At 39.9% G+C, this 121,896-nt stretch overlaps 2 protein-coding genes and 1 non-coding gene across 12 annotated transcripts; all 3 read right to left on the bottom strand.

The window, feature by feature from the left end:
• Window positions 1–478: 478 nt before the first annotated feature.
• Window positions 479–61,060, bottom strand: mbnl2 (muscleblind-like splicing regulator 2). Of its 10 annotated transcripts, XM_059327854.1 has the most exons (10): window positions 57,214–57,457; window positions 50,596–51,484; window positions 22,111–22,275; window positions 19,114–19,314; window positions 15,122–15,382; window positions 11,690–11,743; window positions 11,152–11,296; window positions 9,195–9,230; window positions 7,993–8,087; window positions 479–3,812 (listed from the first exon to the last, which is right to left on the bottom strand). In XM_059327854.1, the coding sequence occupies exons 2-10, from the start codon at window positions 50,767–50,769 to the stop codon at window positions 3,798–3,800; spliced, it is 1,146 nt and encodes a 381-aa protein (XP_059183837.1). In that variant the 5' UTR covers window positions 50,770–51,484; window positions 57,214–57,457; the 3' UTR covers window positions 479–3,797. The 10 variants fall into 10 exon arrangements, with proteins under 10 accessions (XP_059183837.1, XP_059183835.1, XP_059183839.1 ...); XM_059327852.1 differs by lacking the exons at window positions 7,993–8,087; window positions 57,214–57,457 and adding an exon at window positions 60,823–61,060; XM_059327856.1 differs by lacking the exon at window positions 9,195–9,230 and having other exon boundaries at window positions 57,214–57,458.
• An 11,987-nt stretch (window positions 61,061–73,047) lies between these two features.
• Window positions 73,048–73,234, bottom strand: LOC131967587 (U2 spliceosomal RNA). The gene has a single exon (XR_009393729.1). It is a non-coding gene; the product is annotated as a U2 spliceosomal RNA (small nuclear RNA).
• A 10,742-nt stretch (window positions 73,235–83,976) lies between these two features.
• On the bottom strand, window positions 83,977–92,760 carry LOC131962781 (zona pellucida sperm-binding protein 3-like). The gene is made up of 11 exons (XM_059327847.1): window positions 92,221–92,760; window positions 91,107–91,212; window positions 90,561–90,679; window positions 90,371–90,489; window positions 89,150–89,253; window positions 88,333–88,510; window positions 87,232–87,349; window positions 86,034–86,125; window positions 85,763–85,857; window positions 84,344–84,472; window positions 83,977–84,210 (listed from the first exon to the last, which is right to left on the bottom strand). The coding sequence occupies exons 1-11, from the start codon at window positions 92,641–92,643 to the stop codon at window positions 84,101–84,103; spliced, it is 1,593 nt and encodes a 530-aa protein (XP_059183830.1). The 5' UTR covers window positions 92,644–92,760; the 3' UTR covers window positions 83,977–84,100.
• Between the last annotated feature and the right edge of the window lie 29,136 nt (window positions 92,761–121,896).

The following is a 121,896-nucleotide window of genomic DNA, read 5'->3' as shown; positions in this document are numbered from 1 at the left end:
TTCTTTCAATAGATTTTACACTATCTTGCTGGAACCAAAGAAACATTTGACTATAGAAACATAAAATAGCACAAAATATATGCAAAAAAAAAGAAAAGAAAAGAAAAGAATACATTTAAAAATGATTACATTGAAACTATAAATCCGATGAGGGTCTTCTTGTCAATTTATCTTTACTTTGTTGGTGGGGTGCACTGCAACAATGATGGCACAGGCAGTCACAATCCAGAACCTGCAGTCTCCAGTGTAGTGCCCTCTGCTGGCTAAAGCTGTGAATTACATGCTCCACACAGTTCCATTGTAAGGCAATGGGACAAATAAAAGATCTCACTACAGATTTGGGAGACCAGAAGAAAAGATCAATGACTGTTCACTCTGTTGCAGCCCCATCTCTTTTGGCCTTGAGTTGCGCACATTAAAACCCTAAAAAAATGTTTTTTTTTAGATAAAAAGATACATATTTGAAATAAAACTGAGAAGGGGTTTTTAGAAAAGAGACCGTGTCTCTTTCATAAATTTCATAAGAGCTCTTAAAAACATAAAACCTTAAGCACGATGGACTCAAGATAAGGCAAAGTGTTTGGATAAGCTGAGTCTGCTCAGTTGACCAACTGCTCAGAAAGTGCTTACATTTTTCTTTTTCTTTTTTTACCCATCAGTCAATCATTGCCAACACATTTCAAAAAAACATTACATCTCAAGAGGAGTCCATACACAAGGGCGTCGTGGGTCACCAAATGAGGACATTTTGTGTACAGACTTTTTTTTTTTCACTAGAAACATTCAGTACGTTATCATTTAGTAAGAAAAGAAAATATTGTTTTCTCATGCAACATGTTGAATCAAAGTTATTTACCGGTGGTATCTGCTTTTGATTGATAAACAGTTTGACTGTACTCGCAGGGTGCAGAAACCTCTAAAGGAAATGAAAAACAGATCACATCTTTAAACAATATGAAAAGTGCAATCCTTAACTCTAGTGATACATACGCCTCGGATATAATGTCTCAGTGTGGAACCTAAAGGTCCTTTGTCAGGGGAAGAGTTGTACATCTGAACTTATTAATTTATAGATTATTGTTCTTATATATATATATATATATATTTATATATATAATCTATGTAACATTGATGACTTTAAATCTATTTAAGTGTTACAGTCACAGCACTATACAGGCTGTTATTTGCTAATGAAAATATTAGGTCATTGTCGTAATCTCAGTGAAGAATAAGAAATGTTCGTATCTTCTTTACAATCTACCTTGTGTACAGTGTTCTAGCAAAAACAAACAAAAAATCAACTTAACAATGTCATTTACAAAAATACCGAACTTTAGTAATTGCAACATTTGGTTGCCACAGCAACAACTTAATATTGTTATGAAATACTATTATACTAGAGTGAAAAGTACATCTTTTTTGAAATTTTCTTCTCTTTTTTTGGTAAAATGTCATCTATACAATAAACATTTTTTTCCAACAACACAAGCAACTCTATAACTATGCTCATTACTGCAACACCGTGATCTTTTTATATCGATGAGAAGGCAAGAAAGATCCAGTAGCTTTCGATTGGCGGGTTGACTTTTAAGCCCCGCCCCTCTGACGTGTGTGCGCGGCTTCTCATTCGCTGACCTGACAGGTTAGACCTTAAAACGACCAACCGTGCAGAACGTAGCACAGCTCAATAAATTACATTCATTTCAAAATAGAATAGTTAACAACATTTTTTTTGACTAAAATTTGACCAAGAGTAACATAAGATAAATTACAACAAAATAAAACTTTTACCACCTTCCACAAATATTACATACAAATTCATGTGGAGACAATCAGAGTGAATGAAAATGTAAAACCAGAGTGAACCACTCTCGTCCCAAAGGTGTGATTGTGGATTGTCGATGTTAATCAAGCACCATGAAATTACATCAGAGTTTTTGAAATACGGGAAATTAGATTTAGTGAGTTAAAACATCCAAAAATAACAAGAGTGTTGGTCTGGAAATAATAAATGATTGTTCTGAGTGGAGGTGGAGATGGTGGAGGGTTTAAGGTGGGGGGGTCAAAAATACCTTGATAGTAGACACAACACAAATTTTTAAATAACTTTGAATACATTTCTAGAACCATGAATATAAACTCTCAAAATAAGAGACACTTTACATACATTACACAGTTTACAATACATTTTTTTCTCACTCAAGTTCCTCATGTAAACTACTCAAACCATGGTAAGAAACGATGGTACACCAAACATTCTACAAAGCTATTTTTGATTTGTCGTTTCTTTAACTTCTTTTTGTTTCGATAAAGTCACTTGTGATGTTAATTAATGAGCGGGAAGTCGTTTTCCCGTTTACGATTTTTGATGTCTTTCCCGAAAAAGTCCATGTCGCTTCTGACAGCCGGTGTGTTGTTTAGTGATACACTCTGGATGAACGTGTTGTTGATGAGCATTTTTTAGGCACTTCTACAGTTTTTTCTAAAATGGAACAGGATTATCGGTGATAGTAGGGTTGGACAGGACAACCGACGGTCACAGATAGCCCTCCAGTCGAAGTTCAAGTCATCTTTTTGCTTGACATTTCGTCAAATGCACCGTTTTTTTTGTTTGTTTAGTTTAGTCTTAGCACTTAATTCCCTCACCCACCCACCCAAAAAACTTCTCCTACCAGGCCTGGTGTTGCCATCACCTGCTCCACCTCGCTTCAAGTCTCAGTCTGCCGGCAGACCATCCAGATACGAACACACATGCACACACACACAAGGCTTGGTCTGTCTGGAACGAACCCTCAAGCTTTGTTAAGCCCTTGGCACAGACACCAGCCTTTAGGCTTTTTTCGGTAATGGCCACGACTGTTTCCGGTCAACACGGGGCACCGTCTTTTTTCCCCCAGTGCCCGACTGCATGCAGGAATCCGTGCACAATCTATCCCACAAACCGCTCCTCCTGAACAAAGAACCCGAAACAAATAAAGGGTGTGTTGTGAGCAGCTTTCGCAATGGCAAAACATAAAAAAAAAAAAAATATCAGGGTGTTTAAAATGTGGCTCTGATTCTTTCCGGCAGGTTGATTCCAACTTTGGCAAGATGTTTCCGGAGATGAAAAGTTGGCAGGGGAGGGGGGGGAGGGTAAGCTTCATCATGGCATCTGAACAGCATCAGGGTGCAGATGGGGGTCACCCACCCTCGCAGCAGGGACGGTCACATAAAGAAAACATGAGCCCGTCTGCCCCCGAGGACATTCAACTTTTGTAGAGAGGAAAGCAAAGACCGCGAGACGAGAACGCTCTTGAAAGTGCGTTGGCGTGGTTGTGCACGGGTTTACTGTGACTCTTCCTGTTTTCCACTTCAGCACTATATTATGTCTTGTATAGTGCAAATCAAGCGTCTCTTTTTGTTTCACTAACCAAAGGGATGAACATTGTGCAGCGGTTTTTAGAATAAATATGAAAGAGAGGGGATCCACGGTACTTTGGGAGAACAGTTGTTAAAATGACCTCTATAGTGTGTCTGCTATGTATGTACTATACATAAGAATATTTTTTACTTTTTCATGTTAATAGTTTTTTTTCTAGCAATACATACATGATATATCTTTTTTTGTTTTTTGTGTGTTTTTCTTTTAAATGTGTGTGTTTTACACCGGCACTGCAGTTCTTATGGTTAAATTGAAGTGTTACACTCTTAGCATGCAGGTTGCTGGACCTCTATGGGAGAGGTAAGGTAGTATTTACACAGGGGCTGTTTTGGGTTTCCTAGTGCAGCTTCGTGACACTCCATTCCCTTCCTGAAACTTACTTCAGGATGATCTGCAAGAGAGGGACAGAAAAGGAAGGAGAGGACAAAAGGAGAGACAGATTTAGTGGACCTGGAAGAGAGAAACATTGTTTATTCACATGAACGTTTTATTATTACAATTATAAAAATAAACATAACAGCAGATACAATTGATTTTTTTTTTATTGCATTTGGTGCAATCTGGGTCAAACACTATTTGCCTTCATTTCTGCCTCATTAAGTCCTAAATGAACTTCCAACAAAATGTTTGTTAGATCAGCTAACAACCTTAACATCAACACATGTTCATTTATGCACTTGTTTAATCACTTTCTTTTCACACAAAATAAAAAGTAAGCGATCAAAAATGTTTCACTAAAAGCCACGTAAGAGCATTCACGACACTTATTGGTTAGATTGTTGTCTAGAGAAAGTAAGGAAATATCCCTAAATATCAACAAAGCAACTTCGTTTGTTGTCCAGGGTCAATTTCCAAATATGTCAGACTTCAACTCCATATCCAGAGTCTTAATCAAGTTAATTTATACAATCTTTTTTTTTTTGATATGGTATTTTAGAAGCTGTTTTGCATTTATTATAACTGGCACATTATGAGGATATTTGCACTGATCAGATATTCTATTTGTTTGACTAAAAAATACTGTTTTAGTCTATTTTTCTTATTTTTCAGTCAACAAATAATATTGGACATTTCAATCAATCTAATCTAGCAGCAAACTTTATTGAATTTTATTCAAACTTTTTCCAAACAACAACAACAAGATCAATGCCACATTGATGAAACCATGCCCTGGATACCAAGGATAAACCTCAGACAGCAGTTTCAGTCAGGATTTATTTTCTTTCTAGTATAGTTCCAACATTGCACCGCTCACAACAAGATCTGTGGATTATCTTTAGAAATCATGATTTATAGAAAGAACTGCTGCTGAGTTGTTCAAATATATGTACTTTTTGGCGCTTTAAGCACCACAAGCCAATCTCCAACATATCTCCAATACTCTGCAGGTTACACCAAACCAATTTAAATAGAACTACAGGTCAGAGGTCAGAAAAATATGTGTCTTTGATTTTGGGGTGAACTGTCCAAGTGAGTCTCCTAGTTTTATACTTCTACTTGGCTACATTTTAGGAGCAAATATTGCACTTTTTTACACCACTACATTCAGCTTTAGTTACTTTTCAGGTCAAGATTTAACATGAAAAACATGATACATTTAAAACGCTACTGACATAAATGCATCAATAATAATAATACAATAATATATTTGGAATATTAAAACAATCTGAGTGGGGCCATTGTGCAAAACAAGTACTTTTGATATTTTCAGTACATTATGATGAAAGTTATTAAGTAAGTTTTGAATACAGTACTTTAACTTGTGGTGAAGTAATTTCACAGTGTGGTATAAGTACTTTTACTTAAGTAAATGATCTGGATACTTCTTCCACCATTGTTGCGTGCAGGACAGAAACAGAACTAAGGAAAAGAAGAAGCAGCCTATTATATTTTGGGAAGAGATTTTGGTATTGTAATGTTATGTTGGTTTAACGACAAACTTAGACAGTTTGTTCTGACACATATAGGCATCATGTTGGTGGTAAATAGTACTTTTTAGTGTCCGTGGTTGACTCCACCTGCCTGCTGTTTCATGCAGATGGGAGCAAAAGCTTCTAACAACGAGCAAATAGCATTTGACCCAGGACGGTCACCGCTGTGTGTTCTCTCATTAGGAGATAAAGACTAATCCAACACACAACAAGAGAAAGAGAGAGGAAAAAGAAGAAGAATAGAGAGAGTGTCTATAGGGGCGGAAGACAGGTAGAAGAGCTGCTGGCTGCCATTATGTGGTCGCTACTGGCAGCAAGCCAACACAGTACAAAGCAGCGTGGTGCTTGTTAATATACAATAGACAGCCAGCAAAGGACAGAAGCCACTGGGTCACATCACACATCACACAAGGTCACCACAGGTGGAGAACATGTGATGTGCTCGGGCTGGAAAGAAAGCCTGCTCCACAGTGCAGGACCAAAATAGGAAAATAGAAGCGGGTGCCAGATGGGTGGGATCAGCCACATATAGGATGGTACACCCCACCCGTCTGGCACCACAGGTGGGTGAAAACAAACACTAAAAATTGTTTTGCAGGTCCTATTTGGCAGCATGTTTCAGCCTGGCGGATGATGAAAGTCGGGTGTGTGAAAGTGTGCGTTACAGAATCATGAAGGAGGTTTGAGCTGCTATGGTTTGTTTTTACAGATTCGTATCATTGATTGCATTGAATCTGTTTAATAGTGTTTAATAAATGTGATAACGACAGGGAGGTGAAAAACTGGACCCTGGTCCTCCAGCTGAAGAGCTGTTAATATAACAATCTCTGATTCTATTTCAAACTTATCTTCCCATCAGTTCACGACACAAATCACATAAAGTGTGTAATGCAATGCCATATTCAGACAGTGGAGGGCGCTGTGGCTTCACAATCTGCAGTGAAAGCTCTGTGAGCACATGGTTAATATGAGCTGGAACATGGAACGACGTGATTGGCTCCTGCCTGTCGTGTCACAGTGACAGTTCAGACGGTCATGAGTTGACCAGACTCTGAACCTCTCAACATGTCTGCATCATCCTGCCCCTCTGTGCTCATGTATTATCTCCTTTATTTACTTCTGAGGCAATCAACACATGTTCTTTTAGCTCCAAAAACAACAAAGGTGCATCATTATTAATATTACAGTGCTTATTTTATTGTTCTTATTAAGTTCTGCTCAAGAGAAGCATTACAGACTGAGGTTTGCAGCTCACACTTGGGACGAAGATGTTGTTTTTCAGCAAAATAATAATCTGGGTGTTTATTGTGACAAAGAGGACAGGGGTGAGTGTAGTAAACGAGGCGTACAGCTGGTGATTAGAAGTGTTAACCGTGTCCTAGCTGGGAGGGTTTTTATGCAGGGCGTGAAGAGGAGAGGAGGGGGACAGACAGAGACAGACAGCGAGGGCTGACGTCAGTGTTTCTCCGGCTCCTTGTCCCACATGCATCTTTAAAGAGCAGCTCTGCTTCCTGCTGCTACTGCTGCTGCATGCCAATTACAGGAAGAGACGGTGAGTCACAGGAAGTGCACACACTGCTGGCCTGTGAGGGGCAATAAAGCACGAGGTACTGGGTTCTTGATTGATGATCGCAGGGGAATCTTGGAGGATTAATAACTGTGATTTTTTATTTGTTATACAAAGCTTGCACTGTTTTTTTTCATTCCAGATGCGATATAGAAAAGATTTAAAGTGGTTCATTCATCAATAGAGTGAGAAGAAGCAGTAAAAAGAGATCAGGGTGATGATAATTTTGCACCTGCTGAAAATGCGTGTTCTCTACCTGTGGAACACGTCTTATCTGTTCATCAGTGTGTCCTTAAGGCACCTCCACACTAAACTACCAGTAAATGATTACCAGCTGTGTGAGGCCAGCGTGCCAGCATTGTGCTGAAATTTCCAGGTTTAAAATGGGGCACACGTGCGTCACTCCGGCATTCAAACCTGGCCCTGCCTCCCTGGCTCCTGCTGACACGCAGCAACAGGAGAGCCGGCGATCAGAAGCCATTTTTAGACAGCTTCTGTGATCTTTCTCCCTGTGTCTGTCTCACACTGACAAGCGCGGCCCCGTAACCGCTTCCCTCACGTGATTTATTCTGCCTTTTATGCCGTGATCAGGAAAAGGTAAAAAGGTGAAACTGTGAGGGGAAAAAAATCCAACATAGCGGCTGTTACAAAGTGCTGCCTGTATGTATTTGCGTAGCACACAAGCGGTACAGATGATGCCCCCTATTTGCAGATGGAGAGGCTTATTTGACAACAAGAAAAGTGGAAACTTAAAAACAGAACATGCAAAACAAAACCAGGAAGTAGTGCAACACAACACAACTACTACTTTGCAAATGTGGGAGCTCTGAAGAAGTGCTAATGGGGAGCGCCTGATGCACGTTTTACACTGGCTCAGGTAGCCCCTCTGCTTTTAATTCTCTGGAAAATATCCACTTGCAGGCTTTGGTGCCAGCGTGAGGCGGATGGATGGAAGGGGAGGGGCCTGGGCGTGGGCTCAGGCTCAGCTGCAGGTTATTGCAGTTCGCTATTAGAAGGCAGCACTTATTCAGAGCTCCAGGGACTGATGAAAGAAAGCTTTAAAAGGAGCAAACCTGATTGGCTGGTGCTGTTGCTGCGTAGGGGACACTTGTGGCAGGAGTTGTTGCTGCAGAGACAGTAGCAGGCGTAGCACTGTACATCATTGGGACTTTGTTTTGAGGGTGGGAAAGGGGAGGTGGGGAGGGGAGGAGGAGGAATGGGGGTAGAGGGGGAGGAGGTGGTAGCGATGGACAGGTAGGTGGAGCATTATGGTAACAGTAGTGATGTGTTTGTGTCGACGGTATCGTTTGTTGTTGTTGTTGTCGTTGTTGTTGTTGTTGATGGTGGTGGTGGTGGTGGTGGTGGTGGTGGCGGATGTTACAGAGAGCCAGCAAGCCATCGTTAGGGTTACACCGGCAGATGGCATGCAACCATTCACAATGCAAAGCAAGGAGGACAGAAAGAAAGAAAGAAAAAAGGAGAGCATGGGAGAAAAAAAACAAAAAAAAAACAAGAGGAGAGAAGCTCATTACAATCACAAGTAAGGAAATTTATACGGAAAATCAGTTTGCTGTTTTTCCCAGAGAAGTTGAGCGGCACAAGACACCAATTACAATGAACCAATGACATTTTTGGCAGCAGGGATGGGAATTTTAGTTTTCTGAACAGCAGGAAGAAGCCAAAAACCCAGGCGGCTACTTCATCACGCATGCCAAATACATGCATCTTGATAGATTGTGTTTAAAATCATATTCCAACTCGTCGTTTTATTATTAATGTGGGAGCTGCTGATTAGCCGACTGGGGCTTTTTTTTTTTTAATTCCCATCCCCTTTTAGCGGAGACAAATGCTCCAGCTATGTGGCTGAAATAAACTTCTCTGGGAAACTGATTTAAATTTCCTGATCAACACAGCACAGCAAACAGACAGTAGCTATCCTACAGCTTAAGAACAAGATCAGTCTGCAGTATTTTATCTACTATTTCATCATAAATAAACATCATTAGCGAGTAAGTCAGCAGGAAAACAAGAACTGTAAGTCACAACTCTTTCAGGTGATACAAAATGGACATATCATATCATATATCAGTGTAAAGACAGTTTGATGACAATATCCTAGAGCACATTAAAAAATAAGCGTTACAGGAGGTGATGCAGTGAAGCGGTGACCTTTTGTCTCACCTGCAAGGGCTGCAGATACCCCCCCCCCCAACCCCCCCAACCCTTAAACATCAAACAGTGTGTGTGAGAGAGCAAAGGGAAGGTCAGCACCTACCAAGACTGCTAGCAGGAGTCATGCACAAGACTGACCCTGTTGTGTTCATGCAGAGAAAGACAGAGAGGGAGAGGGGGGAGACAAAGAGAGAGAGGGAGAGAGAGGAGGAAATAAATGGGTTAATTGAGAGGGAGGAGAGCAACAAGGTTAGACAAGACAAAAAAAATGCTCAGATGCTACTGGTGGAGCTGTAAGCCAGTTATAAATGCAGTTAGCAAGCAGAGGCGTTCCCTTCTTCAGTTAGCAGCTAAACAGACATGAAGCAAACTTAGTTTTATTGTTTGTTATGAAATTGTGGCCAAGTTTAATGTTGCAGCTGTTTTGTAAACGATAAAACGGTCACGTATTTACTTCAAGCGGTCATTTCCTTATCTGGATCTCAGGTCAAGGGCACAGAGAGTTATTTGTTGTACAGATTGTAGAGCTGGGACAAATTTGAGATTGCAGGCTGTATAAATAGAGTTGGCTTAATTTGACCATTCTGGTGTCTGAGATCCGGCTATTTATAAAGCTAAATATTTTTCAGCTGATCCACAAGCAGCCAAGCTCGTCTCTTCACACTCGATTGAATTTAAACCAGAAGATTATTTATTTATTTCCAATATTTCTACTTTTTCGTGAATGTTTATGTCTTCTAATAGTTTGTTTGCCAAAGACTCCTAAAAAACAAACATAACTTGATGTTGTTTGAAATGTTTAGGCAACAAAACTACTTGGTTAGGTTTCAGAAAAGATCATGATTTGAGTTAAAATGCTTAGTTTGTTACATATTGTAAGTTCATTTACATAATTAACTTAAGTACAATACAAAAGTTAAAATTACTTGTTTAGTTTTAGGAAAAGATCATAGCTTAGGTTAAAATTATTATGTTTAAGTCGTGGATTACAGCCTCTAGTGTTCAATGCAAGGAAATGCATCTTTTTACGAATGGATAGAAATGCTGCCTTGGTCTTGATCAAGTGAAGATGGGTCAGGTTTACTGCATCAGAACCACTCAGATAAGTCTGTGGCTAAAATATTACAGCTGACTTAAAAAATCTGGCTCTGAACATTTTTATCTACATGGATGGAGAAAACCACCCATCGAAAACTTTGCAGATCTGTAAAAACACGATTTGCAAACAGCACTTTAACCCAGGGCTACTTCCCACACAGATACAGAGGGAGAGAGAGAGAGAGAGAGAGAGAGAGAGAGAGAGAGAGAGAGAGAGAGAGAGAGAGAGGCACCTCACACCAGAGGGAAACAAAAGGAGCAGGTAGAAGAAGAGTGAGGGATGGGACTCTTATCTCCATGACTCAGTGTGGCTACAGGCTGCCGTATTAGCTGCAGTTAACTCATTTAACAAGTGACCTGAGGGGGCTTAAGCTACTGTTAGTTTCCATGAGAGGAGATGAGAGTGCATTTTGTTTTGGGGGGAAAGAACTAAAGAGGAATAAAGGGAGCAGACTTGAATACATTTGGCAAAAAATCTGAACAAAATAGCTTTTTTGAAATGGCTTTTCTTCTCCCTTTTTTTTTTGAATATCCATATCGCTTTGGCTCAAAACAAAAAAGGATTTCTTCCTGAAAGTTTTGGAGTCTTGACACAGTTACAGAGCCTTTGTGTTGAAAACAAATGGCTTGCTTTGCTCTTTTGTATGCCTGGGCGCCACGGTTGGGAGTGGTGGTAATATATCATATCTTTAATTGCTCTGATCAAAACCTGCCCTTACGTGTGTTTCCAGATCAAAGTTAAGGGTGAAACATTGGCAGCGGGGCTCCTTCACTCAAAGAATCCCTTTCAAAAGAAAATATAGGACTAGACAGATCATAAGAGGTGCGTGAGAAACTCCAAAAAGATACATTTGTGCCGGACAGAAGGTTAGATGAGCACATTCAGGGAATGTTTCTGTGTGTTTGCATGCTCTGCATACCTATGAGTGCTTCTTGGGTGTGTATCGATCGGGAGCTCTTACCTGTGGGAAAGAAAGCGGGCTGCTGGAGCTGTGCGTTGGCCAGCGCCTGCTGGTAGTGCAAAACACTGGGGTTGAACAGGGAACCGTTGCTCTTCTCAAGTGCTTGTCTCTTTGGTAGGGGCTGGAGGACGCCGTGGGGGAACGCCTGTCCACCGAGAACAAGACACAACAGAAGCACACTAGATTTGATCTGTGTACATGTCAACAGGGATATTTGTAAATCTGTTATTTGTCTATGCACAGCACAACAAGGCAAAAATGGTGTAACTATCACAAGGACAATGAGAAACTACACCATAGCAAGGCAATCAACAACACATTAAAGAAAATAGTGTGATTATTTTAGCATTACATTGTAGTTTAATAACTGTACAGTACAATCTAGAATTGCCACTGGCGATCATATATGATAAATATTTAAATTTAAAGTCTCTTACAGGGTTTCACAAAAAACAAAAGAGCCAACTTAAATTTTGTGAGTGGCTACAGTACAATTAAAGAAGCTACATGCAAAGCAAAAGGTGAAAGGTCAAAGTACCAGGTCTACAGTTGCCTCGAGGGGTCGCTTCATTGCTTTGGCAGTCGACTGAGTCTTTAATTAGCAGGCAGCGAGCACATGATGGCAGTGGGCCAATGGGATTCAAGCGTATTAACATACAGGTAACAGCAAGCAGAGGTGCGTCATGGGGGACAGCATTGCATTGTGGATAGGTGAGAAGGAAAAAAACAAAAACAAAAATAATCTGAATGCAAGTATACCACATACAAAACAATAGGCATGCACATAAACAAAAAATTGTTTTGTTTACTTTAAAGAAACATTGCTACTTTTTGAATTAGTACAAAAAGCAAAAAAGCATCTACATTAACCTTTGGTTAAAAAAAGCAAGATTCTATGATGTATTTCAAAACTACTGGGAAAGCATTTAGTATTAAGTAGCTATTTCTGAACAGGTAAATCAACTTTTTTTTTAAATATCTACGCAAGAAGAAAATGCAGTAAACATTTCAGACTCTAAATACTGGGCTGACACTTGATGTGAGATCTGAACACAAGTTCTCTAAACACACAGTAACTGCAGTGCTCCGGGAGGTGGTTTTGGGCCTGAGAAACGTCTAAATCACCCACAACAAATTGGGATGTGAGTGAGTTCAAATTATTGAACTCTGGCCTCACAACAGAGCTGGACACATTTATGTAGGCAGCTTTAAGAAACTACAGATAAACACTGTTTCTAGTGAGAAGGCTGTTGAAACGATGTCACCCGCGTGGCAGCGACAATAAGTAAAGACGCTCCTGACAAAAAGTAGTTTAATAATCACATCCTTTCCTGTAGTGGTGTCGTGAAATAAGTGACAAACTAAATCTGCATGGTGAGCGCGTGTTAGTGTGATCAATGTGAGTTATAGTTCAATCACAGAATGTGGAGCTCTGTTTATTCTTACACAACAAATATCTAAGTGTGAAGACAACCTAACGAGTTAATTTTAACCTCTTCTTATATTAATTTGTTATCTTGTATTTGATGTCACTGCTGTGAGGAAAACAAAAAGATGACATGGATGTGATATGAGCACAGCAGTTAAAAGGGTCCATGCACAAGCCTCTTGCTTCATGTATGTGGATTTTCTAATAGTATATAACAATATATATCCTATTAAAGAGCGACAAGGCACTGAAGAGTTAACACTGCAGTTAGTTCAAATGGAAGATGGTCTATTAAAGTGACATGAAAAGCAAAGATGACCGCATTCGACTTGCAATGAGGAAGAAGATTACAGCATGGCAAGCAACACATAATGTGGCACAGTAAAACAACATAATCTCAATAATAGGATCTTGTTACTGTAACTGTATCAGTTAATGTGTAACCTTATCTACAGGACACGAAAGCCTGTTTAGCTTTAGATTTTTAAAAAAGTGAATTATGGGTAATGATATTACCTATTTGCAGCAGTGCAGCAGTACAGGTTTTATGGGTCTCTGCTTCAATAGAGAAGCTTGGGCTTAGGCTAAGGGCTAAGAGAAAATTGGATTAAAGGTGCTGACTAAACAAGTCATTGTCCTAATGTTAACCCTGCTCACCTCTTGCACAGCTTGTAACTGCTCTTGGTAAATTGGGAACTGGGTCTTAAAGTTGATAAACAGGAGGGAGCAAAGAGAATGTACTAGGAAGATAAATCTTTCTGCTTCACAAAGCATCGTGTACCTGATGGGGAAGTTGTTGAGCTAAGGTGCCTTTTAGAAAAACAGCGCTGACGGGTCAGCATCAGCTCAGAGCGCCTTGGGGTCTCAGGCTCTTTTTATTTATGCATGTTTCAATTCCTGTTCCTGCTTTCATGCAACCTGGGCCCACTTATCGTCCACACTTATGGAGGAAGGACAAAAAAGAGCAAGCAGCGATGGAGCCAGCCAATGAGAGAGGTATGTGCGACGCGTAAAGCATGCCCATGCCATGGAGGAGAAAAAGTCAGTGAGCACACTGGCGCAGTACAGTACAAGGTGTGCGAGTGCAGCAGCAAAAAGGACCATTCCAAAGAAGCCACTCAGAGCCTGAGGGGAGGGCGGGGCTCAGCCGAAAAAGACACACTGCCAAATCCTTCGTTCTGTCTGCCTGCCTGCCTGCCTGCCTGTCTGTCTTTCCACCTGTCTGTCTGTCTGTCTGTCTCTTCCTCAGGGATTTCTCCAACTAAAGGCAGAGGACGGCAAACACCCCCCCCCCCCCCCCCCGCAAGGCTACATCCTCATCCATCCCCGATTCAATTTACACTGATCTGCAGAGAGCCGCACTTATCATTGAGAGCAGAGGGGGAGGGAGGTGGGATGGGGGTGAGCCAGCACATTGTCTCTGTATGAACCAAGGGCATTGGAAAATAAAAGCAGACTGCGGTGAGATAATAACAGATTGTTCTTGCAGCATTATACTGATGCATTTAGGTTTCGCTAAACCCTGTTTATTGTATACAACGGCCTCACTTTGGGATGACTATTGTCAGGGAATTGTACACTGGAGTCCACTAGAATAATCCAGCAGAGGTGGGTATGTTTTTATACAGTAATAAAGCAGCGCTCCACATTTTATGTTACTGTGGGTGTCACCATCAACAGCATGTGTTTACATATTGGGTAAGGCAAGGTGATTTGCAATAATGGCTAGACATAGGTGTGGTTACATGTGTTTTAAGTGGTGCTCAAAAGACTCAACACTTGTTATTACAGTGTATATTGTTGTGTTTGATCAGCTCACAGTGACAGTATGTGTTCCTCTCATCTCTAGTGCTGTCAAATGGATTTTTTTGTAATTAAATTGAGATATTTAATGCGTAATTAAGATACATGAAGGGGGGAAAAATGGCCCAAAGGGGTCCCTCTCATGTCATGATATCTGAATGAAGTGGGTTCAATAAGTTCACTCGAGTCTCCCTTTTACAGACAAATATCCACCATTAAAAGCTTCAGACTTAAGACCAAAATAAGGTGATTTATCACGGTTAATCACAGCATATTGTGCAATTAATAAATTATATTTTTTATCAATTGACAGCCCCACTAATCTCCAATCTAAATTAAAAAAAAGTGTAAAGTCAGGTAGCAGTTTCTAGACTCAGCAGCTTTGTGCCCCTGTGCTAATATAAACATTATTCAGAGTGTGTATTATATTGTATATATTGTGTTTACTTGCTCTTCCACAGCCATAAAACCTCTAATAATAACTTGTTTATTTGTTGCCCTTTAGAGCCCCTCTGGATATTACAGTGAAATACTAAGCTCTTGTAGGAAAGTTCAATGTAAACTGTATATAGGCGCTATAAAACAGCATTATGGTCCCATCCAGACCTTGCTCTATAAGTACTCTAAACAAGCAGAAACCTTGAGTTTGTTTGGCTACCCAAAAGGACACATGTGTGTGTGTGTGTTTCCTGCTCTACCACTGTGTAGATACAGTAGGTGGTAGTGCTGTGCTCTCACCATGGCTGCAGCTGTGGCGGCGGCTTGCGCGGCCACAGCTGTCTGGTTGGCCTGGTGTTGAGCAGCCTTAATCTTGGCCTGCAGGTGGGCGGGAGGGTGGAAGTACTTGCACTTCTCGCGGGAGCAGCGGCTCTTGATGTAGTCCATGCAGACGGTGACCGTGTTGTCGCTGGTGTCGATCATGGGGCTGTCGCTCGGGTGGGCGAAGCGGCAGTCGGTCTCCCCGCGGGCGCAGTTGCCCCGCTGGAACTCACGGCAAACCTGGGAGCAGGAGAGGCAGGTGGACGGAGAGAGACAGATGTGTGTGGAAAGAGAGAAGACAAAGAAAAACACACAAAGAGACACACAGAGTGAGCTTTCAGAGCGTGTCAGGAAACAAAACAGCTCTATATTCAACACACTAGCTGCATCCAATTCAATTTATCTCCTGTCATCCTCTGATCTGTAGTGCATGATCAACAAACCAGCAGCCATCAAAATCTTCTCGATAGATTTTTTTTGGCATTATGATGGCTTTTTTTTGAAAATGACAAATACTGCATGGTGAGGCCAGCAAGACGTTACCCTAAGAACCCCAAGAAGCTTCAGTGTGATTTTGATCCGGTCACATTTTGCTCACTGTGGCCTCGTTTTTCACTGCAATATGCGAGCTCTATGAAAGCAGCACAGTCATGGCTAGAAGTAGGGAAAACTCACAAAAGTCTTTTATGCAGTATAGCACAGTTATAATGCCTTGGATAATTAAAAAAAAGAAAAAAATGCTTGTTGAATTTACCTATATTGGAAGAAAAATAGGGGCTCCACATGTTTTACATATTGAACTATTTGCATTTTTACAACATCTCTTGTCCTCTCCTCTCTGCTCTGTGTAAACAACCTGTAGTTGAGTTAAAGTTCTGCTTAATTTATTGTCATGCGATTCAGAGTCATTCATGGCATCCCGCTTGAAATGAGAAGTGCAGAATCTCATGTTTTTTTAAATACATGATTTGTTGAGTGCAAACCGTTTTCTTTTTGGATACATTTTAAATAACATATGAATAATAAAGCCATTTTGATGCAAAAATATAAATATTTTAAGCTTGGATTTGGTTATTATTCTTGAAGAAAGCATTCATCACCTATAATTAGTTCAAGGACCAATGGAAATGTGAAAATCTGATGATAAATTCTGTTTTTTTGCTATGATAAATATTGCACATTAAGGGTTTTGTTTTTAAAGAAAACCTGGCTTTAAAACCAGCTGGCAGGTTGTGGGGTTCAGAAGGTTAAGGCCTTTTTCAAACCAAGTCCGATATTATATTTTCACAAATAAATAAAAAATCACACAGAGTACTTTTTATATAAACTCACTCAATATATGATGTCTTGCACAGAGAATCTTCCACACACATAAAAGTTTTATCTATCCTGCTGCACCAGGAAAAAAATGTTTCTTTTTTTTTTTTTTTTTACAGTAATACAGAGAATTTATCTGTGTTGGATTACGGAGATCTTTTGTACATGAATGCTGCTGCTAAATGTCTCAGAATGATTGATCCTGTTTATCAGCTTCTTTGAGGTTCATTACTAACTGTTAGATGTCCACTCACCATTGTGAATTATACTCTGGGGTAGGATGGCCTGCTCTGGCCACTCCAAGGGCTCAGAGTCATTGGTATACTTTCATTTATAAGGCAATATTGGGACTGCTGCCTTCGTACATTTGCAGCTTAATTACTGTGAGAAATGCAGGATCTTATTCTCTTCGTTCACCAGATCAATTGTTGCTTTCTGTCCCTTCTGCTCTACAGAGTTGGGTAAAAGGGCATTTGTTTACTCTGCACCTTATGCTGGAATATGCTACAGAAAGAATGGAAATTAACTGAATTTGTTTCTTTGAGCACTTTTAAATCCAAACTAAGAGTTATTGAGGCCAATTCCATAACATGCACTTGTATCTCATGACTTGTTTAAGGTCTGTATGTTATGTAAATATGTAACTGTATTCTGTGTTTGCTGCCTCTTGGCCAGGGCTCCCTTAAAGAAAAAGAGCTTCTTAATCTCAATGGGATATTCCCTGGTTAAATAAAGGTTAAATAAAAAAATTTAAAAAAAGAATAAATTAATTTTGGTGAGAAAAGGTTTGAACACTATGTAGCTAAAGTGCAATGTGAGCCAAACACAAGTGACTGAACCAGTCAGTGTTCAACCGTTCAGAGGCTTGGGAATAATCACATGGATCTGCTTTTAACCTGCACTCTGGGGCTGAGACACACACACACACACACACACACACACACACACTAACACACACGTATGCAAAGACACTGGTGCACGCATGGCGGTTTTGTGTGGGAGTATATACATGTCTCACAGGGATTCTGTTTCATTAGAGCCAACTTCATTCAGTTGCTAAGTGATAGCACTCCTCGAGAAAAACATATACAGGCGCACACCTACGCATCACCTCAAGGTCTTAGGGAGATTATTGTTTATCTTTTAAAAATGTAGTGGGAAAAAAAAAACACACTCTCCTCAATCACCAAGCTATTCTCATTCAGCGCTGCTTGCCAGGGGGCAGATGGAGATTGCTGAAGTTGTCGTAATTGTCCCAGACTAACTGTGGCTGTCTAGCAAGTACCAGTTTGTGTTGAGCGATTTCCAATTTCAATTACAGTAATCTCACACTATCTATTTTTTCCCCGCGCCGTGTTCCTGATACAAACCTGAAATTATTTCTGTAAGCGCTGACACAATCAGATGGTCCTTAACGGTGCTCAAGGATAATGCAAAAGTGAAAAATTACTGAGTAAAGTATTGTTTATATGCAATGTGACTTCATATATCACATGTGCCACAGCTCCTGCAGGTATACATTTCATCTTGTGACATAATAGGTAGCATGATATATTATATTTCAATATTTTAATACAGTTAAATAATTCAGCTTGCTGTAAAAATCTGCCTTTTTACAAATATAAATTGCGTATTTTTGGTTAATTAAAGGCAACTATTCATTTAAAGCTAAGGCAGGCAAGTTTTTTTTTTCTTTTTACTTAATTAAAAAAGTCAGATTTAAAAATATTAAATGGGGCTGTTTACTTAGGGCGAAATCATCTCATTGTTTACCTTCAGGTGTGGTAGGACTGTGCAATTAATCACATTTCATTATAAACTGGCTTTCAAGGATTATGAAATCATCATAATAGAGAAAATGTAGCACATGACTGGAGACTTTGGCCTGTCACGTGTTATTTCAGAGTAAGGGGAGGGTTTTATTGCTGTAAAATCCTGCAGAAAAAGTTGCTAAAGACGGAGTTCTCTAAAAAAGAGCCTGACTATTCAAATGCATGTTTATGTAGCTAGTTAAGAGTTTTGAAGGCCACTGGTATTCAACGAGACAGGATTTTTCTGCAGAGATTTAACAGCAACAGAATCACAATCATAATCAAGGTTTCTGTATGAAGAGCGTGCATGTGCTTGTGGTCACCCGGTGGGAGGGGCTTAGGGCAGAGAGGGGAGAGCTGTAGCTTCAAATTCAGTTTTTTCCAGTAAACTGCATACTCCAGCTTTAATTACTTGCTTATGAAACATAAATCCTGCCTATCCTTTCAGGTCCTTGTCTAGAGCAATTTATACAACGAGTAGTTGAATTCAAAAAGTTCATTCAAAGGTGAAAGATGTGTGTGCGTGTGTGTATTTTATTTGTTGCTATGCCAACTCTTGTGGTAACCAAGGAGGGAGTGAGTATTATATAGTGTTTTTTTTCCCCTGTATTCCTTCACACTATGTGGAAAATCTTTTCAGGATGCATTTGCCAAATCCATAATAACCGGGAAATACTCTGTGGTTGTAAATGATACTGATTAGCACCCAGCATCTCCTTCACACCCATAATCACAGCGAGGTGTTACCATCATTTACTTTACGACCTCAAAGACAACATTAGGTATGATTAGCTGTCCTGCTCGTCTGCTCTAAGAGAGAGAGACTGGGATTAGGTCGGTCACCTCCAGCTTGTCGGTACGCAGCAGTTTCTGGTTGGAGGAGGAGCCGGTCACGGAGACAGGCGGGCTGCCGGGGACGATGACGGGCGAGCTGGGCAGGATGTCTGTGGGCACCAGGCCCATGCTGTGGGACATGGGAGTCAGGTAGGGGGTGTAGCTCAAACCTGCGGTGGAACCCAGGCCCTGGCTGACTGGAAACGTCTGCTGCACGTGAAGAGAAAGACGTAAAATAGAAAGAAGTTAATTCAGCAGCTTTTCTTTATAGTCAGGTGGCTTAGCTAAATAAAGGGGACACGCCGGACAAAAGCACCACATTTTTTCCACATGCTCTCTATCACCATAGGTTTCAATTTTTGGTAGGAGCCACTTCATCAAGATTGTGGATCGGAGATGGCACCCATATGAAGTCTATGAGAACCAATATATCTTCCAAGCCACTCAGAAGATCAATCTTGGTGTCAAAATCTACATTTTCTGGGTCAATGAATCATTTAAAGCTATTGAGAATATCACCAGATGATAATTTGATCAAATAAATATGTTCATTTTTTTACCCAGACTGATAGGTCTTCAAGTGCTGCAGCAGGGAATCCTGAGTTGAAAATCTTTGGAATCTATGTTCACGGGAGAGTTAATTACAGAATTAGCTGCCATGTACACTGCTCAATAAAATCAAGGGAAAGCTTTAATCTCATGTCAGATCTTGTATGTACATTTTTCCCAACAGAAAATGTAGATTTTGACACCAAGATTGACCTTCGAAGTGGCTTGGAAGATGTTTTGGTTCTCATAGACTTCATATGGCTGCCATCTCCGATCCACAGTCTTGATGAAGTGGCTCCTACCAAAATTTGAAACCTATAGTGATAGAAAGCATGTGGTAAACATTTGGTGCTTTTGTCCGACGTGTCCCCTTTATTCATAAATCTGGTCCTAAGCTGCCTGACTATTATTGTCATGACTTCTTGAGGTACTTATCCATAATCAATGCATTACCTACAGTAGATGGAGGTTTGGAGAAGCAGGCAGGAGTACCAGCAAGCAAGGGGCAGCAGAAAAATGTATTTTAGCCTCCTACTGTTTAAGGGTACGCTGTTTTTATATTATTTTTACCACTTTACCTTGCCATCAGACCAAGGTTATTATAGTTAACGAAAACTAACGAAATAACGAAAACTAGAATTGAAAAAACATTTTCGTTAACTGAAATAAAAATAAAAATGAGTTTTTAAAAAAACGATAACTAACTGAAACTGTATTGTGTGGTTACAAAACTAACTAAAACTAACTAAAATTACAGTGGAAATGTCCTTAGTTTTCTTTTTTGTCAACTTTTTTCATTCATAATTCAGTGTTTCTATTGGAACATGCAACACATGGTGAATATGTTTACTGAGACTGGGATGTTTACACTAGAACCAAAATTCAAAACAGTTAATAACCTTATTGGGGCTGAGATGGATAAACCAAAGGAAATAAAGGCAAAATTTATTATGACCTCTTTGAATCACACACCCAACACATAGCCCATTAAAAAAAACAAAAACTAATAAAAACTAAACTAAAACTAAGCATTTTCAAAATATAAAAACTAAACTAAAACTAGAAAACTCACTCTTAAAACAAACTAAAACTAACTGAATTTGAAAACAAAAATTCAGAACGAAATTAAAACTAAAACTAATGAAAAATCCAAAACTATTATAACCTTGCCATCAGACACCCCTTTCCCACAAGTAACTGAAGTCATTATGCACTTTTCAAAGCCAAAATCCTTTGTCAGAAACAGTGATTTTACCTTGCAGGACACACAGGAGTTGCTGGTCCACCAACGCTTCAACTGATAAGTTAGTCTGTGTTATTGTGAAACTTGTTTTAAAGGATTAAGATTTAAAGAATAGTTCAACCAGACTAAGTAATCAATGCTCCTCCCTCTGCTAAGTAAAATGACTGTTTGGTGGCTTTGAAGAGAGTTTATATAACGACTTCAGTTCCCCCACGTAAACTTAAAACAGGACAAAGTAAAACAGTGAAAATATTTTAAATACAGTCTATAATTAAAATGATATGTCATACAACCCCACTTCAAAAAAAATCTGAACTATCCCTTTAAAATATTCTGTCTGCTTTGCCTTTTTTGCTTTTGCTTAATTAAATTGGTAGTCAGGGACGAAAGAAATGGCTGAATGGCAAAGAAGTAAAATGATGAATGTAGGGAGGGACAGAGGGTGAAAGGCAGAAAGAGAGTATAAAAAAGAGGGGGAAAAAGTTAGAGAAAGAGAGACACGAGAGACGAATGAACGGAGGGCGCAGCTGTGCAGAGTGGTGGGTGAGAAAGATGAGAGGTGAGGTGACAGGTAGAGAACGAGCCAGGGGAACACAGGGGAATAGGTTGGAGAGGAAAAGTAAGAGGAAAGTTACGGTAGAAACAAGAGAATGTTTTTTTTAAAAACCTCTATGTATCCTAGGAAGATTTTGCTGAGCAAGCTTGTTCTTTTTCAGCTACACCCAGCTTTACGTTGATGCAGTTCAACATGTTCGCACCTGGCAGCTGCCCAGTGAAAAAACAGTAGTGACTGCAGAGAGCAACTTCCAGAGATCAGTACGGGAGTTCTGTGCTTTGCTCAAGGCCAAAAAAGTCATGATCGTTCTAGCCTGAAATGTAATCTAAAAACAAGAACTGTAACAGTAAAGTATTCGATAGAAGGTCGTATCAGTGTACTGAAACAAACGTCTCATATTTTCTCAGTGAATCATGCCCTGCTTGTCAGTTAAAGCTGGTGCCAAGACCGTGACGGTTAAAGAAAATGATCTTGGCATGAAGGGTGGGTCAAAATAACAAAGTTGAGTTCACTTGAACTGATGTAACCTGATATGTAAAGATGTTTTAACAGGAACAAAGCCAGACTTTTTATAGTGTAGCACAACAACACTGCTATTTTCATGGTGAGCCACACAGCATTGACAGTCTATCCCCACAGCCCGGAGGCCAGCACTAACCACGGGTTGCATGGTGGTGCCGGGGATCATGAACTGCATCTGTTGAGCCAACATGGCGGCCGCTGTCTTCTGCTGGATCAGGTTATTTCGCCCGTTGATCTCCAGCTGGGTCTTCAGGTGAGCGGGCGGGTGGAGGTATTTGCAGTTCTCTCGTGTGCATCGGCCCTGAGCGGGGAAACAGAAAGTGACAGAAAGGAGACAAACAAGGTCATTATCAGTGTGAAAACTCCTCTCATCAACAGAATGATCTGAAAAGCTTTCTTTTGATAATAAACCTGATGAAGAACAGGTTGTGTGTCTGCCTGAGGACGTGGCAGATTTGTGGGCATTGATTTTGACACGGACGCCAAAACATCAAGAGCTTGAAGGCAGCATACATATTCATACTTGGAGAGGGTGAAACGTGTAAAATGATGAGAGCCAAGCATTGTGAAATTTTTCTGCTTATCCAGTGAGGGTAGCAGGTCGCTCTCGACTCTGAGTAGAGAAATTGTTATGAAAGATGAGTTCTAGTTTCTGACTTAGTAGTTTGATAACTCCTTGAGATTCTGCTCCCTTTTATAAAGGGGTTGGGCTCAGGGGATCAGAGATGGACAGCAACCTTTTCCCCATTTTTAAACACTTGATCATCGATACAATTTTTCAAAAAACCTTACAAAACACCCATTAAGAAATCAAAACATTGAGGAAAGGAATAGGAAAAAACCCTGCTTGGATCTGGTATCAAAAATGATTTTTTGGACATTTTGGGCATTTTTCAGTGATGGTGACCACTTTTGTTATAGAAACTGCTTAGAAACCACCTATTTAATATACCTAGGAAACACATACATCCTCTGAATGGAAAAAATGTTTTTAATGCATGAGAAAAACAGTATGTTTTTGCCCCAAGCTGCATGGGATAAGCATAAAGTGAGCATATTGGTACTTGTGAGTAGGGCTGGGCAATATGGACCAAAAGTCATATCCCGAAGGCTGAATATTGATATATGATTTATATCCCAATATTTTTATTGCAAAGTGAGAGCAAATGTTCAGTCAAAGTCAAAGCCAAATATTGCTTTTTTTTTTAAGTGAACATAAATACTGTGTAACAACAGGAGTACATTTTCTTTAAATTAAAGCTCCATAAAGTGCACATTTAAATAAAAATAAATAAATAAAAATAGCCTTGGAAATAAAATAGACCATTTTTTTCTGAAATATATATATATTTATATGAGAAAAGAATAATGAACATTACAAAATAACAAATATATTTATAATACTATATCGATATATGCGATATGGTCAATTTCCATACCACATTTAAAAATATATCGATATATCTCGATATATATATATATCGCCCAGCCCTACTTGTGAGAACAAATATAACCCATTTAGAGTCAGATATTGCTTTGAAAATGGTCAGTTTTTCCCTCAGCAAAACTTAGCTTAACTTGGCATCACACCAATTGATTGCTTAGGTCTTCTAGTTTCATATGATACTACCATCTTCATCTGTAGCTTTACAGACATGGAGATAAGGAAAGGTGGACAAAGGCTTCAGCTCTCGTTCTGATTCTAGCGACCTCTGCATTAAGACTAAATCTCTGATGCTTTCTGATGGACAGGTCATGCAGTATTCTCTGTGGAAATGCAAATGCAGGGTTAGCAGGGTCGGGCTTACAGAGACCCTGGTGGATGAAGGCAATTACACTGTCAACCCGGAGGCTAATGGCAAACACAATAATCCAATATGGATCCTCATTGCGGTGCTTATTGCGAGGAGAGTGGGTGGAAGAGAGGAGAGAGGTCAGCAGGGAGCAAGGCAGAATACAGCAGTGGGAAAAAAGACTGTGGGGAAGATGGAAAGTAAAGGTGAGGAGAGGAGCGGTGGAAAAGATGTGGGCAGAGTGGAGTGATATGAGTTAGTACAGAGGGGGAAAGGGGAGATAACAGAGAAAAGGCCAAGGAGACAAAAGGACATGGCTCGTCTTAGTGCAGGGGTCTCAAATTCGCGGCCCGCGGGCCAATTGCGGCCCTCGTGAAGATATTTTGTGGCCCCCACCTTGATATGAAAGTTTAATGTTAGTTTTATATTATATATGAATGAATGAATTTTATATGAATGGCACTTTACTTTTTTTGGTAATTGTGTCTTTTTGGTAATTTTGTCTTTTTAAAAAAATAATTTTGTGTCTGTTTTGGTAGCCTAATTCTGTCCTTTTTTTTTGGTAATTATGTCTTTTTTTTTAAAAATAATGTTGTCTTTTTTTTTTAGTAATTTTGTGTCTTTTAGTAATTGTGTGTCTTTTTTTGATAATTCTGTGTCTTTTAATAATTTTGTGTCTTTTTTTAATAATTCTGTGTCTTTTTTTGGTAATTGTGAATTTTTTGGTCATTTTATGTCTTTTTAAAGTAATTTAGTGTTTTTTCAGTCGTTTTGTGTCTTTCTTTCGTAATTTAGTGTCTTTTTTTGGTCATTTTGTGTTTGTTTTTTTAGTAATTTTTTGTATTTTTTTCTGTCATTTTGATTCTGCCTCCAGTGGCCCCCAGGTAATTTGAGTTTGAGACCCCTGTGAAGGAGGGCAGAGGAAGGTGAAGCTGAACTACAATCAGTCCAAACACCCTGAACACACGACATGAAAGAGCCACGGCAGAGTGGCCTGATTAGCAATGCTGTATAATCATTTCTCTAATTTCCTCTGATAAGAAAATGTGACAGCCTTGTCCAAACAGTGATGTTTAATTACTCAAGTGCTGTACTCAGACACCAATTTATGTCTTGGATTAAACATACACAATGACAGGTCACCAGTGTCTGCCATCTTTAAAGAACTAACTTGTTATTAAACAGAAAGCTGTCATCTCTTTGAGAGTTTAAGGCTAAATTAATTTAGCTAACAAGATGCCTCTGAGCTACTTCACTTTATGATGATCTTTAATATGATTTGACTATTTTCCTGTCATAGCAGTAAAAGGAGAGATGGAATCAGTAACATTAAAAGGACTGCAGGGTCCTGGTAATTTGAATGCTGTCTGAAACTTTGAACCCCACAGCCTGCCGGCAGGTTTGAAAGGCATGTTTTATTTTTTTTAAATTCATGAAAATTACACTATTCATCATTGTCAGATACTGTGAAAACAGAAACTATTGTCAGATTTTCAAATTTTTCATGGTTCTTGAACAAATCATGTGAAAAAAAAAAGAAAAATAACCAAATCTAAGGTTGAAACAGTAATATTTCATCAAAATCACTATTCTACATGTTTAATTTCAGATTGAATTCCAGATAAACAGTTTGCATTAACCAGATCCTGTGAAAAACATTAAATTGTGTGCTTTTCGGTGCTAATGGGAAGCTATGAATGACTCAGCTGAGACCGACAGTCACATGACAGAAATTCAGTAGAAACTTCGATGAGCTGCAGAGACACTGTTCAAAGAGAAGAGGACAAGAAAGATTGTAAAAAAATGTAAATACTCATTATGTATAGCATATAGAGCACCCCTTTACTTTTTAATCAAAAGCCATTTCTGAGTACTCCATACTACTAGCCATGATTGTGCTGTTTCCATAGAGATGCAGGACTTATATACTGCAGTAAAAAAACAAGGCCACAGTGAAAGAAATGTAAAAGAAGCAAAAAAACACCTTGAAACTGCTTGGGATTCAGAGGGTTAAAGGAACAGTTATCAATAATATTACTGATTACATCCGTGCTTCCGTGACAAAACATTATAGCTTTTGTATTTATTATTGATCATTTGGTCAGTTTTTATTTTTTACATATTTAACAATTCTAAACAAAATCTAATAATTCTTTTTTTGTCGGTATTGCCAGCTGAGCCTGGACTCTGGAAGCAGCATATGAAAAAAGATAAAATAAAAATAATGCACTATTCTTATACTATTCTTAGTAAAGCACATATCTGGAACACATCCCATGGGTTATGATGCAAATGAATAAAAGCATGATATGGATTATTTCTGTTAACACAAAGGCTTAAAAGCAGAGTGAGTGTCACTCAGAGTGCTGCAGGGATTTGAAGCAGCTACTCGACCTGTTCAAGTCTTTGTAGCCACACTGAGAGCTTTGTTTTTATACGTTAGGTGGGCAGGCAAACAAAGAAGAACTTTTAATCAAGCCTGGCTTCCAGTGTAAATAACCAATAATCTTCAAGTCTCATCAAAGGGAAAACTAATAAAACCTGGCTATGCTTTTCTTCCTGTCAGATATTAAAGAGACCCCACAGAGCATCAAACACACTGGTATTGTTGCAAAGAAGCTGCCACGAAGGATATTAAGTCTGTCACTATAGGCTCCTTTTTAATTTTCACATTAATAAAACACACAAAGATATGGATTGTATTCTGCATGTGATACACATACTGTATGCTGGCAGCACAGGGATCAGAAGCAGGTTTGACTTTGAGAGACACCCTGGAGCAGCTCTGTAATGATGACAGTCACGAGGAGACAGGACTGTCCTCCACACCCTGGTGTTAAAGCTGCCGCCAACCGCTGATACCCCCGAAAGGTTCACATGCACAAAATCACACCTGCCCACACATATGCATACTAAATCACACAATCACAACAAGCATCGCCCACACACACACTGGCACAGGCATTCAAGTGCATGGATAAACACACCGCTACGCACACACACAGGTCTGCTAAGCCCCGTCCAGACCAGAGGAATAATATTAGCACTGAACCCCGCAACCAAAAACCTCAAAAGGTGTCAAAACTAATTGGAGCCTTACGCACCGCTACCGACACGAGCAAAAGGTGCGTGTATGTGTGTCTTGTGTATCTGCATCCATGAGAGAGAATGCGTAGGCAGGTGTAACAGTGCATGTGTGTGTGCAGGAGAAACTGTGTGGGCGGGTGTGACTCTGTGTGTGTGTGTGTGTGTGTGTGTGTGTGTGTGTGTGAGAGAGAGAGACGGAGCTGGTGCTGAAGCTGAGTTCTGGACGGCGTCCCAAACGGAGTCTGCGGGGAGTCACAGCATCACCACCGCGCCCTACGGAGATCACAGACATAGACGGGCACAAATAAAGATGCGCTCACGTGACCGCACGTGCAAACACACACACACACCGCCAAAGAGCCACACTACTCACTTTGTAAAGTGGATTTATAGAGTGATGCCATTATCTTCCCTTTTGCTCCATTTTCAGTTCATCTATAACCTGAGTGACACATGCTTCTTCACAATTGCTCATCATTATTCCCCATTTAATGTGATGAGGTAAATGGTGGTGAATTTACTTGGGAGAGCGCTTCATAATGCACTAAGTGCAAGCCTTGGACTCGTAAAACCTCCTCCTTTCATGGCGTCAAACTTTGTTTGAGAGCCTTTTCTCACTGATGTATTCATGATCTACCACAGCATTGTGCTAGGTCTTTGCATAAATTAGTTTGATTTGTCTTCGGCCTTCCTTTTTGTCTCGTTCGGAGGTGGAAGAAGCAAATAAATTACCTTCGCTAGTGCTGTCATGGTAATGGAATTTCCAACACTATTTGAAAATGCAGAGGAATTCTGGCAGCATTCAATTATATAAACATTTATTATTTGCGGTAAATTGAATTACCTGAAAAGCTCATGCACAGTACGTGAGGACTGGTGATAAAGAAGAAAAGCTTTATTAATTTCCACACATGTCCACGTATCTACAAACTGTTTAAGGCTGAAATAATGACATGCTACTAAGTGTTTTGTCTTGTTTGATGTGTGTCTCAATTAACTAAGTTAATTTTTCATTAATATTCATGAAGTTAATATAAATATGAATAAAAGATATAAATATAACTTCACCTTACTTTTCAAACCACTTGGGTTAAAGCAACACGAGGGTCTGCATTGATAGGGTTATGATGTAACTAAACCCCCAGGATCAGCTCAGCAATATTATTTGGAATACATTTTGGCCATCTTAAAACATGTTATTCATTTTCTTTTTTTAATAGACCCAAGGTTGTTACAGGTACACACAAAAAATGATCAAGGAAATCCAGTTCATAATGCTATGAAATTGGATTTTACAACTATGCTAACTAACTGCTATTTCATCTTCTGTCTTGATTATAGTGAGTTTAACAATATAATAAGTTACTACCTGGACTATACACTTGCATGGCTGTATTTTAACACTCAAAGCCAGTCTAAAAAAAGGTGGGTCACTGTCTTAAACATAACTAAAACAGAACACGACAATTTGCTAATTATTTGTGACACATATTATTTAAAACTGTACAAAGACAGAATATTTTATGTGCAAGTTGTCTTGGTTTTACATTGTGAATTCTGAATTTGATGCATTCAGTTTATTTACATTTTACATAGCGTCCCAACTTTTGTGGAATGAGGGTTGTACAGTGTTCCTTACAGTGTCATTGACTAGCTTAGGCTCCTGAGAGTCTCATTGCCAAATAGTGAAGAGGATATGGATTTGCTTTAAATGCAGTTAAAGGACATCAAAATAGCTGATATCCTTTTGGGGGTGTTAAATTATTAGGCTGCACATAAAAGAAGGGATCAGCTCATTTAGAAGAATTTCAGCTGCATTCAGACTAAAGATATGAGGTCAGGTAGACCAAGGCTATATTCTGGGCTAATCCTATCCTGGAAAAGGCGTCCTGGCATTCACAGCTGTCATAAAGTAACAATGCTGATAAAAAACGCCACCCCCACACACATATTATGGAGCATTCATTAAACTCAGAGAGGTGTTAATTTATTGGTACTGTGCACAGCAGTTAAAAAGCTTTCACCCACGTCACGTCTCTTTGATTAGCTCCAAGTAAGGGTGAAAATCTAACATCTGCTTTATGGCAGAAGTAATACTTGCTTTAATAAAACATGTTAAGGCCAACTGCAAGAACTGCGTAATGACGGCAATACATAGCAATTACAGGACAGCTGTGTGTGCCATTAATACTAATGATCATAAATGCAGGGTCCAGGCGCAAGTTTGAGATGTTTCCCTGCTGTGCTTGGGGATTCAAAGCACATAAGATGAGGTAAGCTTTGTGGAAAGGCAGCACTGCATCACATATAAAAAAGAAGAGACGGCTCCTGGTTAAAGCAGCGAGGTGGTCCAATGACAATGACGGTGCTAAAAAGAAGCATGCGCAGCTGATGACAATGCAGTGGCATCATCTGGTCTCAGACCTTTATCTTTTGAGAGGGTGGCAGACACACACAAACACACAAACACCCACACACCCACACAGAAAGACACACACTGTGCCTTCTGTCTAAGCCACCCACTCAGAGCAGAGCAGAAATCCATTCATCACGGGCATTGCCTCCGAGCAGCCGTCTATGAAAAGGATCTTTGAAAGCACCAAGGCACCTCTGTGATTCACGCACCAGCCACCGGTGTGTAGCCATAGCTACACGGTGAAATTATACCTTTCAGCAGGGCCGCTCACATGGCAACTCTCATTTTAGGCTGCACTGTTGCCCTTGTGTGCATGCAATGCTATGATCCATGCTTTGGGCTACGCTAATAGCTGCTTTGATTCAGATTGGATAATTATCTCCTTGTGCTGCAGTGAAAACGAACGAACAGCGAAGGAGAGATCAAAGACAAATTATCGGCCGTTTTCACTTGAAATAGATCCTCTGACCAAGAGACATTACTGCTGGCATGTTCATCAAATCCCCACAGCCATCGCCAACAGGACAACTTTGCCAAGTTTCCATATAGTAGTAATATCAATTAAAATGTGTTCCATATTTGGGTTGATCCAGGGGGGAAGGGGATAAAGGCAGCTAATTTCATAAACAGATTAGGATTACACTCACTTCACCCATTGAGGATCCCTCAATTGTTTCTAGGTCTTGTAATTAGGGCCTATTAATTAGTTCTGGAAATAGATTCTGTCGAAATTTTTTTATTTTTTTTAATCGATAAAAGAGGTATCATTGGTGCAAATGATATCTTTTACATATATTACGGTTCAAAGGCTTTTATTTTGACATTTTGTGATACTGGCTGCTGGTATGTGAGTGTACAACAGACATGATCTTGGTTGGGGTACTGCAAGGGAAATTATGTTTTTTGTCAAAGGAGTGGTGGCTTTAAAGGGGTTATGTGTAGAAAAAAATCAATATTACTTAAATATTTGCTTCATTTGGAATATTTTGACAGCTTTACCTTGCTGTTAGACAACCTTTTCTGAAAGGGAACTGATGTGTGTTGTTCTTTTTAAAGCCACCAGAGTCCTTTGACAACAACATCAACTCTACCTTTCAGAACATGGATGTTGCTGTTCTACCTCTGTCTTATTTGGTTTGTTTGCATTATTGTGTGACTTTTGGATCCCAACTAATGTGGCATCCAACTTTTTGTGCTAGGAATCACATTATTCATTAGATTATTGATTAGCTTAGTGCAGTAACCTACATCTCTGCTTTTTGCCAAGGCTGAGTGGGCCTCTGTTTGAAAAACCCAGAAACAAAATTGAGTCAGCTTTTAATTAATTGTTCAAGCACTTTACCAAATAAAAATTACATTCCTAAATTGTTTGTCCTTGTCCTCAGGCATGGCATCAAAAAGATGAAAAAAAACAAACATTCCTCAGTATTCCACTGATCACGCTCCAGATCGGACGGGGGCACACAATGTTCAGTTGACAAACCTTTAGCAAAGGGTGGGAGGGAGAGAATAAACAAGGCAAACTTTCACCACAGTCAACACACTGGCATGAGAACACAAGAAAACCCCAATCCATCCAAACACAGTGACAGAGTGCTGAGCAGGGTACAACATTTCTCCTGCCCAAACACAACATCTCTATCGTGCTGCAACGCTCCAACTATGGCAACTAAGCAGACAGAACAACACTTGGGAAACATTTGTCTTCTGACCGTGTACATTTTGAACTGCCTGTGACCCATTTCCTTGCACTAATAATGTTTTCAATGTCTGGATGTCTTTCCAGTGTCTGCAGACAACATCATAACAAGAAATATATTCATAATGTTAAACAGACCCAGACAAACAAGGATTACTCTCGTGAGTCAGCTTTTAGTATCTAATTCAAGGCTGATACAGCTGTTGTTTTTCTCCTCGAGGAAGAAAAATCTGACACAAAAAAAGGTCAAATCAAAAGCATTTTACCACAATTATTATTATAAATACCACTGAAATTACACCGAGAAAGTCAATACTTTCAAGACCCATTATTAAATGACAACCCTTCATGGAACCAGCCCTGAGTCTGAGGAACATAATTAGCGCCCCAGAATATAACACATTTACAGGCAACACTGGCCCAAATGGTCCATTTATAACTGGCATTAGCATCCCCTGACTGGGTTTAACGCTGCCATCTTCGTCAGTGGCAGAAACCCTTTCCCCGACCCCCCACCTCCTTCATCAGCCTGGCTGAATGGCCAGAGTGATGACTGTTGTGTGTCTGTGGGTGGCACAGACACAGAGGGCCAGTCTTCCACCCCCTCAGCAGAATAGCGCTTCAGTTGTGGGCCCCTCCGTTCGCCACTGTAACATTTGCATTTTGCCCTCAATGGGCGCTCTATCCTCGGCCTGCTGGAGACAGAGAGTGGCTGCCTATAGGCTGCAGCCGACAGAGGAGCCATAAACGTCCTCGTAAAGGCGACCTTAGATTACATCCCTGTGGCTCCGATCGCCCTTAAAAGAGAAGCTAGTGCCCTGGTGCTTATCTAAGATAGATACACTCAAAATTAGCCATTGCTTTACCTTCCCACATCAGCACTTCAAACCAAGAAACAATATAGACGAATTAGGTAGTTCTGATTCTTGGGAATACGTTGTCTTTCTCCATTAAGCTCATTTCTCCCAGAGAAGCTAGGTAGGCTTTGCATGTCCAAGCCCATGTGATGTCTTTCTGAAGCTAGCACAGAGCTCACTGACATGATCAATGGCAGTGTGACTGACAGTATTGGCAGACTGCAATCCAGAAAAACCAATAATGGGTGGGGGAGATCATGGAAAAAACAGCTTAAAAAGTTGTAAGGTCAGCACAAGAAAGGCTATGTGTGACGACTGAAAGCACCATCAAGACTGTGGAGCCCCCAAGGATCAGAACAATGAAGCAGGATACTGAAAGAACACAACAAACTGTAAATCCCCCCAAAGGGACAGACGTACAGTAAAAACCCACATGGGCAACTGATCTCGTTTACAGTGATTTGGCTGCTACGGTATGTTTTTGGATGGCTGTGCCCGACAAAAACACTTGCAAAGTCTTCTCCCCCTCCGTTTATCCGATTGTCCTTCTCAGCGCGAGAGGAGGAGGGCCGCTGTGAGAAACTGACACTAATTTTTCTGACATGAAGCCTGTGATATGTGTAATCCCCTTAGAGCATAGCCGAAGAACCTGTTGTATCTCGACTGACCAGGGAAGGCGGGGGGTGGACAGGCGCTCCCTCTCTCTCCTCGTCTCTCAATGCCTTCTCATATCTCTTTCTTGTCTTTCTCCCTCGACGTCTTGTCCTGCCTTTAATACTATGTCATTTGCATTGTTGAGAAATATGCATGGCTCATGCTTATCCTTTGGCTGGCTGTTTTGTTTACAGATATTCATATTTGTGACTATAAATAACCAAATAAGAGCATATCCTGGCTTGCAACAACTACTGGAACTGATCCTGGAATGATCAGTTCCAGGAAGTTATGCCTCACCACCACATTTAGAAGATGAAACATTAGTTGGCTTTTCCATTTTCGACCGTGTCCCCCCTCTTTGATTTCTGCTCTTCTTTCTTCTAGGGCAACAGTTGTTCTTCTAGTAACGTCTTTGTTTCTCTCCTTTTAGCTCTGAGAGAGTATTTTTTCCAGGGGCACTAACCGCTGGTTATGGGTCAGTCCATAATAGTTCAAGGAGAGCACTTTTGTGAAAGCCCGGAGCTATAAGACACCAGCAGGACAGGCACTACTGTGCTCAGATGGCCGCAAAAAAGTAGACCCAGTGATCCTAGCACTTGGTAAAATAGTGAGGCGCTGGATGCACATGGACAGGGCTTCTTTCATCCTAAAACACAGAGAATGTTCCCTCTTAAGGATCCTGTTTTGTTTTTTGGGTCTCTAATGGATCCGTTTGGACTAATGGATCTGTTTGAAGCCATGAGGCTCCAGGACACCAGGAAACACTGGAAATCCATTATGAAATATTAGCCAAAGGCTCTTTGCTTACATCTGGAATGGTAATGGAGAATCAATGTTGAATAGAGGGTAAGAACAAATCATGTAAATGTAAAACTGTGGAGGTAACCTAGCTGATTATATTGTTATCAATTAGAGCCCGACCTATATCTGATTTTTTATGCACATACCAGTACCAATTTTAGAGGGGGGGAATTCACAGATGACAATATAGTGAATTTGTTAGCTGGAATGAAAAATGAAGGCTCCTTTCTTGAACAAATAAGTTATTAAATAATGTATTATATCTGATGCATTATATTGCAAATTAACTCTAGAAATAGAAACTGGCAAAAAGCACTGTTCTCTGTATAATATATTGTGTAAAAAATATTTGTATTATTATTTATTATTTTATAAAATATATATGTCAACACAGATAGTTCTCGATATGTATTTGATAGGTAAAAATCAGCCAATAATATCGGTCCATTGATATATCGGTCGGGCTCTATTGGCTACAGACCACAGTATAATTAGTAATAATGTAAGTGAGCGCAAACAAGTAAATACCCTTAGTGCAGAGGACAGAGACCAGGTAATTTAGAAACAATAGCCACACACACACACACACACACACACACGTAAGACTGTGTCGCCTCAGCAGTAATTAAGTGCCTTTGTTTCACCAGCTGTAATCCCACAGATGGAGGAGTAGCACTGCTGTTGACGCGCCTGAGATTACCCAAGGAGAGAGGGAGGAGGAGAGAAACACAAACAGGGGGAGAGTGGGATAAAGGTATAAAAGTAAACACTCCCACCTCGATGTGAAATGTGTAATAAAGGCTGTCTGTGTCCACACGCAAGTATCTTAAGCCACTGAATGTGTCCATTTATCTTGCTTTAACTGATTTTAACATTTCGTCAGTCTTTCCTTTGGCTCACATTGTTTCCTTGTGGTAAAGTCTCGGAATAGTTGTGCATCAGCTAAAAAACACATGCTTGTGTTGACACTATGCAGCACTGGCACTGCAGCTAGTAATCAGTTAGCTGCAAGATTTTCTGTAGGAGACGTGAAAGCTGCGAGTCTAGGCTCATGGTGATAATGGAAGTGTACTATGTGAAAAGAAAGATGTTAGGAGGAGATTTAATCTTCTTTACAACAGCTTCCATCAAAAGACATTGAAAAGTCCACTGAAATCAATTGAGAGGGCACTCGAAAAAGCTTTTATTTTTTCTTGTTAAGGTGATTCTCTGTAAACTGTCTGCAGGGTATTGACTATTCTACTTTCAGAACTGTGGTGTATATTGAACTTTATACAGGTTATAAAGAAAGTTTTTGGATTTGTCATAATTGTTAATGGATCTCTGCAACGGAGCTCTGATGAACAGGAGAAAAAAAGGGTAACACTTTACAATAAACATCTAAGTAATGTTTATAGATGGTTTATAAACCAATTATTATTAACCATTTACAAAATTCTATACATATTTAATCTTTAAATGTTTTCAAGCAATTTCTTAAAAGGTATACGAATCATTTTGAAATCATTTACATACTTAATATGGTGTTAAAATGTTATAATGAGTGTAAAGCTATTAATAAACTAATAATTATGTTTTTTTATGGTAAAGTAATCTATTTGGCATTTATAAATTATAGTTCAACATTATTACATTTTCTATTCACCATTCTAAATGGCCTATATACAGTTTATAAATGATTATTAAACATTAATAAACCATCTGTTTACCATTTATAAATGGTCTATTTACCATCTATAAATGATGGTTATTGTAAAGTGTTACCAAAAAAAGCAATTTAAAAGTGGATTATCAGCATGCAGATGATGATGACGGTCAAAGTGTGGCTGCAGTGGCACTGTTGTGCGGCACCTGCAGAGTCCAGGTCCCTGCTGCTAATCCAGCTGGAGGCTGGAGCCCTGCTTCAGTTAATCTGATCATCTGTGACCTGCTGAGACATGAAACCCACCCTCTAGAGCTCCTCTAATCTGCACATACACACACACAAACACCCGTCCACATAAACACATGTTGACACAGGCATGTTGCTGACAGGTAATCACGCCAGCATGCGCTCACTCGCATGCATGCTGAAGTGCACTCTCACAAATACACACCTACAAGAAAAGAAAAGGCTCTGACAATGCCACCTCCCAGTCTGCTGTTAGGTGAGTCACAGCTAAAAGACTGAGGCATTAGCCTGCTTCGACAAGCTGTCATTTCTGGAGATAGATCTCGTCAGCTTTGCACTGACATTACTGCCATCGGGACTTCAACTAGCCATGCCACTGTAGTGAAAGATTTCATATAAATAGGTTACATGATGCTACATGATGGCCTAGTTTGGAAAAAAAGTGTGCCACAGACCCAAGAGGAAAATGCCAGTAGGCCATATTTTAATTTCCTAATTGTTAACAGATACCTCAATTCCAATCACTCTCTGATGATAAAAGCTGCCACTTCTCTGCAGTGCTCTAAGAGTAACACACTACAGTTTCTAATGAGAGAAATTAAACAAACAATTTGAGAAAGTTAAAAAAAAACAGTCTAGCCTACATCTTCTTTCCCCGCTGACACTATCGACCGTGTGTCAGAGCGTGTTGAGGAGTTGTGTAAATCCATAAAACAGATAAAGGCGGATAATGAGATGGAAGGGAGAGAGCAGATCTATTCATCAAAGCCTCTTTCTAACACACTCAGCAGATAGGGGCACAGAAATGTTGTATGGCTGCTTACTCTCCAGTTTGGAGATTAAAGCTGTGGTTGCTGACAAAAAAACTTGAGGTGTCCTGTAGGTCTAAATTTCAAACTACCGAGAAACTGGAGAGCCCAGTTACTTGAGTGAGAATTTAGAGGCACACTAGTATTCATGCTGTGAATCTTATCTTGTCTTTGATCAGATTTGGGATATAATGCCTCACAGTTATTCATAGCGCTGTATACATCATGAAAGACGCACTGAAACATCACTCATATATAACAAAAACAAGTTATTTTTATGTGACAGTATGCTGGCTTCTGGGAGATTACAAATGGAAATATGATACACCAGATTTTCCACTTCTAGTTCCCTGGGCTCGAGGTCAATGGGTTTTTTCAATAGGTTTTTGGTTAGATACCTGAAATAATGTTAACACAAGCATTAGAGAGTGGGTTTTAAACCTTTTTAAAGCCTGGCATGGCCATAATAAATCACAAATGTGTCTTAATCTGGAAACTCTCAGTTCATTTTTATTTCCAAGGGGCATTATCAAGGAGCACAGACCAAAATGCCTCAGAATAGATCTACAACCAATTAAAGCAATCAAATGTTACCCCCAATCAAACATTTAACATGATTGTCAGCCTAATGGTGATGCCGTTTGAGTCATGCCACTGTGGTGTAATTTGTTCCTTCTAGCAATTGCATTTATGCTTCTAAAGTCATAAAAGTAGTACTCATTTTCATTTATCTTTGTAAACAAAAGCACCATAAACTTTTGTTTGCCACAGAGCTCATTTTCTGCAGTAATCCCATTGGCTTTCTGTCAGGGGAAGCAGGGTAATGCTAACTTCCGGGTTGACCTATAAGATTCGTCATCCCTGCAGCGCTCCATCTATGGGAGACCACAAATACACAAACGTCTTGTGCAATTTCATGGTCGCTAAATGAAACCAAAGGGGAATAATGTACAGCATCGCATGGATCGGGATGTTGTTTGTTGGTTGTGATGATGAGGCCTCTGAGGATGGTCTTTCCCGTGGGCGGAGGAGACTCCTAGCCCACACGGAGATGATGAAAACACTCCTCCTGAGGTCGAGAACGACGAGGTAGAGAGGGCAAATGAGTGTTTACACTCTGTTAAAGTAATAAGAGCCCTTTGGTCAAAAAGATGAGATCAATAAACCAGAGTACAGTGACTCAAACAGCCTTTGAGCTGCAGGGTGGATTTTTTCTTAAAATTGTCGGATGCAGTTAAACATATTGATCTCACCGCTCACCTGTGTCATCATCCTGCTCTTTTTTCCTGTTTTCTCAAAGGCAAGCCCCGACTCTGAGGGGTGAAGGAGTCAAAAGGAGAGTCAGAGCTCAGGAATGAATCCAACTAGAGAGCCGATTTCAGATTTGTTTGTCAGCCATGAAATATCGTTTTTGGTATAAGAAATTAAATAAAAAAAGTACAAATTGCTCCCAGTGCTGTGTGTACAATCATTAAACCTGACGCTCTTCCTGCCATGGATGATTTAATGGTTTGTTGCATGTCGTGCCAATTTATGCCCCCCACAAGTACCACTTCTCCTCCCCCCTCATCATCCACCTCTCCCTCCTTCATTCCCTCACCCACCATGGGTTCGCCCTACTCTGTGACGGTGCGCGCTGCCAATTAGTGTCCCCCACCTGTCGCCGCGGGTCACTGGTGCAGGCATCTGCTGGGTGTGAAATTGGCCATCTCACTTTCGTCCATGAACTTTGAATGGCCCCCCTGGCGGCCCAAACACACCCACACACACCCACACACACCCACAAACAAACACACAAACACACACAGGCACAGATATGCCGCTATGACCTAAGTTGACCTTCATGGTATGGCCACCCTGTGTGGTAGGGGCAAGGGGGAAGGGTGTGATACAAGTAATACCCCGAGCTTGGACTGGGTATTAGAAACAATCCTTACTAGAATAGTATGTATTACCGTGCTTGTTCTGAGGTATAAAAGCTATTCAAAAGCACTGACAGACTGTATTATTTTTCTCTGTACCCTGTAAAAAATGTTTGTAGAAATTACAGTAAAACACTGTCAAATTGCATCAGAAATAGGTCGTAAAATTGAACATTGTACATCACCGTAGTAGATACTTTTAATTACTGTAAATCAAAGAATAGCGTAAAACTTTAAATTCTACTGTCATAAACTGTAGAAAACACACAGTTGTGCTGTAAAAATAAACAATTTTCATGTAAAATGAATGGAGAAATACCATGATGACACAATTATCCTGAAAGTAATGGGATTATTCAGTATAAATTACAGTTTTTTTGCTGATATTTACATTTACATACGCTCACTGTATTTCTTACGGTGAAGTTCTGGCAACCACAGCTGCCGGTATTTTTTTTTACAGTGTAGTGACCCTGCATTCATGTGGCATATTGTAATGATGCAATGATCAGAATAATATGAAAAATTTAAATTCACGGGAATGTCCATAGTCTAAAATAACATACCGTACTTCATCTCATTTGGTTTTCTTTTCTTATTTTGAACTTCTATAGGCTACAAACCAAAACAGCTACCTCACGAGACAACAAATCATTGTAAAAAGTCCATCAAAATGAAAGCTTCCTGAGAATAATAATTTCAAGAGTTACAGATTTAACAGGATGCCTCCTCCTACAACTTTAATCAAGTGAATGCACCATGACATCATTTCCAGATCTCAAAAAAAGAAAAAAACAGAAAATTATATTCCCGATAGAAATGATGTAAGAAACTATGATTTATGCTATAATAACAAACATCAAGTTTTATTGTTGTTGTGGGAATTTATTCTAAGCTCAGCTGAACAATAGACGCCTCAATAAAGCGTCATTTAAGAGCCGGTATCAAATCTGTATTAGCAGAGTGTGTGTTGGTATGAAAACATTTACAACAATACCCAGCTCTGCCTCTAACGAGACAGCTGTAAGCCTTTCATTCACTAATACAAGAGTCATTTACACCAACTCCAAGACTTTCATCCAGGCAAGCTCTATCAGATTATCCCAATTTGGAGCAGCTCCGCTCCAGCCTATTAAACCTGGTGTTTCTGAGGGAAGTTAGATTGGCCTTGAATAAATTGTCTACAGTAACCTCATGCCACTGACTGCAACTGTAGCATTGTTTTGGGCTAATCAGGCATTTTCACACACCTTCATTATTTCATCACACTGATTCCAGCCCTTATCTTCAATCTAATGAGCTAATGATTGCCTCTTTATTATGTGTACTACGTTTGAGGGCGCAAATTGGAATTTAAGTGTGCAGGAAGAAAGCTTATTAAGTGCTAGTTTTGATGTGGTGGTCTCATTTGGAGCAGAGCAGACAATAGGGAGCTTTTTTTTTTTATTTAAAAAAAAAGGCAGGTTTCACTTTTTCAGCAGAGTCCATCACTGCCACTCGTCAAGCTTGAATGGGATATGAGTCAGAACACTTCCAGCAGAAGGAATTAGTTCACACAGGGCACCCTCTATTGTCACTTTAACATGCTTTTAAGGAGGCAGGCCCATTTCAATCACTGTCAGTGTATTCTCCTCACTTTCTTAGCATAGCTACATATAGGATTAGATGTTTTCTGTAGTGAAACATCTTCACATGGGATTGGGGTGTCATGCTAAGGCTCTGTTTGACACAGACTAATAGTCATTTAGACAAAAAAGTGCAGGGAACCCATTCTGGTGTAGGGCCCCTAAAGATTGCATTTCTGTTGCCTCATTAGATGGAGCCAATTAAGAAGATCTCTGTCTCATTATAAAGGCTGGCCCCTGGGAGACAGCTGGGCCTGTCTGTCGAACTGTTTGTAGCTCCCTAGGTGTGTGTGTGTGTGTGTGAGTGTGTGTGTGTATGAGCTGGGGGTGGCTGGGTAGGAACTGCGGAGCATCTTGAGCTCTGTCTTTGTTACTTTGTCCATTTTATAATCAGAGGAGAATTAAAAGGGAGCCTGGCGGGAGCAGATTCTTGAGCAACGATTAATTTTTATGTTTAATATGGGCCACAGAAAACCACCATATGCTTCTGTATACTAGCAACATAAGGAACATACTGCGGCGAGCTGTAGGCATCTCTTGCTTTCCCAAAACAAGGCTGACACTATTGATTTTCTCCAACATGATATACATTCATAAAGGGAATCGTGTAAGGCAGAATGAGGCTGAGCAAAGCAAGCAAATAAGTGCTACTCAGTAGAAATTAGATTAGGACAACCTGAGTCTGTCTTTGATGAGTGATGATGAAACTATGCATCAATAATTAATGAGAGCAATACTAAAGGTCAAGCCCGCAGCGAGCCTCCTGCCTCCCTCGCCATAGATCTGCCTTCAGCTTTACTGCAGAGCAGAGGTGCTCACAACAGCAACAACTACTGCAGCAGTAAGGGAGTTTGAGTCCAGCTGGCTTTGAAATCACCAAATGTGAGGATGGCATTGATTCTGCAGCACTGATTTAAGTTTTTTTTTTTTTTTTACAGAGAAAGAGAGAAAAAGATTGCAGAGAATCTAGTACTTTATCAGCACTGTGGGCAGCAGAGAGAGATGGAAAAAGAGGATGAGTCAGAGATAGTGGGCGGATTGAGACCAGGTGAGACACTGGTACAGCAGATGGGCAGATTTTCAGTCTCTCCATCATGTTGCAGGCGGCTCATTGGGTGACGAACACCTACTATTCAATCTGACATGAGCAACAGTAGTGCCATACATTTTTCTGTTTTATAGAGAAGATATAATAGAGTTCAAGTTCAAAACGAGAACTGCATAACATGATATAAGAGAGGCAGAGTGGAAAAGAGAGGAGGCAGCCCTATTATATGACTGCTGTAATGCATCTGAGCAATACAGTAAAAGCTTGAATACAAAGGGCTGTGAGGTGTCCCCCAAATATATATCTGGACAAGAAGAGAGTGTTTATGGGGCTTCAGTGGTGGCTGAATGTGATGAGTATGTGACTATGGAGGGAAGTATCCTTGCATCTATCGTTTAAGGAAAATGGGAAAGCTAACGATGCAGGAAGGTGCATTGGATATGTAGCCACAGCTGCTTGGTTTTATGTGTGGAGGATCACATTACAAGCCCCAATTTAAAAAAGTTGTGATGCTGTGTAAAACATAAATAAAAAAGAGTGCATCAACTCAGTATGATGTATCTATTTACAATGAAATTTGACCATTAGATGTATTTTTCTTTGTATGGTATTCAGTTGAATTTAGGTTGCAAAGGACAATGTGATTTAATGAACTTCCATGGATCTTGTTTGACGTAACTTCCATCAGGTCGTCCTCATTCAACAAGTTCTCCAACATAATCGGAAGAAGAGGTTGTATGTCAGTACCACAAATAACAGCACATATCGGTACAATGGCACATTCTAAAAGTACACTGTAAAAAAAAAACGTTGTTTTTACGGTAAAAAACTGGCAGCTGTGGTTGCCAGAACGTTACCGTAATAAATACGGTGCAACTTTTTTCTAATATTATGGTAAAAAGATATTGACACTGTTGATTTCACGTTTAAGATTGCATTTATTCAATTTTTTACCGCATAAATAAATGGTTTTTCCATCAAAAGATTTGACATATAAGTGACAAGAAAATACTTTATGAATGCCGCATAAATTAAAGATTTTACCATTAAATATTACAGTATATTTCTGTTAGAGATATGGTGTTTAGTACATTTAACAGTGAGTAAAAGTATTTTTACAAAAAATAAATGCAAAAATTACAGTGATGCTTTTTGTTACAAACACGGTGTCAATGTATTTTTCAGTAATAGAGTAATGTTTTTTTTAATTTAAAACCTGTAAAAATACTGTTCTGGCTGATATATACATTTACAGTGTTTAATTGTTACTGAAACTGAATTAACTCATTTATCATTTTACGGTCTTTTACTGTCATGGTTTAGCAGTTTTTCACCGTAAAATCTACAGACATTTTTTACAGTGTAGCACTCATACAGTCCGCGGTTGTAATAAAGGCTGCAGTTTCTGTGGATTTATGTTGTAAAACCACTGACCTTAGTTTAGGCCAAAAAAATTCTAGTAAAGCATTATAAAAGACAGTTTAAACAGTAAATAAATGTACGTAAATACCGGAAATGAAGTAGTAACAAGGATCACGTGACTTCCGCAAGTTACGTAAAAAATGTAAGTTATGTTCAAAAACGTGATTCATGCAACTTACATAAAGAACTTAACTTAAGTTAAAAATAGTTTACTTTTCATTTTCACACGGGATGCGAACCCCGCTCTCCTGGGTATAAATCAGCCGCTTGTTCGACCCATCCACCACCCCAGCTTCCCTGATCAGCACGTGCATGTTCAAATGATTATATTAATAATATTATCATTAGTAGTATGTAAGATGCAACACATGCTTTTGAATACAAAAAATAACTACTTCTAACTGCAGTTCAACACTCCCTTTTCTGAAATATCCTTGCTCGATTTAAGAAACACAAAACTGCCTTCACATGTACCACTACCCAACTATTCTCAGTTGTTTTTGTGTTATATTTTTAGTTCTGCTGCCCACATAAAAGGCCAAAATTGTTCAACAAAATGCCTGTTGCTAGAGGACAAGATGTGCTACCAAAAATGAGTCTAAACACTGTAAACCGGCAGTATCAACAAAACTCAGTTGGAAAAATGACATGTATAACTGATTTCGTGTATCACGGTGGCAGAGCATTTTACTCATTTCCTGTAATGTCTGAAGAGTCTAAGAATACGACAGTCCAGTTCTGCAGTAAGACCCAGAGGAAATATGGGGATCATAGCACACACACACACAGATGTGGGTCAGAGCAGTGGCCCAATTAAAATGCCACATGACATGTACCCTACTATATCAGCTTCTCTGATCAACAGCAGTCTAGTGCTATACTGTGTAGTCTGAAGTTACATAATTTACCTATGTAAATATTTATCCGAAGTTAAAAAAAAACTGATTTAACTGCATAGCTACAGCAGCTATGAAACTTTCTCCAGGGTTCCCACGTTAGATTTAAGCCCTAAGCCTCTTTTTAATGCCATTTGGAATAAAATTCAAGACAAATATTACAATAACCTAAACAGAAGAAAGCAACATCAATGACTGCATGGCAGAGACGAGGGACTTGGGAAATAACTGGCTTTTGTTGGCAGACTTACTTGGCAATGTTTCTCACTCTACATGTTGGATTTCACTTCCTTGATTCCCGCTGTGCCAAGTTTGGAAAACTTTTTCATAAAATACAGCGAGCCTCGTATGTATTGCTTTGTTCTGGTTTCAACCACTCTGCAACATCTTGTTGAAATAGCAGATTCACGGTTCCTTGTGTAGCACAGTGACAACTAGCTAGCAGACAGCGGATTGGCCTGAACTCTGTCTGAATGAGAGACGCATCTGCCAGATACAACACAAGCTCAGCAGATTTGCCTTGCTTTCAGGCTACCTACTTCCAATTTTTTTACCATTTTTAAGTCTTTTGACAGACTGGTTTCAGATTTGTTATTACTGATTCAGACCTTTTTTCTTGATTAATAAATTCAATGCCTTTTAAGACTTATTAAGAAACTGCTGGAAGTCTTTTTCTCTGTGCGTGAAAGGGTAAAAAAAGCAGCAAAAACTTTGTAAAGCCACTTTGGATAAGAGCGTTATGTGAATGTAGCCATTCTACGTGACTCAAGTGCATCTCTTAATATTCTGTATTACTCAGATTAATGGTGGTTCAAATCCATTAGTAAAAAATATTTTTCTCTGACACTTTTCCAGTGAGACCTTCACTACATACAATAGGACTGATGAGATAAACTAGACGTGAGTCATGAGACTTTACTAGCAGCTCTGACTTCCTCCTGCCTCTCTCTTATCTTTTCCTATCTTTGGACCTATTTTCAGATGAGCTGGACTGGGGCTGTGGGGGTGTAGGGGGTGAAATCACATGGATCAAATGAAATTTGGCATGGTTTGCACAGGGAAGCCAGCGAGTGTGCGTGCATGTGTCTGTGTATGAGGAGGCCTGTGTTAAGAAACGGCAGCGGCGGGGGTCTCCTAGGGGCTCATCAAAGCATGCCGCATCCACTGCAGCCCCACGTTAAGCTCAAGTCAGTGCCTCATTGTGTCTGTGTGAATGACCATGGGGGAACACCAACTCCCGCTGCGCTGCATACATTCCCCTCCACATGTTTGCTCTGCCCAGGGTGTGGCCCAGTTCGAGAGGATTACGCTGAGGAATGCGGCCGAGCCCATCTTTTAAAACAAGAGAGGAGAGGGGGGGGGGGGGGGGGGGGGAGGCCATGGGCATAAAGTTCATGTTCACGGAGGCTTCCTAAGGATAAAAAGAAACAAAAATGCAAATGCAATAAACCCAGGGGGAACAAGTTACAGTTAAACCAGAGGAATCTCTAAACTTAAAAAAAAGCTGTCTTAAGTATCCGTTAGTGTTTAAGTTTCACTGTCTGGTTTCCGTCTGGACTGGTAGCTATAAAGTAACAGATTAGCCCAAGGTCGCAGGCACTTTGCTACTAAAACTTGATTAAAATCTTCGATAACTTGTTTAAAAAATGTTCTGGTTCCCCGCCTGGCTAGACAGTTACTCCCACCTTCTTATTTCTTTACTTCTTTGGTTGATTCACTTCTTCTCTTTCCTTCCAAATATTAACACCTTCCCTTCTTGCCACGTTCCCTCGCTTCTCTATTTACCGGTTCCAGCCATCCCACGCCCCCAAAAAACACTTATGCTCTTTTGAAGTAAAGTCCGGATTAAGATGTTCTTACAAAGTGAGGGAAACCAGGGCACCTCACCCCCAGGGGGACTGCTGCTGCGAGTCTGTGACACAAATAAGAAAACACCCCACACACCTCAAAGTAGCTTCTATTGTTTCTCCTGCTCCACCACTTTCTTTCTGACAACCGCAACCTGACGAAACATGATAGTGCCAGGATGGACCAGACTATCCTACTATTGAAGCTCAGTCAGGCATGGAGGTAGCCTGGTAAAAACTGACTGGTACAAAAAGAAAATGTGGGGGAGAATATCTCAACACCACGTTATCAGACATGTGATCTTTTATGTAAAAGGCCTTTTGTTTTTACAAAGAAGACCTTGAGATGTTTCAAAACATTTCTGCAGGAAAAATTCTTTTTTTTCCTTCTTCGGAAAAATAGAAAAACAGCCCAAAAACATAAATGAAATGCTCTGGACATGAACAGTTTTTCCCTGCAGAGGAAAGAAATATAACCAAGTCAGCATGGCCAGAGACAGAAGCACAGAGAGAGGGGGGAAAAAATAAGCATCAACAAAAGGCTACTGTCAGAGTCAATGTGACATCATCACATGACATGACTGGTGTGATTGCATTTACTCCATTAACGTAGGTATTTGCGCTCGTTTCCCACAGCACCCTTCCCCCCTCATCCCCACTACCACTATGTCACTATGACCATTCCACGGTCACAGAACAGCGTGAAGAACAGGAGAGCCTCGAGGAAATGGCTCCAACCCTGACACATCATTTGAGATAGTACTGGAGTCGCAGTTCTGCCTGTATTGATTTTATTTCATCCTCTGCAGTGAATGATGTTAAAGTTTTACGAAGGGACTGTTCAGCCCACATGTGAATGATATTTCTATCTTTCTCAATGGAACAGATTCAGACCATGGAGGTTGAAGCATTGCTATGTTAAGGCAGCAGAAAGCGATCGCGCCATTTACCGACAAAAACCTGGTCTAAAGTCAGTGCCGCAGTATTCTGTAATCTCCTGTGAGGTGTTTGGGGAAAGTCACTGCTGTGCTGCACGTCACGCACAAGCAGATCCGTTTCCTCAGCAGAGAAACGCTCGCTTTTTACACATGCACCTGGCTTTTAAAGGGAATCGGAGACACTCTGACTGGTTTAATTTACATTACGCCAAAAGCACACCTAATTAATTGAGACACTAACTAAAACCCTTTTGCCCCACTCAACTTACTTTGCATTCAAATTATGCACCGAATAACCAGCAAAATTGGAGTTGGAAAAGCCCCAAATGCACTTGGTCATACACTTCAGACCATGCACTATAGATTGGCCGTAAATCATCTACCTTTAAGGTGGTCTACTATAACAACTACACTCTGCAAATGTTTAAATGACACATTATGCCTGCAGCCATCAAACCTGTCTGCACTTGTTTAGTTTGCATGCAATTTCCCTAATTCAAAAGATAAAGCACATGCAGACAAACCTCAAATATATGAGAAAGCCACAAAATAAACATACACTTATTTGGACTATTCTGGATTTAAAGAATGACATTCTAGAGAGCCAGGTATGAGTGAAAAAACTGTTGACGTATCAGAACATTTCCCACTGCTACTCTTATCGTGGAGGTCACCAGTGTCAAATTTTCATGTCACGTCTCAATGGGCATGAATGATACCTGGTGAGCTATATCATGTCAACCAACTAAATGTGACTACAGCTCTAGTTGGACAGAGATGAAGCAGCATGTCCTATTTTGAGCGATGACAAATGTAGCATAGAGGGACTATTTCTAAAGCCCACAGTGTAGAGCAGGAGGACAAAATATAATCCCCCAGACATAACGCTATAGAAGTGCTGAGAGCAGCGCAGTGGAGTCAGGAGCTTCATAGTTGAGAGAGCAAGGGGTAAAACTAGCAGGAATGATACCTCGTCTTCATTTGTCCCATGCAAATCACACTAACAGAAAATGCAAAACCAGGTATTAAGGTCCATAGAACTTCACCACTGTCTGGCTGCTCTAAAACCCCACTGCACCCCATCCCTATCCTTGGCCTGTTCTACATGAATCATCAATAAGGATGCATGCACACACTAACTAAATTATACTCCCAAATGTAATTTATGCCCAGCAAAAACATACGAGGCACTTACCTCATCTCTATTTCAAGCCAGAAGCAATGACAGCAACCGCTCTGACTAGTCCTCCGACATTGTTAAAATTAATTACTCTTAATAGCTGTGTTGCAGAAGATGATTGCTAGATGGATAAAATAGTTTGACAGACCTATAATTGACAAGAGTCACCCAAAATATATTGTGTAAATAATGCACAACCCAAACACCCTGTAAATAATAGGCCTAAATAATCTCTCCTCATACATATGCATTATTTAAATAACTTTCGAAACTCTAGATCAAGATAATGCATCATATCAAAATACATTTAAAATAAACCTTGGTGCAAAGATACGAAACCGGTTATTTTATTTTGGCAATGGGCTGGAAAATTGTCCCTTGGCTATAGTGATGTTCAACAGGTAGAAACTATTGTCAACACAGTGTTTTTTTTACCAACTTTGAAAACAAAAACCAGTACAAATTCTCAACTGACTTGGCATGCTTGCCTACTGCTGCCTGACAAGTGCAACAACAGAGTTACACCTCCCACTCTACTCCTCTCCTGAGCTGTACCTTTCACTTGTTTATGAAAAGGACCCTTCTGATCATTGGCCAAGTCACGCCTGGCAGCACACAACCCTGGCATGATAACCCTATCAGATGAGAAGACCCAGGAAGACGATACGGGCGTAATGGGGTGGAAATCAGCCTGCCGTGGAGCGAAACACATTTCCTAATGCAAAATAAAGCATTCATTCTCTCAGCTGTCACGAGGAGAGTCTATGTGGGAGAGGGGGCGAGTTGGAGTTAAAAGTACAGAGAATCCTGTATTCTCGTTCTGTCACTGGATTGTATGGTAAAATGAGCAGGAAAGAGAGTGTGAGAGAGAACAACTGGCTGCAAAAAGAGTCAGATCACAGTCTATATACTTTATATAGCTGTGTTAGACTCTTAGCTGATGGGCTTACCCAGAGCAGATTACAATGAAAGCAGCAAAACTCCTAGATAAACAATATTATAAGTTTTATATGGTGGTGCAGGAGGATCACAGGCATTAAGCCCAGACAGTAGAAGTTTCAAATATTCCTGCATTCCCAGGATGCTGCTCTGTTAGACACAGGATATTAGAACAACTGAAAGTGCCTCGGCCAACCAGCCAAGTTGAAGTTTCCTGTCCATGCCTGTCCAGATTCTTATGTAGCCATGACAGAAGACAATGTTACAAATAAATATGCTGCAAAGAAGTTACAAATCCTTAGATCTGGATGCTTCACACACATCACAGCACAACAGATCACAAAGAAAAAGTGGCCATCGAGATTAGTGTGACCAATTCAGCATGTGACCACGTGTTAAATAAGGTAACAAGCCTGCTGTCTGTTCCTGAACAGTCACAGTGAAGCTGATCTTTGACCTTTTGGATAAACATGTGATCACTTCATAATTTTATCCTTTTAGACATGTGTGTGAAATGTCACAATTAGTGTATGAAGTCCAGAATAATGGCCAAATGCATATTTTGTGAGGTTACGGTAACCTTGGCCTTTGACCTCCAAAATCTAATCAGTTCATCCTTGAGTTTAAGTTGACGTTTGTGCCAAATTAGAAGAAATTCCCTCAAGGCATTCCTGAAATAATGCATGCATGAGAATAGGACAGAAGGATGGCTAGGCAGACAATCTGATCACATAAAAAGTGTCAGACAACAAAGCCCAATATGGACAAGTACCCCTTGCAAAGACACATTGATATAAACAATGGAGCAGACCTATAGCCTAACCTTGAAGTAAGCGACAAGCCAGTAATGACAGCAGCACTGATGTGGAGGCCTTTGAGTGTAATGATGAGAGAGCATTCCTCATAGTGAGAAGCCTCAGTCATGTTATCAGGGAACAGGTGTGACAGGATAAGTGACTTTATAACTGCCTCTAAAAGCCATCTAGGGTTAACACAACATGCATAGGCCTTTTATTCAATTTGCTTATTAAGGTACAGATTATGCATGATTTCCCAGTGGATTGCCTTAAAGGTAAATGTCATTGAGAAAAGTCTAAATTAAAGGCAGCACTAGTATGAGGTGGAGTGCTCCGATCATTTAGTTTCCTCTGTCAGGGATGACTGCTCAGAGTTTTAAAGGAACAGCAAAATCCTGTCATGTGCGGAGGATCCATGTCAGGCCGCCCCATGCATGGTGCAACAACAAATCGATCCCGATTGGAGTCAGCTGTTTGCTCGTTAAACCGTAACGGCATAACAGCTCGCAAAACCTGGCATCTGGGAAGGAATGTCACTCAATGACTGGCTGCAAGCAATAACTTAGCAGGCCTTACCATGAGCAACGTCTTAGCCAAGAAAACAGCTGATAGCACCATGAACGCAGCTTGTTTTCAAAATGTTGGATAAATAAATGAAGATGAGCAACTTGTAATGATCTCAATGGATTCCAAGTATTAAAAATGTGAAATTCTAGAAGGCTGACCATGTGTTTCAGGAGGTACAGGGTCACAATTTTTGGATATTGGATATAGCAGCTCTTTGCATGGTGTGAATCTAGTCTCTCTCTTTTGTTACTGACCTCATATACAACCTTGAAAAATGTGAAATGCACTCACCACACACTGCTCTGCTGTATATGTGAAATGCAGCTACAGTTCATGCTCACAAAAAAACCCAAACTCCTCACAGTTTCAGTGTTCTGCTCTAGTTTCTTTGGCTATTTATCATTGTCACTGCTGTTTTTTTTCTCCACGCAGCTTGAAAATAATGGCTTGCTCTTGGATGCAGTCATTTTATTTGCAGCATGTGGGGGTATGTATGAAGCGACCTTGTTATAATTGGGGAGACTTGCAAAGTGTCTGGTGTTAAGCTAACGTAACATATTTTAGCACTATTAAAACTGCAAAAACAAGTGAATTGAACACAGCAAATATAATAGCGACATAAGTCCTCATATGTAGGGTCAACAAATAAACTACAGGCCTTTATTAAAGGAATAAATAATTCAATGTAGCTTAAAGGCCTCTTGTGAATTACCATATCAACCAAATAAAACAACAATTCATTCTATTTAAAATTATAATTCTGATAAAAAAGAATATGGAAAATATGCCCTCTTCTTGGATCCTTGAGAATGGGAGATTACAAAACAAGCTCTGGCTGTTTATGTTGGTTGTTGGTTGTGTGTAACAGCTGACGTGTACCCAGGAATAGAAGCCCTGGAATGACTTAAGGCGATCAGATGTTCGCCCACATATACAGATGATGGACAAGGCATGGTAACATTAGAAGAACTTACCGTATAAAAAAACCCACAGACACACACACACACATGCACACACCTGTGGTGACAGTGAACATGACAACAGACCTCTCTGGCCTTTAGCTTCATAGGTCAGACTGGTCTGCTAACTGCAGCACAGCATGGAGACCTGACACACATGCTAATTTGAGCAGACAACCTACACCCCTGTCCATTAGGAACCACAAAGCTGTAACGTTTTATGTCAGATACTATACTGGTACTCCAATTATTCATATTGGCTTTACATCGTTTGACAGTTCCATGAGGTTATGCAGAAATTGTGATAGTCTCTGTAGTGTTACCAGTACGCCAGGTGTTCATGGCAACAAATTAATCTAATGAAGAGGGCTTTGAAGTTATAGGTTTTACAGTCGGTTTGTAACCAGAAGTATAGAATAAAAAGTAAAGGACAGAACTCAGCAGTAACTGACTACATTCAACAGTCCTTACCTTTAACGAGTCAAAACAGGCGATCACCCTCCCATTATCCACCTGGCAGCTTTTGGGTGGGTGGGCAAATTTGCAATCCTCATCACTGCGTGAACAAGTCCCTCTCTGAAACTGCCGGCACACTTCCAGGGTCAGCCATTTTGTGTCCCGTATCGAGGCAATGTTTAGAGCCATGTCAGCAGCGCTGGCTGTGGAGCAGGAGTGGAGTGGAGCCACTTGGTTTTTAAGGAGGAGGCTATCCTCTGAGGAGGTGTTTCAGTGAAAAGTGCTCCAGTAAAAAAAAAATAAAAACAACTAAAACTGATGGAACATGCAACTGTGAATAATCTGCTTCAGGTCAGTGGATGACCTTGCGGACAGGAAAGTGGAGGTAATGGACTGGAAAAGTCTCTGTGAGCGGAGCATGGGACTGCACTGCTGTTGTGGAGTTGGTCAGTTACACGGCTAATTGTTCATTAATCAGTAAGTCTCAGGTGCAGACCTCTGACAAGGCCGAGGGGGCATGCTCAGAGACAAGCTCTACTAGTTGCACCAATGTCCCCAAAAAAATGACCGTTGAATGATTGATGATATCTGTGCAAAGGGTGGATGTTTGGGGGCAAATGTGGTACTATTTTGAGGTGCAATGGCACGGTTTACCAGTTTGTGGCTTCAGTCCTCAGGACCTACTCTCTCTGAGCTTTGGCACCTTGGCCAGCAGTGCAGTGCCTCCACTGCTTCGCTTGTGGTTTCTTCACACTGAGCACAGATAAGGACAAACAAACAGGTCAAGGGTGTTTGCGGCTGATTCCTATCTCGACTGCAGAGGGGAAAAATCTGGAGCTCTTCAGAAACGCCCAGGGATCTTCAAGTAAGGATGCTGTCTCACAAGGCACTTTCTGTCAGTAATCTGGAACGAAGAAGAGACAGAAACAGAGTGAGAAAATGGTGCTAAATATGATGGGTGACTGTTCATGTAATATGTTTCAACAGGCGTGTTTGTGTAGGCATGTCAATGTGAATTTATGTGCAAACTGCCCGGAGGGGTGCTCGCTCTAAAGAGCACAAGGCTGATGAACCAGAGAAAAGGCAGTTGTGAGGTTATTCAGAAGCCACTTGAGTTTAAGTCCCCCGATTGCTGCTGTGTGCCATTGTACGAGGTGACTACAAGCCCACAGGCTCTACAACATATTGCATACAAAGCAGTGAATGGCGAAAGCCTCTGTGCTATGAGACAGTGGACAAGAGCATCGAGTCAGAGCAGAGATAGAAAAAAGCCCTGGGGTCCAACCCGCCCTGTAGAGCCATGCACGGCGGGATGCTGCAGCCAATAGAAAACCGCGCAGCGCAGCACTATTCCGGGCAGCCGTCCAGCAGCCACAGAGGGACCGAGACAGATGCATATGCCAGTGCCAGACACGATTATGACGCTGCCCAGTGTCCCGCAATATTCACTGGTCTCCCACCGTCCAAATTAGATACCGGCTCATTGACAGGGGCCTGTCAGTTCGCATTCATGGGGGGGAATGTGTGTATGTGCTCTCTGCCTCGTCTTTAAAGATACTGGTCTCTGTCTGTTTGTCGTCTGGGGAGAGTAGGGGGACAACTGGTGGAGAAACAACCTGAGGAAGTGACCTTTAGCTTGAGTGTACAAAATCCACTACTAAGCTACTGCGCAAGGAGCTCTTTTCTTGGCACATCTGGAAATATTTTTCTGCTAACTGGGGGCGGGAAAAGGGGGTTGAGGACACCAGACTGAGGGAGGAGAAGGGTTGTAAAAACATACAGCTCTGGTTAAAAGATTCCCCCTTTACTGTTCTAAACATATCAAAGCATTCATGGAACACAGACAACACCAGGAGCAAGAAAATGTTAAATGCTCTGAGAACAATATCTTATGCAACCTCCATGACAAGCTCCACTTGGTCTTAATGAAGGCAAGCTGAGACTTGTAGTAAACCATCTATGCTACTGTTAAGAGAAGAAGAAATCCCTACACAAATTCCCTTCATAGACAGAAGCCCTAACACAGCTGTCATGCAGGTGTATAGTTCTTTAGGTCTTGTCAGATTTGGGTTAGGCTTAGTATTTTTGTTCTGCTGTCCTGTAGATGTAAAAAAAAAAAAAATCACGCAGCATCTTACTCTGAAACTTGGTCTCTCTAATTGGAGCCTTCAGAATTCTGTTTGTAGATTGTTTGAAGTTTGAAATATTAAAGTGAGAAACTCCATACATCCATACAGACCATATATCATTACAAAACCATGTTTCCTGGCTTACAAATAAAAAGTCTTATAGACTGTGACTGATTTTTAACACAGGTAGATTTCCTGAGACAATCAGCAGCTTTTCTTTGAAATCACCCACCAACTATACTGTTCCTATGAATCCAGACCATTGTCTAGGTAATCATATTGTCCCACTTTAGTGCTGATCATGTGAAATGGGATGAGAAGCTTCCTCGCCCAATCGTACTGACGCCCAGGCTCCTCTCTCCAAGGCAGGATTTAATTTCACACCATCTCCCCAGGGAGAGAGCCAATCGCTGCAGAAGAGAAAGTCAGGTAAGAATCATGTCAGATCTGACCTTTAACAATTAATCCCTTCTTATTTTTAGAAGCCATAAGAAGTCTGCGATTGAGCTAACCTACTTTGTCAGTGAGAAGGGACGATGGCGCCATTTCTCTGTGAAATGACTTGGCCTAAAATGATGGAGCAAGTTGTGCTAAATGGTTAGAAAACAGAGCCACCAGTCATTTTTATTTTAGGTTTACAGTTCTGAAAGCTTTCATAGAGTGGAGTGGGCCGACAGTGTGGATAAGGGTTGGTTGGGGTCATCTGAAGAGCTCACAGGGGACTCAACAGGCAACATTCAAACAATGTTTGTCATGAAAGGTATTCAAAACAAATGGGGAGGACGGAAGATCAGAAACACCCTCATGTGGGTGATGGTACGATAATAATCATGCAGGAACATGACCGCAGGTCTGTTCCCATACTGTATATAGACTGTTTGTGTAATATGCAGAGGAAATTCAACTGCTGTCCAAGCAACTGTTTGTTTGTCATTATTGTGGGTGCTGTTTTCCACAAAATCTGCACTGAGAAAAATATTTCTTTCATTTATGAATGAAAAAACATTTGCTTGATAAATGTAAGAATCTGAGTGTACAAAAGTAAAATACAGAAATGCAAAAAAGGCAAGCTGTGACATGGTGACTTCAATTTTAAGGCTAAAGGCTTAGTAGGATTAATATAACACGATGAATAAATAGTGGAAATGATCATAAGATGCAGCCCAGGATGTGTAATAGTGATATACCACTGTCTGTCGTAGCATGTTAAATGCTGCTAACCTCTATTTAGCAGAGACGACTGAGCCTCCCTTCATTCTTGAAACTAACCAAAACCCCTGCTGGAAAGCAAACTGTCATCCTGGAGAGAAAACTGTTACCTCTGTCGTATAACAACATCCCATCATAAGAGCATGAGAGGAGCTGAAACACACAGTGGAAGAAAATTGCTCTGCAATAATAAGTGCTTTGGAAAACTCACGCTGAGGAAAGAGGCAATGAATTCAGTCTTTGGACAGTGTGCCTCTGGCTCAGCTTAGGCTAGCTTAGCTTCTGCTAGTGCACTACAGTACATTACAGTACATGCAGGCTGGTTTAGTTTACGCTGAGCTTAGAGGTCGAGCTTTAAGCACAATGCCACTGATATAAAGGGAAAGACAGATGGTCAGCAGGTAGGGAGGGACCATACAGCGCCCAAAGTTTAACCTCAGAGATAAGCCCTCCTGTACACCTTGACTGACCCAGGTTCTGTTTCTGCAGTTTTGACAAAAACAGAGCATGAGTAAAAAAAATAGTCTTATAATCTGGCTCTGACACAGAAATATATTGTGTTTCAAAGTGTTGTAATGAAATAGAGACCATGATTTTCACACCAGACGCAGTGGGTGTGTGGATGTATAGCTGCTCACTTTGGGGGCAGAATCTTCAATCTGTATCGGGTCATCCTTTATGTTTTAAGCTGTGCAAGACCACATTTTAAATAAAACCTAAAAAGTACTGCACTTTACTGAATATCCTGTTTAGTTTCTGAGTTCCTGCTAGAAGGCTTTGTCCCCTCTGTGTCCTCAGTGCAAACATTGGACAGACACGGTGACCTGATAAAGCAGGGCAGAGATGTGAAGAAAAGCACTACAGTACTAGACTTTATGGATTACTGACGCTTACTAAGGCCAGCTGGCAGGGGCATTATCTTGGTCAGTCTGCTTAATTGAATGAGAGTCAGCGGGACTGGGGTGTCTCGAGTGAAAGTCATTGGCTTGACCTCTGAATACCACGTATGTAACCCATTAGTCTGGTATCTGCGCGCTCTGTCTGTGCCGTGCAGTTTATCTTAGCTGCTTGTATTTGTTCAGCAGAGACGATAAGCTACCTGGTTTCCATTGGTTGTAAGCCTTGTGACAACGTTTACTGTGGCATCAGCCAGGTGTTGCCAGCAAAAATAAAGTAGAAATACAAATGGCTGTGACAGACAAGCACACACACTGGGTACCTGAGTGGCTGCATTTCCATTTATTACCATTTTATGCTGGCAAACCACACTTCTATGATCATTTGCATGGCCAAGAGGAACAAGTGGTCAATGTTTTTCAAGGCTGTGTTGAGAGAGAGCCTCATTGTTGAAGTGAAATAGGAAAATGTTCCGTTTCCAGTGAGTAATGGAAAATGAGTGAGCCTTACAGTAAAGGTTTTATCAAAATGTCCCTAACAAACCGAACCAAGCTGTAAGTGTGACATCACCAGCTTGCAAAATGTTCCTCCAGAGAGGATCAGAGCAGGGCTATACCCTGCAGCCTAATTCGAGTTTAATACTATAGATGTTATGGCGCTTATGAAATTGTCTTTGGCATAAGCTACGGCTCCTTGAGTTCAATATCATTGAGTACCATTAGCGATAAGGACGGGTGAGTGAGCTCAGCAGAGTCTATACCAGGACTAAGCTACTGTTCCGAGGCAACACAAGAAGCATTTCACAGAGTCAGCAGATAGGTGTGCCCCATATCATAATAGCCTTAGCTAAACCACAGTGACCCGAATGGCCCTGCTCATGATATGGGACGCAGCTTTCCTCTCCTGATCACTAGCCCGTTTTATAACGCAGAACAGATGCTGTAGCTTTTCCATCATTTGCAAAGTTTTAATAAGAAGAGGGTGTTAATATCTGGGATGGAAATCAACCCTGCACTCTGTAAATGGACTTGTTTACTGTGTAAGTGTTCTTGTCTACTCCCTGCTTTGCCACAGGCAACTCATCAGCTAATTACAGTATAGTTGGCAGCCAGAGGTGAACAGTGCAGCTCAGATAAACATGATGATTAACAGGATACCCGAGCTTACTTCATCAGAAACTCTGAGGTGAAGACTGCAGAAGCACTGTACCTACTGTAGCTGTTTTTGATAACTTTCATCAACACTTTTTACATCCTGACATCAATGAGAGAAAACACTACATTAGATTAAAGCTCTTGTGTGTTGAAATATTAAGTGAAAGACATCGAATGGATTGAAATCTTAAGCCTTCAAATTACAGCTCTTGAAAACATAAGAGCTGAATGATTCAGCAAACTCACCCCTCGTGTCACAGAGCAATCACACTCCCTCTTTCATGCAGAAGATGTCTGAAAAACCTACCGACCACTAAATCCTTTTAATACCATCTTGAGGTGCAATTTGCATGAGAGTCGATTCAGAGAAAGGGGATTTCTGGCTGACAGGGGCTTGCAGTAAGGACGTGTCTGAGACTTATCCCATTCTTTTCTCAACAGGAAGGGCTGAACTGATGTTCCATTTTAGAAAACACCCACTTCCCCTTGATCCACAGCCAGATGCATGACACCACCCTGGCCTTTTCCATGCAGCCGATGATGTCCAATGGCCCAGCGTCTAGCGCAAAGCTAAATCTAGATAGACAGCGGAGAGCTCCGGACACGGCAACCATGCCTCATCTAACTAAAAAGGTTAATTATGATGTGGGCCTTATTAGAACTGTGAAGTTCCAGCTTATTCAGGACACCAGCTATTTGTGTCCCGATAGTGTCAAAACATCAGACCCTGTTCTGAACAAACAATCTTTGCCCTTGTTATTTGGAAAATGTGTACACCAAGAGTAACAAGGAAAAACTTTATGAGAACCGCACAAAGCAAGCAGTGACAGGACAGATGCCACACAACACCGTAAGTTTTTCTCTTGAGAGTGAAAAATATGTAGCCCATGTGGCAAAAAAAGCCTCCTGACATTTGCACTGAGGAAGGGGCAAGTCAACTGCTGTGATAATGCCTCTGCCTCAGGAGCCGAAACAGAAAGTCCATTACAGTGCTGGAAACTGAAATAAGGGTAGTTACTGCGTGGCTACAAGCTCCCAGCACTCCTGTGCATGTATCCCACTATATTTTTCTCCCCTGTCTTCCCTCGTTTTCAGCCTCACACTCTTTCTTGCACACAGATAAAACATTCCCTCTCCTCCCTCCCCACCCAGACTGGTATGCAGCACACTGCAGCAAAACTCCTGAAAAAAATCTTGAAAAAAAGAAAAAGAAAGAGCAAGCCAATATGACGGTTCTTTCCCACCTCGTTTCACTGGGTCCCGTAGCTCTGTCTGTCTGCTGTCCCGAACACAGGAGGCACCCGGTGCTTCTGTGACACTGAGCTACAGTACGGCTTTCCCTTCAGCCTCAGCGCCTGGAGTTAATGACCATGTGAACTGTTGTCATTCCTCGCGAGCTGCCGAGTGCTGCAGCCGGAGGTCCATGCCTAGACAGGGATTTTCTCTCGATGTCTCTCTCTCTCTCTCTCTCTCTCTCACTCTCTCTCTCTCAGCCACGGAGCAAGCGAGCGAGGCAGGCAGGCAGGAAGCAGAAGAGTGTCTACTCCAACTATCTGGCTGAAACACTTCGAGCCAGCCCCCCCCCCCCTTCACACACCCCTAAAGCCATCCCCTTCCTGCCCACCAGCCTGTGGCAAAGCCCCGCCCCTTAACAGCTCCAGCCAATGGAAGGACAGCTCCTCTGAATCACAGCTCTCCATTGGAACAGAGTAGACGAAGTGATAGGGTGAAAACTGTGCTTACAGTAACAGCCTCTGAATGCTGATTTTAAAAGGTATTTCCCCAATTTCATACCCAGCTCAACTAGCTATCACATTATTTATTCAATCCCCATCCTTCTCTCAGTGATTTATATTTAAATTCAAATCACAAGCACCTGAATTGTTTTCCAATAGAAAACAAGCTCAAGAATATAAAGTCTAGACTTGTGTCTCACACAACAAAGCAATGATAAAGAGTTGCTGCAGTCGCATAATGGAGATCAGATGTCCTTGTCTATGTTCTATCATCACATTTAACACCATCCCCCCAGGAAACAGGAGCACCCCCCCCCCCCCCCCAACCCTCCTCTACCTCCCGTCAGCATCCGTCCTCTAAACTCATCTACTCCACCATCCAGACACTCCTCTCCTCCTCATCTCTTTCCTCCCCCTTCCCTCCTTGACTTCTCCTCATCCCTCACCTGTATCTTTCCCCCCATGTCTCAAAGCTCTCTTTCAAGCTCTCTTTCAAATTCCTTAGTTTACTGGACTGGAAAATTGCACAGTGGTGAACATTTCTGTTATTGTTATTGCATCAGAATTTGCTTGAAAAAAAAAAAAGAAAAAGATCAGAATTGGCTGGGATGTGGAAGTCTTGGTCTGTCTCCTCCCCCCACCCCGTCCTCTTCCCCTCCACCCAGCTGATGACATGCTGGTTGGCATCATATGAGCCGTGAAACCGGAGCGTCACAGAACTGATGAGTCAGAGATCCAGCTTCATGACTTTTCGATCCAGATTCAATAGAACAGCTGTACCGTCCGTCTGTCTCTCTGTGTCTCTCTCTGCCTCTCTCTCTCTGCCTCTGTCTCATACAAAGGCTGTGAATGACGCAGCAGACTGGGTGTTTCGTTGACATCAATGAGGCTAAACATGCTCTACAGTTCCATGATAAACAAACCTATTTGCTGTTTAATAATGCTTTAATATAATCTGATGCTCCACAGGAAAAGGGTTTGTCAAATGGTTTAGGGGAGATGGGGCTTGGGGGGGGATTAATCTCTGTAGCTTGAGAAATTGTCTACCTCAGCAAATGATTGAATACTGACGTCATCCTCAGCATCAGGGCACCTGTAATAAAATAACACAGACAAGTGCTCTGCCATTATCTGAACAGGGAGGCGGGCGATGTCAGCCTTTGTCAAAAGCAAAAGTGTCACCTTACACCTTCTGTGAATGTAGTCTCGCTATCACATACACAGATGCAGCAGCTTAAAGCAGCAGGACTCCTGCTAGCCGGCAACAGCTACAACTGTGGGATGAAACGTGACTGTTAGATTCAGAAAATTAAACAACTCAATATGTTATCATTCATCCAGAACAATAGCAGTTGGACAGGCCAGGCTGCTCCATCATTGCTGAGAGATGAAGCGTATCAATTCCTCATTTGGCTGCAACCGACTTCTCAATAACCACATTACTGAATAACTGTCAATAAATGTATAACAAGCCTGCTTGTAGCTAATTTCCACCGGCAGACCTCACGTAGCCCACCTTCTAAATAGATTTGTCCGACAGGAAAACAAACAAAAGCCTGGCAGGCAAACAAGCTGAGCCACTTCCTTCCCACATGGTATCCCCTCCCCTCTTATTATCCCTGTCCTGTTTGACCCTAAACGGCTTGGCTCACTCACACACGACCAGATTTAGGATTCTGTGGCGCAAAGCCGCTTCATTTTCAAATACAGTACAAAAGGAGAATTCCAAAACAATGGCTAATTACAGCAAATGAAGATTGATGGGTTATAACTATTTGAAAATGCTCCCAAGTACAGAACACTGTATTTCAGTGGTACTATTGGATACTTCAACATGACAGGGAGAGAAAAAAACAGGGCTCAGAAATAGGGCACCGAAGACAGATCAATGAAAAGGCAGCTGTCTTTTTCTATTATTAGCCGTAATCAAATATCAAGCGGCAGAGAGTTGTGCATCCTTCCGCTGAAACCCATTCTGGTAAGTCTGTCACACAAGTCCACATGATGAGAGAGAATAAACAAGTGCCTAATGGATGTGTAGGTAAGTGGTCAACCAGTGTGTTTTGGAGCAGATTCAAGGCTGTGCAATTAGACTGTGTACAAAAGAGCAACCAGGAAGTACTAGATTTTCTATACATTACAGTTTTCTACTGGCTTGCCATCAAACATCAATTATTTTCTGTAGGTTCATTGAATCCTATTTAACATCACTTTCTAAGAATCATAATGCGCTATGGATTGTGATGTCTTACTCAAGTATACAATTTCTGTAATAGCCTTGATGAATACTAAATATTCCATACAAATTAGAAGAAAAGTTCTATAGTTATATTGCTCATTTGAACTTAATGCCTGCTGCACTGTGCTCTGAGATGTCCATTTGCATTTTTACAAGGACCAATTACTGCACATGACCTAGCAGCTAGTCTGATCACAACTTATTAACCTTACACAGGTGAAAAGGCTTGTGCTCAGCCAACCTGCAGTAGATTATAATGTGCCTCCACTTAAGTCTCATTAGAACTGTTTTATTTTTTTCTTGTACACTGCAATTAAACCTAACAATCCATTAATCAAAGTGCCATTACATTTATTGTGTTTTTCACATTTGCATTTGGAAGTAATCACATACAATAGTTAGTTTGTTGTGCACTAGAGTACGGGTGCACCTTGTGACAATGATGCAATTGCTTGACAATGATGACTGTCTATCATAAACTGAATCAATAATAAATGAGTTATTAAAACATATATCCCAGAGTGATTTCATTATGGCCACTGGCTACTTCACTAATAGCAAACAGCATGTCCCAGAAAGCATTAGATAGAACCATGCAGGACAGACAGGCAGGGACCACTGCGCATGCTAATTTGGTCTGTTATGGAGCTGCTTTCACTTGTTTTCATTAGCTATCTGGGCAGTGACTATAAGCTAGCATAGCAACCCAGACATTAGCGCATTATGTTTTGGACACTAGGGAAGCATCATTAGAAGTATTTTCAGCCACCTCTACTGTCCAAAGAGGCATTGTATTCACCATAAAGCCGTTACAAGTGTGTGAAAAAAAAGCCAGAGGCAGACGGTGCTAGCTGCGAAGCTAACTACCTGCAGCTTACCTGATGACGAACCTGTCACATCCAGCTGCACTTCAGCCTCCGCCGCCGCTACTCAAGAGCGCTATTTCGGTTGTAGCGGGACCCACGGTTCGGAACAGGACGGCAAAAAATGTCTTCCAACGACTGCCCACTCTTTCCTCTCCAGCGGCAAACTTTTTCTTCGCTTTCGAAATGTATTTCAGTGAAAGTCAGAAGTAGGCTATCACTCGCTAGCTCGCTAACTACTTTTAAGGCTCGGGTAGGAAGCAACAAGCGATTTTGACAGTTCGAGGAAATATTGAATGCGTTTCGCTAGGGGGGTTAGTACTAGGGTCTAAACATTAATAACGCATTTATTATCGACTATTTGAGCTATTACAAGATGTACCTAAATGAGGAATGGTATAAAAGTGGAATGTGTTTGCACGTGTTGTTCAATTTAAACACGGAAATGTACTTTTATTTGGTAAACAACGCGAGCCTCACCCTACTGTAAAGGTGGTACAGTCCAGAGGAACCAAGGGTAAAGGGAGGGGGGTGCTTGTTACCTAGGAAACAACAGTGAATCTCCCTGGGGGGAAAAGATGCGGCCACTGATTTATGAACCAGTGCTGTCTGTCTGTCAACATAACCTGCCATCGACGAGATGAAAACAATAAAGACATCCGACGAAACCTTTTTCAATTTATTATGCGAGATACGTTATTAACAGTCATGAATTTTATCTTGACTAATGTAAACAACCTCGCTAAGACATGACTTCCTAGATGAATATTGACATTATTATTACTGATTTCATTGCTTTTATATAATCATTTTAAATAACAATTTTCCTGAATAAACAACTAGATTTATGTTGTGACACAGCCTAAATAATCCATTAAACCAAATCATATAGTTCTTATAATTATCACATTATTTTAATTTTTTTTATATGTTATATATTTCATTAAAGTGTTTTTTTCATTTGACTTAAATGAATATACATCTAGGTTTATGTTGTGACACAGCCTAAATAATCCATTAAACCAAATCATATAGTTCTTATAATTATCACATTATTTTAATTTTTTTTATATGTTATATATTTCATTAAAGTGTTTTTTTTTATTTGACTTAAATTAATATACATCGAGGTTTATGTTGTGACACAGCCTAAATATCTATTAAACTAACACAGTTCTTAAAATCATCATAATATAGATGTACAGAATGGTATTGCTATATATTATTCATATTTAAAACTCAATTTTTTTTATTAGGCTACATAAAATACATTTGATAAGATTTAGATTTGACTTGAAGTCAGTGCATCGTCTCCACTTGATAAGAAATACCTTAACAATTCATATAAGCTCTAACTGACTAATATACAATAACCTCCACCAAGACACAACTTCCTAGATAAATATAATACATATTTATATACATATAATTATATTAATATAATAAATACAATAATAATAATAATAATAATATTTTTTTGTTTTAAAAATTAAATTTTATATATATTTTTTTAATTATATTTTGTATATATGTTTGATTTGAAAATAGTTTTTAAAAATGTTTTTATTTGACTTAAATAATTTTAATGAATATACATATAGGTTTATGCTGTGACACAACCTAAATCATCCATCATACAAAAATACAATTCTTATAATCATCATAATATACAAAATGCAGTATGATGAATAAGTCACTTATGTTCTTCCGATTTTAAAATTGTAAAAACAAAAACAAAAAAAACATTTGATTAGATTAAGATTTGTCTTTAAGTCCACGCATCATCTTCACCACTTGATGCTTTGCATCCGAACATGCACATCCCCAGCATTTTGCAGCCTAATTGCATGCAGCTGGCTGGATTTAGCAGCCTGTGACACACAGAGACCCGTTGTCAGCAAGAAGCGCAACGAGTCAACAAGGAGCAAGTCACAAATATCCCCGGAATGAGCAGAGAGGCACAAATTTAGCCCCACTGACTGCTGCCCACACCATGTGCCGCCTATTGAGCACATGAACAATGAGCATCACAGACTGCTCTGTCAGGGCCAAGGGCTGCTTCACTGGAATGCTACTGGGAATGAAGGCATGACAGTTTGTCAGGACACAGGCCAGTGGCGGTGTCAGGGATGAAGACGTTATTAGGCGGCAGTGGTTTGATGTTATTGGTGATATTTCATAGATGAATGAGAGAACAGTTGTTTGAAGCACAGACCTTTATGGGCTCAATTTAATATCAACCGAAATATAAAGATGGAGAATTAATGTGGGGTCAGACGGATGATGGGAAAAGATGACACTGCCTTGTGTCATAACATGGTTCATCATCACTGCTGGCACTGAGCAGGTTCATGTTTACTAAAAAAATCTCCAAAAATAAAATAACCTCAGATCTGTCTTCTAATAGCTCAGCATGCTTCTTTTCAACACTGAAATTAAAAAAATATCAGAGCCATTTGTCTTTTTATATCCGTCCACAGGCATGTATGGTTTTTATCTGGATATAGCAAGTGGAAAATACAACACATCCAAGGCAGTGCCACTTTGGAGGAAAAAAACAGTATTTTCAAGACGTAAGTGATTATGAAAAACTGCTCACATAGGTCAAGCTCATCCCCCAAGGCCTAACGTATTGATCTCAATGCAGAGGAGGCATTTGTAAAAACGCTGCCGCCGGCATACTTCTCTAAAAGTCCCTGAACGCCCACACACTTGCAAACAAATGCACACTAGGCTCAACACAAACACACACAAAATATCAGTTTGACAAGAGTTTTTCTTGATTTGACTTGCTTGAAATGAAGTTTGATGGAGGCGGAGGGTTGAAACGTGTCTTTTCTCCCTCCCTGTTTTAAGAAATTTAGCTGGAAAATAGTGTTTATTTTGGACATCATTTAGGGAAAAAGTTTATCTGGAAACAGGTGCTTTTACTTTGAAGGAAAGTCATACAGAACAAGATGCATTTGCAACCTTCAGACGCGAGGAAAGAAAAAGGCACCACAGCAGATGCCTGTGAGTGTGTGTTGTGCTCATTAATGGGTTTTAACTCTACATTTGTTGCAGTTGCAGTCTGTAGAGTGGACCTCAGGATCAACTGAGGGGGCGTCAGGCAGAAAAACAGCCGCAGTATGTACACTGTTAGTTCCTCTCAAACACACAACCAAGAAATCACAAAAGGAAACAGTTTGCCCCTGCAGACACAAACACACTCACACACACACACTAGGGCCAAAGCTCTGAGGTCCTTCTGCACACACACACACCTACACACAGTGGGCAAAGCTTTCACGTCAAGGACAGTATTGATCTTGGAAATCTCTGTACACTAAATGAGAACACACCTGATTATGAAAGCTTTTAACCCAAATGCTTAATGCGGCGCAGGTTTAATGGAAAGAGCTTATGGCTGACACAAAGCTCAGTAGACAGAGTGTGTGTGTATGTGTGTGTGTGTGTGCGCACACTTTCATTGTGGTTTAGTCAATTTGATTGATTGTGAGGAGATCACATGGGCATTTTACTCCCACTATGACTTTGATGAGCATTTGACTAATCACAAGGCCTAAGTAATGATGGATTGAAGACGCTCCTGCTGTCGTTAAACAAACTGATCCCCAAATGCGTGTACACAGCACCAGGAGGGCTTACTCAAAACGCTGAGAGGATCCATTTTGAGGCGCACTCATTTGTCCGCTGAGAAAAGACTAGTTATGCATCACCATAAATCATCTGCTGCAGCCATTTGTTCATATTGCTTCATCGGTTCCTCCTGGATACACGTCAGCACAAACAGAGATATTGTAGAATCATGTGTGAGTCAATTCGTAAGAAACATCTGACTCACTTACTGGGCTGCAATTGTTCCATCATTTGTGCACAAATTCAATCTGTGGAAGAAGTAATAACATCCTTTGCTAAAGTGAAAATTGCTTCTTTTTTTACTGAAAAGAGTCATTAACTAAGTACATTTACTCATGTACTGTACTTACGTTACGAGTATTTCCACTTTATGTAACTTTATACTTCTACTCCACTACATTTTGAGGCAAATATTGTACTTTTTTTACTCCACTACATTTAGCTGCCAGCTTTAGTTACCTTTCAGGTCGAGATTTAACAGAAAAAACATGATATATTTGTGTGATATTTGGTGCAATGTATAATGCCCTTTCTGTACAACTGGTGGCCCTTTCTTTTGTTATTTTTAATTTAATTTAATTTATTTTTTTATTTCATGTTATTTAATTTATTTATTATTTATATTTCGATTTCTTTTTCTATTTCATTTATTTTATTATTATGATGATTAGGATTATACTTCTCATCTTTTCTTTTTTTAATTCCACCAACAAGCATTATTATCACTGTTTCTGTAATTGTCTTTTATGATTTGTTTAATGTGAAAAACTTTAAAATAAAATATAAAAAAATAATAAAAGATGATAAATTCAAAGAGATTAGACATTTAAAAAATAAAAACAATTGTAGTGTTATTTGTAACTTTAATACACTGGTAGAAAAAAGTATTCAGATCTTTTACTGAAGTAAAAGTACTAATACCACACTATGAAATTACTGCAAGCAAAACTTACTTAAGTAAAAGGATCAGCATCAAAATGTACTTAAAATATCAAAAGTGAAAGTACTCGTTATGCAGAATGAACCCACTCAGATTATTAGATTATTATTATTGATGCATTTATGTAAACAGCGTTTTAATTGGAAAATTGCTGCATACTAATTTAGGCATATACAAACATATTGGATTTTTTCCCCCAATGTGACAATGTGTATATAAAAAATCAATAAAATATGAATTACAAAAAAAGGTATTATATTATTCATCTCATATCATCTGTCTGAAATTCTACCTTTACTGTCTGTTGTTTTGTATATATTGTTATGAATATTTCTTGACAAAGAATCAGTGTAACTCATCATTTCACATTACACATTTGACCCCTATAGAATTATTGATTAGTGCAGCTTACGTGCAGTAAAAACTTTCCAGCACTGGTTTTCTGAATTGATTGAACAAACATTGGCTCATTTTGAAAACTTTGAACCCTGGCATGTAGATCTATAAAACATACCGATGATAGATGCTCCATTTGTGTGAGCTCATTACCAAAATACAGTGTAGAATTGGGGGGAAAACATACATTACTCAGTGTGTCATAAATAGGTGTTCCAGTCTCAAAAAGCAGACTTTTATTATTAGCAAGGCACCAAAACTCACAGGAACAATGAGAAAAATGTAAAATCATATTAAATTACTTCATTATTATTCAGTCCAACTGTTTTTTTAAAAAAAACTACAACTAACTGCCTTTTAAGTCATTTAAGATCTCGTCCCCCAGCAGAGTAAATCCAACAATAAATGGTGGCATTTTAGAAAAGAAAACACACTGGCAGTAATTGTGAGAGATGAAAATCTTGGAAATGTCAGGAGAAATGGCATATTACCATGACAACATAGCTATTGTCTTGTCAAGGTTGCAGTGGAGTTCAGCAGCAACGAAACGAGACACCGACTGTTGTTCCATCACCAGTGATTGCAATAAATCCTCTATTTTCTACAACCCATTATTCGCCACTAAAATTGAATTGTTCCCTGAAATTGCACGACCAAAAATCAATGTCATCAGCTTCCCTCTCCACTCCAAAGTGCTTCCAAATACAGTAGAGGTATTTATATTATTCATGAGCTCCAGGTTCACACAAGGCCAGCAGCTCGGCCCAGACTCCTTAATGGCTGAACCGCCCTTCATCACGGCCGAACCCGCCCTGTGATCCAGTCACTTAGCCCAGAGGATTGAGACTCCTCTGAAATATTCAATAATGCATTAAGGATCAGAGAGAAGTCAGCTAATTATGTTCACACACACACTTTCTGTTTCTCTCTCACTCACACACACTCACAGACTCATAAACACAGAGAAGCTGGAGGTCGTAATTAAGTATTTTGCACTCTGACAAGCAATAATGATGTTTCTGTGAATGAAAAATGAGTATTCAGAGCCTGTTTGTGTCAGTAGATGTAACAATAAGACAACATGTTAGTGTTTTTCTGTGTGTGTGTGCTTCCCTCGGTGTAAGAGACAATAATAACCTATCTCAAGGCGAGCCATCAGCTTGAAATATTGATGCTTCTGCTGCAAGGCTGCTGGCTGCCGCAGCAGGTTACAAGGACACTTCCAATGCCTCATAGAAGAGCAGGCAACCCCCGCCATTAGCAAAGACACGCTGACCTCCTCCACTGTGGAACAAACCGTAGACGTCCCGCCCTCGTCTGGGTCCGAGCCTGCATCGTCTTTATGTCTGGCTCCGTAGCTTTCCACTTTAATCACAGAATGATTTTAGTGAGATTTGTCATGTATAACGTAGAAGAATGTGACAAAATTAAAAAATGTGGCATGGTTGTCACATCTCACAGTGATAGCACATGACACATTAGCTGTGTTTCCATTACATTTTGAAGCAAATTTTGAAATTGCATCAAAGAAAATGCGAATTAGGGACGTTTCCATCAACTGGTTTAGAGCAAATAAATAAAGCTGCATTAAGGTACTTAGGTCAGAAGACAGCAGTGAAATGTATTGCTGTAGGCTAATCCGTCAGTGAACAGGAGAAGAAGTAGAGATTGAGTAAAAAAAGAGGATGTTAATTTGACAACTTTGGTGAGAGAAAATGGAGAGAAGTCTTCAGGAATTGGATTCAGTTCGGCAACTTATAGTTGTTCTTTCATGTCAGAATAAACAGCTGATCATGTGAGTTAAATGATCGCTACATCAGAACTTATTTGGATAAAGTGTTTCCATCTCAGAGCAATAACTATTTTTTGAAAAAGACAAAAAAAAATCTCAAGCAGCGTAAAAACTTATAAAAATAATAATGCGCATATTCGAAAGTTTTAACTCATCTTGTTTTTTCCATCAAGCTTTTCTTATGCAAACCTTCAAAATGCATCAATATTAATTGATGGAAACATGACTTATGTTATGAATGCTGTTTTAAATTTAAAGAAACATTGCTAATGATGTAAAAATGGTTGGGTTCAGGCCCTTAAAACACTTTCCTCAGTCATGAAAAAAGAACATGGTTAGGCTTAGGAATAACTACTTCCAGACAGAACTTACAGAAACAGTCTCATGGTTGAAAGTCTGTGGTTTTGACTCATCCACAAACCCTTCTACCCTTCCCACAGGTGACGTATGTGGCTTCGAACCAAGGTTATAATAGTTTTGGATTTTTCATTAGTTTTAATTTTAATTTCGTTGTGAATTTTTGTTTTCAAATTCAGTTAGTTTTAGTTAGTTTTTAGAGTGAGTTTTCTAGTTTTAGTTTAGTTTTTAGTTTTTGAAAATGCTTAGTTTTGGTTTAGTTTTTATTAGTTTTAGTGTTAGTTTTAGTTTTTTTGTAATGGGCTATGTGTTGGGTGCTAGATTCAAAGAGGTCATAATAAATGTTTCCTTTATTTCCTTTGGTTTATCATCTCAGACCCAATAAGGTTATTAACAGTTTTGAGTGTTTTGAATTTTGGTTCTAGTGTAAACATCCCAGTCTCAGTAAACATATTCACCATGTGTTGCATGTTCAAATAGAAACACTGAATTATGAATGAAAAAAGTTGACGAAAACGAAAACTAAGGACATTTTCACTATAATTTTAGTTAGTTTTAGTTAGTTTTGTAACCACAAAATACAGTTTCAGTTAGTTATCGTTTTTTTTTTAAAACTCTAGTTTTTATTTTTATTTCAGTTAACGAAAATGTTTTTTCAATTCTAGTTTTCGTTATTTCGTTAGTTTTCGTTAACTATAATAACCTTGCTTCGAACTTTATGTTGCTTTGTCAGGGGTCAAAGATTTGTGTGATATCAATGACTTCAAGTGCATTACTTTTCATAGGAAGTCATACGAACCATTCATTTGTCAAAAACCCCATGGACATCTAGGTTTTGTCTTCAGTGGGAAAGGTTAAAATCTGCATTCATTCCCAGGTCAAATGACTCTGATTGAGACATGCTAGCCAGGTTTTAGTTTTCATTTCATATTTTGCGCACTTTCCATCTCCGCCCACGCACCAAATTTGAAAAAATTAGGTTGCAAATTTTGCAGGTCCCTAAGCTGTTTTCTACAGTTTTTTATCCCTGTTTTGCAGCAAGATCGTGACCCTGAATGGTAATGGAGTCTATTGCCTATTTTTAGCAGGTTTTTTCCATATTAATTTATTTCCAAAATGATATATATTCCCTGAAAGTTGCATTGATATAATGGTCAAATTAGCCTTTTTTTTTTTTTAGCCTTTTCCTTTTGAGCACCAGGGTTAAAAGAAACCCCTGAACTGCCACATGTCCTCAGTGCTAGTGTGGCTCCATTATTTAATTTCATTTTAATTAATTTCTTAGAGGTTTCTGGGATATGTGCTTCATTCCAGAATGTAAACATTATTGTTTCAATGGATGTGTAGCTTAGGGCTAGTAGAAGTGCAGCATGAATTGTATAGCCCTGGGCTGAGAGTTAACAATGTGTGTGTAAAAGGAAAGCGACAGTAAGTTAACTCTCAGGACTGAGTGTGTAATATGTAGTGTAAGAAGAGTTTCTGGCTCTCCCACTCTACATATAAATGACAAAATGACCAAAAAAAAAGACACAAAATGACAAAAAAAGACACAAAATGACAAAAAAGACACAAAATGACAAAAAAAAAAGACACCAAAAGACACAAAATGACAAAAAAGACACAAAATGACAAAAAAAAGACACCAAAAGACACAAAATGACCAAAAAAAAGACACAAAATGACAAAAAAAGACACAAAATGACAAAAAAGACACAAAATGACAAAAAAAAAGACACCAAAAGACACAAAATGACAAAAAAGACACAAAATGACAAAAAAAGACACCAAAAGACACAAAATGACCAAAAAAAGACACAAAATGACTTACAAAGACATGAAAAGAATTCAAAAATGGACAAAATAGCCCAAGACTCCATAGAGTTAAGTTGTTAACCCATTTCTTGTTCCCTGAAAAAGGCCTACTTGTATAATTCTGAAATGTACATTATTTTCCAGTTTTGGTTAAGCTTACCTTTTTTTATTTACCTCTGGCAGTTCACCACTTACCTTTGTACCCTTTCAAGCTGTTCATTTGACTTGAACTGCTTGAATTTCAATAAAAAACTGGAAAAATTGGGGTGTTCTAAAACTTTTGACCGGGAGTGTATTAGTTAGCAGCTTGTTCTTGGTAACTCGATTACTCAGAACTTAATTTGGAAAATGTACCATTTACAAGCAATCCAAACTGATCTAATAAAGAGTGAAAAAATATATTTTACCTCATGATCTTTCTACAGGAAGTAGATTGCAACGTGTCATAAAGTCTCTATCGTTTCAGTTGAGCAGATAAGATTATTTATCTTATCTTTCTACATTTTATGACAACATCATAAAGGAGGTATTCTCACAGTTATCGGTGACCCTTAATTAGGCCTTTTTTCCAGTGAAGTCTGGCTTGGGAAACAGCTTCTTAAACTGTTATTTTTCAGAAAACAGTGACATGAAGCCTTCACGAATAACAATCCAGTGATTATGTGACATAAAAAGAGACACACACTCTTATTATTTCCTGACATTCACTCCATCCGGCTGCTCAGTGGATCAAACATCCATTCTGCTGCTAAAATGAATCGCTCGTGCCATACTTCTCTCTGTAATTATCGATTTCTAAGTGGCCTTGCATGCATCATCAGTCAGAGCCTCCTTCAAGTACAGCAATTATTATATTACTGTAACCATGGTGATTTATTTGCTGTGTGATTTGCAGTGGAAATGTATTTATGGACGAGAGTGGGCGGCGGATCAGCGAGTGTGTGCTTGTGCGAGTGTGTTTGTGCATGAGGAGTGTGCCAGGGGCTAGATCAATTAAATACCTCGCTAACACACACACACACACACACACACACACACACACACACACACACACTCACACAGATAACAGATAAGATGATGAAAGTGCAATCATACATGACCTATGCACAATATACAGTATGCTGTAAAATAATAATGTAATATTTATTTTATTGGGATTTAAAGTTTCCTCTCTATTTATTAATTTGGATATAGACACCAAACCACATAATTAAAAACACTTAATAATCCCCCTAAACTGTCTGTTATTATGTTAAATATATATTTTTTTATTATTACAAAAGCTGTCTTCTATTGAACTTCTTGAACTCTAATATTGGATAGACTGCTCCATCTAGTGGCCACAGCTGGTACAGCAGCTCTATCCCTTCCTCCCACTCACACTGGATTAGAGAAATTATGTCCTGCATAGTACATAATTCACAATTTATTTATTTATTAATAATTAATCTGTGGAATACTTTTTGACTTTCTGTAGAAATCATGGGCGATATTATATTCTATTTGTCACACTATTGTTACATATGTACATATTTGTACATATCTGTATTTACTTCACATGTTTTTCTATATTTTATGTTTCTATGTTTATTACATTTGGTACATATCACTATTGATTTTTAATGTTGTTGTATACTAGCGTTCAGAAGTTTTGTGTCAGCCAGAAAATGTCTGTGTTGTTTTCAAAGAGAACAAACTGAATCTAACTAAATCATGATTGAGTTACAAAATTATTCGAAAGTATAGTAAAGACATCGACAAGGGCAGAAATAATAATTTCAACCTGTAGCTGCAGATCTCTTAGATCTCTGCAGATCACTTTACCTCTAGATACTCAACCAGCCTGAGGAAAGATCATTTTATTGCTTCTCTAATCAGCACAGAACAGTTTCCAGCTGTGCTGACATAATGTTTAGGTGTTTTAAAGATCAATCAACCTTTCAACACTATGAACGTGGATTAACACAATGTGACACTGGAACACAGGAGTGATGGTTGCTGACAATATATAATAAATATTTCATAAGAAAATCAGCCGATTCCAGCTTTAATAGTCATTTAACACATTAACAATGTCTGGACTGTACGTATGTTTATTAAATTTTTTTTAAAAATTGTACTTTTCTTTAAAAAAATAAGGACCTTTCTAAGTGATGCTAAACTTTTTGAGAGGTAGTGTATATTTAGTGTACCGCACTTTAAAAATAAATCTTTATTTTATTTACAGACTTAATTATTTCTATTTCTATTTTTTGTACAGCAGCAACTGACACAAAAACAATTACCACCCTAGGATCAATATTATTATTATTGTTATTGACATATTTTTATTACAATAATACTAATTTTCATTTTTTATTCATTGGATTTTGATTTTCTGTCACTTTCAAGGCCGTTGTCTAACAGTTTTATGAACCTGGAGTTTCTTTGAAATAAACCTGCCATATAAAAGCTATAGAAATAAGACAAGATGACGTCACAATCCCTCCATGATGTGCTACTGTATACTGCCACCAGAGGGCAGCAAATCCCTGGATATAACTTCCATCCTGCACAGTCATAGGCTGTGTCCCAAAGTCAAGGAAGGATGCTCAAACGGCTGGATTTGAAGGACACTACGTCATCGACATCCGCCGAAGGACTGTCCCAATGTCGAGGATGCTCCGGAGGACAGAGTCCTTCTTTTGCCCAAATTCCGAGGATGCATTTGTGTATCCTCCGTGCGCTCCGACTACCCATAAAGCATTGCGCACACCGGTCTACCGGGAGATTTAAAAATGGCGAGCGTAGAAACAGCGACGCCGGCGGCGCAATATGCATTTAAATATGTAGATATTTTCAGTTTACACTGAATGTTATCACATAACTTACAAAACGTGTGTTCAAAGTCAAGCAGAAACATAAACATAAACAAATGCCAGAATATTAAGCTTAAAGATAATAAACGTCATCTTGATACATTGCCGGTTAAGTTAATTAATGCCGTCTCAGTCGCTAAAGTTATTGTTAATTAATTTATATGCATCCGATGATGATGTACTATGTGCAACTGTGCCATTCAGAAAGTTATACATTTCTTTATTATGTTTACAGGGACCGAAAGTCTGCCATTATCCGTTATTGTTATTTATAAATAACTGTTATTGTACTGTACTGTAAAATAAAAAATAAAAAATCACAGAACATATTTCCATGATGAATTATGCGCCGCTGCATTCATGGCACTAAGTAGCGGCTGAATTCAGCCAGGATCACTTAAATATTCAGGTTTAATCCACTTTATGGTTTTTACTTGATAAATCGTGGAGATTCAACCTTAAAGCATCTTCTTCCATTTTCACAAATATGTGTCAGAGTGCTGATGCCGGAGACACATTCATGTCGTGAACTGATTTTGAAATTGCGGCGCTGAATTTATTTATTTATTTTTTATTAAACTGATAAGAACAGATACTACACTCGATCTTAGCCAAAGGGCCGAGAGCGGCGCTGAATTTATTTATTTATTTTTTATTAAACTGATGAGAACAGATACTACACTTGATCTTAGCAAAAGGGCCGAGAGCGGCACTGAAGTTAAGCAGGACGTCCAATTACGCAATGACGCACAGCTGCACACTCCGAAGGCTGTCCCATTTGTGCATTACACCAGTCAAAGGAAGGACTCTTGCCTTGCCTTCGGAGAACCCGACTCTGAAGGAAGGATCCTACCAAGGAAGGATCCTTGACATTGGGACACAGCCATAGTGAAAGTCATTCATCGACTCTTTGCATTTGGTTCATTCAAATATGAGAAAGGCAGGAGGTTAATTAAAGGAACAGTGACAGGAGAGAAATAATAATGTAACAAGTTTGCATCCATCCAAGTCAGCTCTTCCAAATCTACTTTAATAATTGCATTTCAGTGATATAATTTACTGTATGTGGTCTTTTTATGGGCAATTCCGCTTAGTGAATGAAGCATATTTTGATGCAAATAATTTACTTCTTTGTCATTTCTGGACATTTTACATTATTATGCTACTTTAGTTGAATTAAACTGTGCATTAATAATCTGAATCTGCAAAGTGAAAGTAGAAAATGTGCAATATTTGCCTCTAAAACGATGGATTAGAAGTATAGTAGCACTAAATGGAAATACAAACGTACAATCTTTAGTAGTTTGTTACTTTCCAGCTTCTTAGAAGAATATATGCTTACCAAATCCCGTGTGAACAAGGTAAAAGCCTCCACATATCCTTTAAGAGACTTTCTCTGTGTTTGATTGAGCATGCCTGACAAGCCATGTGCATGTCTCTTTATTAGCTTTGTTGGCTGCAGGTGGCAATGTTGCTCTGTGAGAAAACTGAACAGTATATAGTATTGCCTCCTCTTTATGAGCATTTCTGGTTTCTTTTGTTCTTTAGATGAATGGAAAAACCTGTAGAATAAAGACTTTTCTGAGGCGTACACCAAAATAGGTGATTATTCTTGACAAATTGGTTTTGCCCTGTGTCGACTAGAAATGATAGTAAAAGCAGTCATTATCCAACAGAAATGTGGGAATTTGGCCCTTTATACATTTCTGATTTGCATTATTTCTAAGTCATGCATCCAGAATCTTCTTAAACTATAAATCATTAAATATAAGATCTAGGTTTTTTGAAATTGGGCCACAAATAGACCTAGGAACCTCTGTTCACAGCATCCACAGGTGTCAAAACAGACACATGGCTGTGATATAGGAAGGTGTGGTAATGGCAAATATATCTCACAAACCGGTTTAAAGGCTGACAACTTGGAAAATCCTGTTTTCTTTCCTCTTAACCTGGAAATTTCTGCAGCAGCGTGGCGGATTTATCGTCTGCTGAAAGATATAGGCCCGGAGCCGACGATAAGCAGGAAAGAGGGCTCATGTATGGATGACGATGGCGGGGCACATACGTCTCACGCACATGGAGGGAAACGACTCTCCGGGGATTGAAAACCAGGAGGATGGATTGGAGAGAAAAACAGGATTCTGTCTCTGTATGAGGCAAAAGCAAACCAAAATAGAGGTGCTGACAGCTTCCTCCATCCAGACCCGGTGGGAGCGCTTATCCAGTTTTGCGTTGTGAGATAAGAGAGGGATTTATTTATTCAGGTTGATAGCTCTGGCGCACTTTGAATGATAAAGGAGTGTGTTTGTGTGCTGTGTGTTCATCCCCTTTCAGCGTGCCAATCAGGATTAAAGGTCGTGGTCTATAGGATAAATATGTGTATATTAGAATCCATAAACGAGAGGTGTGAATTTCTTCATTTTTCTTATCCCTTTGTCTGAAGCCTTGTTCATCTTTCATGCACCTGAGAGCTGGGATCAAACATTGTTCAGCACATTCCCATTAAAGCGCATGAAAAACACCAGAAGAAGAAAAAAAGTCCACATCAAACGCGAAGGCCAGATTATTTTGATCCATTGTGTACCGAAAAAACCCACATCTAAGGCGGGAATAAACGGAAACGGGGGCCTTTTGTTGTGGTTATCCTCCTGGTGCTTAAAAGGAAGGTGTTGGGTTCACTATGGGATGGATCTGATGTTATTTCAGTCAGAAAGACATCTGTTCTGCAGTAAGTCACATCCGTGTTAACTTCCCTGGTGCAGATGCTTCCCAGCATGGTGATTTATTTATCTCGTACGGTGGGTGTTTGGGCCGGAGAGGTTCTGTACGCTGCTGTTGGCACAGCTGATGAGCAGCTATGGGAACAGGCCTCCAAGAAGTACTTTATTTTCATTTTGGGAGCTGTTGCATTTGGCTCATGTGCCACATCTACAGAAGAGTTTTGGAACAACATAACTTGGGAAAAAGAGAACTACAACTTTAAGAAAAAGGGTTCAGTGAATAATCCTTCCTGAGCTTTTTTTATATTGCAATATTCATCTCTGAAAGGTCATCCAGAGGTAGAACATTGACATCTTATATCTGCGAGCAGCCTGCAGTGTTGTTATAAATCATAATCTATGTGCTAAGGCCAAATCTATAACCCTGTTTATTAATGGATGCATTACTGACACAGTACTGGACACTGGTCCAGTCCAAGGTGCCAGAGTTTCAGGATCCTCCCTGGCCTTCACCTACAAAATGTCAATCCAAGAGGCATATTTCGGCTAGGAAGAGACTCAAAATGACCACAAAGACACATAAAATGACTACAAGGAGACACAAAACAACTACAAAGAGATGCAAAGTGACACAAAGTGACACAAAGGGTCTCACATTGACGGTGAACGGGGGCAAAACAGCTAAAAAAAAACACTCAAAATGACCAAAAAGACGCTCAAAACTCCTTGAGTCAATGAAAAATCAAACCTTAAATGCAATTTCTTGCGTTCCATTTTCATGCTTTAAATCAAATAAAACAAATTTTGATATTTGGAGACCACTGGAAAACTTCTGTAGTACAACAATCATCATAAAACCTAATAACAGAACATATAGTTTCTAAATTATTAACACTTACATGGCAGATTAATGATGTTTACCACATACGATTCCATGCATTCAGTTTCTTTATAGAAATCTACAATCTGTCGTGAGGCGGCTGGGAACTGAACAAAAGTCTGTCTGTCAGCTCTATAGGTGGCCACATGAGACCCTCAGAACTTGAATGAAAAACAAATTATCTCACAATAGCATCAACTGGAAAACAGTGGAGATCAGAGGCAGCGAGCAGCCCCCATCAGGGATGTTTAGGATGCAGTGAAGGGGGGTGAAGGTGTGTCTCTGCAGGTCAAGCCACCCGTTTTCCTCTCTCCTCCTCTGGGAGGGACCCCAGTGTCTGTTACAACAGGAAGAGACTGAAGGTCAAAGCACAGACCTATTGTCTTCCTGCCTGTGTGACAGACGTCTGTCTGTCTGTCTTTACTATCTCTGTCTGAAACACACACCTCAACACATGGGGTGAAAAAGACACAGAGGAAAAGTTACTGGACTGCTTTTTCATTTGTGCTTAAAGGTATAATATGTAACTTTTGCACAAGTCAAAAAACATATATATTTGTATATATTTTGTTGAGTTTGAATTAATTTGTTTGTGTTTATTTAGAAGGATCCCCATTAGCTCGACCCTAAAGTGGAGCTACTTTTAGTGGGGTCCACATTTAAAACATACATAAATAAAATTAAAAATATATATTCACATAAAATGACAAGTATATTCATTCCAGTCATGGCAGTAAAAAAGTTGTCATGTCAGGAGTATTTACATCATGCAATGTCATACAGTGTCATACATACATCATACAGTAATTATTTAATTGCAAACATCCCTATAAAAGTGTCACATTTCCAATAACACATGCTTCCCTTTAATGTTTCAAGTAAGCTTCACCCAAGTACTTCTTTATTTCCTTTTTGAACACATCTTTCCTTGTAATGTTTTTAATTTCTGTATTTATATGGTTCCATGACTTCATGGCTCTGTATTTTTTCTGCATTAATTGCCATTTTGCAACACAGTAACCGGTTCTACTCGAGCCTGATCCAGCTAACTATAATGTGCTACTATAACAAGTGGCTAATGCTAGCCACCAAGCTAATGCTGTAACGTTATAGCATTACAAAAACGTTCACTCATAAAAATATTTTTTTCATTTGTTTTGACCACAAATAACATTGCTTGTCTACCTCACGATTGAATTTTCCTTAGCTGTAGTCTCTTTTTGCCACTTGTTAGCAACCATCTTTTAAAAAACAGGTAAAAATTCCATAATACACAAGTGGGGGTATTTACTTATGAATTGTATGTCATACAACAAAACACAAACATCTCTGCAGCTTGTGTTACAGACCTTATTTCAGGCATCTAACTACATTGAGTTTGAGAGGAGAGGCCCAAAGGTGCTAAAATGCTAACTTACTTCCTAGTTTAAGAACTAATTCCTGTGGCGTCCTATGTTAGCCACCAAGCTAATGCTGTAGCGTTACAGTGCCACAACCGTCTTCAAAATACTAATAAAGTTATTTTTGGTGTTTTGTTGTTGTTTTTTATACCACAGATAACATTGCTTGTCTTCCTCATGATTGAATTTACCAAATAGCATAAGCTACAGTAGCTGTATGGGTATTTGGCTCATCTAATGGTGACTCAGCATTATTAAACCTGCCATATAAGTTGTAACAAAATGCCTGTTTCCAGCTAAAGCATATCATATGATTATTTTAGCACTCTGTGTCAATGAAAGGACAAGTTGGCTGTCAGCAAGCTAATGTTAGCTTTGTGTTAGCAGGCTGAGGCACTTAATACTGCTTAGTTTTTTTAAAATTAATCCTGATTCTGTTTCAACACGAGTATAGAGTCGAATGCTTTAACTTAACTGACAGAAATTAGCTCAAAACTGTCTTAGGATACACAACATAGTGACAAAATACACTGTTGTGTAATGTAAGTTAACAATTCGCTAAGTTTGAGGATTGCACCGTTTTCCCCACTTCATGATGTCATCAAAGTGCATATTTAGTTATTGTTCTGAGACTCTTAGATGCTGAAATGACACACTGTGTGTTTAAATCTGATTAAACTATATAGAAACCCCGATGGAAAGATGACAGACTAACATTTCCACAGGCCGCCAGGAACTTATTTGATTGAAAGCCAGCAGGGTTGTGGGCACACAGTCAGACAAGCAGACAGATCTACGGCCCCGCGGTCCCCGCTTCTCCTCACTCTATTATCTCGCCCCCATAAAGCCCTCAGCAGTACAACTTCATAGGCATTTCCTCCCTGTGAAAGACACACATGCTCACTTTGATAAGATAAACTGCAGAAAATAAAGACTCGACGAACCTCTTTTTCGGCTTCTCCAGCCAAACAATTCAAACGTCTATTTTACCAGATAAGGTTGCGCAGACAGACTGCCCCACCCCTGAAACCTCAGGGACACACACTCGTCCCTTTGTGCCCCGATAAAGGAGAGCGGTGGATGCATGTAATCAGCATATTATTGATAGTCTTAATGAGAAAGGCTCTGAGTCACTGAAGCCATTAGCCAGGATAAAAGAGGCTTAATTGTTTTGTGTGTGAGTGTGGGTGCATGTGTGTGTTTAACAGCGTGCACACGGGCCTGGGCTAAGACCAAGCTAATTAAATCCATTTCCTTCGTTAGCAACTTTTTTCTCTCTTAATTAAGAGGGTTAATTATGGGCCTGGACAGAGGTCGCGTGCACGCCGCTGTGCACATGCATTCTCAAGAGCAGACCCAGATGTAATATTGCAATCTGTATCAGAGGCGTATAATGACACAATGAGCACTCATGGCTTAAATTAGTCTCTGATATTTATTCAAATTCAAAGAAGGAGTGCATAATTTAAGTCAGATAGTATCTAGTAAATGATAGAGCTGTCTGCCTTGAATTTCAAAGGCTTGGAGTAATAACACAGCATCATCTCTTTGAAAATGGTCACCTGTGTGTGTCTGAGGGAAAAAACACATACATAAATCCACTCGCTGGTTGAAAAATACATTTTTTTTGGCTCAAGGAGGAATCCACATGTTGTTTCTTCCTGTCAGAATCATCAACCAACAAGTGTGGTGTTAATACCGACTTCTGTCATCACTGCTGGTGTGTTGTACGAGTGGACGTCTGCAGCATACCAATGGTGTGGAACAATATTCCCCAGCACGCTCCATCTACAGCAATAATATCGTTATGGCTGCCAGACATGAGAGGACTCCCCCTGCCTGCCACTGGACACACACCATTACTTTTGATGGCCTGTGTGTGTGTGTGTGTGAGAGAGAGTGTGTGCTCTGTGCTTGTGCCCTCTGGGTCACACATCCTGTCGGGGTAAAATGGCTGATTCAGGACTCTCTGCCATTTTGCTTGTCAGTTTGGGTCCATGCGGCCATAACCGTTAGACATCTGTGGGTGGGCGAGCGTCTCCGGTACTGTATGATGATGATGATGATGATGATCCTCTGCGGCCATAACAGGACATTAACACGTTTAACACTCTGTTGACTCCTCTTAAAGCTGCAGGGAAGTTTGAATTTGAAAAAAACAAAACATCACACACTCCCAAAGTCTGGAAAGCAACTCAGCCCGTCGTAATGAAAGATTGCCGTCGTGCTACATTTAGCAACATTAAACTGTGCAAATGTTTTTGATGCACATTAAACAGGAGTGAGGCGAGGGCTTCTGGGCCATCTGATGAGATGAAGTCATGAGGAAGACTTCAGGCCTTAAAGTGAAGCCGATGCACAAGTTCCTTTGACCTGTATTCTTTCTAATGGCCAGCTGGGGGCGACTCTACTTGTTGCAAGAAGAAATCATAGTCCTAGTACTTCTCACTAGATTAAGTAACACAGTAAAAGTTTCCTAATGGGTTTATGATCTCAATCATGATCTTTAATACAGCATGATGTTTATTTAGTAAATTATGGTCCCATTTAGAGTCAAATAGATGATACATCAGGGTATGCTTTGAGGCGTGGCTACCTTGTGATTGACAAGTCTTTACCATGGTGTTGTCCAGTTGTTGTTCGTGTTTTCATCTTCAAACTTTGACGCTTTCACAGTCAGCTCATAAATGTTAAATATAAAATGATTACTGATAACTAGATACATACTTAAAGTAAATACTGCAACTGCAGTTACAACGTGCATACTGTTGCATGCACTATGCATACAACTGCAAAGTCATATAATCTTGACCTTGGAAGATGCTAGATACCAACTACAGATATGTGGGGATAGATGCCGTCTAGACCAACTTATGCTACCTATACACCAGAAGACTTTGAAAAGATTTGGAAAGACTCCTGCAAGACTATCAGCTCACATCTGCTCACATCTAAAGACAACTGTTGAGTTTTTAGTCCCAGCCTAGTCTCAGACTGAGATTCTACAAAGACTGTGAATCTTGCAGGATCACTATTTACAAGACTGCAACTAGATTTCCTTTAGCATTTTTTACCTACCATGCAATTTTTGTGTGTGCAGTGGTTTGTGTTGGAAAAAAAAACAACAAAAAGAAGAGGAAAAGACGCCACAAAATGCCCCCTCACAAAGCTGAAAAGGGGTTTCTGTTTTTCTGACATGAAAAGTGACTATTTTACAGTAAAATAGATATAAGGAAGAATAAAGGAAAGGAAACTGTAGAAAAGAATTCATGATATACATTTATGTCCTATTTAATTATTTGTTTAATTGAATAATTATACTTATCAGCTCTATCAACTTTCATTTAGTTAATCACACATTCATCATCAATTATTTATTACTTATTTATGTATACATTTATTTATACATTTTAACTGGGTCTGCTTACTGTTCTCTTTACTAAGAAACAGCGCCCCCAAAATCCCGCTTGTGGCCATAAATATATTACATCTCTATATTTGTATTTAGGATTGAGTTTACTAACATTATTGTGATGTAACTTTTTCCTGTTGAAGTGGTTTTACTGCCGGTCTGGACCCGCTCATCTATTGGTTGTTGATTGTGTTACGTCACTGCGACTTGCGATCATATCAAACACGTTTGATATGATCGCAAACCAAAGACTAGGAAAAGACTGATAAGAAACAGCGCCGACCTTACACTTAACGATCGGGATGACGGGACTCCAGTAAGACTCCTAGATTTACTAAAGACTTTCAGTTTTTAGTCTGGGACTGTGAAAATCATTTGGTGTAAGCCCAGCATTAGTTGAGCTCAAGTTAAGTCCAAGGCTAGACTCAGACGAGTCCAAATCAAGACTAAGTCAAGACTAAGTACAGCTGATCAACAACAACTGACCGAATCAGCAGCCAGGAACAACTTGATCAATAGCCGAGCCCGAGACCAAGTCAATTCTAAATCCAATAAGGACCGAAACCAAGAAAACACTTAAAAAAAAGTGGTCTTGAGACAATAACTGACACACGTACTACAGTCCGATGTCCACTTTTTACCAACTAATGTGTCAGTGTTGTCCTTTTATCTTCGCCAAATTATCAATTAATGCAGCTATAAACTGTCACATGTTCACCAGTGAGTGCTGAGAAAATTATGCTACCTCAAACTGCAAAACTAAAGCATTTGGGCTGCACCTAATAGCCAATCATTTCTTGTTCTTATCTCTTTGTTGTTTTCTATTCTTTCTCCTCTATCAGAAAATCACAATAAACTCCCGTCCCCACATCCTCAATGATTCGTTTTAGGGAGGCTTGCGGGTGTGTGTCTATCATTGTGCATGCTTTTTCGCTGTCATGCTTCCTGCTGGTGCGTCGTTAGGTATGGCTTTTTATTAGCCCCTGGTGTGTTGGAGATGGGAGGGGGTCAGCGTCGCTCCGGCAGTAAACTAGCACAGCCGTCAGCTCTGCACACGGGAACAAACACCCCATTAAACCAAGGCCTTCACATATTACTGTAATAAAAGCCCCTGCTCTCGCCTTTATGGGCTTTTTAATTATGTCGATTCGTCTTCCTGGGCTTGTGAGCAACAGTTCATGATGAGCCCCATTTCACGAATACTCCGCCACTGGCAGAAAGCTGGAGGGGGTGAATTAAAGGGAACAGCCGAAAATGGCCCAAAGCTAAAATATGACTATTGTTACTGGGATGGCATTTCATGTTTTACCGCGGAGCCAATAGCACTCCTACTTTCCATTTAATTTTTTTTTCTTTTTTAAGGGTTTTCTTTGCTTTAGATGTGGATTAGTTTAAAGATGGAAAAATCTCATGCAGCTCAAGTGAATTACATGGCAGCTTGGTAATAATGGTGTGTATGAAATTAGCTCCCTGAGATCAGGGCAATGCCTGGACGAGCTGCATGCTACCTAAAAATTAACCATACAAATCATCCATGCATGAATTAAGCATAAAGCTGGGTCATTTCATAGCTCTACACAGCTATGTTCACACTAATATGTGTATATAAGGTCGCTCGTCTATTCAAAATGTTCCAAAACGCCTCTGTATATTATGAAAACCCTGGCCATATTTGGTAAAGTATTCATTTATTACACCAGCCCTCAATAACAGCATAAACCCCTGCTTGGTATTAAGTCCCGCTGATTTATAGAGCAATATACAGTGCTTCTTTGTGTACACAGCATACATTTTATGGCTGGGTCATTTTCTGCAAGGCTGGACACTGCAGCTTAACCCCTTTTAACCCTGGCGAGGCTATAACACTTAACCCGGAATACAGTGAGCAACATACAGTGCAGATGCAACCCTATAAAGCAAGTCCTGCAGAGAAATATGCAAGTTTACATCTAAAAAGCAGTTCTTAAAAGCATTAATTAACTTCAAGGTGGTTTATTTGAGTCTTATTTATGGAAGCTGTGAGAGGCAAAGTTCTGGCTTAATCCATTTAGTCTTAATATGATCAAAATAGATTTGCTCTTATGTTTATATCCCCTAAAATGTCTGACCTTGACTATACTGGCTTGATCCTAACATATAGAAAACATTTTTTTAAATAAAAAATAAATAAATCACTGGCCATTTTTTCTTTCATGTGTTTTCACTGATTAAAAAAAAGTAACTCTAAAAACTGTTCTTAAAAGCAATAATGAATGTCAAGGTGGTTGATCTCAGTCTTATTTATGGAAGCTGTGAGAGAAAAGTACAAAAAGAAAGTTCTGGTGATCCATTTAGTCTCACTCTGATCCAACAGATTTGTCCTGAAACATGTTTTTCTCATGTTTATGTCCCCTAAAATGTCAAATGACTTGTATCTGTGTAAAGTGTGTCACTATGATCCTAACATATGAAAAAAACCAACATGGTCTCACAGAAATCCGTGAAATAGCCACAGATTCGCTTAACTCAAAATCCGTGGAATAGCCACGGAATCACTCAAATTTCCGTGAAACTGACACGGATTTCGCTGTCATATCCCGTGGCTATTCCAACATACAAAGTGATTATGTACATTCACTGAGTGAATATTTAGAAAATAAAACATATATTTCTCGCTAGAAATGTGATCAAAATCCATTTTTATGCAGAAAATTAGTCAAAATATTGATTTTTTTCACTAAAAATTAGAGAACTGTCCGCCATGTTTTATGTTCTGACCGCCGGGACCTTGAAAGTCACGTGACTTGGAACACCAATAGCCACGGGATATGACTGTCATTAACTTGCATTGTAGCGAAATCCGTGTCAGTTTCACAGAAATTTGAGTGATTCCGTGGCTATTCCACGGATTTTGAGTTAAGCAAATCCGTGGTTATTTCACGGATTCCTGTGAGACCAGGTTAAAAAAAAACACACACACACAAAAAAAAACACTGGCTAAAATATATTTTTTTCCTCTTGCCTCTCAGGGCTTCCGTACTAAGACCATTAGGTCCTTTTTTGCTTGAACAAAGAATAAAAGACAGATAAAGCTTGGTTAGAAATGTTTTACTGTTTTGTGTATTTTCTCCTGCAAACGATAGCACCCATAAAAACCAGCACCCCCCCAGTCAGAGCTGCCCCCACTCCACACAGCAGGGCCATGGATGAATAGGAGGCTGAGGAGAGAGACAAACATTACCGCTTCCATTAGTTACAGCGTTTAGCATTGGTAATTAAGAGCAGAAAGGGGAGTGTAGAAAAAGTGGATTTGAATGGATTTTCCGGCGAAAAGCACCGGCGCCTTCTTACCAGCTCGAGTCACTTGGAGTGCTTGGAGCCCCGACAGCTCAGTCGGCTCCTCCGGTGGGATGTTCTCCTCCAGCAGCAGGACGGGGCCCAGAGCCGCCGTCCCCTCCCACTGCAGCTCTGCAGCGAGCTCTGCCAGTCCAAAAAATAAAATCTACTTAGTGCATTTAGCCAGCTGATCCAACCGTTCACGATACGACTGATTGGCTGGACAATTAAAAAGGGATCAGCTCAAAATCAATCCTCCATAGATGCATAAACAGCATTTGTGCCAAATGAAAGCAAGTTAGCTTGTCTAAATATGGGTGCAACCTCGGCTTTGTTGATTATATTTCTCTCCTTGTTGCTAGGTTCAGTGGCGGCTCTAGACCAGGGGTCTCAAACTCGCGGCCCGCGGGCCAATTGCGGCCCTCGTGACGATATTTTGTGGCCCTCACCTTGATATAAAATTTTAATGTGAGTTTTATATGAATGGCACTTTACCATGTTGTGTGTGGAAGGTCCCTATAATAACTTTCTGGTAATTTTGTGTATTTTTAAAAATAATTGTGTCTTTTTTGCTTGTAATTTTGTGTTATTTTTTGGTCATTTTGTTTCTTTTTTAAGTAATTAATTTTTTTTCTGTCATTTTATGTCTTTTGGGTCATTTTGTGTCTTTTTTCAAATAATTTTGTGTCTGTTTTGGTAATTCTGTGTATTTTTTTTTTGTAATTTTGTGTCTTTTTTTTGGTCGTTTTGATACTGCCTCCAGCGGCCCCCAGGTAATTTGAGTTTGAGACCCCTGTTCTAGACCAAGTTTACTGTGGGGGCCAAGGAGGGGCGAGTGTTTAATCAGAGGGGCACATTAAAAATCGTCAAAAATGATATTTAAGCATTCGAAACCTTTATTTTAGCTAAAAGTCTCATATTTGGAAGAACTTGAGACTCACCAACATTAACAGTTATTTTTGTACGACAATGACATTTCTCATTTTTGTGCACAATTCCTTTTTTTATTTTATTTTGAAAGTGCAGTACAGTGAGAATGATCTTTATTTTTTAGCTTTTATTGCACAATTAAACTATTATACAATGGACACATTCTGGGTTCCTTTTGTGTACAATGAGATATTGTTTGAACAAAAAATAGGTAAGAATTGTTCCCTCGTTCATCGTTATAAATTGATCATTTTATTATTAATTTGACACAGGGGCCACAGCAGGGGCCAAAGGCTTCTTCACAGGGGCAGTGGCCCCTGGAGGCCCCTGTGTAGAACCACCACTGGCTAGGTTCATTCTGGCTTAGACTTTTTGTGATACGTTTTTGAAAAATATTACATACGACAGCAGGGGAGATGGTATCAAAATCTCTCCCCTGGCTCAGTATCAAATGCTCAGGAATGGTCCCAGAGTGTAATGTAGTGTTGCTTCTGTAAACTGTACCAGCATCTGCTGCAAGGCTCCTTTTCTGTTTCCGCGCGCTGCAGCTGGTCTCACAGCAGTCACACACCTTATTGTCTCCACCTGATGCTACCCATCTGTCCAGAGCCAGGAATATAATCGCTTACAGAGGCTGAATAAATCTTGTTATAGGAGTAGAGTCATTGTAATGCAGAAAAAGTACTTAAACAAAACAGAAGAGTCAGGACAATTAAATCTCATGTTGGACAACAATTCGTTTAAGTTTGACAGAGTAATCTTTGTGAGCACTCACCTCTGAGCTTCAGTCAAGTATGAACACACTTTGTGTTGGGAGTCGATGGGGACGGAGAGCTTGGTTGCTTTCAGGTGGCACGTGATGTAGACCTAAGTGAAGACATTTAGCAAGTTTTTTTGTTTTTTTCCCATGAGAACCTTATGTCAGACAAATAAAAAATACCGACCCTGGGGAGGGAGGTCATATTTTGAGAAAAAAGTGGCAAGTTTATGAGATTTACGTGGCAAAAGAAAAAAGTAGCAGATATATCAGATTAAAAGTGGCAAATCTATGAGAAAAATGTAGCAGATTTATGAGAAAAAAGTGGCAGGTTTATGAGGGAAAAAAAGTCAGAAAAATGGGCTAGTGTTTTGTTTTTCTATGAACTACATCTTGCCTCTTTAAACATAATTCTGCTACTTTTTCTCGTAGATTTGCCACTTTTTTCTCTAAATATAACCCCCCTCCCCTGTGCCAGGCATTAAAACCCTCAGGTGTTAACAGGGAAACTGAGTTATTGCTTGTGAAATACTATAGATTTAATATAGATGGAAAACACATTAAAAATATCAAATAATGATGTTAATTATTTTTGGAAAGTGGCCGTGGTATAAGACGGGATAATGCCCCATGAGGCGTTCATTATCAGGAATTAATGGACTCCACTGTTGGCCAGTAACCGACACCTCATGGTGTACCTCAGAGGTTCGTTATTTGTTCATTTCAAATCAAGCCTCAATAAACAGGCATTTTAAAAGGGTTATTAAGCAGCCTGCTGCCTTTATGAGTCGAATTTGGAAAATGATCAAAGTTAATTTAAAGTTATGAGTCATCCAAAACTGATTGTACACATGCACAAAAAGGCTTTGTGAGTTGATACTGGAACAGCTCCCTTCTGGCTTTTTCATGCAATATTATAGTCACCCAGTTTAACATTACCTGAGAGGACTTTCATTTCCTCAGCTGGCAAGTTTTTGCACGAAGCGCAGGCAGCAACAGACGCTATTCTGGCCTTCAAACAACACTTACTGATGTGTACATTATGTGCCAACTTATCACGTAAGCGACTAACAGAACGGCTGAAAAAAATGTGTAAGTAACACTTTGGCTCGCCACATACAGACAGTGATCAGATTGCATGAATGGAAAATGGAAATTCAAATGTCTGACTGTATGATTCAAGTTCGAAATTGCATAAACAAGTCCTCGTACTTACTGAATTCCTGTGATCTTGGTGGAATTTAAAAGCTTTCAGCTGGAAATGAAGTTTATCCTCCTGGCTCCTCTGCATGAAGTAAGACTTGGCTCCTGTCAGCTTAGCATCACTTAAACACCTTATATGGCAAAATACAGCCGCAGGATTCATATTCATAAACACAGAGCGACAATAAATGCTCTTAATAGGTACAGTACGGTATGCACATGGGTGGTTGACATGACGCTCAATTTTTGTGTTCCCAGTGACAAATATTACTAAAATTTGATAATATTTCATTAAAATTAATGTTTTAATATGCAGTTCATTCTTCTACATGTAATCCATCTGCAAACAATGAGTATCGTTCTGTTTTGAACATGACATTTGTCCACCGGTGCAACTGTCCTAGGTAGCATTACTTATCTTAAAACGACTGTAATTTAATGAAAAATTAATCTAAATACATTAAAATACTTGAATGCATGTCATAAGAGTGTTTACTTAATGAATCTAGAGGATATAAGTGTTAAGGTCCCTATGTAGAGTTATTATGACACATTATAACTGGTGTCCTCCTGGAGCAACGCCATGATGTAGATATAAAACAGGCATTAATGTGACCAGCCCATTACTGAGAGGGGTCCTTCCAGAATCAGGAAGGACAGAAGACATCTCTGACATCAGTTCTGTCTCAAATATTTTCATAATATTACTTTTTCGGTGCAGTGTTGGAACTGGTCGTCTTAAGGTAGTCCTTTGGTACTAAAATAATGTAGTAAAATAATGTAAATTGATAAAAATATTCATAACTAATATGCCTTGGGCTTATCTATCTTATCTGTCCAACATTCTCTGAATTAAATAATGACATTCTTTATTTTGTTGCACCGGTGGACACATTTTATGACTAAAACACCAAAAGTTAATAATATGCTAAATATATGAAGAATTAGAAATGGACACATTCAGTTTTGGATTATTCACATATAAAGGGAATATAATTGTATGTCATTTGACATATATTTTTTGAATTATTCTGTTTTTCACTTTTCATGTCAACCAGCCAACTGCACCTAAAGCTGGATTATTTTGACTCTTTTACACCAATCGGCTTCTCACCCATAGTTGGTGATGAAGGGGTATCTGGGTTTAGAGTTGGGGTCGGGCTTCTCAGTGGCCACGCAGCTGTCCACGTAGACCCTCAGTGGGATGTGGTGACCCCGGAGGACCGCCGCTTCAATGTGCATCACGTCACTCAGGAAATAAACACTGGAAGGCCTCTGCGACTGCCAGTCCTCTAATCAAATCCAGAAGGAGAAAAATATAAGTGGAAAAGTAATGCAGGGGCCATCAATGTGATTAGATCACATAAATGATGCCCGTGGGGGAGAGTGGGTCTGCAGCAGCAGTGAATAGAATACAGGTACTGTAACAATAAGAGAAAAGTACTTTAAAAAAGCAATAAATCAATTACAGATGAAGCACCATTAAAGTGGAAGAAACACAGATGAGCGTCTGTCTGCAAAAACTTTCATAACTACAAGCAGTCCATGCAAATTCTACAATAAGTAAATCACACGAGAAGCCGAGGCAACTTTTTAAATGGTGCAGTCGCTAGCTGCAGTGTTGGAATTAATTAGAAAGCATAATCAGCTGTTTATTGATCACTTTATTGTGTGAGTGACCCCGTTAGGTCAGCGGCAGCCTACAAGGCATGTAATTTCAGCTCATCACCATGCATCAAAAGCTCCACTTCTGTTTATCAAGTCGCTGTTTAGCATCTTTTAAACAGTCGCGGCAACGTCTGCGAGGCCTTGAGTGATTGCAATTACACCCGTCGCTGGGGAAATTAGCCAAACCGCCTGGCGCAAATTGAAGTTTCAACTTGCAGAATGTCAGCTAGAAGTTTGTTGCTGGTTTTTTGTGTGTTGCCAACCTGTCATGAGGCGCAGGGAGAAGTGCAGCTGCTGCTCTGCTAACATGTTGGAGGCAAACGGCTTCCAGGTAGGCCTCACAGCGCCGCCGCTCACATAATGCCTCCTGTGAGGACAATTACAGGAAGGACGGGCATTTCACTAGAGACAGGCTCATCCAGGATGAGGAATATGAGGCTCACTCACAAGAAAGACAGAACACAACACAGGCAGTTATAATGACAGTGCAGACTTTCTGCAAACCCTTAAAGACCACTTAAATACGACATAGAAAGCAATTTAAAACCTGCCAAAGCATGAAGGAAAACCAATAATGTATTTATTAAAAGCGATAGATTGAGTTTATTGTAGTGTGGCTGTATAAGGTACTTATCCATAGTCAGTAGATGGTGGCATTGGTAGAAAGCTCCCACTCTTCTGCACAATATTATGTGTCTTACATGTTCTATATTGTTGCTGCTGTCAATTGGATTCAATATTTTGTCTTCAAATTAAATTAAATTTCGTCATTTCCATTAAGTGTATAAAAACCTTTAAAAGGCTGTTTACTCAAAATTATTTTTTTCTCATAAATCTCAACTTCAGCTCCACTTACAGACACCAAACTTACCAGTTTTATTCCTCACTATATTCTGAAGGTTTTAACAGAGGGGTTTGTCTGTATTCTGTCATAACCCGATTTATAGAACATTTGTCCCTTAAAACATGATGAAAATTGTTTTTTTATGGCTTTTTATAGTATCTTCTGATTCATTAAATGATAAAAGAAGATATCCTAATTTCCTTCTGTAAAAAACTTTGAATCTAACATAACAAAATGAAATAATATATTTGTGTACATATGTTCAGACATATGTTAACATTTCAGAAAAATTGTAATGTTAAAAAAGTATTGTCTGAATGTAAATAACAAACAGGATGCTGATATCTATAAGTTAAAAAAAGTTACAATATTCACCTATAATGTCCTGAATACAACATATAAGGCAACTTAATACCTGTTTACTTGCAAAAGTATAAAAGGACAGCCATTAGAGATTATACACCTTTGAAATTATTAATTATTAAGACTTTTTGCAAGTAGAAATATTAATAGAATTGCTTTTTAATGTCTTGTTAGGCATTTTATTTCAGACTTGGAGACCTGCAGCTAATCATCTAACAGCAGGGCTACAATAGAACCTGGCAGGCTGAGGGGGAAATGCCAAATAATGAGACTTTACCTTCGATAGTGGCATTCAATTAACACCTCAGCAGGGTTGGTCTTTAAAATGAAGGTGTTGCCAATGGGTGTCGGAGTGTACTTCAAAGTAAAAGTGTAGATGAGGGCTTCTTCAGTCATCTGAGGGGAAAAAACTGTTACTTCAAATACACAGGAGCTGATGACACCAGAGGAGGCAGAGAGCAACAAACCGTCACGGTGCTGCCGCAGCCAGGCAACTCAGTCTGGAAGTGCAGGATGGGGGAAGAGGCGTGGAGGGCAGCGCAGCCTCCTAAAGTCAGATCACTTGGACGGATCAACTGACCGTTTCCTAGGAACAAAGAGGAAAAGGTGCAGCTTAAATCAGGACCATTACCTGAGGCCATTTCTTTCCCTGGTCCAGTCAATAACACTCACAGCGAGTGGAGGTTCAGCCACAGGACAAATAAAAAGCTTTCTTAATGCATCACTGAAAGTCAGCATTTGAGCACCCATCGGGCATGCAGAATGCTGCTCCTCCGAGTGAAGAAATAAAAGGAAACATAATATTGATCGCCCAGTCTATAGTCTGTGCCATTTGCAGTAATCAGCACTGAGTGTCCCATCTTCACCGTTCCATTAAATTTTCCAATTCGGGCCTCTAACCAGAACCCTTTCTTTCTTTTCAGACATCAGACCAGCAGGCATGTTAAATGGACCTGTGTGGACAAAAAAACACCACAATGGATCAATTCAAACAAGTAACCGGCAGACATTACCTAAGAAGTTCTGTTTGACTTCCACAGTGACCTCGTCTTCACCACAGCGCACCGCCACGCTCTCAGCTGGGACGGACACAGGCTGCTCAAACACCAGCATCAGAACCTGGAATATCATTTTACATTCATTACACTGAGCTTAAAATGGTGCAGAAGATCAAAAAAAGCTGTGGAGAAGTTATGCATGGAGTACTGAACCAAGGTTATAATAGTTTTGGATTTTTCATTAGTTTTAGTTTTAATTTCATTGTGAATTTTTGTTTTCAAATTCAGTTAGTTTTAGTTAGTTTTTAGAGTGAGTTTGATAGTTTTAGTTTAGTTTTTAGTTTTTGAAAATGCTTAGTTTTAGTTTAGTTTTTATTAGTTTTAGTACGAAAATGTTTTTTCAATTCTAGCTTTCGTTATTTCGTTAACTATAATAACCTTGTACTGAACATATCAACAAGGAAGGGATTCATGGCACATGACCAAAGAGACGAAAAAAAAAAAAGAAATACAAAAACCAAAACAACGTCAAAGAGATGCAAAACAGCTGCAAAGAGACACAAAATGGCCACAAAAACCTAAAACACCGATAGAGAAACACAAAGTGACTATAAAGAGACAAGAAGAGAATGAGACCAAAACAGATGCAAAATACACAAAATGCCCAAAGATGCACACAAAAAAAACTATAAACTGAAACAAAACAACCTCACTTAGACCAAAATAACTACAAAGAGACAAAAACCACTACAAAGAGACACAAATTGGCCAAAAAAAGACACAAAACACAAGAAAAACAAAAAACTGATAGAGACAAAACAGCTCTAAAGACACAAAAAACGGACTCAAAATGGCCACAAAAAATTAGAAACCGAAACAAAACTTCCAACATAACCACAGAGACACAAAAACTACAAAAAGGTAGAAAATGGCCACAAAACTACAAAGAAACACAAGAGACTCAAAATGGCAAGAAAGACACAGAAAGATGTGTAATGACTACAAAACGAGACAAAGCAATAAGAAATGAGGCTATATAACGTCACTATAAAGTCAGTGTGTCTGCTGCTCTGCAGGAGAGGGTTTGTGGGGGCCCCCAGGGGCCCATTGTCTCATAGTAAAGTCATACCTTTGAGTCTGACTTGACAGGTGGGTTCAGCACTGGGCCTTGAATGAGTTTTAACAACTCTGGAGCTTGCAGCGGCTCCAGCTGCTCTGAGGTCAGCTCTCTGGCCTCCGGTCTCTGCGGGTTTTGAGAAGTGTGCATCTGCTCCCCGACAGGCCGGCCCGCTGTTTGTTTCCTCACGGCCGGGTTCCAGAGCTGGTAGGTTTTTAGGCGGTAGGTGACGGGAGAACGGGGCAGATCAGCGTGCTCCATCTTTGACTGATGAGCTGCTGTCAGCGGTGATCTTGGCAGCTGAACGCTTGTTGTCAATTGTTCTTGTGGGATTTGGTTCAGAGTCTCATTGGAGCTGTTTTGTGTTGCAGAACAGAGATTTCCACCTGAGAGAAGAAGCACAAACCCTAACAAAACCGTTTCTCTGAACCCCATTACAACTTATCACACAAAAAACTGCGTGTTTGGTGTTTTTTTCAGAGAGCTCTGCTGCTTTTTGTCTTATGACCAAAAGTGAGTTGTGGAAACTTGGCTGGGGCTCCACCTACTACTAATGACTTGATTGGATTCCAGCCTGGAGGATGCAATCTTTGAAGCTCTTCCTTGTAGATTAGATGATAGCTGCTTGGCTGTGCAGCCCAACGGTTGATTTACAGCTTGTTCAGGCAGCTTCCACCCTGGTTTTATTTCAAAGTCTCATTTCATTAAGGAATAAATGTATTAAAACAATTGCGTGTGCATCTAATGCTACCTATACATCAGAAGACTTTGAAACGATAGGCTCACACCTGCTCACATCTAAAGACAAGTGTAAAGAGTTTTTAGTCTCAGACTGAGATTTTAGACAGACTGTGAATCTTGGGTAACTATTTACAAGACTACAACTAGATTCTTTTAGCACACTGCAAAAAAGGTGTGTCTAAAGATAGATAAGAACACTAAATCTGAGGGAAATGATCTTGCCGCTTGGACGGATAATTTCACTTGAAAAGATTTCCTAAATTAAGATTATTAAATGTAGAAATAAGCATTTTGTACGCTTAAAATAAGAAATTAACTCTTGTTTTTAGACACCCCTTTTTTGCAGTGCATTTTTTTCCTACCATGCAATTTTTTCCCATCATCGTCTTTGTAGAAACTTAAAAAATGGAGGAGAAGCAGCTTTTGGCTACAGCTGCTCTACTGTTCTCAGTGGTTTGTGTTTAAAAAAAAAAAAAAAAAAAGAAGAGGATAAGACGCCACAAAGCTGAAAAGGGGTTTCTGTTTTTCTGACATGAAACTTGACTATTTTACAGTAAAAATAGATATAAGTCAAGTCAAGTCAAGTTTATTTGTCCCAACTTGGGCAATTTGGTTGCAGTCTAGGTGTGTAAAAGACATAAAAAAACAATTAATTCCAACACACATACATACAACAGATCACGGCCTCAATATATATATCGAAAAATAAAACAAAACAAAACAAAAACAATAGTGCAACAGAAGGAAATTCCAGGTGAAGTATCATTTTAGACAGTGAATCTTGCAGGGTAACTATTTACAAGACTATACCTAGATTATTTTAGCATAGAATCTATATAAGGAAGAATAAAAGAAAGGAACATTTAGAAATGAATTCATGATATACATGTATGTCCTATTTATTAGAATTTGTTTAATTGAATAATTATATTTATCATCTCTGTCAACTTTCATTTAGTTAATCATACATTAATCATCCATTATTTATTACTTATTTATCTTTACATGTATTTATACATTTTTACTGGGTCTCCTTACTGTTCTCTTTACTAAGAAACAGCGCCCCAAAAATCCCGCTTGTGGCCGTAAATATATGACATCACTATATTTTTATTTAGGACTGAGCTTACTAGCATTATTGTGATGTGACTTTTTCCTGTGGAAGTGGTTTTACTGGCCGGTCTGGAACCGGGGACCTTTCCCTGCTCAGCTATTGGTTGTTGATTGTGTTACGTCACTGCGACTTGAGGCCAAAGACTAGGAACAGACTGATATGAAACAGTGCAGATTACTACCTTAAACTCAACTACCTCCTGATTAGGTAAAGACTTTCAGTTTTTAGTCCGGGACTGTGAAAATCTTTTGGTGTAAGCCTAGCATTAGTGTGAAAAATCTTGAGTATTCTACAAATGTTTGAAGGCAAACACCGCCTGCCAACTCTCCACTTGTCATGAGGGTAATGAACAAAGACTTTTATAAACAGAAACAAGGCTGACCCTAACAGCGAGTGGCTTTCACTGCCCCCGTGAGACAAATCAATCAGCGCTTTCAGGGAGTTGGAACCCCGGGTTTTTTCATGCCGCCTGGTCTTGAATGTCAAGGCTCCGCGGTCAACAGTCTGCAGAGTTCAGCCAGTCGCTCATAAAACGGAGATTTATGATCATCCTCTGTGAGACTTCAAAATGTCACCACCAGCAAGTGCATGTGTGTGTGTGTGACATGTGACAGATAGCAGGGGGCGGGGTTTTGAGGTTGTCAATCACACACTGACATACAGGTAGGTTATGAATCCTGGGACACGTTCGGTCTGGTTTAACTCTTCAACTCTTGGTTTCTCAACATGAAAATTCAATTATTTAAATTTACAGGTCAATAGGGTCATTTTTTAAACTTATAGATATCACCATGAACCTTCTCCATTTTATTATTTACATTATGATAATTTTTTTTTGCATTACAAGTTTTCTGAAATGTTATGTTTAGATATGCAAATTAGGTGTGGGCTGATTAAATATTCATTTGCATATTTCCAGGACATAAATCTGAACACTGGATGAAGGAAATTTCAAGTTATTATTTTAATTTGTTGATAAATTAGATTTGAAGTTTTTTTTACAGGAGGAAATAATGACATAAATCAGAAAATACTTTCAAAAGCCATAAAAAAATCTATTTTGTCATGTTTTTAGGTACAAAATGTTCTATAAATCAGGGTTTGAACATAATATAGACAAACCCTTCTGTAAAACATTCAGGATAAAGTTAGGAATAAAACTGGTAAGTTTGGTGTCTGTAAGTGGAGCTGAAGTTGAGATTTATGAGAAAAAAATAATTTTGATAAAACGGCCTTTAAAGGTTTTTATACATTCTTACTGGAAATGACTATTTGAAGACACAATATTGAATCTAATTCACAGCAACAACAATATAGAACATGTTAAACTCTAATATTGTGCAGAAGAGTGGGAGCTCATGATGACAAGGTTTGGACTAAGTTCATGGTACTACAAGTAAAATGTAAAATAAAAAGCTACTGTAACTGTATTGAAACACTTTCCAACCAAACTTTATGTTTTTTTCTTCTGAGTTTAAGTTTGGGTTAAAATAAATGCTTTTAATGTTATCAAGATCATATATAATCCTTTGTACAGACATCTAAACAGACACTAAAATCTAATTTTCATCATCTGCAGAGGTACTTGTAGAACAATTTCCAGTAAAAACATATGGATAAAAACTATAATAAGATTTAACTTAAAGAAACTCTGTTTTTAAAGGCTAATTTGTTTTAAATCACTTCCTCTTGATACAGACACTCTAATGTAGGCTGACCTGCAGGAATACATTACAGCTCTTCCTCTCTGTCAGGATCTCCCTGCAGACTCCTGAACACAGAGGCTGCTATAGTCAGGAACTGGCTTTTATCTTTTGCTGATCAGCGGCAAAACAAAGAGAGGAGGTGTGTGTGTGTGTGTGTGTGTGTTAGTTCAGTAGGCTGGAGTGAAATCAGTCCAGCCCTGCCAGTCAGGCCCCCTCTGCTGCCGATCTCTAACTTGGTTAGCTGCCTCTAATTTGGCCCCTGGAGGGCCCTAATGTGGCCCCCGTTGGGGTTTCTGAAAGGGGCCTGGCAGCTTCTACCACCACACACACACACACACACACACATGCATACACACACAGCAGCCACTCCCATCAGCTTCTGTTTCCAATAATCCTGGTGCGTCCTGAGACAAGGGCAGGATGATGCAGGTAAATAGGCCGGTCCTCTATTTAGGCAATAAACATACACACACACACACACACACACACACACACATCTACCAGATGGAAAATTGTCAACCAGGATGGCACACGGACGACGCAGATGCTCAGTGACAGTTACACACACACACCCACAAACACACTCACGTCCCTCGTCACGTTTTGCTGACAGCACAAAGTCATGGAAACAGCTCGATTTGGCCCGTGCTGCACTGCACCATACGGATAACGGTTATGGAGGCTCATTAAAAACATGTAGTGGGAGATGGATTAGTTATAGCCTGCTGTTGTGGTGGGCGAGCAGCGTTCAAAATCAGCGGATTTCTATGCGTTTTGTCAGCGTTTGCGCGGCGGTGAATAGATTTTGCGTGGGACAGGGAGATATTTCTGAGGAAATCTCCTTCCAACATGTCCTGGCATGTGTTTTTAGACGCTGGCATCAGTTCTGGTGCCACTGCCTAGAACTATCTTGGTATGCTGGCAATTTTTAAAAGGGAGCAAATATGTGGATTTGTCAGGAGTCAAAGATGAAATATGTGAGAGAGGCAGCAGGAGAAGAAGTGTGAGAGTGAGAAGAGAAAGTGAAGAAAGAAGGAAGAAGTCGTGAGGCGGGGGGGGGGGGAGGGAAGAGAAAGTCAAAACAAAGGAGAGGAAGGAGAAAAATATGCTTGGGGTCAGTGAACCTCGGGGCGAGGGATAACAGACAGCAGCCCGGCTGGTGCTGGGCCCGTCCCGTTGGGAGCAACGTGAAATAACAGCACGCTGGGCTCTGATTCACGGCCCATCAGCGGCCCTTTCCAACACGCCTCCACACAAGGACTCAGGGACACACATGGGAGCATGCACAAACACACACGCGCAGATACCAGCCCATATACGAAGAACACGCACATGCAGAGAGCTAATGGACTGTTATTGAAGACATGCATCACGCCACGGCACCTAGCGACCACACACAAAGACACACACACACATCTGCACATTGCTGCCACACACTCCAACGCGATAATGATCTCCCAGCACTGCAATAACAGCTGATGTATCATTTAGCAAAAAGCCACAGTGACACAGCGAGGCCACAATGACACACACACACTACTTTCGACACCAGCCGAGAAAACTCTCCCCGAGTACTCCACACATGCTGACCTCGTTTTTATCACAACATCCATGACATTTCTCATGAAGGGATCGTTGTCTCGCTCTAAAGCCCGCCAACGGCCTTTGTCACAGTATAAAGGTCTGCAGCACGGGTTGATTGACAGGTGTCATCACCCCATGTGGAGGTACAATGCAGTGGTGGAGCTGACCTTTAGCCTCCCGCTCCAACCTGAAATCACGGCCTGCAAAGTTTCTCTCAAGGGAGCAACTTTTCATTTTTCCTCTTATCTGATTTGTGTGCCATGGGAGAGCTAATCTGATGATATTTAGCTGTGTGGTAATAGCTGGAGAGCTGACAAACTTTTTTTATTCATTGTATTGAGTAATCTGCAAACCCTCAGTTGCCTTAAACCTGCATTCTTTCTACTGGCCAGCAGGGGGCGACTCCACTGGCTGCAAAAAGAAGTCAGATTGTTAAGACGTCTATGAAAAAATAACCCCACTTCACACTTGATTTATTACCTCAGTAAACATTTTCCTAATGAGTTTTTGGTCACAATCAGTAGCTTCAAGTCTTTTTCAATACAGCATGATGTTCATTTTGTAAATTATGGTCCCATTTAGAGTAAAATAGACCATTAAGCAGGGTACGCCTCAGGATGATTGACAGGCCATTACCATGGCACATTGTGTGTTTTGGTCTTACAACTTTGACCCTTTCAGAGTGTGTTTGTGGCTTATGAAAGTTAAAACATTTCATTGTTTATATATATATATATATATATATATATATATATATATATATATATATATATATATATATATATATATATATATTATTTTTATGATTCCCAAACCTACAAAACAATCACTGCTTCATCAATAAATAACTAAAGATGCTACTTGGGATGGATTATTATAGCCTCCAGATCCACTGTGATGCCTTTCCCAGAGGAGCTTCTATGAAATGATAAATGTTGCATTATAGCCATATGCATCTTAGTACACAACCGAGAAGAGTTTCCCACTTAAAACTGTGCTGCCACTTCAGAATGCCTGCTATACAGTACGCTATATGAATTATGCCTCTATATGACCTGTAGGTTCCTCGCTGTTTAATGTAAAAGATGACATGAAACACATTAGCATACCATATGGTGGACGCTTTTAACCAGAGTGCTTTACAGTGCCATTTGAATGTGGGTGGCCTCATTGGGAATCAAACACTAACAGTGTTTGTGCCATGCTCCATGATGACCTCACTGACATTGTTTTATTTGAGTGTTTATATCCTCGCAGTGCATTTTTATCGTTGACCGTGCAGCTGCAGAAAAGGACATAAATGGTGTGTTTGCGCGACATGGAAACCTGTCCTTCCTTACATGGGCACACATACAGTCACACATAACAGCCTGGCAGCCCCCGCTTCTCTCTCGTCGCTTGAATCTTTCTCAGTTATGCTGCAATTCAAGCCTTTTGTTTAATAAACAATTTGTCAGTGATGTATTGAACGCCAGCTCTAATTTGATTGTCTGTGAAATGTGTATGGAGGTGGCTGCCCGCTCTCTCTCGCTCTCTCTCTCTTTCTCTCTCTGCAGAACCAACAGTGATATTCTCCCTTTTCTTCCCCCAGCAGGTGTGTGTTAGTGTGCTCTTCGTGTGTGCATTCGTGTGTCTACGCGTGCAGGGATGAGGATGGTGGAGCAATCCTTAAGGGTTTGCAATTACATCTAAACGGCATAATCGGACATGATGGATGGCTATTGCCTTTCCACAATGTCTAGACCTCAGCTCCACCAGCACAACGAGGTTATAGCAGAGTGGGAAATGATGAAAGATTTAATAGTTTTGTTCTGTTTTGCTCCGACCCGACTCCCTTTTTCTTCTCTGAAGTCCCCCTCTGGTGACCTCACCAACATTTGAACATTTTCATCGTGGACAGATGAGATACTTTTCAGAGTAAAACGGGCCGCATAACTTAATTGTGCCATTTTTCTAGCAAATTGGGACAGGTTTAGAGAGGAAATTGAATGTCTTGTTTTTGCGGTTTCTTTCCTCTCGACGGGAAATAATGCAATGATTAACTTTCTGTTGCAAGCATATAAAATATAAACTGTTGGTCAACTTGCCGAGATGATTTACCCGTAGACCTGATGAACTCGCTCCTACAAACCCCATTCCAAGAAACGTGTTAAAAAAACAGGATTTCAATGAATATTTACAAAAAGTTTGAACATAAAATAAATTATCTTTAATGAAGATTCAGTAATAATGTCAAAAAGCATTTGCAAATGAAAAATATTTTTACTTATTTTATATGATTAATTTTCATACTTGTTTGTTATTTATTTAGGGTCTTATTATTTATAGGATTTTACATGATTATTATTTTATTTACTTCTATTTTCTACATTATTGTATATATTTTTAAATATTATATTAATATTAATTATCATTTTTTGTTGGACTTTTGTGTTTTAATTTAATTCATTTTTAATTTAATTTATTTTCACATCATTATTATTTTTTATTTCTATTTTTACATTATTGCATATTATTTTAAATATCACATTTAATATTATTTATCTTTTTTTGTTTTTCTGTTTTTGTTGGATTTTTTGTTGTGTTGCTCTTTGTTTTGACTTTATATTCTTATTTTTAAAAAAATGTTTAAATATGACTGGATTGATTTGGCTATCAACAGCATGTAAAACACAATGCTGGGCTAAAATGACCTATTGCATATCTCCCTGTAAATTCTTGAATGTGTTTCTGTCAATAGGTGGCACTGTGGCACCAAAAGTCCACCGCACAGCACATGCACATGCTTCCAGCAGCTCAGAGAAGAACAAACCACAAGTACACCCCAGTAAGTACAGGCGGTAGGTAAAATAAGGTGTGTTGTTCTGCTTCTTGAAGCTCGGCTCTTGCTTATCCCTGCTTAGTGCTCTTCAGCACAAAGCCAGCGGAGACAGAATGACACGCTTTACTCCGACCACAACAGCATTGCAAATGAAGGCCTTGAAGTTCCCAAAAGGATGAATTTAGGATCTGAGGTAAGATGTTAAATGGAGAGAATAATTGGGAGATTTGGCCCTGGCAATTTCTCGCAAGCTTCTTGCAATTATTGTGGACAATTGCATCCTTTGACTCGCCAGGTGCTTTAATTGAAATGAGAGCAGGTACAATATAAGACGGTGCAGTAGAGTCACACACACAACTTGTCTGTGCTGTCAACAAGCTGAGCGCTAAATAAAAAGAGGGGTAGTTTTGTCAGCCGTACCTCATAATTACCCAGAAGGCTCTTTTCTGTGTGGCAAAAAAGTGAGACGCAAAGGCAAGCGAAGCAGCTGGTAAACGTGACGTAAAGACAAGAGGTTGTCAGACGTTGAAAACAGACATCGGCGGTGAATGAGGTCAGTCAGGAGCTGTCGCCACTCTTGCGCTTCCTTGCTTCCTGTCAAATGAATCTTTGATTGTGCTTGTTCATCTTGTGACATCACCAGGCTGGCAACGGCGCCCAGCTCTCCCATGAGAGCCTCATTACCCACAATCCCAGAGGTTGACTAGGATGTTGTCATCACCTGAAACACCACCATCCCTCTCTCACTCTCTCACTCCTTCTCGTCTCCGTGTTTCCGCTTCGCTGATGCTGTCGCTTGGGATCGTCACACAGATGTTCAGTACGGAAGGAAAAAAAACAACAAACAGCTTAGAAATAGACATGATCCCTGGTAGAAATACACATTTCATGTCGCGGTTGTTGTTGTCACTGCTGATGTGTAAAACAGAGGAAAAGATGGAGGCATGTCTCGCCCGAGTCACACTCTCATTCTGCTCTGATCAACAGGCCCCTGGTGCAGCTGAGCCCACCTCACGGGACTTGAAATGAGCTCTAACTCTGCCTCTGAATGCTCCTTACCTACCGTGTTTATCAGATCTATGTTTTTCCGGACACGACTTGTCGTACACTTGATTTAGCGGCCACAAAGATGAGATGTCGTGTGTGTACGACGAGGCGGTCTCATTTGATTGTCGGTTCATTTTTTTGCCTCTGTGACAGCTGAGCTCAAGTTATCCTCGGGCAATTGTCGTAGCCATGTGCGAAAAAACAGTCTGTACCCCGCTGTCTGACCAGCTCCACTCTGATATCCCCTGTATTTATCTTAAAGGCCCCTTTAGCATTAAAAACTCCCCCTCTGCAGCCATTAAAATGCAAACACCCACGCCAATATGATCATTGGAAACACGGCAGAAACAAACGACTTTGCGAAATAGCCGCCGGCAGAGAAATCATTCTTGCCCTAATGTCGGCAGCTCGCGGTTCTGACAGTGAAAAAGAGAGAAGAAAAGTAGTTTCTCCCCCGTCGACTCTCCCTGTGACATTCGGAGAGATATTTACCTTGTAAAGATCTTGACATTTCGCTGCACGCTCTAATAACATCCTGAAATATGAATAAGAGAGCAGAGAGTGGAGAGGAGCCCCGCAGAGCTTTTGTTAACAGGTATTGATTGATACCGAGGGGGAAGGAAGGAAGGAAGGAAGGAGCGGGGGCTACGGGGAGCCACTCTTTACTGATCATCTGTTAACCTTGTCAAAAGATCTCGCCCGCTTTCTCCGACTGGCCGGGGGCGTCAGTGGTCATCAGAGAGGCTGTGATTTCCTTATCAAAGCAGGAATCCAGCCTAGAGCGTAATTCACATGTTAGTCAGAAGAGGTGAGACAGCTGGGTCGATATTTGGATGCAGCAACAGTGACAATGTTGCCGGAAATGTTTGAAAAAAATGGCTGCCATGCACAGGTCAACCACAGGGACTCATTACCTCAATACACGGCTTTTCTTATGCTTATATAACGACACGTATTATATCGACACGATGAGACTTTTTATGTAATTATCCCCCATGTGTGCTCTTCAGCAGCCGTTTTATGTGGCGGTGATGTGACTTTGATTATAGGTTTATAGACCTTTCTTGTAATGTATTTGCTTCTGTATGATTTTATTCATTCGTATCTTGCAAAAACAGTTCTCTGCTTGCTTCTTGCTTGTAAGCTTCTATAACATAAGTTTGTACCTGCAAAGTGTTTTGAAAGTTTGCCAGGTTTGTGCTTGCAGGCTTAAAAGTGTGAATATGGAGGTTTCTGTACATAAACTTTGTTAATGTAACAAGCTGTAAGGGAAAGCATCATGGGAGGATATATCTACATGCTCACAGATTTTTGACTTTTGACTTTTGCAAGAACCAAAGTTGTGTAACGTTTGATAAAACAACACAATACCTAAAGCTGACTCTGTCCTGGTATGCTGAAGTCACTGGTGGACTCAGGTAGGGGGCAAGGGTGGCTGATGCCCCCAAGTTTCAAGAGAAACATGCAGTAAAAGCCTCTCAGAAGTACGGAAGAGGATTAGGGCCAGGTATGAGAAAAATAATTATGAGAGGAAATACGATTTTGAGAAAAAAAAGTGGAAATGTTGGGAATAAAGTCAACTTTTTGAGTTAGAAAAGTAAGGTAATTTATGTGAATTGTCTTAGACGTATATTAGACGTATTGATGAAAATGAGGTTGTAGCTTGCAGTCTACTTTACTCAAAAAGGTTGACTTTATTCTCAATATTTCAATTTTTTTTCCTCAACATTGTTTTTTAAACTTTATTCTCGTCAATTCGACTTCTTTCTCGAAGTGCATAATGAATTATTTTTTCCTACCTGGCCCCAATCCTCTTCCGTACAGATGCCCTTATGGTGGATAAAATAAGATGCAATGCATGAATGGGTGCCCTTAAAAAGAGAAAACATGATCCAGTACCGTTCCCTTTAAGCGCATATTCTGCACACTGGTGCCCCGCTGCATGCAGCTGGTTCCCTCTCTACAGTAGAGAGAGTTAGGGTCAGTTCTTCATCGACTTTCATGCAAATGTGCTGCAGAAATGAATCCTAAAACCCAGAGTTAGAATTTCAAGTTTTGATCTCTGACCTAAAAATAAATACCTCACTTGTGGATTTTGTAGCTTTCAAGTGTCTTAAGAAAGGCGAATAACAAGTGGCTAAAAGAGACTACTGGGGTTGTCTGTGACATTAAACGTCATCGTTAGCTTAGTGGTGGGGACGCTGAAGTCATGTGACCGGGGTGTAGTATGTTTATAGCCTAAAGTTAGCTGTTTAGCATAAAAGTGGTAAAAAAAAAAAAACGTATAAGATAAAAATGCATAAAAAATGCATGTTTGCCACGTAGGTTATTTTCTGCAAGAATCCAAAACATAGTGGAAAAATGAGCTTTTTGTCAAGGGCGACTTTAACTTTGAAGTTGGCCTACAAAAATATGTAATTCCTGCAACATTCAATTGGACTTCATTTTGCAGTAAGTGGAGCCGCCCCCTGCTGGATATTAAAAAGAATGCAGGCACTTCAAAGCAATTGACTGACTTAACTTGCAAAATATATATTTTAAGGCAGAAATCTACACTTCTACTTGCGCTTTTACACCTGCGGGCCCAGTAAAAACTTTAATGCTTACAATACTAGGATGACAAGTAATTACCTTCGGAGGTGTTTGGTGTCTTGCTCAAGGTCACTTCAGTTTGGCGGGTTCCTGCTGAAGTTTGAGTGCAGGACTTGAGCTCAGACACACTGCAGCCCAACTGTAAAAGCTGATCTTTATTATTACTGTTATCAAGAGGAACCTCAGGGAATTCACAATGAGCGCATACATTACTGCATTTAATTCAAAACCTCCAGGAGCCCAAGATGAGCGCATACATTAATATATTTTATTTTAATGACATGTAATTCGTCGCACACAGTAGCTCCGGCTAATTTTTCCTGCCATGATTCTAAAAAGCAGTTTAAGGTAATTACAAGAGATTGTTTTTAATGGAAGATAAATGGCGTACTGCAGGCTGCAGCTGAATCAATACTTTACTACAGTTTGAAACAGTGCTGCATCATTTGTTGAAATTACCACCATTGATTGGTTGCCATCAGTCATTTTAATTTAATTTTAAATGACTGTAAGAAAGGATGGGAAACTGACTGGGACATTTCTTTGTTTGACAGTATATTGCTTTTTCTTCTGAAGGATATTGGAGAGGAGATACTGAAGAAAAAATAGTAAATTTCCTCCCTGAAGCGATGCTGAATGAACCCAAGTAATGAGCGAGCTTCCATTTTTGCTTGATTCACTGTAATGTAATGACAATGTGGTTTGTTTTTCTTGTTTTCTTTGAAGTCTTGTCAAGTTTGATTTGCTATACTGCAGTCAAAAGTGTCAAAAACTGCTTTAATTAACAGATGAGTCAACTGAACAACTTCTGCTTAGCTCATTATCCGTCAAAAGTTCTACCATTCAGGCTTAAAACTGGAGGAGTGGGATGGTCGGGTTTAAGGTCAAACATTCAAGTCAAATGCTGTGCTAATGAGCCTGAATCATGCCATTGACCACCCACGCGCTGTTGACTCTTAAGCACTTATTGATTTTTTGTCTCGGACAAGCTGTTCCTCCGACCACGCGACGACCTTCCATACTCATCTTTTTTTCTTGATCCTTCTCTTATCTTTTAATGTTTTCCCTGACCTTTTTTCTTTCCCTCCTTCTTTCATCTCTAAACTTTCTCAAACATGACGGCTCTTTGATTTCCTGAGTTCTGCTCTCTCTCAGGGCGTGACTGCCGGAGTTAGAGAGGATATCAGATAACAGGAAAGCTGCTGATTCAGTCGTTTGCACCAACAGTGTGTTCAATCTGGGATCACCTGGAGGGCAGCTGGACTCCCAGCAGAACTGATGGAGTTATTAAAGAGGACACTGGCTCTTCTACTGTGGCTCTCTGAACTCTCACCTCTCATGAAATGCATATTTGTGAAGGTGCTGTGTGTTCCTTAAGGCTAATATGTACTCTACAAGAACAGGGAAGTTTGTTCTTGTTCTTGAGGTGGCAAGAACAAGAACAAAGTTAGTTCTGGCCAGGACATTTCATAGAGAACCCCTTATAGAGCCCTCCCACTTCAGCAATTCAAATTTGAATTTCTGACCAATCACACGATAGTTCTCGGACACCACACAAGAAAAAAGTTCTGCCCAGATGATGTGCCAAGAACAGAGAATTTGCAAGAGCTTAGAGAATGACGTCATTCTCTAAGCTCTTGCAACCCTGGGAGAGAAAAAAAAATCTCTGTTCTTGCGGAGTATGTATTAGCTTTGACTGTTGTCCAGTGGAGGACACTTACAATACAAAACACCGCAAAGGAAATATGCAGCCAAAACTGGTGACTGACTTTGCAACAAGGTGGTGGAGACCAAAACAAAGCAAAAAGGAGGATAAATATTACGCTTAGCCAGAAGCATGACTCCAGGTAAATGCTATAATGCTGGTAAATGTTGCTCTGTGTCTGCTGTGTGTTGCTACCCTGCACATCTGCTGAATTCTCAAGTTACAAGATCACACAGGGTCACTAATCCATTTTGTCAGGCTCCAAGTCATGCATAGTGTTCAGACAGCCAGTTCGATCAATCTGCATGCTGTGCTTTGACTTGAGGCGACGTTCAAAACATCGATGGCCTCTGTGACGTAGACGCTGATTGACAGATGGTTCATCCAATCACCTGCCAAGTTCTTGTTTCATTGTGTCTGCCGTTTTCCAGTTACGGCTTCTCAGATGGTTCTGTAAACCGTCTGCTGGATATTATTAAAATGCAAATATTTGCTCATGTTTTTGCTGTAGCAGCAGGCCCCCAAGTGGCCGAAAAGTTACAAAAAATCTTTTAATACAGCTTTCTTCAGCTTTTGCACAGCAAATACCAGCATCAACCAATCAGAACAGAACAAACATAACCAAAATGTACACTTGAGTGGAGATTCTGTAGTCAGGCAAACTTTATTTCTCCTTTTAATGTTGACAAAAGCAGCGTTTACCACATCCTTCTGTCCTTACCTTTCACAATAAAAGCTCTACACATGCACACTGCGTTAATGTTAACCAGAGGGAACTCAAATTCACTCAGAGCATTTAGCTAAAAGGAAACTCAATAAAGGCCTTAAGCAGGCACTCGTGTATTTATTTTATTTTTTATGTTACATGAATAATTTTCCGTCTAAAGTGTACTTTCAATATAAATCCAGAGTAAATACAAATTCACATGCTGGTATATGACTTGGTCAACTCACTTATATCATGACGTTACCTGTCACTGGGACTCCTGGGTGTGTGTGTGTGTGTGTGTGTGGGATGAGTGTTTGTGTGACAGTCTGATTTACAGGCCATTGGTGTGTTTAATGGAGCCGATGAAGCAATGATCGCTCATCCAATCCTCTCTCGCCTTCTACCCTTTCTGCCAGGGCCTGATACTACCAACCATCTTTTAACACACACACACACACACACACACACACACACACACACACACACACACATGCACACACTCGACATCTATGTGATGCAAGAAAGTGGTCACACATATACCCCAAAGTCTACACACATACACACAAATCCTGCTTTATAGGGGATAATCCAATGACAGCCAATTTGCTGGAGGGATATACTTTTTTTTTATTCCATTCTTTATTTATCCATCGCTTCTGCTTTTACAAGGCAATTTGTTAGGTGGCCAGCTGGAGGAGGGAAGTATTAACCTAGACTTCCATTACCATGCCTCCCCTCTCTCTCCTGCTCTCCCCCATCCCCTGCTTCCCCGCGCCCGCTCATCCTTTTAAGATTAAGCTGCCCCCCCAAAAAAAGGGGGTCCAGTGTAATCATGAAAGTGTCACATTTCAGCTGAGAGAAGAGGAAGCGGTGGCTTCAGGGTCACTCTAAAATTCTCCACTCTTCACTCTCACTTTTATTCCTTTTTTTTTTTTTATTTCTCTCTCTACCTCACCCACGCTCTCTCCACCCCCCCTTCCCTCACTTATTTATTTCAATCTGTATCACTCCTCGCCTTTCTCTTGATTTTGCCCTCTCTTTCTTTCTACCTTCCATTCCTCTCCAGTCTCGTTATGCCTCCACCTCCTCTCCCTCTCTCTCTCTGACAGTGGTTCAATAAGCAGTGCCTCCAGAGTGGTCTTGCTCAGTCAGTGGCCAATTACCCAGTCACACTGCCTGTCCTCTGGGACGGACAGGATTAGCAGGATCTGTCGTCTGACCAGACACACACACTCGCACACACACACTCAGTCCTGGACACCTGTCACTTAGACATGGACAGACAACCTGTGGGTTCTTTTTTGTCCGTGGTTTAAAAAAAAAAGCTCAGGCTCCACCATCTTTTTCCTCCAACAGGCAATTTGACAGGCCAGTGAAGAGAGGAGCGGAGAGGCTGTGGAGAGGAGGAAATGTATGCTGTATCAAATGCATAAAAGCTCAGCACAAGCTCTACTGGTGCAGGTGGTCAGTGTGTGGTGGTAACCAGGAGGGCAACACGGAGGGATCACGCCTCACCTGGAGCAGGGTTTTGCTTAAGGGCAGCTAGCTCAGGGCAACTTAAATTTGCAACTTGACGGCCTCAGCAGTGCAGCAGGTGAAAGCAGCAGCAGGAACTGAATGTCACTCACTTCTACTTTCCCCGAAGGCTCAGCTTCTTCTTTGTAGTATAGTAAGCATTTCACTTCTGCACAGCCCGTTCACTGCATACATGCTTGTAAACATCGGGCATTATTGACGAGCTGCTACAAGACGGCAAATAATTCATTACTTGATAGTAATTCTCACTTACTCCTAGTGGTGTGGAAAAATTCAGGGTTCGGCTGGGACGAAGCAAGGTATTCCTGCAGTTTTGTGGTTAACTGCAAATGCCCATGGTGCAACTTCTCAAATCTAGTCTTACATATTTCCCACCAAAAAGTGAAGGGTGTGGTGATATCGTATCCCGTTTAGAAGCTTTTATTCATCTTTGAACAGCGAGGTCTTTAAGGAGACTTTGAGCAATTTGCTGTGTTTTCATTAAAGTCAAAGAGTGAGAGTTAAATGTTCACTACGTCAGAACTTATTCAGAAAAATTGTTTCCATCTCCCATTTAGCACATTAACTTTTTTTCAAAAAAGACAAAAAACACCTCAATCAAACTTTGAAGTGCATTTTTATCGAATTTTGGTGTTTCCATCAAGCTTGCCAATCTTCAAAATGTGCAAAAAAAAATGTTGATGGAAACACGACTAATAATGCATTGATGTACATTGATGCATTGATTGTCCCATTTGGATGGAAAGTCATTCTTCCAATTTTGTTGTGGTCATGAGCCTTAAGTCGTAATGTGGAAACAACATGAACTCTACAAAGAACTTGTTTTCCAGTATTTGACAACTTTTTCCATCCTATGTTCATTTTATAACACATAACACACGAATGCGGCACAAATGCCCCGATTTGCAATGTTAACAAAAGTGAAAAATTAGCTTGTGTATCCAACCCATGATTGGGATCCAATCCAAAATTTAATGGGCTTTTTCTTGGCTCATGCTACATTCTCCCACCAAGTTTCATGAGAATAAAAAAACAAACATATAAACCAAACTGGAAAGAAAAACAGTAAGCAGTAAGTTGTTTCTCTTTTGGTAAACAGGCACCTTTAAAATTTCTATTTTTGTGGCAGGGTGTTCATTTTTTAAAATTTTAATGAATGACAACCATAGAAAGGGTGTATTTGTATTTTATCTAAAAGGAGACGGCTTTTTTAAATAATAGTCCGTGCTTTTGTGTTTGATACGATACCTGAGCTGTTTAGCACAAGCCCATTCTTCATCATAGATACAATCACTGTCCTGTCTCCAGTATGAACCGCAGCTTTAGCCAGGACATTATTCATATACCCTCCCAAAAATAACACTTGTGTGATTATTGTAATGTTTTGTTTCCAGCAGAGAAGAATTGCCAAGCTCTGCTGTGGCTTTAAAAACCTCTTCAACCCACACAGATCCACTGGCGGGTCCGTCGTTCAAGCGCGTGGTGCCAAGCTTTGTTCAAACCCACTGTACTTCATTTTGAATTCTAGTCAAGATCCTGAAGTTTCCAAAGATATCAAACATGTCAGGCTGAATTACAGTGAAATGTGTGTACAATGATACACAAGACATGCACTGCAGAATTTTCCATTTTAGCAGCCATGAGCACGTCCCGTGGGTTTTAATATTTCACTAACCTTTATGTGATATGCAGCACATACAGAATATGTTTTTCTAACTTTCAAGGGAAACTGAAGCGTATTTTCAGTCCAGAGTTAAAAGCCTGTTAAGCTTGTCCAGACCTTGGCAAGACTGTTTGGCGCTGGAGACGTGGCTGGTGACTTCTCATCTCCCTGAGGTCAGAGTCAGATTCGTCTGTTTGGGCCTCCGTCCTGTGATTACACTGCTTTGGTTCCACCGGTTCTTTGACTGTCAGCACTTTCTGCGGTGATTGAAGGAGCTAAATGATGACAGCAGCATGATGTGGCTTACAAAAGGCAGAGGTGCATTCTGGGAATGAGAGAAAGAAGGGCAGCCTAAAGGAATTTTTTTTTGCATTGCTAGCATTTCATCTTCTACATTGGTCCTGATTGAAATGTATAGCTTTGTCATTATAAGCATGTTAGTGTGCAAGGCTTTCATCATATGGAAGTGTTTGTGGTGTCATCTAAAGTGGTTTGGAAAACAGCCTTTTCAGCTGATAGATAAACTGTACAAAAAAAAATAAAAAATGGACGACACATCTTCACTTCCTCCCACTACAAAAGAGAAGCCAACATTTCCCGGATGTGGCTGCTGCCATCTTGCCAAGTGATGTCATTTGGAGCCAGAGTCTGCACAGCAGTGATTGGCCGGCGGAGCTGTTGCATCAAATTCCCTCCCAAACACCTGTCCTAACTTTTTTTTTGTTTTTTAATTGTTAATTTAAACAAAACACAACACAAATCACCAATAGACCAAAACCAACCTAAATACCAACCTGTCGGACCAATTACGAGCCAATGACATTACATCTGTATTTTATTGTATCAAATAACTAATTAAAACCAAACTTATAATAAAAACACTTGAACAAACACCAGCATGATGAGAACTACCTAGTATGACAGAAACCATCTTTAGGAAAAATTAAAAAAATTGTTTGATGAGTACTGAGTTTTTAGTTCGGCTCATGTCCCTCGGCTAACATGGAGGGGGCGGGGCTTATAACTTGTACTGCAGCCAGCCACCAGGGGGTGATCAAGAAATTTTGGCTTCACTTTCACGCTTCACTTTGGGATTGTATATACAGTCTATGGTTGCACCACTAGAGACTGCCCTCTGGTACACTACAATAACATTAATACAGGATCTCACTATCAAAGAAAAACATCTGTATTTTATTATTATTTTAGCATTATTAGTGTTTTATCTGTATTTTTTTTTTAATGTAAATCTACTTGATACCACCACAGCCTGGACTCATTTTATATTCATAGTTTTGTCCTTTCTTTCTATTGGATATCAAAAAATGTTTCTCACCAGTTTAGTTGTAGAGATACAGGATGGAGTCTCTGCTCAACATGCATGTAAAGCTGACAAAACGTCATGTTTTTGACTTTGAACCTCGACTCCAACTGCTCACTAATTGTGCGTTTCTGAACTAAAGATAAAAAGATGTCAAAATGAAGAAAAAGAGATTTTCTGCCCTCCCAGAATGAAGCAACCAAAATGTCTGAGTCACTCAGTCGCCTTCAAACCTCCCAGGATTTTATTTCTCCTTCGCCTCTCTGGCTGTTCGCTGACACGGTGGGAAATGAGGCTGGAAATGATCTAAGGAAGAGCTGGATTCTTTTCCTCTGTTTCAAAAATCCCACCGTGGGCCCTTTTGAACTCGCCGCGCGTCCAAGGCCGGCTTATCCAGCCACTTCAAAGACGCCGGAGCCCGCATGTTACATCATGGCTGCGGTGACCACTGACGGGTTCCCTACATGAGTGGGAACAGAGAGGAATGTCCTCTAATCTCAGCCTTGCAGAGAGAGGCTTTCAAGTAAGGCCTGGCGTTTTCCCTCTCTGGTTAGGGGGAAAAAATACTCGCAGGGTTTCCAGCAGGTAAGTGGCACCCTGCCTTTTGTCGCCTCAAGGATGCTGCGGAGAGGTCTTACAAATCCCCAAGGTGCACTTAAATCTGCTGGAGATGTTTGGGGTATTTTTGTGTGTGTGTGTGATTGTGGAGCAAGTTTCACTTCCAACTTGTTTTCTTTAGATTTCAAAAAAACTGTATTTCTTATTTCCAATTTACCTTTTGAATCAAACAGATTGAAAGTTAATTGCACCCATCTCAGGTCTGCACAATGGCTGAAGGATATAAAGCAGACAGAAAGATGGGATCAATATTAGCTCTTTCTACTATTATGGGATTTAAAGTGTACTTTTACGGCAGCCCTCACTTTTAAATGACTCTGTCACCAAGTGAAAAAGGCACAACAGACATATCTGACAACCTCTCATCTATAATCAGTTTATTGCTCACGAGGAATAAAAAGCAGTGCTCCTTACAGCAGTGAATGGGAGCCAAACAGCTTCGAAATTACTATCATTCCCCACCTCTCCTCCAGAAAAGCTCTTTTTTTATATTGACTGAATCAAAGAGGCGTCTCTGGGTAATTAAGTAAATTATGGCTCGGCAGAATTGTAGACTTGGTTGAGAAACTACGCCGTATGGATTCCTGTCTAATTACAAAGGAGAGCTGGACAGAAATAGCTCTTCCTTTTCATCGTCGTCAACCTTGGCGTAGTCTAGATGAAGCAGCTGTAAGCCTGGACTTAGCCCCCGCCATCGACCTGAGAGCGGAAAGAGAGAGTTTGTTTCCATGCTCTGCTCCATCCATATTTATACTTTTCCTTGGGAAAATGAGAAAAAGGAGATTCAAGGTGGTGTATTGTTGAATTAATGTGGATACGTGGGCCTGGGATTAGAGGATATTGATAGTCTCAAGGTAACATTTTGCCTTGACTTGAGGAAAGAGGCAAGGACTTAAGGAAACTCCACCAAGCAGCCTTCTTCCAGGCTGTAAAAATAAAGCATATATATCCATTTATAGACATTTAAATCAATCTGCTTTCCCTGCATGATTTCACAAGAAAAATTAAATATTACAAGCAAGCCTTGTAGACCAAATAACATACATTTACATTTGCTTATTTTGAGACCTAGATATAAATATTGTTATTTAATTTACATTTCAATATTTTACATTTTAATATAATATAATTTAATCATTTAATAATTTTAATAATACATTGAAGTTGTATTTTCATTTTGCTTATATTTTATATTTTTGGGACTGAGGTCGTAGTTCATCTGTGATGTCATCGGCCAGCACACTTGAGGAGCAGCAGTATGGTTTTCCTGTGTGTGTCACAAGTGTGTGTAAGCCGGGACAAATAAAGTTGCCAGAACTGTGAGACCGAGTCATGTCTACTTGAGGGTGCAACACTTAAATTGATGTTTTTCATTCTTACAGCATTCATTTTTTTAGTCATTTAGTTATCTTTAGGCATTCATTTTATATATATATATATATATATATATATATATATATATATATATATATATATGTGTGTGTGTGTGTGTGTGTTAATTGTGATTTAATTTTCATGATATGTTTGGAAGAGATTGATTATCAAGTTAATAAACTTTATCTGTCAAGAATAAATCACATTGAAAGAGGTTGAAAATATTTTAAATAAATAATTTTTAAATAAAATTAAATAAAAAAACCTAATTAAAGGGAAACTTACTGTAATGTTCTTGCCCTCATCTCTTCTGTTTGTTTGTTTTTTACATTTTTACATTTTTACACATAAAAAAAACACTAGCTCTTTTGGATAGCTATGGTTGTCAATCCCTGATATATACAAAGAAACAACAACATTATATACAAGTACTGGATGATTGGGCCGCTCATTTAATTCCCATTTGTGTAAAAAACCAAAAGACCTTACTTCAGAGTTTAAAAAAAGGTTCATGATTATTTGCAAAACTAATCAAAAATTGTCTCAGGATATTAAACAAACCCACTGATGAATTTATTCAGCACAAATTCACTTTTTAATTGAATCAATATGTTCATTTGGATTCACGTCTATGAGCCTCTTTGGTATTAAACAGTACTTTCCTGCAGAATCAGGAACATGCTGTATGTAAATCGCCTTCCCAACCCAAAAAAGCAGGGCGCCAATCAACTAGTGCTGTCGCCATAGCAACGGTTCTCCCAAATCAAATGGTGGAGCAGCTAGCGATGTAGCTGCTGCTGGGTGGTGTCTGTCAAAACCACACAGTCATTACCTGTACCCTCGTCCCTTTGTATCACAGGCAATCACAGCCTATTCACAGTCTGCAGAAAGCAGGGCGCCTTTTCTCTCCCAGAAAGTGATCGAGGCTGGATTTTGAAAGAAACGCAGCGTGAAGCCTTCCCCGTAACAAGTTCAGACTACTTTCTCCTCCTTCCACCTCCTCCTTGTCATTGATCGGGGCGCCGAGCGTCTCCCCCGCTATAGAATCAGGTCCGGGCTGGTCAAGTGAATAACAATCTCTGTCTCGCAATCATGCACTGCTGCCTGTCTGCTCCCATAATGACGGGAGAGACACCTTCATCACCAAAATCTTCACTTATGGAAGAAGATTCAAATTGGGGGCGTTTAGGTTAAAAAGAGCTTCATCACTCCATACTGTGCCCACTAAAGGGGGACAGAAGTAATTTCTACACTCCCTGATCATCCGTCTTCCCTCCTAAAAGTATGAGGCAGTGCAGAAGTTCCAATAACAGGGTGATGGAGCTCAGTTTTTTTTTTTTGACTGAGACATTTTTCTCACCATGTCATTTTTGCCTTGTTGAACCGCTCCTCTCTTGGACACTTATACCAATTTTCCAGTCGCCGGCACAGCCTGAGCTTCAGGAGGTATGATGGGAACATCTTGTGAAAGCCGGGCTTCTCTTTCGACCCAATTCTGCATGCAAATCAAAGTCGGATCAATCTGGGATTGTCTGATGAACTAATTATGCGGTAATTGTTCTGGTCTAGACCACTGATCCATTGTATGAGAGCGGCTCTTTGTGTCTCTCCAGTGCTGATTGAGAATGATAATTGGGTTTTTTGATTGGCAGAGGGGCAATTTTGATCTCTCTTTTCTTCTTTGCCCCCTGCACATGTACACGCACACCCTCCTCCCGTCCAACCCTCCCTCTATTCATCCTCTATTCAATGCCCGAGACAAATCCATCTTGCGAGCCGCACTGTAAGCGAGTATGGAAACCTTTAAACAGGTTACAGTGGGTTAAGTGATGAGGCAGGACTGCTATGCATTTGCAATTAATGCATTTGCATAACTTAATTGTGTTCGGTTGATGGATTGTCATTACTTCTCCCATCTACGCTGACACACCTACGCCCACGACAGCCAGCAGACGGGCATTCACAGACACTTTTATTTCCCTTTTCTTTTTGTTCTTCTCAGCTTGACTCCACTCATAATTACCCAGAATCCCCACAATTTAACCGGGGTCACGTAACAGCAATAGTGCCCGACCGAGTCCCCTTTGAAGCCGGGTCAGCCAAAACAAATGTATGACCCCGTTGGAAAGGTAATGATACCCTGTAATGAGGTGCTGTTATTACAGTAAAGCCTGTCTGAACTTCTTCACTCTTTGACCTTTGACCTCTGAGGCCACAACCGATCGGGTTGCCCCTTCTGCTTGTAATAAAATCCAGGTTGTTTGCTTGGAGTGATGTCATTTTCTGAGAAGAACTTGAAGACTTATTGTAGGAAAACTGATTAAAGAGGCCAGTTTAAAGAGCCAGTTCACCCAAATCACAATATTGTTTTTATTCCAGTTGCAATGATTGTCAGCATTTTTTTATTCAAACTACTTTTTTATCAAATGGTTGAATTCGAGTGCACTAAACCAGATGCTTCCAAACCTTTTCCCTTTCTCATTCAAATTAACCGATGACCCCTCATATTTTACGGATATTTCATGTTAGTCTAGAGTCTAGTAAGACATATAAAAGCCTCCTAACCCCTACTTTATAGGAGCAAGACACATGGACTGACTCTTTCTGGTTGTTTTACATGGTATCATACCCATTTTGTGTCTTTTTGCTGTCATTTTATATCTTTTTTTGGTTGTTTTGCATCTCTTTGTACCTCTACGAGTAGTTTTCTTGTGTTTTCCATTTCTTTTTGGGGAATTTGTAGCTCTTCATAGTCTATTTGCATCTCTTTGTGGTTGTTTTGCATCTCTTTGTAGCTGTAGAGGATGTTATAAAGGAGGGTGACCGAGTAAGAGGCTGCCAGACAGTGAGTGAAACTAAAGTAATGCATGCACAGAAGCACTTGCATGAGAAATCTCAACGCTTCATACAGTGGTTCTAGCCCAGTAGGCCTGTGCACACCCAGTAATCCTTTTAGGATACAAATAAGCCTACTGCTGCTGGTAGTGGGGGCAATCTGGATTTGGCGACCCCTACTGGTGGTCGGAACTGTCAGGTTGGGACCCAGTGCTCTAAACCGTAAACATATCAAAACCCTAACAGATTAAAGGGAAACTGTCTACACAGCGAGATGAAATGGTACATGATTTGATTGAACCATTCCTTTAAAAGCAAAAACATACAGCCCAGCATGTAATTCTGCTTATACAGAGGATGACCACTGCTGTAAATAGAAATGTTATGTTGGTCAAATTACCAGGTTGAAAAAGCACAGAAGAAAAGTTTATGAGACGGAGGCGCGTGGATGAACCACAGGATGTCAGTCGGACTGAAAAGAATGACATCACCGGGACATTTACGAGCTGCAGACGGAGGAAAAAGGTGCCATTTTAGAGCCATTAAACTATCCAGAAACGTACCACGCTGCCCCCTCTCCTCTGCTCTCTCTTTCATTTTCCCTGTAAGCACTTAAGTCGCACTCGGCCCCCTCCCCACTTCACCTTTCCCAACCATTGCTTCTGCCTTGTTTGCTTTTGTTGCAAATGTAGCCCCATAATTGTCCAAATCAATGTTTAGCAGTCTCTCTCTCTGTGATTAGGCGGAAAATGAGGTTATGCAGCAGTTGCCATGGTTTCAATGCAGCGGATTTCTAAAAAAGATCTCCCGTGAAGCAAAGACACTGGCACGGTATAATGAACTTAAATTAAAGCAACTTTTGTCTCAATGTAGATTTTAATTACCCCGAGACTGTCTCTGACAGAAGGAACGAGGAAGAAAAGGAGAAGAGAGAGAACAAGTAAAAGAATGGGTGGAAAACAGGGTTTATGTGCCAGAGCGCTAATTTGATCCATTAAGGGATGTGTGTGTGTGAGAGGGAGTGTGTGATGTGCTACCTGCCTAGTGAATATAAAGTCTCATTCTCACCCATCAAGGAGCGTGGTGCAAAGGGCGAGAGTCGTGTCTTGTTAAACTCCTGGCTTCAGCTGAGAAAAATCTAATTAGTCTAATTAGGCGTGTGCAACAGTCAAAGACAGAACGGTTTCTCCTTTGTGAAAACAAAAGTGGGAAAATATGGTTCTCCTTGAAAAAAGTGTGAAAATATGTGCAGGCGCGTTAATGTTATCGACGAATCCACATCCTGTATGTGACAGCGATTACCTCAAGCCTGATTTCTTCCTTCCTAACCTGCTCTATGATCTTTTATGCCGCTGATGATATAATAACTCATTTCTGGTTTTGTTCCAATGGAGCCTCTCCAAATGTAGATGATTAACATAAAACCTTACTCATTCGCTTGCATAACTAGATACATTCAGTCAGCCTCTGGCACTTCAATAACAGCTTTGCTGGAGTGTTTGATCAAAAAAACTGGATTCGTGTCTTCAAATAGCTTTAACAGCCAAGGTTTCTTAACATTTTTTATCCAAATATGTCACACTCACCAGCTGTTAGATCACAGGTGGATGAGCTGAAGTGATGGTGACATGCAACTAAAGTTGTACATCATGTTAAGGTTGTAGTGTGCGTTTTAAATTTTGGAAATCTAGCTCAGGCTGTTAGTTTGGAGGACTTTCAATGTGTGCAACTCAAGAATAAGACTTCCTGGATTAACAGCATTCCAGAGAATCCATAGATTACTAACAGGCAGTAGAAACCAGTTCAACAGCCTCTAAGAAAATGAGATGAAGAGATTTTAGGGGATGTTATAAAGGAGAGTGACCAAGTAAGAGGCTGCCAGACAAGAGGACATCTCGACCGGATTTTAGTTGTTGAGGGGAGCAAACAAAAGTAATATTAGGCTTTGTGATGAAGATATAACATTAGCAAGTGCATAGAAATAGCATTTTTCTGGATGTAGCCATGCTATGTGTCTTTGTTGTCATTTTTATATCATTTTGTGGTTGTTTTGCAGTTTCTTTTTGGTGAGTTTATATGCTTTATGCGGTTCTTAGTGGTTGATTTGCATCTCTTTCTAGCTGTAGAGAATGTTATAAAGAAGAGTGACAGAGTAAGAGGCTGCCAGACAGTTAGTGAAACAAAAGTAATGCATGCATAGAATCACTTGCACATAAAATGCAACAGGGCAATGCAGATAATTTGCACAATACCCAGTCTGCATAGCTGTATTCCTGCAGCAAAATTCTGCACCGCACTGGTGAGAAACGGCTTGTAGGACGCCTGGAGGATGAGGTAATTAATAATGATGAATGTGTTCAATTTTCAGGCGTATGTGAGTGCAGGTTCATCCAAGTCTTTTACATAGAAACTTTCATCTATTTCCAAATCATGCAGATTCCTCACTTCCTGCCCTCCATCTTAATTTTGCCCGTCACAACAGTTATGCAATAGCAAACAAGCTGTTACATGAAAACAAAATATGACCTACAATTCACCTTTTGTTAGGTTCCTGTCTTTCTGTAGACTTTCCAAACATCTCACTTGGAATGTGAGTCCAACTGTACTTCACAAAATAAAAGCCTGATAAGTTTTTCTCAATTGTCTGCCTTTATGTCACACTGGAGGATCATCTGAACAAAAGATGGAAATCCGATACTTGTGGGAAGTTTTTAAAGGAAATCAAGTGTTCAAGTGTTGCATAATGCAGCTATTCTCAACCTTGGGGTCGGGACCCCAATTGGGGTCGCGAGATGATTTCTGGGGGTCGCTAAATCATTTTGGAAGTCAGCTCTGTCTCCACTGTGTTAAAGTGTTCATGTGTTAATGTGTTTTAGTCTTGTTGGTCATTTAGTGTCTTTTTTGGTCAATTTGTGTCTTTTTTGGGTAATTTTGTGTCTTTTTTTTTTTTTTATCATTTTGTGGTCAATTTGTGCCTTTTTTGGTCATTTTGTGTCTTTTTTTGGTCATTTTGTGTCTTTCTTGGGTCATTTTGTGTCTTTTTTTTTTTTATCATTTTGTGTCTTTTTTGGTCATTTTGTGTCTTTTTTTGGTCATTTGTGTCTTTTTTGGTCATTTTGTATCTTTTTTTGGTCATTTTGTGTCTTTTTTTGGTCATTTTGTGTCTTTTTTGGTCATTTTGTGTCTTTTTTTTAGTCATTTTGTGTCTTTTTTGGTCATTTTGTTTCTTTTTTGGGTGATCTGAACTGTGCGTGTGAGATTGTGTTCAGTGAGCGGGCTTAACATGCATGTTAAATTGGGGGTCGCAACTCAAAAAGGTTGAGAACTACTGGCATAATGTACATGCAACTCTCCTCCCTGACGCCCATACTTCTACACTTTATTGATACAGCTGTAAAAAATGGAAAATGTTTGTATAAGTTGCAGCAACTGAAATAAAAAATGAATTTCAAATGGAACATACACCATTTAAAACATATAACTTAAAGCTGGACACATAGACCAGATGAAAACTACTTGAAGCCCTTTCCTGTTTGTAACACGGTGCGCAGCAGGGTGCTCCAGGCAGGTCGAACACTCACCTGAACTGAGCTTGACCCGGAGCTGAGCCCTGACTTTGGCCACGACTCCTGCCAGCTGGGGCTAACACTGCAAGCTGGGTATTTCCTGGGTCACTTGTCCAATATGGAAGAGATCACTTCCAGCTGGCTCCAGACAAATTCCCCTGATAGTGAGGATAGAGATGGTCATACTATATATCGTCTCAAACTGTGTTCATCTATCTGCTTTCTCCCAGCCTGTCAGATACTGAAGGAAACCCCTCTGCTGTTACATATGGAGGCACAAGGCTGAGATGCACTTCCATTAACTCAATATTAGACACTTTAACTACACCGGTCCCACGAAATGAATGGCCACGATTCATACAGATGTCTAGAAGCTTTATTTTCTCTCTCTCTCTCTCTGTACTTAAGCTGACACCGTGAAAACTACAATAAATAAAGACATACAAATTTGAAAACATATGCAACTCACACTCACTGTTAATTATCATTGTAAACATAATAACAGAAAGTTACCGTGTCCGCCACTTGGACCACATGTAGAATTATTGTTTTGCCATTGCTTGCTCTCCTCTACAGCCTTTTCTGCTGCTCTGACCCATAATGCAACTGAACCATAACAAAACTGACCCGGCCTCACATTTCGACCTCACATTTCCCACAATGCCCTAAAATCAGACCCTTACATTTCACATTAAAAGTCCCTCAAAAAGAAATACATTTAACCAAACATTTTATGACATATTAATAAACCATCTTAATTATTGTAGTTTTAATCACCTTTTTATAACCAGGAACCTGAATGACCATGAATATGTATAAACAAAACAAGCACATATAAACTGTTTCAGAGACAGTTACAGACACTAAATCCCTGCTTAGTCGGTTTTAAATGTGTCTTGGGCGATCGGATCACAAGTAGACAAATGAGACACATCACTGTTTACACCTGTGTCTATCATGTGTCCCCAAAGGTGTCCAGCTGATCACCAGTGTTAAAAATGTGTTACTACTGACGCTACTTGCGCTAGACGGTGAAATTGACCATCGTGATCGGCCTGGTAACGATATGAGTTGTCAAGTTTTCTTTGGACAGAATCTTCTGCTCAAATTGAGATTAGACAACTGGTTTCACTTGTATCCTAACCACCTATATCAATGCTCCTCTACGTTTTTACGACCATTGGTGCTTTGTCATCAAAACGACCACCACTGATGATCTGTTTTCCTGTTACTTCCTTGTCTGGGACGCATCAGGACACATTGGCGTTTACACTACAAATGTATGTAGTCAAATACATTGTGGAACCACTTGGGCAAGTGGCTTGCGCTAACAACTTGTGATCCAATAGCCCAAGATGCATTTTAAAACCAAGTGTATACAGGGTTATAAAAGTCTCCCCACCCCTCCTACATAGGAGCAAGACACCCAGACTGACTCTTTGTGGTTTTTTGCATGTTTTGTGGTCATTTTGTATGTTTTCCTAGTCGTTTTGTATCTTAATGTAGTCATTTTATGTCTCTTTGTTGTCATTTTATATATTTTGTGGTCTTTTTGCATCTCTTTGCAGTTGTTTTGATCCTTGGCCCCCGCTCTAGAACTGCCTCTACTTCTCCCAGTAAAGATTTGGTGTTCAGTGTTGGTCAGGACTCCCAGATTGGGAACCAATGCTCTAAACAGTAAAACTTAAACATACAAGGACATATATGTGGTCAAATTCGTCCTAGACCACCTCGGCAAAGTGGTTTGAGTGATTCCGATCACAATGCGTCTTGGACCCTGTTTACTCTTGTATTTAGCGCTGACCACTTGTGATGCGATCACTCAAGACTTTAAAACCAAGGGTAAACGGGGTCTTAGAGTACATTCTATATGTCATATTTTCTACGTCACCTATATCAGTGATTCTGAAAGTCGGGTCTGAGGAAACCCCATTTTCTCTATCTTGTAAGAGAACCTTTTAACCTACATCACTAACTGAAGAAGAAGAAGTTTTTAACCACCTTGTTCTTTTATCCTTATCTCATCGTTTTATCGTCTCAATCCAACCATTTCCTGTGAAGATGTAAGTTTAATTTTAACGCCACTGTGCATGTAACAAGTGGAAACTGACACGCCATCCAAATGCATCAAAAATGGACACAACAGGGGGACCTGAAACATCTTTATGCGACACAGAGAGATAATGACCAAGCTGTGAAAAGTGATAGTTTATGGTCCAACTTCCTCTCACACGTACCTGCACACTTCTCCTTGTACTATACCTATTTTAAAAAAAAGTCCAAAAGGAAGTGGACTGCCAGCAGTGTCTGACAAAATCCCCCTAAGTTGCAGAAGTATAATAAACTCCAATGTACACTCTGCATCTCTGTGTGTTCATGGATCATCGCTGTTTTGCTTTGAATAACTGTGATTATTCCAGACAACAATTCGGACAACTTTGGCAACACTTGTAATTCACAAGCGAGTGCCTTTAGCTATTCGATTGGAGCTTTTCAGCAGTTGCACACAAAAGAAATGCAATTTTGCAGCATGAATATTATACCTGAGGTCTGAAATGAAATCCTCATGCTGAATGAAAGTCATATTTTGTGATTGCGAGCGCTATCTCTCCTGCCTTACACACACACACAGAGCGAGAGCAGGTTTTTTTTTATATGAGTAATCCTTGCTACTGATTCAGGGCCTGTAATTGTAAGCAGCGCAGCAGGAAGTGAAGCAAGTCTCAGCTATTGACCAGCTTCAGTCTCACACTGAG

The sequence above is a fragment of the Centropristis striata genome, chromosome 24 (assembly GCF_030273125.1).
Source record: "Centropristis striata isolate RG_2023a ecotype Rhode Island chromosome 24, C.striata_1.0, whole genome shotgun sequence".
Classification (NCBI taxonomy): domain Eukaryota; kingdom Metazoa; phylum Chordata; class Actinopteri; order Perciformes; family Serranidae; genus Centropristis; species Centropristis striata.
The sequence above is the reverse complement of the archived record's forward strand: the minus strand, read 5'-3'. Positions and strand labels throughout refer to the sequence as shown.

Coding starts and splice junctions, on each gene's coding strand:
- mbnl2 (XM_059327852.1), bottom strand. CDS start 50,769: ATGGCTCTAAACATTGCCTCGATACGGGACACAAAATGGCTGACCCTG. Junction 9,231..11,151: donor GCCCGCTTTCTTTCCCACAG/GTAAGAGCTCCC, acceptor TGAACACAACAG/GGTCAGTCTTGTGCATGACT. Junction 3,813..9,194: donor GACTCCTGCTAGCAGTCTTG/GTAGGTGCTGAC, acceptor CCTCTCTTGCAG/ATCATCCTGAAGTAAGTTTC.
- LOC131962781 (XM_059327847.1), bottom strand. CDS start 92,643: ATGGGGTTCAGAGAAACGGTTTTGTTAGGGTTTGTGCTTCTTCTCTCA. Junction 90,490..90,560: donor GCTGCGGCAGCACCGTGACG/GTTTGTTGCTCT, acceptor TTTTCCCCTCAG/ATGACTGAAGAAGCCCTCAT. Junction 87,350..88,332: donor CCCTTCATCACCAACTATGG/GTGAGAAGCCGA, acceptor TTGCCATATAAG/GTGTTTAAGTGATGCTAAGC.